This window comes from Mus caroli, unplaced genomic scaffold (assembly GCF_978045245.1).
Source record: "Mus caroli unplaced genomic scaffold, Mus_caroli_1 scaffold_13, whole genome shotgun sequence".
Taxonomy (NCBI): Eukaryota; Metazoa; Chordata; class Mammalia; order Rodentia; family Muridae; genus Mus; species Mus caroli.
In genome coordinates this window covers 48,492,501-48,635,000 of record NW_028227268.1, presented here as the reverse complement: position 1 = coordinate 48,635,000, position 142,500 = coordinate 48,492,501, and the positions used below count along the sequence as shown (strand labels likewise).

General features: G+C 40.3%; 3 protein-coding genes, 1 non-coding gene and 1 pseudogene across 4 annotated transcripts; 4 read left to right on the top strand and 1 right to left on the bottom strand.

Moving 5' to 3' along the window:
* The first annotated feature begins 2,593 nt into the window (after window positions 1-2,593).
* On the top strand, window positions 2,594-23,581 carry LOC110304522 (uncharacterized). The gene is given in 7 exon segments (XM_085829321.1): window positions 2,594-2,608; window positions 3,338-3,464; window positions 3,926-4,021; window positions 20,858-21,846; window positions 22,531-23,251; window positions 23,336-23,448; window positions 23,450-23,581. Coding segments are annotated over 7 exon segments (2,193 nt in total).
* A 26,966-nt stretch (window positions 23,582-50,547) lies between these two features.
* LOC110304523 (olfactory receptor 3A1-like) lies at window positions 50,548-56,892 on the top strand (annotated as a pseudogene).
* A 7,724-nt stretch (window positions 56,893-64,616) lies between these two features.
* LOC110306099 (olfactory receptor 3A1-like) lies at window positions 64,617-65,564 on the top strand. Its single transcript, XM_021178284.2, has one exon. It carries the CDS (start codon window positions 64,617-64,619, stop codon window positions 65,562-65,564), a length of 948 nt encoding a protein of 315 aa, XP_021033943.1.
* A 7,851-nt stretch (window positions 65,565-73,415) lies between these two features.
* On the bottom strand, window positions 73,416-73,489 carry Trnak-cuu (transfer RNA lysine (anticodon CUU)). The gene has a single exon. It is a non-coding gene; the product is annotated as a tRNA-Lys (tRNA).
* Window positions 73,490-105,929: 32,440 nt separating this feature from the next.
* On the top strand, window positions 105,930-106,877 carry LOC110306080 (olfactory receptor 3A1-like). Its single transcript, XM_021178268.2, has one exon. The coding sequence runs from the start codon at window positions 105,930-105,932 to the stop codon at window positions 106,875-106,877; it is 948 nt and encodes a 315-aa protein (XP_021033927.1).
* The last annotated feature ends 35,623 nt before the right edge of the window (window positions 106,878-142,500 follow it).

Genomic DNA, 142,500 nt, shown 5'->3' with positions numbered 1-142,500 from the left:
CCTAGCAATTCCATAGCTTCATGTACTCTCCTTCTAATTCTTATTTATTCCTAAATCATTTATAAATTTCTATTTTACAGACCATGCCTTTTATTCTTTAGACCACTTTAACTCTCTATTCTCGATATCCCCAAGTTCACCCTGGCAAATTAAAGCAGTAGTCATGGGAATGGAGGGTACAAGAATTCATGATTCCAAATTCAAAACCAAGTCTGGCAATAAAATATTTCTACAAAGGACCATGTAGGACTTAAGGACTTTGTGGTTGTGTCCACAAAAACTAGACTCAGGGCTCCACCTTCTGCTGTGTCTTTTCCCATGGGCCTAAGGGACAAGCAGAAGGCCTGTTCCTTGTTCTCCACAGCCTCATGACCATCTCTATTTCTCATTCCTGAGAACGACATCTGTTTTAATTATTATGGTGTGATTAGCTATGAGTAATGGGGGGAGAATGTTCCCAATAAAGTAAGATTAAAAGTAGAATAGTAAAGAGGGCAGATCAGGTTCAGGGCAACAGCAACCATCAGCAGACATGGGAATCATGGATATAAATGGCCTGAAAATGCTCCAGGGACAGGAATTGTGACAGACCTCCCCTTATATAGCCATGCCTGACTCAACAATATCCCAGATTTTCTGGATATTTTGTGTCAGAAATATTCTAGATTTAATATGTTATTGTTTGATGTATCATCAATTGTGAGAAATCAAATCTTTTGGGCTCAGGCTCCATTTTAGAGAACCTGACCTAAAGTTGAACTCAAGGAAACTAACAGCCACTACCTACCACCAATTTCCCAGTTATGCCCCAATAAAACCTGTGTCTAGCACCAGTTTCCAGGATATTCCCCAACAAATCTGCACCCCCAGGTTACAAGACTGCCCCTGATAATTCATTTCCTAACAACCACCAAATATGAGGAAAAAAAGATATTCAGTTTATGGTTTGGCCCCCAGTACCAGTTAAAGGCCATAATGGCTATCCAATCTGATATGTACCTGGCTAGATAACGCCTTCTTGACTCTATAAATGCTTGCCTAAAACTAGGCTCAGGGCTCCATCTTCCTGCTGTGTCATGGTTTGCAGGGACCCCAAACCCGAGCTCGATTAAAGAAACCCTATGATTGCATTGGAATCGATTCCTTGGTGATCTTTAGGGGTCAGGAATGTTTCCTGGCATAAAACATACAACCTCAATGGTTAGTATTTATTGGAGGCAATTGGATACAAAGATACCATCCCAATTACTAAACCAATGTGCTTCTATTTCAGAGTGTGTGCTTAAGGAACCTATACAGTTCAAGAAATAGTACATTCTGTCATCCTTAAGCTGCAAGCCTGGTTTACAGGATATTTCCATCTGCCTATGTTGTGCCATGAGTCTAAATATTTTTCAGTCTAGTATATTTTTTCCTAAGACAAAATTGTTTTGTGGTATAGTTTGTATTAATTTAAAAGTACACAATAAGGTTTGTAATCTCTCTATGAACTCCATCTTGCATTTCTGAAATGTCTGAATCCATTCATCCATGGCATAGAGCCCTAAAATGTGAAAATTCTACCAGAGTGAAAAAGAAAAAAGAAATGAAAGAGAAATCTATGGAAAATTCCAATTAATCATTGAGGCACAATTTGAGTTCTTATTAGTATTTCTTCTAGAGACTGATGATAAACCATATGGGTGCCTTTTGCAAGAGAGAACAGTGTTTCTCATTGTGTTGTGCAATATATTCTTTGTAGAAAGTAAATGACCAAGTATTACTTGGTAATGATGCCTTTAATGTAACCTATGTTTTAGGCTCTTACCTGCTTTAAGGTGCTAACAAGAAAAATTAAGAATTCAGCTGCCTTCAGTGACAGCTGAAGATATTAGAATTGGTGCAAATGTATTGTATTTACACATGAACAGATAGTGTTTTTGATAATGAATCCAAAAGAAGCAATGTCACTGTTAAAAGGAACATGGTGAGATACATAATCATGGGTCTTTCTTTAAATCACGAAATCATGGTATTTTACAGTGGGACATGGAAGCCAGAGTAATATCTCAGTGGAGACAATGGTGAGGCAAGAATTCATTGCCTTGTTTCTTCTTGGCCACAGGAAAGTATTTTGCTACCTATTATGAGTAATACTTTCAGCTGTGGTTGCCTCACAGATACTGGCCATTATTGCAAATAAAGGCATTAATTTTCTTTAGATAAACCACCTCAAGCAAAGGTAAAGGAAGCAAAGGGTGAATATCAATTTTAACAGTGTTCAGCCTTTATTTAAAATCCCACTCTGCCTGTGTGTGGTGTGGAGCAGGTCACTAGAGCACATACCCAGGTCTGCAGAGAAACACACCAGCTTCTGAAAAAGCAGAGCACCTGATGCAGGAAAGGAAAATCTGTTTCCCTGCCTATTAAAGCTCACCATTCCTGCATCTGTTCCCTGGAGAAGGCTTGTTAGAGATTTGATTCCTGCTTTCCACTCCTCAGTTTTACCAGGGACAGGGAAGACCTGCTGCCTCTGAATAAAAAGTGGCTTCTGGAAAGTGAAATTTTAGTATAAACTTTTGTGAAACATTTTATTCTGAAAGTGAAGAAAAAAATGTGTTCTTCACAGGTAAATGCATGTATGGGTATGGGAAAGGATGACTGTACTTGCAGAAATAACTTTTTGGTTCAAACATCCAAACTTTCACTGTGCTCACATTTACAGAACTACTTTTTCATATGATTATCTGTTATACATATACAATAAGTTATATAACTTATAATTTATAATCAGAAATTATAATTTATAAATAGTACAAAATTCATATTATCTATTGTACATTAAATTATACATTAAATATATAATACATAATATATAACAATTATTATATATTAAATTATATAGTAAGTATATGATAAACAACTTATATAATAAGGCTGAGAGCCTATTGTAGTCGTTCTCAGCCTTCCTACTGCTGCAACCCTTTAATAGTGTTCCTCAGGTTGTTGTGACCCTAACTATGAATTTATTTTTATTGGTAGTTTGTAACTATAATTTTGCTACTGCTATGAAGGCTAATGTAAATATCTCTGCTTTCTGGTGGCTTAGACAACCACCATTAGATCATTTAGGAGATCATGATATTGTTTTCCCCAAAAGGGTCACAGGTTGAGAACTGCTAACCTATTGGATCTTTACAGAGAAGTCACAGCATTCTTTCTCTCAGATCATAATTACTCAAACGATAACAGTAGTTATTGATAACAGAACAAGTTACCTAGTTAACTAATATTTCCTTAGGTCAAATCTAGTACTTAGACAATGAACACGAGGGAATATTGTTAATTTTAATTTCAGGGTGTATTAACATTCATGGATGTGGCTATAGAGTTCTCTAAGGAGGAGTGGGAATGTCTGAATTCTGCCCAGAGGGCTTTGTACAGAGATGTCATGTTGGAGAATTACAACAACCTGGTTTCTGTGGGTAAGAACATTTTTATACCATAATTTTTACTTCATCTTTGGGATATATAAAACTGCTGTTAGTATTTGGATCAGATGTTCATTAATTAGTCTATCTCTTAATTTTTTATATGTATTGATTTCTGATTTATTTAAAGCTAACATGTTATGTACCTTTTCTTTTTTTTTTTTCATTTAACCTAATGATCCTTCAATTTTACATGCTTCTTGTGTAGAAGTCATTAGCATTTATATGTGAGTCTACTTTGACCTCAACAGTTATATTTTTCTAATGTGGTAATTTTAAACAGACATTCATAATTTTTTAAAAAAATGAGTTATGGAGAGTCTAAAACATTTTGGAAAGATGAGACTATAAGAAAGTCATTCATGTAGCTTTTACTCTTCTCCATGTTACCTACATGGCACATTCCTGTGCTAGCACCCAGCTATGTTCAATGGTATGTCTGTTTGAATATACAGGTGTTGCTGTTTCAAAACGAGAGGTAATCATCTGTCTTGAACAAAACAAAGAACCATGGATTGTTGATGGAGAGGAAACACAAGTAAGAGAACCAGGTAATCTGAGATGAAATAACATTTGATGTGATGATTCTAAACCAAGGAGAAATCTAATACTGAAGTGTGATTAGACAAGTTCTTCAGAGTAATGTACCAGAGAAATAGTGTACCATGGTTTGTATATTAGTTTTGTCTTATTTTACCTGAATAGTGGGGTTCTGAACTATAGTGTATTATACCCATCTAATGAAGTGGTATAAGACTATTCTGTCTTCTAACTACTGTCATTATTTTTGTTGCATGTATATAAGTATATTTGAGAGATTATTGTTTTATTACCCCTGTAAAGAATTTTATAGAGTATATTTTGCTCATATTTTTCTCTCTTTCATCTTCTTGCACTCCCCACACTATCTCAATATCATGGTTTCTCTCTCTCTCTCTCTCTCTCTCTCTCTCTCTCTCTCTCTCTCTCTCTCTCTCTCTCTGGAAAAAAAAGAAAAACAAAAATAGAATCCAAAAAATTGTATTTACACTGGGAGTCAGGTTTGTGTTGTAAACTTTTCCTTAACATAATCCATGGAATATGATTAATAGACCCGGTGTTACACTGTAGAATAAAACTTGTTATTCCTCTCTAAGAAAAAAGAAAATGTAACATATTGTTCTGTAAGCACATGTGTGAGCATTTACTTGATTAATGCTGGATGAAGAGGTGGGGCTCAGATTTCTGTAGATAGTGCTCTCTCTCCCTAATTAGGCAGTCCTGGGTTAGATAAAAAAAAAAAAAAAAGAAAGTACAGCAAGCCAGGGGAAACAAGCCAGTAGGAAACACTCTCCCATGACTTTTGATTCAGTGTTTACCTTGAGTTCCTGCCCTGATCTCCTGACTCCCCTCATGATGGACTATGTTTAGGATATGTGAGCTGAAATAAACCCCTTTCTCTCAAAAAAAAAAATCTGTGTACTTTGGATAAGTTCTTACCTTGTGTGACACTTTCTACCTATTTCCCCTTCTCAAAGCTGGGTGTTTTATCTGCTTTGAACTTGAATTGATCTGGTGGGTGCTGTCACATTCTCAGTGAGTCTATATGGGTATTACTCTTGTTGTGTGTGGAGATGTTGTTTAGTGTCATTCACTACCTATGCCCTTTACAATCCTTCTGTCTCATCTTCTACATTGGTCCCTGAGCATTGATAGGAGGGTTATGATAAAGATAGCTACATAAGACTGAATGCTACAATGTCTCTCAATTTCTGAACTTTCTCAGTTGTTGCCTTCCATATTAAGTTTCTCTACTGAAGGTTGATTGATGCACAGATCTACTGGAAAAGCAATATATCTTTAGGTGTCTTATTATTATGATTTTATTAGTAGAAATAATAGTAGATTTTAATATAGAACCTAGAAACTGCTTAGTCTCAGATTGTGGGCCACAGAAACAGTGTCAGATATAGGTTTTAACTTGGAGAGCCACCAAGATGCCAATCAAACAGTGGTAGGTATTATCAAAGCATTTATAATTTACAATAAGTGAGCATATCTTACAGTAAGTTCAGCATTTCACATCACAGATTAAATAGCTGGGTGAGACAAATAATTAATTTTGTCCTCCTATGGCCAAGTACTACGTAAATATACTATGAATGTAAATCAGTAGGCAAGAAAATCCAGTTTAATTTGCAGCTCAATATTTCTGCTGCTTTATGTATTTATTGTCTTTGGAAGTGGCCACATATCCTCAGATTTTGAGTGAAAATAAATGTGTTTGGAATTACCTGTGCTATTTCAGTGGAATATAGGTCTTTTGGTCTATAATTCAAAAAGTTACAACCCATTTCTTGTACTATGTGCTATGTATAGTGGAATGTGACATGTAGCTTTGTATTGTCTGTTCTAATTTGTGGCAATGTCAGTCAAACAGCATTTTATATGTTCATGTGTTAGGAAACTTCTATAATAGTAGTTTACCATATGGCATTAAACAATATGTATTGTAAACCAGAGAAATGGTGCAGAGGTTAGAGCTGCTTGCATTTCAATCTTATGACTTGAGTTCAATATCCAGAAGACACCTGGTGGAAAATGAATTCTACAAAGCACCCCTGAATACATGTATACTGCTACACATAGTACATGTATAACTTCAAAAATTGGTCTGTACTGTTATTAAGAACCATAATGGTTCTTCTCTATGTCCTATATCTTGATATAATCTTGATCTTATTTCTCCTTTATGACACTGTCTTTTATTTTTCCTTTTATGAAAAAATAAACAAGTGTATTCTGGTCCCTAACTTGCTACCTAGCCACAATAGATAGTCTAAACATAACAGATATACCCAACTCTTAAACACTAGCCTAGCACATGAAAGAAACCATGCAGTGTATTTTTTTGTTGGAGTACCTCATTCATATTGATTGTTCCTAACTCCATCCATTTATCTAAAAAATTTAACAACTAAAGGAATGAAACATTACATAAACCCTAAAAGAATGTTGTATTTATGACTTACAAACATTGAATCAAGATGAAATTGACCCTTAAGCCAACACAAAACTTCTGATGAAAAAAGGTGTAATCAGAGCCTTCCAACTAAAGAAATCCCATGGCCAAATTGATTCAGGGTAGAGATTTACTAGACCAGCAAGTTAGAACTAAAGCCTAGTTTCTTTTAGTTTTTCTTCAGTGTAGAAACTCAATGAACTTTTCAATTTCTCTTCTTCTTCTTCTTCTTCTTCTTCTTCTTCTTCTTCTTCTTCTTCTTCTTCTTCTTCTTCCTCCTCCTCCTCCTCCTCCTCCTCCTTCCCCTCCTCCTTCCTCTTCTTCTCTTTATTGAATATGTTTTTTATTTACATTTCAAATGTTATCCCCTTTCCCATTTTCCCTCCCTCTGGGAAACACCCTATCATATCCTCCCTCCCCCTGTTTCTGTTTCTATGAGGGTGTTCTTCCACCCACCCACCCACTCCCACCTGTCTTTCCTCAACTCCCCTATACTGTGGCATCTATCAAGCCTTCATAGGACCAAGGACCTCTCCTTCAATTGATGCATGACAAGGACATCCTCAACTATATATGCAGCTGGAGCCATGTGTAATCCTTTGTTAATGGCTTAGTTCCTGTGAGTTCTAGAGGCAGATGTTAGCAGTCAACCATTGGACTAAGTGCAGGGTCCCTAATAGAGGAATTAGAGGAGGGACTAAAGGAGTTTCATGGGTTTGCAACCCCATAGGAAGAACAACAATATCAACCAACCAGACCTCCCAGAACTCCCAGGGACTAAGCCATCTTTTCTTCTTTTAAGAAGCCACAGGCCTGCGTGGTGGTACGTGCATGTAATACCAGCACTCAGGAGGCAGAGGCAGGCAGATTTCTGAGTTTGAGGCCAGCCTGGTCTACAGAGTGAGTTCCAGAAAAGCCAGGTCTATACAGAGAAACCCTGTCTCAAAAAAAAAAAAAGGCAACTATGAGTTTGTTTCAAAAACTAAGCAAAGATGTGTGTCTCATCATCCTACATGAATATAGATGCTAAATTTGGAGCAAGGTATTTTGAAAATTAACTAAAATGTGGGGAATTAGGCTATGTACAGACAGGCTGGTCTCCAGTCGAGCTGAGGTCTCAACCCCGAAAAGGGTGATAATTCACCTAAATGACATGGTAGGCATTCCCTCATGCTCCTGGAACTCTGGCTCCTACCTAAGTTACCACTCCCCCCTCACAGTCCCCACAAGAGAACCATGGTAAGAAGTCACATAGGCAATGGCCCAAGCTTCTAACATTCAGGCTAAACTCCTCCCCAGTTACCTAGCAATAGTAAAGACCATAAAAGGGCTGCTCAGTCCCTCCTGGTCTCTCTCTCTTATTTCTTACTCTCTTACCTCTTACTCCTCATTCTCACCTTCTCCTCTCTCCTCTCTCTTTGTCTTATCTCCTCTCTCATCTCTCTTCTTTCTTTGTCTTCTTCTCTCCTCTCCTCTCTCCCTCTTACTCTCTTTCTCTCTAGCCTTCTCTCTCTCTCTCTCTCTCTCTCTCTCTCTCTCTCTCTCTCTCTCTCTCTCTCTCTCTCTCTCTCTCTCTCTCTCCACCTTCTTTCTTTCTCCCTGCCTTTCTATAATAAAGCTCTAAAACCATAGAGTCTCTGATACAGTCAAGATCTACTGTGCTCGCTCTCGCCTATGTTGGGAACCTCTCTTCCCTCACCCTCTCTCACATAACCCCAGTGGCATTAGCAAAGTAGCTCTGGTGCTCCTAGGTAGGGCTGTCCCTTTGCCATCACCGGAAGAGTGGGTCAGAGGCTTAGATGACCACCCGGGGATGAGTGGAAAGTGTATGGCAGATCTCCCAAGCCTGACTGACCAGAAGATTGGTGGAACTCTGGCAGGGTGTGGATCTTCCCCTTCCCCCTCTGCCGCAGGCCCCCTTTTTAGTTCCCAACACTAAAAAACATACGTAAATTATTACCTACCATTTTTAAGATGGTTTCAATCAAGAGATGCCGATAGTTCAACATAAGTTAATTGATAAAGGTAATAATGTTAATAAACAACTACAACATAGAACCACAGGATAATCTCAGCAGATTCTGAAATGGCCTTTGACAAAATACAGCATCATTATGTTATGGTTCTACACAGACCAGGGATAGTAAAAGTGGTTTAAAACCAGCCTGGGGACAAGAGCATTCTGCATGGAGAGAAGCTCAAAGCAATTCGACTAAAATCAGCAGCAATAGTAGGTTATCCATTTTCTCCATAGATATTCAATATATTTTTGAAACCATATCCAGAGCAATAAGACATTTAATGAGTTTTAGAGGATATGCATAGAATAGATAGTGTCAAAGTACCCTTATTATTTGATAATAATTATATAATAATTGTATTATATTTATGAAAGTTGACAGGATTTTTCTCAGATTTATATGTGTGTGTATGTGTGTGTGTGTGTGTGTTATATTTATGCATTATACTGTATATAAAATCTATACAAATATATCCTACCCATATACACATATGTATATTTTATCTAATTTTAAGTAATTATAAAACAATATTTCTATTTGACTTTATGAAAATTATGTTTATTATTATTTGTCAAAAATCTTGCCTCTTTTTCTGTATTGATCATTTCCCTGCTCCCAGTTTAGAAACTCTACTTCTATTAGTTTCCCACTACATATGATCAGCATTATGGGTTTTCCAATGCAGGACATCCATTGCTTAAAAAATATATAATCACGAGCAACAAAAATCTACTCACAGATAGGTTTTTATGTAATTGTAAATACACATAGCTAAAAGACATACACATGCACAACACATACAAACACACACACACTCACAAATACACATACACACATGTATGTACCTCAAGCATAATCCAAGGAAAAAGAAAAGGAAGGCTTTCAACTTTAGAAGGAAGGTAGGAATCATATAATGTCACCTGGGACATGATGGAGGAAAAGAAGGTATAATGAATGTGATATTTCTACTTCAGCTGAACAAATATTTTCCTTTTCTTTCTTTCTGTTTGAAATTTTTTTAATTAGGTATTTTCCTCATTTACATTTCCAATGCTATCTCAAAAGTCCCCCATAACCTCCTCCGCACTCCCCTACCAACCCACTCCCACTTTTTAGCCCTGGCGTTCCCCTATACTGGGGCATATAAAGTTTGGAAGTTCAATGGGGCTCTTTTTCTAGTGATGGCCGGCTAGGCCATCTTTTGATACATATGCAGCTAGAATGAAGAGCTCCAGGGTACTGGTTAGTTCGTAATGTTGTTCCACCTATAGGGTTGCAGATTCCTTTAGCTCCTAGGGTATTTTCTCTAGCTCCTCCATTGGGGGCCCTATGATCCATCCAATAGCTGACTGTGAGCATCCACTTATGTGTTTGCTAGGCCCCAGCATAGGGTCACTAAAGACAGCTATATCAGGGTTCTATCAGTAAAATCTTGCTAGTATATGCAATGGTGTCAGTGTTTGGAGGCTGATTATGGGATGAATCCCTGGATATGGAAGTGTCTAGATGGTCCATCCTTTTGTCTCAACTCCAAATTTTGTCTCTATAACTCCTTCCATAAGTGTTTTATTCCCAATTCTAAGAAGGGGCAAAGTGTCCACACTTTGGTCTTCGTTCTTCTTGAGTTTCATGTGTTTTACAAATGGTAACTTTTATCTTGGGTATTCTAAGTTTCTGGGCTAATATCAACTTATCAGTGAGTACATATCATTTCAGTTCTTTTGTGATTGAGTTACCTCACTCAGGATAATTCCCTCCAGGTCCAATCATTTGCCTAGGAATTTCATAAATTCATTCTTTTTAATAGCTGAGTAGTACTCCATTGTGTAAATGTACCACATTTTTTGTATCCATTCCTCTGTTGAGGGGCATCTGGGTTCTTTCCAGCTTCTGGCTATTATAAATAAGGCTGCTATGAACATAGTGGACCGTGTTTTTTTCTTACTAGTTGGAACATCTTCTGGATATATGCCCAGAAGAGGTATTGTCAGATCCTCCGGTAGTACAATGTCCAATTTTCTGAGAAACCTCCAGACTGATTTCCAGAGTGGTTGTACAAGCTTGCAATCCCACCAACAATGGAGGAGTGTTCCACTTTCTCGACATCCTCGCAAGCATCACCTGAATTTTTTATCTTGGCGATTCTGGCTAATGTGAGATGGAATCTCAGGGTTGTTTTGATTTGCATGTCCCTGATGATTAAGGATGCTGAACATTTTTTCAGGTGTTTCTTAGCCATGCAGTATTCCTCAGGTGAGAATTCTTTGTTTAGCTCTGAGCCCCATTTTTTAATGGGGTTATTTGATTTTCTGGAGTCCACCTTCTTGAGTTCTTTATATATATTGGATATTAGTCCCCTATCTGATTTAGAATAGGTAAAGATACTTTCCCAATCTGTTGGTGGCCTTTTTGTCTTATTGACGGTGTCTTTTGCCTTACATTAGCTTTGCAGTTTCATGAGGTCCCATTTGTCAATTCTTGATCTTACAGCACAAGCCATTGCTGTTCTATTCAGAAATTTTTCCCCTGTGCCCATATCTTCCAGGCTTGTCCCCACTTTCTCCTCTATAAGTTTCAGTGTCTCTAGTTTTATGTGGACCTCCTTGATCCACTTAGACTTGACCTTAGTACAAGGAGATAGGAATGGATCAATTCGCATTCTTCTACATGATAACCACCAGTTTTGCCAGCACCATTTGTTGAAAAAGCTGTCTTTTTCCACTGAATGGTTTTAGCTCCTGTGTCGAAGACCAAGTGACCATAGGTGTGTGGGTTCATTTCTGGGTCTTCAATTCTATTCCATTGGTCTACTTTTCTGTCGTTATACCAATACCACGCAGTTTTTATCACAATTGCTCTGTAGTAAAGCTTTAGGTCAGGCATGGTGATTCCAACAGAAGTTCTTTTATCCTTGAGAAGAGTTTTTGCTATCCAGTTTTTGTTATTCCAGTTGAATTTGCAGATTGTTCTTTCTAATTGGTTGAAGAATTGAGTTGGAATTTTGATGGGGATTGCATTGAATCTGTAGATTGCTTTTGGCAAGATAGCCATTTGTACAATGTTGATCCTGCCAATCCATGAGCATGGGAGATCTTTCCATCTTCTTAGATCTTCTTTAATTTCTTTCTTCAGAGACTTGAAGTTCTTATTAAACAGATCTTTCACTTCCTTAGTTAGAGTCACGTCAAGGTATTTTATATTATTTGTGACTATTGAGAAGGGTGTTGTTTCCCTAATTTCTTTCTCAACCTGTTTATTCTTTGTGTAGAGAAAGGCCATTGAATTGTTTGAGTTAATTTTATATCCAGCTACTTCACCAAAGCTGTTTATCAGGTTTAGAAGTTCTTTGGTGGAATTTTTAGGGTCACTTATATACACTATCATATCATCTGCAATAAGTGATATTTTGACTTCTTCTTTTCCAATTTGTATCCCCTTGATCTCCTTTTGTTGTCGAATTGCTCTGGCTACAACATCAAGTACAATGTTGAATAGGTAGGGAGAAAGTGGGCAGCCTAGTCTAGTCCCTGATTTTAGTGGGATTGCTTCCAGCTTCTCACCATTTACTTTGTTGTTGGCTACTGGTTTGCAGTAGATTGCTTTTATCATGGTTAAGTATGGGCCTTGAATTCCTGATTGTTCCAAGACTTTTATCATGAATGAGTGTTGGATTTTGTCAAATGCTTTTTCCACATCTAACTAGATGATCATGTGGTTTTTGTCTTTGAGTTTGTTTATATAATGGATTACGTTGATGGATTTCTGTATATTAAACCATCCCTGCATCCCTGGAAAAAAACCTACCTGGTCAGGATGGATCATTGTTTTAATGTGTTCTTGGATTCAGTTAGCAAGAATTTTATTGAGTATTTTTGCCTCAATAGTCATAAGGGAAATTGTTCTGAAGCTCTCTATCTTTGTTGGATCTTTCTTGGGTTTAGTTATCAGAGTAATTGTGTCTTCATAGAATGAATTGGGTAGAGTACCTCTACTTCTATTTTGTAGAATAGTTTGTGCAGAACTGGAATTAGATCTTCTTTGAAGGTCTGGTAGAACTCTGCACTAAACCAATCTGGTCCTGGGCTTTTTTGTTGTTGTTGTTGTTGTTGGGAGACCATTAATGCCTGCTTCTATTGCTTTAGGGGATATGGGACTGTTTAGATCGTTGACTTGATCCTGGTTTAACTTTGGTAATTGGTATCTGTCTAGAAATTCGTCCATTTCATCCAGGTTTTCCAGTTTTGTTGAGTATAGCCTTTTGTAGAAGGATCTGGTGGTGTTTTGGATTTCCTCAGGGTTTGTTGCTATGTCTCCCTTTTCATTTCTGATTTTGTTAATTAGGATGCTGTCCCTGTGCCCTCTAGTGAGTCTGGCTAAGTGTTTATCTATCTTGTTGATTTTCTCAAAGAACCAGCTCCTCATTTCGTTGATTCTTTGAATAGTTCTTCTTGTTTCCACTTGGTTGATTTCGCCCTGGAGTTTGATTATTTCCTGCCATCTACTCCTCTTGGGTGAATTTGCTTCCTTTTGTTCTAGAGCTTTTAGGTTTGTTATCAAGCTGCTAGTGTGTGCTCTATCTAGTTTCTTTTTGGAGGCACTCAGAGCTATGAGTTTCTCTCTTAGAAATGCTTTCATAGTGTCCCATAAGTTTGGATATGTTGTGGCTTCATTTTCATTAAACTCTAAAAAGTCTTTAATTTCTTTCTTAATTCCTTCCTTGACCAAGGTATCATTGAGAAGAGTGTTGTTAACTTTCCACATGAATGTTCGCTTTCCATTATTTATGTTGTTATTGAAGATCAGCCTTATTCCATAGTGGTCTGATAGGATGCATGGAACAATTTCAATATTTTTGTATTTGTTGAGGCCTGTTTTGTGACCAATTATATGGTCAATTTTGGAGAAGGTACCATGAGGTGCTGAAAAGAAGGTATATCCTTTTGTTTTAAGATAAAATTTTCTGTATATATCTGTTAAGTTCATTTGTTTCATCACTTCTGTTAGTTTCACTGTGTCCCTGTGTAGTTTCTGGTTCCATGATCTGTCCATTGATGAAAGTGGTGTGTTGAAGTCTCCCACTATTATTGTGTGAGGTGCAATATGTGCTTTGAGCTTTACTAAAGTTTCTTTAATGAATGTGCCTGCCCTTGCATTTGGAGCATAGATATTCAGAATTTTGAGTTCCTCTTGGAAGATTTTCCCTTTGAAAAGTGTGAAGTGTCCCTCCTTGTCTTTTTTGATAACTTTGGGTTGGAAGTCGATTTTATTCGATATTAGAATGGCTACTCCAGCTTGTTTCTTCAGACCATTTGTTTGGAAAATTGTTTTCCAGCCTTTCACTCTGAGGCAGTGTCTGTCTTTTTCCCTGAGATGGGTTTCCTGTAAACAACAGAATGTTGGGTCCTGTTTGAGTAGCCAACTCTCATAGTCTATGTCTTTTTATTGGGGGAATTGAGTCCATTGATATTAAGATATATTAAGGAAAAATAATTGTTGCTTCCTATTATTTTTGTTTTTAGAGTTGGCATTCTGTTTTTGTGGCTATCTTATTTTTGGTTTGTTGAGGGATTACTTTCTTGCTTTTTCTAGGGTGTGGTTTCCATCCTTGTATTTGTTTTTTTTCTGTTATTATCCTTTGAAGGGCGTGGAAAGAAAAATGTGTGAATTTGTTTTGTCGTGGAAAACTTTGGTTTCTCCATCTATGGTAATTGAAAGTTAGGCTGGGTATAGTAGCCTGGGCTGGCTTTTGTGTTCTTTTAGGGTCTGTATAACATCTGTCCAGGCTCTTCTGGCTTTCATAGTCTCTGGTGAAAAGTCTGGTGTAATTCTGATAGGCCTGCCTTTATGTGTTACTTGATCTTTTTCCCTTACTGCTTTTAATATTCTATCTTTATTTAGTGCATTTGTTGTTCTGATTATTATGTGTTGGGAGGAATTTCTTTTCTGGTCCAGTCTACTTGGAATTCTGTAGGCTTCTTGTATATTCGTGGGCATCTCTTTCTTTAGGTTTGGGAAGTTTTCTTCTATAATTTTGTTGAAGATATTTGCTGGCCCTTTAAGTTGAAAAATCTTCATTCTTATCTCCTCCTATTATCCGTAGGTTTGGTATTCTCATTGTGTCCTGAATTTCCTGAATGTTTTGAGTTAGGATCTTTTTGCATTTTGTATTTTCTTTGATTGTTGTGCCGATGTTCTCTATGGAATCTTCTGCACCTGAGATTCTCTCTTCCATCTCTTGTATTCTGTTGCTGATGCTTGCATCTATGGTTCCGGATTTCTTTCCTAGGTTTTCTATCTCCAGCATTGCCTCACTTTGGGTTTTCTTTATTGTGTCTACTTCCCTTTTTAGATCTTGGATGGTTTTATTCAATTCCATCACCTGTTTGGTCATGTTTTCCTGCAATACTTTAAGGGATTTTTGTGCTTCCTCTTTAAGGTCTTCTACCTGTTTAGTTGTGTTCTCCTGTATTTCTTTAAGTGAGTTATTAAATTCCTTCTTGATGTCCTCTACCATCATCATGAAATATGCTTTTAAATCCGGGTCTAGTTTTTTGGGTGTGTTTGGGTGCCCAGGACTCGGTGGGGTGGGAGTGCTGTGTTCTGATGATGGTGAGTGGTCTTGGTTTCTGTTAGTAAGATTCTTACATTTGCCTTTCACCATCTGGTAATCTCTGGAGTTAGTTGTTGTAGTTGTCTCTGGTTAGATCTTGTTCCTCAGATGTTTATGTTAGCCTCTATCAGCAGACCTGGGAGACTAGCTCTCTCCTGAGTTTCAGTGTTCATAGTCCTCTCTGCAGGTAGGCTCTCCTCTTGCAGGGAAGGTGCCCAAATATCTGGTGTTCGAACCTGCCTCCTGGCAGAAGTTGTGATCCACTCACAGAGGTCTTAAGATCCGGTGAAGGGTCCTGTGTATACCTTACTGGTGTATGCAGACTCCACGCCCAAGATACCCCTGTGCTGGTGTGGACCAGAAGGGACTTGTGCCCCTGATCAGGCCGGGTTTTCTGCTTCCCTAATTAATGCAGTCTCAGGTCCCGCAGGATTGGATTGGAGCAGCAGCTGTGTTCCACTCACCAGAGATCTTAAGATCCTGTGGCGGGTCTTGTGGGTAGCTTGTGGGTGTCAGCCGACTCCATGCCCTAGCTACCCTGGTGCTGGCGGGACTGGAAGGGCTCTTTCTTTCTTTCTTTAATCACTTTACATAAAGACTTCTTGTTACATGGGTATTTCCCAAGATATTTTATTTTACTTCTGGTTATTGTGAAGGTCGTTGTTTCTCTTATTTCTTCATCAGCCCAATTATCAATACTAGAAAGGAGGGCTACTGATTGTTTTGCATTAACTTTGTAACTTTGTAACTTTACTGAAGGCAAATTTTGCTGTAGGAGTTCTCTGATGGACTTTTGATACTCATTTACTTATACTATTATATCATCTGTGAATAGCAATATTTTTCCTTTCTTTTCTTTTTTTTACTTTTTTGCATTTCAATTTTTTTCTTTAAAAGGAGTGAGTTGTGTATAGGGGGGTTAAATGCTTTATAGACAAGGGGAAAAAAACTACGCTAGAACCAACTTTTTCATCATCACTTTCTTCTTCTTCATCTTCGTCTTCCTCTTCTTTCTCCTCTTCCTCATCCTCTTCATCCTCCTCATCATCTTCCTCTTCCTTCTTTTTCTTGCTCTTTTCAGCCTTGACCACCCCCTTTTTCGCTGCATCAGGTTTTCCTTCAGCTCTGTAGGCAGCAATATGCTTCTTGTACTTCTCCTTCAGCTTGGCAGCCTTCTTCTCATAGGGCTGCTTGTCATCTGCTGCAGTGTTGTTCCACACCTCTCCTAGTTTCTTTGAACATCACCAATGGATAAGCCAGGATGCTTGCCTTTGACTTTGGGGCGGTACTCATAACAGAACAAGGAGAAGGCCGAAGGAGGCCTCTTGGGTGCATTGGGGTCCTTGAACTTCTTTTTGGTCTCCACTTTGGAGGGGAAGTAGGTTTTCATTTCTCTTTCATAACAAGACTTGTCAGCCTTTGCCATATCTTCAAATTTCCCCTTTTCTTTAGCAGACATGGTCTTCCACCTCTCTGAACACTTCTTGGAGAACTCTGAGAAGTTGACAGAAGCATCCGGGTGCTTCTTGTGCTCCTCCTGGCAGGTTTGCACAAAGAATGCATATGAGGACATTTTGCCTCTCAGCTTCTTAGGATGTCCTTTGCCCATGTTTAGTTGATTTTCCTCCTCGAGGCACAGAGTCGCCTAGTGCCCGTCCGGTTAGCACTTGCCCCGGTGCTGTCTCTATGAAGCTCAATGTACTGCAATGGCTGTGAGAGTGGAAGGCAGACGCAGCCTCTATTTTCTTTTTTAAAAAGAATTTCAAATTTATTTTATTTATTCACATCCCAAATGTGGACCCCTCCCACCTCTCAGAGTTCTTCACCCTACCCCCAACCCTTTTGCCTCTGAGAGGGTATTTCCCTCTCTCCACATTCACCTTACATGGGGCATCAAATCTCTACAGGATTAGGTACATTCTTTCCCACTGAGGCCAGACAAAGCAGTCCTCAGTTACATATGTGTCAGGTGCCTCAGACCAACCAATGGTTGGTGACTTAGTCTCTAGCAGCTCCCAGGGGTCAGGGTTAATTGACATTGTTTATCTTCCTATGGAGTTGCCTTCCCCTTCAACTCCTTCAATCCTTCCCCTAGTTCTTCTATAGGCATCCTGGACCTTAGTCCCATGGCTATAAGTATCTGCATCTGTCTTGGTCAGCTGCTGATAGAGCCTCTCAGAGGAGAGTCATGTTAAGCTCCTGTCTGCAAGCACAATATGGAATCAGTAATAATGACAGGGAGAGGGGGAGGGGGAGGGGAGAGGGGAGAGGGGAGAGGGGAGAGGGGAGAGGGGAGAGGGGAGAGGGGAGAGGGGAGAGGGGAAGGGAGGAGAGGGAGAGGGAGAGGTTTAGTGCCCATGCACAGAATGTATCCCAAGTTGGGCCAGTCACTAGACCATCTGTTCCTCTGTCTCTTCTGCATTTTTGTCCCTGCATTTCTTTAGACAGGAACAACTCTGGGTTGGTGACACCATACCTGTCCTTTTACAATTCATATCTCCTTGATCTCTTTTAATTATCTTTTTCTCTAACTACAACTTCAAGTACTGTATTGAGGAAATAAGGAGAGCGTGTATAGCATGACCTTTACCCTGATTTTTTTATTTTTCCTCCATTTAATTTGATGTTGGCTATTGGATTTTTTGTATTGCCATTCATATGTTTAGCTTTGTATCCTTGATCTCTCCAAGACCTTTAACATGAAGGAGTGTTGTATTTTGTCAAAGGCTTTTTCAATGTCTAATGTGACAATCATGTCGTTTGTTCTTTCAGTTTATTTATATGGTGAATTAGATTAATCGATTTTCATATATTGAATCACCCCTTCATGTCTGAGATGAAGTCTACTTGATTATGTTGGATGATTTTGGGTGTCTTCTTTGAATCAGTTTGTGAGAATTTTATTGAGTATTTTTGCATCAATGTTCATAATAGAAATTGGTCTGAAATTCTCTTTGGTTGTTGAATCCTTGTATGGTTTAGATATCAGGGTGAATGTGTCCCTGCAGAATGAGTTTGGCAATGTTCCTTCTGTTTCTGTTTCATGGAATAGATGAGTATTGATATTAGCTTTTCTTTGAGGTTCTGATAGAAGTCTCGGCTAAAACCATCTGGCCATGAGCTTGTTGTTTTTGTTGTTGTGGTTGTGGCTGTTGTGGTTGTTGTAAGATTTTAATGAGTGCTTCTATTTCCTAAGTTAGACTGTTTACCTGATTTTGATTTAACTTTGATAAGTGGAGTCTATCCAGAAAATCTTTCATTTCATTTATATTTTCCAACTTTATAGTGTACTGACATTTGAAGTACGAAGTAGTGATTGTTTAGATTACTTCAGTGTCTGTTATGTCCATATTTTCATTTCCAATATTATCTTGTGAGGATAATGTCTCTGGTTTTTGAGGTTTGGGTAAGAATTTGTCTATCTTGTTGACAAGAACCAGCTCTTGGTTTTCTTGATTCTTTGAGCTGTTATCTTTGTTTCTAAACCACTGCTTTCATCCATAAGTTTGTTGATTTCCTGCCACCCACCCCTTATTAACCTGTTTGTTTCTTTTTGTACTAGTGTTTTCAGGTGTGCTTTTACTTTGCTAGTGTGAGGTGTATCTATCCTCTTTGAGAAGGCATTTAGTACTATAAGCTTGCCTTTTAGCACAGCTCTCATGTCTCATAAATTTGGGCATGTTTTGACTTTATTTTCAATGTTTTAAAAAAGTCTTTCAATTCTTTATTTATTCTTTGACCCTGTGGTCATTGATTAGAGAGTTATTCAATTTTTATGAGTTTGTAGGCATACTGTTATTCTGTTGTTGAAGTTCAGCTTTAATCCATGGTGTACGGAAAATATGCCAAAGTTTATCTCATTCTTCTTGTATCTGTTGATGCTTGCTTTGTGATGAAGTGTACGGTTAATTTTGAAGAAGGTTCTGTGGCCTGTTGAGGAGAATGTATATTCTTTTGCATTTGGGTAAAATGTTCTGTATATATCTGTTAAGTCCATTTGATTCATAATATATGCTAGTTTTATTATTCCTATGTTTATTTTCTGTTTTGATTATCTGCCCATTGGTGAGAGAGAGGGGTGTTGAAGTCTCCAACTATTATTGTGTGAGGATCAACGTATGTTTTGAGCTTCACTAATGTTTCTTTTATGAATGTAGGTATATTTGTAGCATTAAAGTTCAGAACTGAGATTTCATCTGATGGACTTTTCCTTTGATGAGTATAAAGTGTTCTTTCCCATCTGTTTTGATTTCTTTTGATTGAAGGTTTATTTTATTAGGTATAGGAATGGCTACTCCAGTTTGTTTCTTTTGTTTATTTGCTTGGAAAAAACTTTTTATCCAGCACTTTTCTCTGATGTAGTGTCTGTCTTTGTTGCTGAGGTGTGGCTTTTGTATGAAGCAAAATGATGTATCCATTCTATTAGCCTCTGTCTTTTTATTAGAGTATTGAACCTATATTTGTTGAGAAATATTAATGACCAATGAATGTTAATTCCTGTTATTTTGATGTTGGGGTGTGTCTGTGTGTGTGTGTGTGTGTGTTCTTCATAATATTAGCTTCAAGGTCATTTTTATGCACTTTATGTTTGCTAGGATATACAGGGCTTACTGTGGTAGCATACCTGTGTTCTTGTGGTATCATATTGCCCTGCATTTTGTTGATTATGTTCTTACTATGTCCTTTATCCATATGATTGTCCCTGGTGTTGGCAGACCTGGTAGTCCCTGATGGCTACAGGTGTCTGGGATTTCAGATTGAGCAGGGTTTCCCCGGGTGACAGCAAGTTTCCAGATCTGCAGGCAGAGCTGGTAGTAACTCATGATTTCAGACCTCTGTTTGTCCAAGGTTTCAAAAGGCCTCAGACAGATCTTGTGGTTTCTGATGGCTGCAGGCATCTGGGATTGCAGGTAGTGGTGCATACTGGAAGATGCAGCATGAAGTTGATGGAGTGAACTCTACAGTTGCTATGCTTTCCAGGGTACCTAGCTGGCAGAGGGGTAGGGTATAGGGATCTCGAGTGTTTAGCCTGGGTGGCATCATTCCTTCAAAGATGGAGTCAGATCTATGGCCCAACAAATGAGGGGAAGATCCATGATTCTGTGATATATTTCAAAAATAATGTGTGATTGTTCAAATTTCAGGTTCAGAACTTCATATTTTAATTTGACATAAAGTTTCTCATTTAGTAGTATGGTTGAAAATTTTATTTTATACATATTAAGATTTTTAACATATTTAAGAATGCTCGGGTTTCTATGGAATTTTTCTGTCTCAGTGAATATTCCATAAGATTTGAAAAAAATTAAATCTATTCTCACATGCCTGACATAATTTTTACCTGATACTTTTCAAGTTTTTCATATTTCTTTCCTTACAAATATTCCATAAAAATTAGTTTAAATCTATTATTTCAAGTGATCATAAGATGATTTATGTCCATATTGATAATTGAGATTCACAGTGAGGAGAAACTTTTTATTAATGAATAATAGGTGCAACAATTTTGTTTCAAGTTATCTGTTATTCTGATGACTTGCATATGTTATCACAAGATATGTGATATATTTAATGAAATATGTTCTAACATCCGTTACATTTATGACATTTGTTTCCTTGGAACAATGTTGTTGCACTTCTGTATTATACACTTTTGCTATTATCCTTGGATTAGTGTTATTTTGTGCATTATACATGTATATTATTTTCATGCAACTCCAAAATGACACATAATGTTTTGCTTTATTACTTTCAGCATTGTCTTGTAAACATACTGAGAATCTACTACAAAAGGTGTATACACAAAATTATTTTCAAAAAGAAATAACACAAAGATTTGGACTTAATGGTCTTTTCGACCTATATAGAAAGAAGTTTTGGGAATATAGAAGTGGTGGTGAGGAGCATGAAATATGTGATTATGAAAATTATCTTCTGGCAAAACACATCTATTTTAATTCTGAAAAGAATAAAGGAGTTCTAACTATTCCTGAGAGAACTCAGTCTGGGTCACTCCCATTTTTACAATTGGAGGCTACTCTAGCAGAATTTTTACAAGTTTTGAAATGCAACAATGTTCTAAAGAGGAATACAAAAACCTTAAAGAGTGACATTTGGGTGAATAAACCCACTTCCCTGAAGCATTTATCAAGTAGTATGGGATTTAACAGTACTTGGAGAAGAGAAAAAAATACTGAATATCATCAATGTGAAAGATACTTCTCTAAAAATTCATTACAGCTCCCTCAACAATTAAATCTACTCTGTGACAAGTTCTACCATTTAGGTCAACATAAGAAACTTGGAACATATCATGTGGGAGGTAGCTGTGGAAACTCCAACAGAGTAAATGATAGTAACACAGGCTACATTAAAAACCCTTTTCTGAAGTATTGCCAAAACAATCAACATGAATGGATTTTATACCAAGGTGATGTCATATTATATGATTCTCATCATGAAACAATTCTAAGTAAAAATGAGATAAGTAAATGTATTTCAGAAAATCATTATAACCATGATAGTAGACTGGCTATGTCTAATCACTGCTCTCAGTCATCTTTGCAACAGCAGGATCATACCACAGGGAACCTTTATAAAAATGACTGGCAGGATGACATTTTAAATGATTCCTTAATACTTCAGGTTTATAACAGAATGTGGACTAAAGGATATTTCAACAAATATACATGTGATACATACAGGAATGCTTTAATTGAATCGTTATACTTAGAGAAAGATAACATAAAACACATTAAAAAACAACTTTCCCAGGCCCCAGGATATAATAAGGTCTTTAATTTCAATTCCAATGTCATTCAACATGGTTCAAACCATAATGGAGAGGGAATACAGAAAGTCAAAGTACATATGTATGGTTTTTTCAATATACGAAATCTCTTGAGACATTCAAATTTATCAGTTGAAGAAAAACCTTCAAAATATAAAACACCAGAGAAATGTTCCAGTAAATCCTCAGGCCTTATGGTATTTCAAGATAGAGGAAAACCATGGAAATGTGTGCAATGTGGCAAGTCCTTTGCTCAGTATTCAGCTCGTCAAAACCCTCACAGGATCTGTACTGTAAAGAAACTGTATAGTTGTAAGGAATGTTCAAAATCATTTACTTGGTTCTCAAAACTTCAAGCTCGCCACAGAATACACACTACACAGGAACTTTATAAATCTAATAAGTGTGGGGAATCATTTACCCAGTCATCAAATCTTCAAGTTTATCAGAGAATCCACCACACAGGAGACAAGCCTTACAAATGTAATGAATGTGGTAAATATTTTACCCATTCCTCAAGTCTTAAAGATCACCAGAGAATCCATACAAGAGACAAACCTTACAAATGTAATAACTGTGGGAAAAGTTTTATAAAGTCCTCAGGTCTTAAAAGGCACTACAGAATCCACACAGGAGACAAACCATACAAGTGTAATGAATATGGTAAATATTTTACCCAGTCTTCAAATCTTCAAGTTCATCAGAGAATCCACACAAAAGACAAACATTACAAATGTAATGAATGTGGTAAATATTTTGCCCATTCCTCAAGTCTTAAAGATCACCACAGAATCCATACAAGAGACAAAACTTATAAATGTAATAACTGTGGGAAAAGTTTTATACGGTCCTCAGATCTTAAAGGGCACTATAGAATCCACACAGGAAACAAGCCTTACAAATGTAATGAATGTGGTAAATATTTTACCCAGTCCTCAAGTCTTAAAGATCACCACAGAATCCACACAGGAGACAAACCTTACAAATGTAATAACTGTGAGAAAAGCTTTTTATGTCCCTCAGAGCTTAAAACTCACTACAGAATCCACACAGGAGACAAACCTTACAAATGTAATAACTGTGGGAAAAGTTTTACACAGTCCTCAAGTCTTAAAACGCACTACAGAATCCACACAGGAGACAAACCATACAAATGTAATGAATGTGGTAAATATTTTACCCAGTCTTCAAGTCTTCAAGTTCATCATAGAATCCACACAAAAGACAAACCTTACAAATGTAATGAATGTGGTAAATATTTTGCCCAGTCTTCAAATCTTCAAGTTCATCAGAGAATCCACACAGGAGACAAACCTTACAAATGTAATGATTGTGGTAAATATTTTGCCCATTCCTCAAGTCTTAAATATCACCACAGAATCTATGCAAGACACAAACCTTACAAATGTAATAACTGTGAGAAAAGCTTTTTATGTCCCTCAGAGCTTAAAACGCACTACAGAATCCACACAGGAGACAAACCATACAAATGTAATGAATGTGGTAAATATTTTACCCAGTATTCAAATCTTCAAGTTCATCAGAGAATCCACACAAAAGACAAACATTACAAATGTAATGAATGTGGTAAATATTTTGCCAGTTCCTCAAGTCTTAAAGTACACCACAGAATCCACAAAGGAGACAAACCTTTACAAATGTAATGAATGTGGTAAATATTTTACCTGATCTTCAAGTCTTAAAGTTCACCCCAGACTTCATACTGTAGACAAACCTGTTAAAGGTAATTAGTGTGGGAAATCATTTACACAGTCCTCAAAACTACAAGCTTCCCACAGAATACACACTGAACATCGACCTTATAAATCTAATAATTGTGGGAAATCATTTATCCAGTAATCAAGTCCTCTAGCTCACCACAGAGTCCATACAAGAGGCAAACAGGCAAATGTAATTAATGTGGAAAAAGCTTTATATAGTCCTCAGATCTTATCAATTACTACATAATCCACATAGGAGACAAATTTTACAAATGTAAGAAATGTGGCATGTCTTTTACCTGATCCTCATCTCTTCAAGTTTATCAAAGAATCCATACTAGAAAACAACCTTATATGTGGAAACAACTGTGGAAAATCTTTTTCCTGCTCCTCAAATGTTCATTCTCACTAGAGTATCCATACAGGAGACAAACTGAACAAATATAGTGAGTATGGAGTTGATTTCCCAAGTCCTCAACTCTCCAACGTCACCACAGAATCCATCCTGGGGGCAAACCTTTCAAATATACTGAATGTTAACAATCCTTTACCCTGTTCTCAGTAACTTTATAGGTGTAATGAATGTGTAAAATACATTTCCCAGCCCTCAAATCTTCAAGGTGACCACAGAATCCATACTGCAACAAACATTGCCAATGTAAAGAACGTAGAAAGTCCTTCACACAGAAATCATATTTTTTTTTTTTTTTTGGTTTTTCGAGACAGGGTTTCTCTGTGTAGCTCTGGCTGTCCTGGAGCTCACTTTGTAGACCAGGCTGGCCTCGAACTCAGAAATCCGCCTGCCTCTGCCTCCCCAGTGCTGGGACTAAAGGCGTGCGCATATTTTTAAACCTCACATAGCATGGATACTAGAGAAAAACTGTACAAATATCAAGAATCTGACAAGTCATTTATCACTTTCTCAAACCTGAGACCACCTAGAAGATCTATGCAATAGACTAAGTTGATGAGTAATTACTGTCCTAGTATTAATACAGAAACCTGTTATTTACAATGAGAAACATATTTGTAAGTATTTAAATAATCTTAAAACCTTACTCTCTATCAGAGAACTCACAGAGGAAAGCCCTGTACTTTATTAGGAATTGGAAACATTTTACCCAAAAACACAGCTTATAGTCATATTAAGTAGTTATTTCCAAAATAAAATATGAAAAAAATCTTTCACCCAGTATTAATATAATTATAATTAATTATAATCACATCATAATTAGTAATGGTATAGAATTCAGGTTCAAACAAATTTAGAGACGTAGTATTTTAAAATGTAAGGATTTAAGCCATAATAATATTATTTAATATCCTTATACAAAACTGTTGCAAAATGTTCTGTATAGTTTAGTAGGCTAGAATGTTGACATTTGTGAGATATAGTCTATGTGAAGATTATTTTGTTTTTACTCTTTGAGCTTTTATAAAATATACATTATAGGAAATTTTTAATCTCAAAATAATCCCTTCTTTGTCAGAATTATCAATAAATATATTACAACTGTCTTTCTATTACTCCTGCCTTGGTGTGATTAGTATCCATTTTTCTGGGATGGTATCATTCTTGTACTCCATTTCATGATTGATAATGACAACAGAAGCATAAAAGATAAATTGTAAAATTTTATTGCTTTGGACAAATGCCAAGAAAGCAATTAGGCAAAATATATATCCTGAGCAGAGGAAAACCTGAGGTTTTCTCAGTGTGTGTGTGTGTGTGTGTGTGTGTGTCTGTCTGTCTGTCTGTCTGTGTGTTTTATGGATAAAGTCACTGCCATTTCAAGGAATATGGCTTCTAAAATATGGAAAAAATCCAAGTAGAGCCAGTGTGGATCCAAAAGGTTGAAGATTTAAGATGACAAATTATTCTCTGGTCCAAATGTTGATATTCATAGTGTGTGGTAAATATCGTCCTCCATAGAATTTTCCCTCAGAGAATTTTTGTGCAAAATATTGCTCCTACTATACCTACTAAGATTAGCCAAAGCTGCCTCCACCCCACCTGTATATAATAATGCTGCCCCTTTGCTTATTCATGGACATTAACCTGAGTTCTTTGTTAAACTGTATGTAATGAACTTGCTGAGCTTTCTCGGTGCAGTGGTTCAACATTGTACATCACATCACTAGGATCACACCTGAATGTAGCTTTAAACAGATCCCTTTAGATGTTGTTTTCTGCCTTTTAAATATTCCATTGACACAGTAGCCAGGACCATTGATGGAAACCTGCTGGAAATGACAATTTTAGGAAAATATTTGTTGTTCAAACAAGAAGTATTTTTGAGTTTTTTCAATTGAATTGCATCCATAATTTCGTTAAGGATGAAAATTGCCAATGTATTAAGCACTAATTATTATATCAGTAAAACTTCATTAATAACATTTTACATACCTAGAAAAAAGGAAGCTTATCAAAATGTAAACAGTACTTAGAATTGTGTCTTTCAATGTATTCAGCACCTAAAGTATGAACTTTCTACCAGTCTTAAAATAAAAAATAATTTCTCCTTTTGGTAACCTGGGAAATATGGTTTCTTTAGTGCTTAAATTGAGTATTTCCACCCAAGGTAATGTGAATTTAGAATCTCTTTAAATTTTACAATATAGAGAAATGTATTTTTTATTAAATGGAAATGCATTGTATATGATGTGAAATCTCTATCTGTGGCAATTAAGAAAAACAACAAAAACAAAAACATATCTGTATCATTAAATCTATCAAATTTCCTTATCCTCTGGGAAAGAAAGTCAAATACTAAATGAAATCCTATATAATTGCAACTGAATGGACGTTTTCTTTTTCTTTCCCACCCCCCCTTTTTTTTTTAGTTTAGTTTAGTTTTGTTTTGTTTTGTTTTGTTTTGTTTTGTTTTGTTTTGTTTTGTTTTGTTTTGTTTTTCGAGACAGGGTTTCTCTGTGTAGCCCTGGCTGTCCTGGAACTCACTCTGTAGACCAGGCTGGCTTTGAACTCAGAAATCCACCTGCCTCTGCCTCCCAAGTGCTGGGATTAAAGGCGTGGGCCACCACCGCCCGGCTAGGATGGATGATTTCTTGAGGGACTTTTTCTAACAAAATGTAAACCAAAAATAATGTGCATAATTTTAACTAAATATCTATACTTAGCATTACTGAGGTATTTTGATGTATTGAATTATAACATATAGAGCATAGTATGCATGCATTATTAATAGTTTCATAATATTATAAGCCTACATGTAGTATTTCCTTAAATTTGTGCTTTTATCTCCCTGTAGAATAAATCTTGTGGATTTACATTTTAACTTAAAATATATTACAATAAAAATGGCATTTAAACAGATGACCTCGGTTTACTCCATGGTGCACATCTACCTATCTTGTAAGAAAATGCAAACCTAAACCACACAAATTCACATGAGAAATATGGTGAACTCAAGTACCTATAGAAAATTACTGATAAAAAAAATAACCATAAAAGATCAAAGGTTGACTTTGGACCTACTTTCCAATATTGTAATCAGGTTTGGTGAGAGGTTGTTAACAAAGAGAGAATGTGTTGCACATACCAAAGAAACAACATAATTAAAATCATACATTGAATTCCAAATCTGATTAGATCAAAAGGCTTAACAAATGGGTAAGTCCTTCTTTAACTTATTTCAGATGGCAATATATTCAGTAGTATTTGAGCACCTGTTAGAAACTCAAAATTTCAAGCAACCAATACAAAGATTTTTAGTGTGTTTGCATTTCATATTTATTGTGAATAGAGCAATGACTAACAGGACTGAGCAAGAATTTATGGAGTAGGTTAGTGAGTCCTTTGTCCATATGCCAGGGAGTAGTATGGCTTAGTCATATGGTACATTTAATTTTAGTTTTTAAAATCTTCCGCCGGGCGTGGTGGCGCACGCCTTTAATCCCAGCACTCGGGAGGCAGAGGCAGGCGGATTTCTGAGTTCGAGGCCAGCCTGGTCTACAAAGTGAGTTCCAGGACAGCCAGGGCTACACAGAGAAACCCTGTCTCGAAAAACAAAAAAAACAAAAAAAAAAAACCATACTGATTTCCAAAGTTGCTGTACTAGTTTCCAATCTTGGACACATGAGTGAATTTTCTGATTTCTCTGCTGTATTTTCTGTCAATTTCATTGGTGATCTTTGCTGAATGACTGTAGCAGGATGACTTCTCAAAGGTGTTTGAGATCCTAGGGCTATCTTTGAATGGGTTATTTTTATTATAATTTCACTTATGATTTCTTTATAAATTCTAGATATTTAAATCTCTCTTTAAAATAGAGCTGTCAAAGAACCTCTCCCAATCTATGGGATTTCTTCTTCATTATTGAGTGTGACATGGCCAATTCAAGGGACAGTGTGACATGGTTCATGACCCAGGAACAGAGCCAGCAGGAAATGGACCTCTGGGAGTGTTGATGGTTGCTGTGGGCATGAGGCTTGTTTGTAAACTAATGTACATATTTTTTCATGTTTCTCCTTTGAGGAACTCTCTGCCAAGGTTAATGACTCCATGATAATTAAAAGACAGCACAAGTCAGATAGGTGAGGGTGTAGATAATGGCTCAGTAAAATGGTAAAAGATAAGGTCTTCAGAATAACACTTTAGGCTTTGAGAAAGAACTCTGAAAACATGAGCTCTAAAAATATAATTTCTCAACTATGCAAAATATAAGAATACAATATGAGTTGTATAAGGAACTTTGAAGAACTGTCCAGCAACAAGCCCAGGGTGTGATCCAGCTCAAGGGGAGGTGCCAAAGCCTGACACTTTTGCTGGGGATGTTGAGCACTCACAAAAGGGGACCCATCAAGACTGCACTCCAAGAGACCCAGCAAGCAGCTGAAAGAGTTAGATGTTGATGTTTGCACCCAACCAATGGACAAAAGCAGCTGACCCTGGTTGTTGAATTAGGAAAGGCTGAAAGAAGGTGAGGTTAAGGGTTATCCTGTGGGAGGACCAGCAGTCTCAGTTAATCTAGACACCCCAGTATCTCTAGAACACTGGACCACCAAACAGACAGCATGCACCGGCTGGTGTGAGGCCCCCAACACACATACAGAGAAGGACTTCTGGGTCTGTGTTCATTCAAGGATGGGGCACCTAACCCTCAAGAGACTGGAGGCCCCAGGGAGTTTGTAGGTCGGGTGGGGTGAGGGGTGGGGATGTCTGCGTGTGGACAGGGGTTGGAAGCTAGGATTGGGATGTGGAACAGTCAGAGTGGGGGTGGGGAGGAATAGAATGTGGAATGTGAAAAATAAATTAATTTTAAAAATAAAATAAAAAGGATGCAATATGAGTTGTATAAGGAGCTTTGCAGAACTAAAAGAACAGAGGAATCTGCACTGTGAGCCAGCTTGTCTGGCAGATACAAAACTAAGCAGATTCTGAGTTCAAGGCCAACCTGAGACAAAGCTAGGTTAGGCCCAGGTGTGATAGGAATGGCAATCTCAGAGGGAGATCCCACCCAGTAAACTTACTGTGTGTACTTAACAAAGACAGGCAGATCTCTGAATTCATTTGCAATGTTAAACACATATTCTTGCTAGCTCTATCTAAGAATCATGGGGCTGGGTCCTTGGAATCTGATTCCTGAGGTAATCATAAGGCAACCTGGAATAATGGCTTAATGAATGTATAAATAGAACCTGGACTTTTGATCTACAAGAGAGGAGCTATCCAGCAAGAAGGCAGGACATCAAGTGAGTGATGGGGTTTCCATCCAACAGTCAAAACTCTGATCCATAATTATTCCTGTCTGAAAGAATTACAGGGATGGAAATGGAGAGGAGCCTGAGGAAAAGAAAGTCCCGTGACAGGCCCAAAGTGGGATCCATTGAAAGAGTTAATTACTGGACACCTGAACTCTCCATGAACTCTTCAGCTCAGAGTTCTCTTACCCCTCCCATCCAGAGATAGTTCCCGGAGCACTCCTGAACTTTTTACCCCAAGGTACCCCCTCCCAATTGGAAACTGCTCCAGGAACATTTTTTAGATAAGGGGTCTCCTGGAAAAAACCTAGTCCTACCCCTCCCAACTGAAGACTATGCCAAGAACATTTTTGAGATAGGGGCCTCCTGGTACTGTCCCAGAATGTTCCAATAGATCGAGTACATTGCCAAAATATAGGACACGACCCCTTGGTTATGTAAAGCCCCTTGGCAGAACACCTTGGTGACGTAAAACTTGTACTTTTTACCTGGCTATTTCCTATAAAAGCTTGTGAAAAGTTTGGGCTAATTGCCGAATCTCCTCTGCACCTTGCAGGCTGCATGAGATCCGGCCCCAGATATCTGGTATATGTGCTTTCTGTCTGCTTTCTTGTCGTTGCTGTATTAAATCTTGCTCTCTATACATCTTAAGTACCGGTCTCAGTGTCTTCTTGGGTGCGCGGCTGACCCGAGGCTTGAGTGAGTGCCTCCCTTTGGGAGTTTTGGAGTCTTTCATTTGGTGCGTTGGCCGGGAATCAGCGCGTTTACCCAGAAGTCCTGGACCCGCTCAGAAGTAAGATTTACTGTTCTGCTTTGGTCTGGTGTCTGTGTTCTGTTAATTTCTGAGAGGCCAGGAAGGCCATTCTGTATGAGCGATCGCTGTTCTGGTTTTGCGTGACGCTCTGTGCTCAGTAGGAGCACCAGAGATCGCACTCCGGGAGGGAATGCGAAGTGGGTAAGGAGCAGACGTGCCCAGGTGCCCACCGTCCGATCTGCCCCTGGGAGACGTCCCAGGTGAGATAGGGGAGGACTAAGGACGCTTAGTGGACCCCTCTGTGCGAGATCGTGGGTTCGAGTCCCACCTCGTGCTTCAGGGTGCGAGATCGTGGGTTCGAGTCCCACCTCGTGCTTTGGTTTTTTTCTTTTTGTCTCAGTCTCGTGTCTGCTTTTGTCGTGTCCACTCTTGTTGTGTCTGCTATTAATCTAGAAATGGGACAATCTGCTGGGTGTGTAGGTGTGGAACTGCTGCATTTGTGTATTCTGAGATTGTGGGTTTATTCTGGCAGTGGCTGTGAGAGGACGACTGTCTATGGCCTCACGGTCGGCACCCCAAAAGAGATGTTCCAAGGGAGACCCTGGAAGGAGTGCCCAGGGTACAGAACAGTCAAAAAGACCTGGCTGTTGCCTGGCAGAGTGAAAGAGAGAGAGAATGTTCTCTCTGCCAGAGCGGGAGTGGATGTAGAATCCCACCCCTATCAGGAAAAAGAGTCAATGTGAAATCCGACCCCGTCAGAAAAAAGTGTTTGGCTGGTTGTGTAAGTCCAGGCGTGGACGAGTGTGCTTGTTTGTGGCCACATGACAAGACTGTGTGTGTGTGTGTGTGTTAACCCTTTGTCGACTGTAGACTTGGACTGACGTCAGGACAGAATTAGTCAGCAATGGTTTTAAAAAGGAAAAAAAAAAAAAAGGAGAAAAAAGAACCATCAGGCCGGTCTTGCCCACCGCGCTCTCGGCGAGGCAGTGCCAGCGGCTCGCAGCGGGCGGGCAGCGCCGGCCAGCCTGGCTGCGGGGCCATCGTGGGGCAAGACCAGCTGCCACCGGCCGACAGGGGCAGCACACGGTCCGCACTCGGCTGGGGAGCCCCAGGCTGCTCAAAAGAGCTCTGAAATGCAGAGCTGGGCTAAAGATTTCCGGCTTTGGTGGCGCAGTTAGGGCTTTGATAGCAGCAGTGGTGCTGAGGTTCTGGCTTCTGCAGGCACGGCAGAAGCAGAGGCTGTCTGTGCCCCGAGTTGTGAAATGCTGATAGTGAGTGCAGCGGCCTGCCGGCCCCCGCCTGCCGGTCCCGGAGTGGCCGTGAAGCCTGCCACAGCTGGGGAGGGGCCGACTACAGCCGCCGTCCCTCCTTTGGCCCCCCCAGAGTCTGCCCGCACTCCTTTGTGCCTGCCTGGCTGCGTGCTCCCTCCCCAAAGACAGTGCAGAGAGCACAGGGCGTCTATCAGGTAGTTAAATAGTTAAATTGCTGCCTCTGCCTGCCTGCCAGCGTTTGTTTGCCACTCCCAGGAGTTTACACCGCATTCCGGCGCGCAGCGGAGACTCCGCTCTGGGCTCTTCGCATCAAAGGGTTTGTTTTCAGCCTTTGCCTGCCTCTTGGGTGGGAGAAAGGCTCATTCTCCTGCCCCCTGTATCCTGTCTCTTGTAAACAGAAAAAATTGTGTTCATTTTGAAATATCAGTGGTCTGATGTGAAAACTGCACTCCCTTCTCTGCCCCATGTGTTTTTTCTTCTCAGGCACTGCCCTGAGCTGTGTGAGTTTGTTCTAAGCTCCGGTGAGGGAGACATACAAGGTAAGGAGCACCTGACTGCCAGGCTCTGTTGAGGGTCTCATGTCTGTGGGACTAGAAAATGTCCCATCGATCTGACCTAGGTTATGAAAAGTTACAAAAGTTAAGTGACAGAATATAGATGTAATAATTAGATCCATTGCAGTTAAGAAACAGGAGCAAAGAGAGATAAATGACAAAGATTAGAACTTAGCACAGTGATACTTGCTAATAATACTAGCACTTAGAGATGATCTGTAAGAAATAAGGAGTCAGAAAATTTTTCAAAAAAAGATAAGAGAAATGAAATGCTGGTCACAAAAGTCAGGGAGACTAGAAAACTTAGTACCTGGCAACAAAAAAAAAAAGAAAGCTTTTGGCTAAAGATCAGAGTGTTTGCTGTTGAAAAAGAAGAACACTGGGTGAGAGACTGTCCTAACAAAAAGAAGAGGAGCCCCCCCCTCCTCAAGACAAAACCCTTCACCTGTTCGTGGCTAAAAATAAAGAGATAGAAGAAGGGGTGCTAACACAGAAGCTGAGTCCTTAAAAGAGACCGGTGGTCTACCTGTTAAAAGCAGCTAAAAAGAGACTGTGTTTTCATATTCCTCCACTAACCAATGCAAAGCAAGTTTAAAAGGTTCCTGGACACTACAGGTCCTTGCAAACTGTGGATCCCAGGTTCTGCTGCATTAAAAAGATAAACAGCCCCTCGTATAAGAAATAAAGAACAACCTTGGATGGCCTTAGATGCTATTGAGACTGCCCTAATGTTGTCCCCAACTTTGGGACTCCTAAATGTGACTGAGAACAAAAATATTGCTAAAGAGGTTCTTACTCAGAAATTGGGACCCTAAAAGACCAGTGGCACTTGAAAAATTAGACCTGGTGACTGAGGGATGGCCTGCTTGTCTGCACATAGTGGCTTCTGGTCAGAGACACATGATTCAATTGTTTCCCTGGCTGATGGACACATTATTAGAGCTTTTTTTGACAGAACAAGTGACTTTTGCTTCCCCTGCTAACCTGCTGAGTCTTCACCTACTCATCGAAGGAACTTTGGCTCAGAAGGCTGAACTCCTGGCGCTAACCCAAGCCCTGCGGTTGGCTGAAGGCAGAGACATCAAAGACAAAGAAAAAATTCTGGCCCTCCTAGAAGCTCCTGAATGAACTGGGTGAGTTGGGATATCGGGTATCGGCTAAGAAAGCTCAGCTATGTCGTACCGAGGTGCCGACGACGGAAAGCGGTGGCTCACCGAAGCCAAGGAAAAGGCTGTGATGCTGATCCCAACCCCCACCACCCCGCGCCACGTGAGTTTCTGGGAACGGTGGGCTTTTGCAGATTCTGGACTAAAGAAAAAGTCCCATTCACCTGGACTGAGGAACACCAAAAAGCCTTTGACAGCATAAAGGCAGCCTTGCTTGCAGCCCCCGCTCTGGTTTTGCCAGATCTGACTAAGCCTTTTACCCTACACGGATGGCAGTAGCCTCATGGTTAAAGGTAAGCGGAAGGCGGGGACAGCAGTGCAGCAGTGGACAAAAAGCAGGTGATCTAGGCCAGCAGCCTCCCTAAAGAGACTTCAGCCCAAAAAGCTGAACTTGTGGTTTTGATACAAGCTTTATAAATGACACTGACAGCGGGTATGCTTTTGCCACTGTATGGAACAATATGCAGACAAAGAAAGCTGTTGACATCTGCAGAAAAAGACGTTCTCAATATGGATAAATGATACTGCTCACATAGTCATCAAGAAGACTATTAAAGAAAATTTTTTTTCCAAGGTTCAGAGTGCCAAAAGCAATAGTTGCCCAGGTAAGTCAGGGTGTGGCCAAGCATTTAGAGGTCAAATAAAAATTACATTGTGTGTATAGACCTCAGAGCTCAGGATAGATAAAAATTAGTCAAAAACTCTAAGACAGACCTTGGCAAAATTAATCGTGGAGACTGGCATGGACTTGGTGTTCCTTCCCTATGTCCTATCTCTTGATTCAGTTTTACTCTGTTTAAGATCCTTTATGAAACTCCTATGCCCATCATAGTCTCAAATGATGTGTTTAAACCTATGTTGTTAATAATGCTCTGTATGCTAAGTTAAAAGGGCTTGCAGGTGATACAGAAAAAAGTTTGGTCACAACTGGTTACAGTGAACGAGCTGGATATCCCAAGGACATCTCACCAGTTCCAGCCAGAGATCTGATCTACGTGCACCTGCGTCATGCCCAGACCCTAACTAAATTAGTTATTGAGACTGGCGGTAAAGACTGGGTGACCCTCCTTCCCTTTGTGCTTCTCAGAGTCCGAAACACACCTGGACGTTTTACTTCTTTGACTGAGTCTAGCAGGATATTGGATCCCTGTGTTGACTCTTTCTCACCCTCTGCTCTGTTTACCCATTTAAAGGCCTTGGAGGTTGTCAGAACACAGATCTGGGACCAGATCAAAGAAGCTCATGCACCTGAGACTACAGCAGTTCGGTCCTTGTCAGATGACATCGCACCGGCGCTCTTGAGCCTCGGTGGAAAGGACCATATCTGATACTGTTAACAACTCCACGCCTCCCACGTCAAGAAGGCTCCCAGCCAGGGTAGAGGCAACCATGAAGACAACTGGACGGTGGCAACTACTGACAATCCTCTTAAACTTCGCTTGTGTCGTGGGGGCCACCCTAAGCCTAGGGAACGACAACCCTCTTGCCCCGATTCAACAGTCATGGGAAGTGCTTAATGGGGAGGGAAACATTGTATGGGCAATCACTGCAGCACATCCCCCTTGGACTTGGTGGCCTGATCTCACACCTGACATTTGTAAGTTAGTAGCAGGATCTCCCAATTGGGACCTCCCTGACCATACTGATCTTAGTAACCCACCCCCTGAACAGCGGTGTGTTTCAGGTGGAATAGGGAACATGTATGGGTGTTCAGGGCAGTTCTACCGGGCTAATCTTAGAGCTGCACAGTTTTATGTTTGCCCTGGTCAGGGTCAAAACAAAGAGCTTCAACAAAAATGTGGGGGGGCATCAGATTACTTCTGTGGCAAATGGACATGTGAAACGACAGGGGATGCCTACTGGAAGCCTTCCTCTGACTGGGATCTAATCACGGTAAAACGAGGTAGTGGTTATGATAAGCCATATCAAGGAGAAAGAGATCCCCATAAATATCCAAACTATGGCGACCTCCATCCAAATGAGGCCGCCATAGGAGCTTATGGGTGTGCTACTGAAAACAGCCCCCCAGGACCATGCAAAGGTAAATACTGCAACCCCCTACTTATAAAATTCACTGAAAAAGGAAAACAAAATCGTTTAAGTTGGCTTAAAGGAAATAAGTGGGGTTGGCGTGTATCCAGTCCACCGAGAGACCCTGGGTTCATTTTTACAATCAGGCTAACAGTGAGACCTTCCCTATCGACCTTAGTTTCCCCACCGCCCCTAGATACAAAAAGCCGTCTGGTCAGTCTAGTTCAAGGAGCTTTTTTAGTGTTGAATAGGACTAATCCTAATATGACTCAATCATGTTGGTTATGCTATGACTCTAGGCCCCCTTATTATGAAGGAATTGCTCAGATCAGGACTTATAATACTACTTCAGACCATTCTCAATGCCTTTGGGGAGAAAACAGAAAGCTGACTCTGGAAGCAGTTTCAGGAAGTGGACTCTGTTTAGGCCAGGCACCTCAGGATAAACGGCACCTTTGTAATCAGACCCAGAACATCCAGCCTAGCAAAAGTGGTCAGTATCTGGTGCCTCCCATAGACACAGTATGGGCTTGCAATACCGGTCTCACTCCTTGTGTATCTCTATCTGTTTTTAATAGTTCCAAAGACTTCTGCATTTTAGTTCAGCTTATTCCTAGACTCCTGTATCATGATGATAGCTCCTTTTTAGATAAGTTTGATCATCGGGTCCGTTGGAGAAGAGAGCCCATTACCTTAACCCTGGCAGTACTTTTGGGATTGGGAGTAGCAGCAGGAGTAGGTACAGGGACCGCTGCCTTAATTCAGACCCCCCAATACTATGAAGAATTACGTACAGCTATGGACATTGATATTAGAACTATAGAACAGTCTATAACTAAATTAGAAGAATCTTTAACTTCCCTGTCTGAAGTAGTGCTGCAAAATAGGAGGGGATTAGACTTATTATTCCTTAAAGAAGGAGGACTTTGTGCTGCCCTAAAAGAAGAATGTTGTTTTTATGTTGATCATTCAGGAGTAATCAAAGACTCTATGGCCAGACTTAGAGAACGCCTAGATATGCGTAAAAGAGAGAGAGAAAGCCAACAAGGATGGTTCGAAAGCTGGTTTAATAAGTCCCCTTGGCTTACCACTCTCCTCTCCTCCATAGCAGGACCCTTAATTATACTTATGCTTTTGCTCACTCTCGGCCCCTGCATTCTTAATAAGTTAGTGGCTTTTGTCAGAGAAAGAATAAATACAGTGCAAGTTATGGTATTAAGGCAACAATATCGGGTCCTTCAGGAAGCCGGTACCCAGCTCTAAGATTAGAGCTTGTCCCTAAAAGAAGGGGGGAATGAAAGAGTTAATTACTGGACACCTGAACTCTCCATGAACTCTTCAGCTCAGAGTTCTCTTACCCCTCCCATCCAGAGATAGTTCCCGGAGCACTCCTGAACTTTTTACCCCAAGGTACCCCCTCCCAATTGGAAACTGCTCCAGGAACGTTTTTTAGATAAGGGGTCTCCTGGAAAAAACCTAGTCCTACCCCTCCCAACTGAAGACTATGCCAAGAACATTTTTGAGATAGGGGCCTCCTGGTACTGTCCCAGAATGTTCCAATAGATCGAGTACATTGCCAAAATATAGGACACGACCCCTTGGTTATGTAAAGCCCCTTGGCAGAACACCTTGGTGACGTAAAACTTGTACTTTTTACCTGGCTATTTCCTATAAAAGCTTGTGAAAAGTTTGGGCTAATTGCCGAATCTCCTCTGCACCTTGCAGGCTGCATGAGATCCGGCCCCAGATATCTGGTATATGTGCTTTCTGTCTGCTTTCTTGTCGTTGCTGTATTAAATCTTGCTCTCTATACATCTTAAGTACCGGTCTCAGTGTCTTCTTGGGTGCGCGGCTGACCCGAGGCTTGAGTGAGTGCCTCCCTTTGGGAGTTTTGGAGTCTTTCACCATCGCAAGGGGAGGTTCCAAGTCCTGACACTATTACTGAGTTTATGGTGCACTCACAAAAATGTAACTAACTTGACTGCCCTCCGAAAGACTCAACAAGCAGATGAAAGAATCAGATGCAGATATTTGCACCCAACCAATGGACAGAAGCAGCTGATCCCTGTTGTTGAATTATGGAAGGCTGAAAAAAGCTGAGGAGAAGGGCGATCCTGAAGGAGGACCAGCAGTCTCAATTAATCTGGACCCCCAAGATCTCTCAAAGACTGGACCACCAAACAGGCAGCATTCACCAGCTGATATGAGGCTGCAACACACATACAGAGAAGGACTTCTGGGTCTGTGTTCATTCAGGGATGAGGCACATAACCCTCAAGAGACTGAAGGCTCCAGGGAGTTTGGAGGTCAAGTGGGGTGGGGTGTGGGGACATCAACATGGAGAAAGGTAGGAATAGAGGAGGTATGGGATTTGGAACAGTCGGAGGGTGGATCAGAGGATGGGGTGAATAAAATATGCAGTGTAAAAGAATTAATTAATTAATTAGTTAGTTAATTAGTTAATTAATTAATTAATAAAAAGAGAAAATGAATTATGAAAAAGAGGAGCTGTCCAGAGAGTATTGGAATTCCAAAGAGAGATGTCTTGAGAGACAGCTGTCTGGAAAGTTATCTTGAGCAGAACTCTATTCATTCATCCAAATATCCAGATCCCCTCTGCAACCTGAGGCTAGTCCTTGGCACTTCACTCAAATTTTGTTTCTTTAACTGTGCTAAAGTATTTTAGTTATATAAATTCCAACTTGTCAATCATTGGCCTTAATTCTGGGAATAAAGGGAATTCTATTGAGAAAGTTCTTTCAAATAGATTGATAGATGATAGACAGAGGATATATAGATATATAATGGATGTATTTGTATATAGAAAGATTCTTAGATAGGTAAGTATATATACATATATGCACATACCTATCAAAATATCCATTTACATATGTAATGTATTAATCTATTTTCTGAATAAGATTCACTTTTTTCTAAACATTAAGGTCAACAATTAACAACTTGGAATATATATATATATATATATATATATATATATATATATACACACACACACACACACACACACACACACAGTCAAACAAGTGTTAAGAAAGGAACAAATGCCTAGTACTTTATTCCTGGCCAATAAATAAAATCCATGGCTGGTAAAACCATAAGGCCTAGGGCAGACCCTATTACTATTACATTACTAAGTGGACATAGTAACAAACTGTCTTATAAATACTTGCCATTATACTCATCGTTTAGTGCAGTTCTTAGCCATTAACAGAGAACCTGTCTGCCCCACCCCATGGGCAGAAGTTTATGCAGAGACACTTGACACTGTAGAGAAAAAGTGATTCTGGGGTGTTTAGCATTATTATAAACATTTTTATCATTCTCCTTGTCCCCAAATCTTAAAAGATAATCACAGAAAAAGAGGCTAGAAAGACTGTAGGAGTCAGAAAATAGGGCAGACTAAAGGAAAATGTGTCCTTTTGGTGTAATGGGCCATTACACCATGAACTCAGAGCAGATATGGTTGTATGAATGATATCAAGCCAGTCAACATTTTTGCACAGAAAAATGAGAGGATTATAAGACCTTTCATCTAGCTGAAAAGCAATTGGCTGTAGATGGCTTCTATATGAGAGTCAGTTTTCTTCTGGTCTGTTACCTCTGGAAGGTTGCTCATGAAGCACTGGGTATCACTACACCCATGCACATCAATAGATTCACTGGGAATAAAAAAGAAGAGGGCATGAGGTTCGGGGGAGTTTTGGGATGGATATAATCAAAGCACACTACACATGTATTTAAAAATTCTCAAAGAATCAATATTTTAAATTGATACAGAAATAAATTAAATAAATCATTTAGAACAAAAGTACTGGTCTAATTCGATGTCTGCATGTGGAAGATTGCAAATAGATCCATATTTATCACCCGGCAGAAAACACAAATCCTAGTGAATCAAAAACCTCAATATAAAATGAGATACACTAAATCTAATTGAAGAGAATGTGGGCAGTAGCCTTGAACTCATGAGTACAGAAAACAACTCCCTGAACAGAACACAGACTACTCAGGCCCTAACATCAACAATTGATAAATGGAACCTCATGAAACTGAAAATATTCTGTAAGGCAAAGGAACTTCAATAGGACAAAATGGCACCATAAATATTGGGAAGTCATCTTCACCAACCATGTATCTGAATGAAGGCTGATATCCAAAATTTATAGAGAAGTTAGATACCAATAAGACAAAGAACCCAATTTAAAAATGAGGTATGAGCTAAACAGAGAATTCTCAACAGAAATCTCAAATGCCCCCCAAAAATACCCAAATACATTAGGTTAGCTGAGACATCAATTTTTTAACCAAAGCACATATCTTCAATACTGTATCCATACAAAAAGCCATAGAGTTAATTTGATCTTTTCACACAGATGTACAACTTAAGAGGGAGGGCCTGAAAAAAAATGAAATGAGGCTATTAAATGTTTTTTAGAAATATGTTGCCTTGATCTTATGTAGGACATGAAGAGTATGCTCTTTAACTTAGTAAATATTTTTAACATGTACAGATAAATTGTTGTAGCTAACCAATTCTTAATCAAAGGATTAAGGAGGCCAGGCAGTGATGGCACACCTTTAATCCTAGCACTTGGGAGGCAGAGGCAGGCAGATTTCTGAGTTTGAGGCCAGCCTTGTCTACAGAGTGAGTTCCAGGACAGCCAGGGCTACACAAAGAAACCCTGTCTCAAAAAAAAAAAAAAAAAAAAAAAAAACCCTCAAAATATCACTATGTGCACATGATATGATAGTACATATAAATGACCCTAAAAATTCCACCAGAGAACTAGTAAACAGCTTCAGTGCAGTAGCTGAATATAAAATTAACTCAAACAAAACAATGGCCTATGTCTACACAAAGGATAAACAGGCTGAGAAAGAAATTAGGGAAACAACACCCTTCACAATAGTCGCAAATAATATGAAATACCTTGATGTGACTCTAACTAAGGAAGTGAAAGGTCTGTATGGTAAGAACTTCAAGTCTCTGAAGAAAGAAATTAAAGAAGATGTCAGAAGATGGAAAGATCTCCCATGCTCATGGATTGGCAGGATCAATATAGTGAAAATTGCTATCTTGCCAAAAGCAATCTACAGATTCAATGCAATACCCATCAAAATTCCAACTCAATTCTTCAACGAATTAGAAAGGGCAATTTGCAAATTCATCTGGCATAACAAAAAACCTAGGATAGCAAAAACTCTTCTCAAGGATAAAAGTATCTCTGGTGGAAACACCATGCCTGACCTAAAGCTGTACTACAGAGCAATTGTGATAAAAACTGCATGGAACTGGTATAGTGACAGACAGGTAGACAAATGGAATAGAATTGAAGACCCAGAAATAAACCCACACACCTATGGTCACTTGATCTTTGACAAGGGGGCTAAAACCATCCAGTGGAAAAAAGACAGCATTTTCAACAAATGGTGCTGGCACAAATGGTGGTTATCATGTAGAAGAATGTGAATTGATCCATTCTTATCTCCCTGTACTAAGGTAAAGTCTAAGTGGATCAAGGAACTCCGCATAAAACCAGAGACACTGTAACTTATATAGGAGAAAGTAGGGGAAAGCCTGGAAGATATGGGCACAGGGGGAATATTCCTAAACAGAACAACAATGGCTTGTGCTATAAGATCGAGAATTGACAAATGGGAACTCATAAAATTGCAAAGCTTCTGTAAGGCAAAAGACACTGTCAATAAAACAAAAAGGCCACCAACAGATTGGGAAAGGATCTTTACCAATCCTAAATCAGATAGAGGAATAATATCCAATATATATAAAGAACTCAAGAAGCTGGACTCCAGGAAACCAAATAACCCCGTTAAAAAATGGGGCACAAAGCTAAACAAAGAATTCTTAACTGAGGAATATAGAATGGATGAGAAGCACCTTAAAAAAAATGTTCAACATCCTTAATCATCAGGGAAATGCAAATCAAAACAACCCTGATATTCTACCTCACACCAGTCAGAATGGCTAAGATCAAAAATTCATGTGACAGCAGATGCTGACTAGGATGTGGAAAAAGAGGAACACTTCTCCATTGCTGGTGGGATTGCACACTGAGACAACCACTCTGGAAATCAGTCTGGTGGTTCCTCAGAAAATTGGACATAGTACTACCGGAGGATCCAGCAATATCTCTCCTGGGCATATATCCAGAAGATGTTCCAACTGGTAATAAGAACACCTGCTCCACTATGTTCATTAGCAGCCTTATTTATAATAGCCAGAAGCTGGAAAGAACCCAGATGCCCCTCAACAGAGGAATGGATACAGAAAATGTGGTACATTTGCACAATGGAGGTAGTACTATTAAAAACAATGAATTTATGCAATCCCTAGGCAAATGGATGGATCTGGAGGGTATCATCCTGAGTGAGGTAACCCAATCACAAAAGAACTCACATGATATATACTCACTGATAAGTGGATATTAGCCCAGAAACTTAGAATACCTAAGATACAATTTGCAAAACACATTAAACTCAAGAACAACAAAGACCAAAGTGTGGACACTTTGCCCCTTCTTAGAATTGGGAACAAAACACCCATGGAAGGAGTTACAGAGACAAAGTTTGGAGCTGAGACAAAAGGGTCAACCATCCAGAGACTGCCCCACTCAGGGGTCCATCCCATAATCAGCCACCAAATGCAGACACTATTGCATATGCCAGCACGATTTTTCTGAAAGGACCCTGTTATAGCTGTCTTCTGTGAGGCTAAGCCAGTGCCTGTCAAAAACAGAAGTGGATGCTTACAGTCAGCTATTGGATGGAACACAGGGCCCCCAATGGAGGAGCTAGAGAAAGTACCCAAGGAGCTGAAGGGGTCTGCAACTCTATAGGTTGAACAACAGTATGAACTAACCAGTACCCCCAGAGCTCTTGTCTCTAGCTGCCTAGTTGGTCAACATTGGGAAGAGAGGCCCCTTGGTCTTGCAAACTTTATATGCCTCAGTACAGGGCAAACACCAGGGCCAAGATGTGGAAGTAGGTGGTTAGGGGAGCAGGGAGTGAGGGTATAGGGGACTTTCAGGATAGCATTTGAAATTTAAATGAAGTAAATACCTAATAAAAATTGGGGAAAAAATAGAATGGCTACTCTAGCTTGTTTCTTTGGACCATTGGCTTAGAAATTTGTTTCCAGACTTTTACTCTGAGGTAGTATCTATCTTTGATACTGAAATGTATTGCCTGTATGCAGCAAAATGCTGGGTCCTGTTTATGTATACAGTCTGTTAGTCTGTCTTTTGGGGGAAATTGACTCCATTTGTGTTAAGATATATTAAGGAAAAGTGATTGATACTTCCTTTTATTTTTGTTGTTAGAGGTGGAATTATGTTTGTGTAGCTATCTTCTTTGGGGTTTGTTGAAAGATTGTTTTTTTTTTATTTGCTTTTTCTAGTGTGTAGTCTCCCTCCTTTTGTTGGTATCTCCCATCTACTATCCTTTGTTGGGCTGGATTTATGAAAAGACATTGTGTAAATTTGGTTTTGACATGGAATATCTTGGTTTCTCCATCTAAGGTAATTGAGAGTTTTGCTGGGTATAGTAGTCTGGGCTGGCATTTGTGTTGACTTAGGTCTGACATCTGCACAGGATCTTCTGACTTTCATATTCTCTGGTAAGAAATCTGGTGTAATTCTGATAGGTCTGTCTTTATATGTTTGTTGACTTTTTCCCTTACTGCTTTTAATATTCTTTCTTTGTTTAGTGCATTTGGTGTTCTGATTATTATGTGTCCGGAGGAATTTCTTTTCTTGTCCACTCTATTTGGAGTTCTGTAGGCTTCTTGTATGTTCATGGGCATCTCTTTCTTTAGGTTAGGGATTTTTTACTTCTATAATTTTGCTGAAGACATTTGCTGGCCCTTTAAGTTGAAAATCTTCATTCTCATCTACTCCTAATATCCGTAGGTTTGGTCTTCTCATTGTGTCCTGGATTTCCTAGATGTTTTGGGTAGGATTTTTTTTTGCTTTTTGCATTTTCTTTGACTGTTGTGTCAATGTTTCCTATGGTATCTTCTGCACCTGAGATTCTCTCTTCTATCTTTTGTATTCTGTTGGTGGTGCTTGCATCTATGACTCCTGATTTCTTTCCTAGGTTTTCTAACACCAGGGTTGTCTCTCTTTTTTATTTCTTTGTTTCTACTTCCATTTTTAGATCTTGGATGGTTTTGTTCATTTCCTATGCCTGCTTGATTGTGTTTTTCTTCTTTAAGGGATTCTTTGTGTTTCCTCTTTAAGGGCTTCTAGATGTTTACCTGTGTTCTCTATTTCTTTACAGGAGTTATTTATGTCCTTCTTGAAGTCCTCTACCACCATTATGAGAAGTGATTTTAAATCCAAATCTTGCTTTTCCAGTGTGATGGTATATCCACGACTTGCTATAGTGGGATAATTGGATTCTGATGATGCCAAGTCCCACCATCTGATTATATCTAGTGCTATGAGCCCTCACTATATCTGACTGGAACCTGTCCTTCCTGTGATCCTCCTTGTGTCAGAACTCCTCAGAGTTCAGCTGTCTCTGGTATCCTGTGATCCTGAGATCCTGAGTGTGTCAGAGCTCCTGCTACTCAAGCTGCCTCTGTGACCTGAGATCCTTGTGTGACCAAGCTCCTGAGATCCTGGGAACCTGTGAAACAGTGGTCCTGAGTGTATTAGGGTGCCTTGGAGTGGAAACTCTTCTGGGTGTTGTGGAACTGGCTGAGAATTTAGCATCTAAGATCTGCCTTAGCCTTAAGTAGCCTCTCTTTCCTATTTGTTCTCTTGAGTTTGATATATCCTTTCTCTGACTCATTCTCTTAAATATTTCTCTAAATTTTCACATTGTCTGCCCCTCAATTAGATGTCACTTTCAAGCATCCTGCTTTCCTTTTACAAAGTACCATTACCTTCATAGTTAGGGATTAAAAGTATGTACAAAGGGTGTGTCTGTATTCCAGTCAGAATGCTTAAAAGTATATCATTCCAGCAGACCTAGACCAGGCACAGACCTAGAAATTATTTCGATGTTATTCCTTGCCAGAGAAGCCATGTTGCTGAATTAATTTGTCTACTTTTGACAATTGTCACTATAGTATTTTGGGGTTTGTATTTAGAAAAAACATTGCTGAGCAATAAAAAGCCCTTTGCATCCATATACTATATTCTTAATAATGAGCATTTGGAGACTGTAGAAACTTAATGAAACTGGACTCCATAGGCTCATATATTTGAATGCTCAGTCCCTAGTAGGTGAAATTTTTGGAGAAGTGTTAGGAGGTGTGACATTGCTGGAGGATGTGTGTCAGTAGGGGCATGCTTTGTGGTTTCAAAGCCCATATCATTCCAGTTAGCTCTCTCTTTCTCTGCTTCATGCTTGTGAACTAGATATAAGCTCTCAGCTACTGCTCTAGCACCATGCATGCCTACATGCTGCCATGTTCCTTGTCCTGATGCTCATAGACTCTAATGGTCTGTAACTGTAAAGTCTTGATTAAATGCTTTTCTTTATAAATTGCCTTGGTCATGGAGTTTTTTCATAGTGATACAAAAGAGCCAAGAATCTAACATAAATTTGGAGAAGTCATCTTCCCATAGAAGAGCTTTATACTTCTTTGAGATGAGAGTGGGTAGTAGATATAATAGATTGGTGAGACACTTGTCTCAGAAGTAGAAGCTGAAAGTGTGAATTGGCACTAAGAACCTGGCAATCAAGCACAGACCACAGGTTATTATTGTTGAGCTAAGGATGTCTTGTGTTCTTTGGAACATTGTTCATTCTACATAGGCATTAATAGTCATCATAAGTATAAAAACAACTAATAGTATCCAAAGATGCTCTGCAAGCTTCCAAGGGGAAATACAATAGTCCTACCTATTTGTGGAGCCTATCAACACCAACAATGATCAGAATGTCCAGATATACACCAGAGTGCAAGATATCAGTGGCACTGATAGCTTGGAGGAAACCAACAACTATAGAATTTTAGTTAAGAGCTACTGAGGCAAATTATTCCTAGTACTATGAAACCAAGTACTAGGGGAGGACTTGGTGAGGTCATGGACTCTAGAATGGACCCTATTACTGTCTGATTCCTAAACCAGTAGAATTCCCAACAGCGTTCTAAATTCATATCCTGATATCCGCAAATAATCTTTCACCCCTCATGAAAGAAACTTCTCTTTGCAACAGACAAAGAACATCACATCTGTCCACAACTGGTCAAAATGCAGAGAACAACAGACTTTAGGATGCCAATCTACAACTGATACACCTACAACTTCTACATCTAAGATGTGGGGAACATACAGGAAGAAAGAGAATAAGAAAGACTGCAAGAACTAGAGAACCAGGCTATTTGCTATGAGGTAGTGATTTCTATAGATGAAAGGGAGTTATACCAATAAAATCTTAACAATGTGGTTGCCTAAACAAGACCTATGCAATGAGAACATCAGGTGACATGCTAACATAGATAAGGGAAATCTCACCAGGCCCTAACCATAGACAAAGAGCTACGGACAGTTGATGACTGCTAAGAAGCAGGGGTGGGGGGAGATTAGCCTCCTCAAGGATGAGACGTTAATTGTTTATCTAATCCCAAGTGGTCAGCTATATACACACACATATATAAGAAAAACTAAATGGAATCATTCGGTTGTATTTCTGTATACATATAATAAATAAAGAAGGGATCAAGGATTTGAGAGTGAATGGAAGAGCACAGGGTAGCTTTAAGGGGGAGGAAGCTGCAGTGGGAATGATGTAAATTAGTACTCATGAATTAAATTATCAAAAATAAATACTAAATTGGATAAACATAAAAGCCAGTGCTACACACAAAAATTAGATCTAAGCATACACTCTGTAGTCAATGAGTCTCATAGAATGAGGGAGGCAATAACATAGGTGTTGGGACTATGTTCCTTAAAATGGTACAAATGCATATTTAAACTCTAGTCCTCTGATTCCTATGTGACTAAAAGAAAATTACTGAATCACTTTGAAATTCAGTTTAGCAATCTGTAAAATTTGAGGAATATAGACATATGACAGAATCATTGGAAGGACTGATTAGAATTCAATCAATCTAACGTAAAGTTCTTAGTAAATGAATATAGCAAACATGTGATAAAGGCTAACCATTGATATTAAATTATTAAAGGTGTTATTAATACCCTACAAGGAACTCTGTGTATTGTTGAATTTAATTCTCACAGAAAACCTTAAAAAGTAAATCATTTACATTCACAGATTGAAAAAAATGCTGCAGCTCAAAGATGATATGTAGTTATTAAGAAAGGAGGACAGGACAAATTTCTGCATCCCACAGAGCATGCATTGCCTCTAGGGTTTGGGCAGATGATCAGTTGTCTGACAGAGTAAAGAGTAAGAAGGCCATATTGCACAGCTGCATCACTTCCTTCTTTCATCTCCTCTATTGCTAAGGCTTCGAGTTCAAAGGGTGTGGCCCAAACCCACAATAGAGAGCAACATCTCCCCCCTCAACTTCCTATTTTGTCAAGCACAGTGCTTCCATGGCCTCTCCTAGAATCATTGCATGAATCTCAAGACACAGTCCCTCTGGCCCTCACTAACCTGGTGCTAGGTGGGAACACATTGTATACTTGAGGATTTGCTATGGTTACAAAGGGCTTCTTCTGACTTTCCTTCTTTCTTGAGTTTCTCCTTCATTCCCAGACCCAAAACTGTTTCTCTCCTCAACTACAAACTTAGAAGTCAGCCTGAATCAGTCCTCAAATCCTGTTTATAGAGGACATGTGAAGGAGCTATTTTCTCATCCTCAAGACCCTGTTCAGACCTGGCTCCACCTACAATTCCCTGAGTGACTTGGGAACAGCAGACAGCCCTTAAGCCCTTGTCTTTAAACTGAGCTTGTGTCCTATCTCCTTTTTGTGTCTGTAGACAATATGAGAATGAAAAGAAAACAAAATTCTGGATCACTAATGTGTTGTAAAACTCCTCTGCCTCAGCAGGGTAGTGTTTATTAGGGTTTTGTCTTTGACAAGACTTTGTTCCCAACCCTCCTCTCATTCCTTGGGACTAATTTTGAGGTCGCAAAGAGGCTGACACTATGATGGAAAATCCTCAAGACAGAGATATTGCAGCCTCTCTTTGTCTTGTTTCCCTCTATATATGCAAATAGTGCCCTGTTGCCATCACTAAAGCTGATGAGTTTGTGTGTTCCTTGTCCTCTCACTTCCTTTTCTACTAAACCACACTGGTCCTCTGGCTGTCACTAGATAAGTATTCAGGCCCTTCCCCTGCCCTTAAGTCACAAGACAGGGCTTCAGCTGATTCTCAGTGAGTTGACCTTCTTGGCTTTACAGATAGGTTGGTCATTGTGAGAAAAAAAAACAAACAAAAAAACAAAAAAACAAAAAAACAAACAAAAAAAAAACTTGTTGCAGATGGCAAGTCTTCCCCAAGTGACTGTAAGATCTGATTTAGGGTCAGAGATGGCCTTTTCCACTAATAACATCTCTCAAAATCCCATCAACCATAGACATCTGGATGGTGCTGTTAGGTAACTTTACACATGTTTAGTTTTAAGGTCAAAGCAGCAGCTACCTTTTTATGCCATGGTATAATTGTGGGGTTTTTTTAATAAGAAATAATTGCTCTAACTAGAACAATGATTTGTAAAGTTTACATTTGAAAATATTTATGTAGCCAAGGCTGGACTCAAATTTGTGATCCTCCTGACTCTCCCTCTTTTAACAAATTCTATGGCCAATGTCTACCCCAAAAATATAAATAATTTATAAATAAATAATAGATAGATAGATAGATAGATAGATAGATAGATAGATAGATAGATAGATCAAGAAAAAAGAAAAGTATTTGTGAGCATGTTGGTTACTAGAACTGTATGTATCATGGCAACTGCAGAAACATGTGCTTCTCACTCAACTCTTACTACCATCTCTTTAAAGTCTCAAGTTTTTCCAAATGCATATTGTTCCCAATGAAAAAATTTTGGAAACTCTTGTTATCCAGTATTTTTTTCCTCTTTTCTTTCTTTTATTTTTGTTTGTTTGTTTGTTTGTTTGTTTGTTTGTTTAAACAAGTATAGAGATGCATTTTGGGTGAAGTGCTGCACACTCACTGTGGGGCAATGAGTGTAGGTCCCAAAGAGAAAACAGAAGTGGAGATTGTGGATACTTGAGTGACTAGGACAATAGCTAAGTGATTTATATAAGGTAAGCACCATGTAAAATACAGTCATATTGCATAAGGATTTTTGAAGACCTAAGCGTCACTTTGGAATGAGGAGGATCCCATCAAGGTAGTGCTCTGGAAGGAGCATCCACAATTGCACCAAGTTGTGATGATGTGGCCAGGAGACTCTACAAAGGCATTCTATGCAGAGAAACTACAGAAGCAAACATGGGGAGGCAAGAAATTAAGATCAAAGGCTTCTGAGGATGTGACTCACTAGGGAGTTCATTGCATCTTGATCTACTTGTCTGCAAGACAAGATCTTGGAGTCCACAGAAGCACAGTGTAGACTTAGAGTCATAGAATGGTTCAGAGAGCTTCAGGGAGAAGTTAAGAAAGGCAAGGCCTCGAGCCCTTGAGATCCTGGGTTAATTGTAGTGTTAGTAGTTAAACTCAGGGGCTCTGGAGCGTGAAGCCTGCCTGTGCCTCTTGCTTGATGCATGCTCATGTTTTTATGGATGGAAATAAAGGATTAAAATAATAATTCCACGAGGATGCTGGAGGAATTATTATCTTCTGCGTGTGAAGTTCCTCGGGTAGTACCCACATGTGCAATGCTTAGAGTATCAGGTAGCCCACAGCAAGTTCCCCAGAAGCTCAGATTGAGTGTTATCAGAGAATGCCCCAAGAAAACTATTCACATCCAAATCATTGGCTGCTACAGAGAAAGAGAACACCGTTTCTTCTTTGCTCAGTTAGTTACACTGTGCAACTCAGTAGGTTTACATGGCCATCTCCAGATGCTAGATAGCAGTTTAAAATTGTGTCAACTGTAGACCATGTGGAAAACGGAAACAAGCAAGGGAATAAATGCCACCTTTGTTAAAGCCACTGATAAGATTGAAATTTCTTTTAGTGAATACCTGTCTATCCATCTATCCATCTCTTTCTCTCTGTGTCACACAGACACAGAGAGAGAGAGAGAGAGAGAGAGAGAGAGAGAGAGAGAGAGAGAGAGAGAGAGAGAGAGAGAGAGAGAGAAGCACTTTAAACTCATAACATTACACATTGATAATTCTGATTCTTAGGGAAAACACAATAATGAATGTATTTCTCACTATAGTTCCTGTCTATGTATACCAGTGGTATATGAGTAAATAAAGACTCCTTTTTTATTAGATATTTTCTTTATTTACATTTCAAATGCTATACAGAAAGTTCCCTATACCCTCTGCCCACCATGCTCCCCTACCCACCTATTCCTACTTCTTGGCCCTGGCATTCCCCTGTACAATATAAAGTTTGCAAAACCAAGGGGCCTCTCTTCCCAATGATAGTTGACTAGGTCATCTTCTACTACATATGCAGCTAGAGGCACGAGCTCTGGGGGTACTGGTTAGTTCATATTACTGTTCCACCTATAGGGTTTCAGACCCCTTCAGCTCCTTTGGTATTTTCTCTAGCTCCTCCATTGAGGGCCCTGTGTTCCATCTTATAGATGACTATGACCATCCATTTCTGTATTTGCCAGGCACTGGCATAGACTCACTCGAGAAAGCTATATCAGGGTCCTTTCAGCAAAATCTTGCTGGCATATGCAATAGTGTTTGGGTTTGGTGGCTGATTATGGGATGGATCCCCGGGTGGTGTAGTCTCTGGATGGAAGACTCCTTAATCTTAACTCCTATTGTCTTGACAACTATTTTTCTTAGAGAAAAATTAATTCGATCCAACATACAATCTTTATATTTTATTTCTCAGGATTAATGTTGTTAATACTACAAAAGTTATTATAAAATTAAATATAAGGGGTGACACCAACTCTGTTGTCATCCTCCAAAGATAATCAGATGTTGTCCTCTAGAAAATCTTACTATGCTATAGTAGCCAAACACTGGATGGTTTTTCTTTAGAATGAAGAATGAATTTGGTTTGTAACCTCTGTGTGCATTAGACAACTGATCTGATATACATTATAAAAGTTTTGATACTAAAGAATCCCCAGTTTCTTTAAGTAATATACAACAATATCAATCACTTTTAAAAACTATTTCTTTATGTGCACTATCTTATAATTATATCAATTAAAGGGATCAAAAGGAAGAGAGGGAATGAGATGAGTTCCTCTTTTAAGAATTATAATTCCATGTTTTCCAGCAGCTATGATTTAAATTTCTTCAATTCACTGAGAGATCTTTCTATTTTCCTCCATATGTGTATCTTTAAATGAACTCATGCAGCCAAAGCTGAGAGCCAATGAAACCACTGTTACTGAGTTCATACTCCTAGGTTTGATGGAGACACCAGAGATGTGGCCAGTTGTCTTCATACTCTTCCTCTTGGATTATATGACCACAGTTTGGGGTAATTTGAGCATCCTAACCTACTGTCTTGCTGGAACCCAAACTGCACACCCCCATGTACTTCTTCCTGAGGAATCTGTCACTGATGGATGTGGGGTGCATCAGCATCACTATTCCTTCCATGTTGGGTCGGCTCTTAGTCCATAAACCTACAATTCCATATGGAGACTGCCTCACACAGCTCTTCTTCCATCTGCTGGCTGGGGTTGACTGCTTTCTGTTGACAGCCATGGCTAATGAGTGCTGATTGGCCATCTGCTGGCCCCTCATTTGTACCTTCCTTCAGCCTAGGCAGGCTGGTTCAGACCATTCACCACTGAGGCAGGGCCACCTGCTGTGCTGCTTCTCATCATTTTCCTTTGATGTTATACTGCCTGCCACCTGCCCTGAGGCCGAACTGGTTCTCCAAGATTTTCCAGAGTTTACTACAAACTGTGAATTTGGCAAGTTTCTGCTAAAAGGCTGTTGTGACAACTTCACATCTCTACATCAAGAAACTTGACGTGACTGAGGATGGGCTTCCCTCTTTATAAGCACAGATTTTATTATTAAACATTTGAACCTTGAACAGACTAGCATGTCTTGGTTCCATTATTTCTCTACCCACCTAGATTCTCTTTCAGCTCCAAGATGCCTCCCAGGCTCAAACCGGGACATGAGAGCCGCAGGCTGGCCGCAACAATTTGGCACCCAACGTGGGACCTGGGAAAGGCAGAAGACACTGGAAGAAACACTGATAGTATGGAGCTCCACAGATAGGAAAGAATTAAAATATTTGTACTGGAACATGGAGAAGCAATGGACAAATGGTTTCTAAGGTGTGGTACGTCTGAGCTGGAACAGCGCACTAACCCGTGTGCTGGATTCACTCTGGTTCAGCAGTGATATCAGGATCTAGGAACAGGCAGTCACCTGCAGCTTCCAGAATCTGCTTTTCTGTTGAGAGGAATAAGAGTTTAAAAGAATGAACAGGTGGATGGCTGCAGTCAGAAACTGCATCAAGCGAGAGGAAAGTTGGATTTTGAAATTCTCCCAAAGACAGAGAGAATCGGGGATGCCCTGCTTTATTCTCTCTGGGCCCTAAAGCAGAAGTTCTCTGCCCTCTTTGTGTTTTTGTCTAAGGTCTTGTCTAATGTATGGTTCACTGGTCTGTTCACGTGTTCAACTCATGTGTGTTCGTGTCTCTTCATCTGAATGACTGAATGTTCTGTTTCATGTTGGAAAATAAAAGATGGCTAAAACTTTCTCTGATGGTATAGCAAAGCCGAGAGTGGCTCACATTTTGACTGAGAATCAGGGACAACAGGAGGGGGCTCCTGCTAGAAAAACTGTTTTTTTTTTTTTTTTAAGAAAGGGAGTCTGCAGCCTCATGGTTTGGGGGCAAAAAAGCTGATAGATGGTTTTTTTCTAAGAAAATTCTCTGCATTTGTGATTATTGCATTTAGCTAATGACAAGGTGCTTTTGATTTTATAATTATAGCTAGAAAACTTAAAATTCTCTGATTGGTCTAAGTGTAGCTGCTTCATTTGGTATCAGCTCATAAGTTATTGGTTGGGATTAAATAATTGTAACATTGGTAACAGAAGGTTAGCCTTAAGTTGGCAACTCAGGAGTCTTTTCAAACACATGGCATAAGCGGGCCAAAAAACTGGGCCTCCTAAGATTCTTCTAGCTGAGATAATATTTAATGTGATTCTTATCCTAGAAAGTAAATTTAAAGAAAAGATTTAAAGCAATGTCTCTTTAATGAAGCATTAAAGCTTGCACTGTCATGCATTCATGGGTATAAATTGGCAGCCAAATCTTGCAATGAGGTAGTGAAGATTTAATGTTGATTCTAAAGTGATATATTGCTTTGAAATTGGGTATTGCTTTCCCAAGGATGTAGATATTACTCTAATGTTGCATAAGAAACTTAAAAATCATGGTTAAAAATTGCCAGTGTTCCTTTAAGTGCAGCTGGCAGTTTGATCGTAAATTTAAGATTTTATACTCACCAATATATTGTTAATTAAGATAATTACAAGAGTAATCATCTTATGAGAGCACTAACACAGCTCTCTGTGGCTATACAGCCATACAAAGCTCAGGGCAGCCTCAGGGAGGTTTGTGTGACTTTCTTTTGTTTTGCAAACAGTGTGCCTAAGGAAGTTCTTGAAACTTGCCTCTCCTTGTCTCTCAAGGGAAGTTTATTTTAAATCCTTGCTCTCACACAGGAGCTTTTAAGTTCTGGGCAGTAACTGTTGATCCAGAAAAGATTCAGAGGCAATATATTTTTAATACTTAGGGTTTTAGTTTACTACAGAAGGCTTTGCAGAAAATAAAGAAAGCTTTTATAATTGTTATCAATTATAATCAATGGTAATTAAATATTAGCTGCCCATTTTAGTTAATGGTTATTAAATGTGCCCACAGCAATTCTTTAGCAGGCTGCATTGTGACTAAGGGAAATCCTTAGCTGTCATTAAGCTGACCCTAAGCAGAGCTGCTTTATCTTTACTGTAAACATTTATATGGTTCCTGTAAGTCCTTTTGAAGTCTTTCCTTTGTTTCATGTCAGGTAACTTCAATGTACTTTGCCTGATGTGACTTCCTACCCCTATTATTAAATACAGAATATTTTCTGTATTCTTCGGCAAGAGAAAACATTATTCTTATCCTCCAGGCCGGCCTGCTGCTGGCTGCTGTAGGGGGGGGGGCCTTGGGGCACGCAGATTTTCCTGAGTGTGGTGGCATGGAAGGCCACCAGAAAGCTGGTGGCTTTGTAGCAAACTCAGGAGAGGGCCGCGCTCGACATTTCCCCCATGAGACTCCGCCCATCCCCGCCTGGGTAGCCGTGTTTTTCCCGCTAAGACTTGGGGCACTCTGCCACCCTCGCTTGGGTTTTCTAGCCTACAACAGATTGGGCTGCCTTCAGCCTCTTCTGCCTGAGAGGAAGGCTGAGGGTGGGCAAGGCCGAGGTGGCACTCACCTCAAAACACAGTTTAAGCATCCTATTAAAACTGCTATGGTTCTAATAAAGAATTGTAAGATAAATTTGTATATTTTAGAAAACATAACAAAAATTGTGTTTTAAAAACCGACTAAGTGTCTGTTCCTTGTTCCAAACAGCAATTAATTTGGTTATTACAGAATATTAATATTTGATCTATTGCATACCATCATTTTGAATAAAATTGACAATCATTATCCCAAAGATAAGTTTAAAATTGTTTTTATGCATGCTTCTATATCTTCTATAAATCCATGCATGTATGCATTCCATTTACTGTGTTTAAAAACAACCCCTCTATGGGAAATAAGTAGATGTGAATTAGATCACACGTTTATTCTTTTGAGTTTCCTCCTGTTTCAGCACAGATAATTAAGTTGTGTGCTGTAGATGGTGTTTTAAAATGCTGAACAATCAAACCTTAATTTGTATATGAATAGTCAATATTATATCTCAGAGCTCACAATTGCTTAAGATTGTTCGTCCCTTGGATGCTATTCATTCTCTAATTTGCAATTGCTTATGCATATACAACTCATAAGTAAAAATGCTAGATTTATATCTCAGGCAGTCTATAGGTCCTACATATATGATAGATTGGATATATAATCTCGTTCTTTATATATTCAAAGCAGTTATGTTTTAAGATAATATTTTAGTATTATTGGAAATTGTGCATGTCAAATTGTAAAAAATTCTTTGCTCTTAGTGTCCTCAGTTACTACTTGTTTCCACATAATAGTTAACACTACTATTTCTTGAGGACTTATACTTAATAAAATGCTGCAAATAAATGCTCTTATTTCTGATTTAATAAATAAATAAATTATACACATGTGATTATTAATAGCTTTTCAAGCTTTCTAGTTACAACAGCTCTTTAAGAGAAACAATTGAAAGTGCAACTAGTCACTGCCCATGTTACATTAATACTGGCTATAACAGTCAATTATTTGAGATGTTTTGTCAACAAATTATTAATTCTCAAGGACAAGGTATTGTGGAACTTTAAAACTTTAGCTTCTTAAAAGACAAAGAAGGGGGAAATTATATCCCCGTGCACATTATTTAATGTATTCCCATGCTCATTATTTAAATCATACTTTTATTTTAGAATTTTGAAATTTAGATGTCAAAGAACTTAATAAATGTCTTATAGTATCTTAAAAGGATATACTTATTGGCATATGGCTTGATCCTGAACAGCTACCTTATTAGGAAAGGGAAAAGCATAGGTTCTCTCCACAGAACGCTGCAAAAGCATGATGACTAATTCGTGTGACAAACTGACAGGTGAGTTAGCTCAGTGCCCTGACTGTAGTGACAAGGAAGCTGAATTGGGTACATGTTTTTGAACAATCCTTGCTTGCCATTTTTCCTGTTTAGACAAGCGAAACTGCCTTGCTTCAAGCTTTTTAACTTTATGGTAAAAAGAACATCAGGGACTGTGTAATCTGACTTAGAAAGATTAGTCATATAATAGAGTTAGAATGATTCTTCTCTTTCCTTCAATGTGACCAGTTATTCTAACTCAATCTTAGACTGCTCTAGTAATAATTCCAATATTAGAGATTCCTATTGAAGATAGCTAAAAATCTTAATTACCTAGCAAATTTAATTTGGAGCACAGCCTCCACTTCCAGAGAATTCTCATTCTTCTGCTAATTCTCAAAGCCAGCTCCCCACACCTGGAGGCCAGAGCCTGAGTTTGAACGTTGCTAATTTGCAACTGAATAAAGTACCTGGGCTTCCACAAAGAAGCTTTTATACTGTTGCTTTTCAGTGCCCCACCTTTGTTTCTCAAGCAGGTCAGCCATGCCTTTCAGCCTGACTACAGCAGATGTAAAGCCTTGCCTCTAACAGTACAGATGGCAGTTATTAATCTTCATAAAGAAGCATTTTAAGTACATATTGTGGCCTTTGTCTGATTTGGAAATAAGGTGTGCTATGAGGGCCGATTAGTCAATGACAGGCAACCAGATTTCAGAGCTATACCAATCTAAGACAGAGGTACATGCCAAAAGGCCATGGCTGTTGATTACACACCACAGAGCCATATTTGTGTGAAATGTAACACAAACTAGCTGCATGTAGCCTCCAAGACAGAATTAGATGGTTTGGGAAAATCTGAGATCCTAAGGCAGGCACGGCTGCCAGCCACCATAACTCCTAGGGAAGACTATAGAGCATAAATAAATTTTATGCCTCAGTCCAGTTTTTTTTAATATTATTTAAAGCGCGGGGGGGGGGGGAATGTACCCTCCTTCAGCCTAGGCAGGCTGGTTCAGACCATTCACCACTGAGGCAGGGCCACCTGCTGTGCTGCTTCTCATCACTTTCCTTTGATGTTATACTGCCTGCCACCTGCCCTGAGGCCGAACTGGTTCTCCAAGATTTTCCAGAGTTTACTACAAACTGTGAATTTGGCAAGTTTCTGCTAAAAGGCTGTTGTGACAACTTCACATCTCTACATCAAGAAACTTGATGTGACTGGGGATGGGCTTCCCTCTTTATAAGCACAGATTTTATTATTAAACATTTGAACCTTGAACAGACTAGCATGTCTTGGTTCCATTATTTCTCTACCTGCCTAGATTCCCTCTTCTCTTTCAGCTCCAAGATGCCTCCCAGGCTCGAACCCGGACATGAGAGCCGCAGGCAGGCCCCAACACTCATTTACAGCACCCGAATGAACCACATCATCCAGAGGATCATGGTGGCCTCATCGTAGGTTTGTTCCTTCATCAGTGTACTTACTCATACTGTGGCCATATCCACACTTCACTTCTGTGGTCTCAATGTGATCAATAACTTCTACTGCGACCTTCCTCAGCTCTTCCAGCTGTCCTGCTCCACTACCCAGCTAAATTAGCTGCTGCTCTTTGCAGTAGGTTTCCTAATGGCAGAAACCTCCATGGCACTCATTTTACCTTTTACATCTATGGTGCAGTTGCAATTCTGCAAATCCACTCTGCTGAAGGCAGGTAGAAAGCCTTCTCCACATGCAGCTCTCACCTCACTGTGGTTGCCATATTCTATGGCACAGGTATCTTTGCCTACATGAGTCTCAGGTCCATCAAACTTTCTGATAATGATAAAGCTATTGGGATTTTCAACACTGATTATCAACCTCATGCTGAACCCACTCATCTACAGTCTCAGGAACCCTGATGTGCAGGCTGCCCTCTGGAGGGTACTCACAGGGAAACAGCTGTCACATTGAGACCTCAAATCTTCCACCTATTTCTTCTAAAACTAAAGCTGTATATTAAAGCTTCCTGTGGTTCAACACTAGAACAAATTGTTCAAAATTGTTTCTATCTTGGAACTTTATTTAAGGGATGATAATTACCTCTGTATAAATGATGGTGTGTACATAGGTTCTCCTCAGTCTGCCCTTTGATGAGTTTTAGTCCCAGAATGTCTCAAAAAACATTCCCCCAGGAGTCTTACTTATTCTTCAAGTTTAGATAGAGTTGGTCTGTGTATACAACCTAACTCTAGAGGGGAAATAGCTCATTCTTTTTATAAAACTCTATAGGATTCAGAGGAAATGGAAAGAAACTTGTTCTGTAGTTTCATATTCCTAGTAATTCTAGAGAACTTGTGTCTGTGTGCAGCTCTTAGACCTGACTGTACATGTCAAAACTTCACTCACATGAGAGAAATGTTATTATGAGCTTCCCTCAATTATCATTTGCTGAATGTTTTAATTTTTTGAAAGAGAGGAATTTGTAATCTAAACATTTAAATATTTCAACCAAGTTCTACCACTTAATATTATTTCCTCTCTAAATTTTACTCTTCATCTCTAAACCTCCAAGTTGTAAATCCATGTGAAAATGCAAAACACATCATGATTCCTCTTACTGTCTGTGAAAGGATGTATCACTAACCAAGAATGCTCTCAATCCCATTCTCCGTTTACCAGCCATCAGTCTAGCCATCACCTAGGTGCATATTCCACCTCACACTTTTTTTAGAACTTATCATCTGTTCTTGACATTGCTACTATCTCACTAATATGTGACCAATCCATCTAACACTCTCATTTGATCTGAATCTAGAAATTAAATTCTCTATGATATTGGATGTGGGTGAGTAGACTATAAGGATAGGCTAAGATAGAGTGGAAAGAGAACATAAAAGAAGGTAGTATGTAGAGGGTTTGTGAGAAATGCAGATAAACCATATGGACATAAGGAGAGTTTGGAATCAAGGGACAAGAGGTTGAGAAGAAATAACAGAAGCATTACAGAGGCTGACATGGGCTACAGGGATAGACAAGCAGATGAGAAAGAATGCAAAAGTAGGTAAGACGCTGAGAGGATGTTGAAAGGTTTCAGAGGGATACAATTTATATGTCAGAGATGGATGATATGGACTCCCACTCTGTGTGGTCCTGCAATAACCAGTTTCTTGCAGCCCTGAAACCATTGCAGTAATCCAACCTCTCTGTTTACCCACAAATTTCATGGGCTTTTTAAAAAAATAATTTGGAAGACACCCTTCCCTTTGAAATCTATGTCCTGCTTACTTTTTTCTAAACTATAAATCTCTATGCAATATAAATTTTTCATTAGTCATGAAATATATTGGGTTGCAAAAGCTCAAATGATGCAGAATGTCACCATTGCCTTTCTACACCAGAACCACAACAAGGTTGCGTGCACACACACACATACACACACACACACACACACACACACCACTCATGCAACACATTCAAAACTGCACATAGGTATGCAGCTAATTTTCCTCTTGTACATTATACAATTCTCTAAATCAACGTACAAGCCCATCTTTTTTACCTTTGCATTGATTCTTTGTGAATTTTACACCATGCACCCCAAACTCACTCATCTTCCTGTCCTTTGTATCCTCCTCTGCCCTTGCAACCTCCTCTCTCAAGAGAAAAGAAAGTAATATTGAATAGAAACAGACTTGGCATGGAAGCTGTAAGTATTCCACAGTATATCCTCCTGTTGTTCACACATCTTCACTTTCAAAAGTTCATTGCAATGAGTCATTGCTCTGGTTCAAGGTCTCTGGCTTCTGCTACACTATCAATACTGACTCCTCACAGGGACTCCTCTCGGATATCGTGTTGTCATGGAAATAATGCAGCTTTGGGTCTTCGGTACAGAAGAATTTTCACATGTTCCAGCAGATCACACATGTGGTGAATGTTGGGGCAAACACAGAAACCTAGATATTAGCATAGGAGGTAGCTGAGTTGGGCAGCCTATGAGCTTTCCTGTACCTGCACTACCAGGACAAGTTCTCCAGCACTGCTCTGGCAAACTTATCCAGTGCTGAAACTGGTAAGGAACAGGGCCAGCTCTCTGACTTCAAACTCACAGAGCTGGCTCACCAGCACTTCTGCTACTGGGCTCAGTATTGCTGTGCTACCCAGGTGAGGGGCAGGGCCAGATCTCTTAGTGCTACATCCAGTGAGGGACAGGGTCAGCTCTCCCACTCTCATGACCTTAAGGCTATCTCTCTTGCCTGCTCTATGCGGAGAGGGGACACAAAAGGGAGTTACAAGCCCACTTTATCCATCTTTAATTCTTAAAATGTTATATTTATATATTAAGTATAATCAACTTCACTCACTTTATATTTTTTGAATTTGTAATTGCTAATGATTCTGGGAATAATATTTATGTTTTTTGCATATGCATTTAACTCCACTCGTTATGTTCCTACAAGTAATGTATTGGTGCATGTGTATGTGTGTGAAAATAAATGTAAAGGCATATTTAAGCTTAAGTAAGTATTCTGGCTTACTAAATACTGGTTTACTTATTTCTATTATTAATGATAATAGAAAACTAGCACCTTTCAATACATATTTCTATATCTGACGTCCTTCCCAAGTGATCAAAATTATATGCCTACACTTGCACAAACCATATGTATTTAGATATGGTGTACTACAAAGGACATATAAAAGTGGCTTATGTGTATTCCTGGCCAAATGCATAGCTAAAACTAGTGATAAAAAGACAAACAAAATCCATAAAATGCTTTCTGGAATGATGTCTACAAGATGCTGGTTTGGAGGTTCAGCCCTTGTTTCCCAACAATAATAATTGCCTTACATCCCATTAGGAGAAATTATGCCTACACACATTCCTGCTAATGCCCAGTAAAAACAGACACCCTGTGGGTCTTTTGGTGCCTACAGTATGGACATACTCTACTTCCAAAGCAGCCCCAAGACTCCCATCTCAATGGGCCAGAGACAGTGAAGATCTATGGGATGGGTGTCAATTGGAATCACCATAACTTGTGAGCACTTGATGTAAGACACTTCTTCAAAGCATACTGCCTCTCTCCAACAGTGAGGTTCAATACAGCAAAGAAGCTGCAGAGCAACTGAGGCAGTTCAAAGACTAAGAACTTCTCAGTGCTACACTATTACTGTTACTAAAAGTACTAGTCATCCCCTACAAGAATATCTGTAGGTATTGTTGAATGTAATTCTCACAGAAAACCTAAAGAAGGATATCATGCACATTCACAGATTAAAAAAAAAAAAAAAAAAAAAAAAAAAAGGTAAAGACCAATGGGGATAAGCAGTTGCTAAGAAAGGAAAACAAGTCTCTCCATCTCACAGACAGTGCCTTACATCTGGGGTTTGAATAGATAATCAGTAAACTGACAAGCTGAAGAGTACTAAGGTTGCATTGCACCGCTGTTCCAGTTCTTTCTTTCATCATCTCTATTGCTAAGGCTACCAACCTCAAGGGGCATGGTCCAAAACCCTCAATATGGAGCAACTTTGCCCTCCTCAACTGCTTGTTTTGCTAAGCACAGTGCTTCCATGGCCTCTCCTAGGATCATTACACTAATCTCAAGGCACGATCCCTCTGGTTTTTTTGCATTGATATTCCATAGATATTGATATTCCATAGATAAATTGGTCTGAAGTTCTCTTTTCTTGTTAGATCTTTGTGTGGTTTAGGTATCAGAGTAATTGTGGCTTCATAGAATGAGTTGAGTAGAGTACCTTCTGTTTCTATTTTGTGGAATAGTTTGAGGAGTATTGGTATTAGGTCTTCTTTGAAAGTCTGATAGAACACTGCACTGATGGGTTCATCATGTCCCAGGCTTTTTTGTTAGGGAGACTATGAATGACTGTTTCTACTTCTTTAGGGGATTAGGGACTGATTAGAATATTAATCTGATGCTGATTTAACTTTGGTACCTGGCATCTGTCTAGAAAATTGACCATTTCATCCAGGTTTTCCAATTTTGTTGAGTATAGCCTTTTGTAGTAGGATCTGATTATTTTTTTGATTTCCTCAGTTTCTGTTGTTATGTCTCCCTTTTAATTTCTGATTTTGTTATTTAGGATACTGTCTTGGTGCCCACTAGTTAGTCTGGCTAAGGGTTTATCTATCTTACTGATTTTCTCATAGAACCAACTCCTGGGTTGGTTGATTCTTTGAATAGTTCTTTTTGTTTCCACTTGGTTGATTTCAGCCCTTAGTTTGATTATTTCTTGCCATCTACTCCTCTTGGGTGAATTTGCTTCCTTTTGTTCTACAGCTTTCAGGTGTGCTGTCAAGCTGCTAGTGTATGGTCTCTCCAGTTTCTTTTTGGTGGCACACAGAACTATAAGTTTTCCTTTTAGCACTACTTTCATTGTCCCATAAGATTGGAATGTTGTAGCTTCATCTTCACTAAACTCTAAAAGGTCTTTACTTTCTTTCTGTATTTCTTCCTTGACCAAGTTATCATTGAGTAGAGTGTTCTCCAGCTTCAAAATATATGTGGGCTTTCTATTATTTATGTTGTTATTGAAGATCTGCCCCAGTTGGTGGTGATCTGATAGCATGCATGGAATCATTTCGATATTTTTGTATCTTTTGAAGCCTGTTTTGTTACCAATTATATGGTCAGTTTTGGAGAAGGTACCATGAGGTGCTGAGAAGAAGGTATATTCTTTTGCTTGAGGATGAAATGTTCTATAGATATCAGTTAAATCCATATGTTTGATAGCCTCTGTTAGTTTCACTGTGTGTCTGTTCTGTTTATGTTTCCATGATCTGTCCATTCATGAGAGTCGGGTGTTGAATTCTCCCATAATTATTGTGTATGGTGTAATGTGTTCTTTGAGTTTTAGTAAAGTTTCTTTTAGGAATGTGAATGTCCTTGCATTTGGAGCATAGATGTTCAGAATTGAGTGTTCATCTTAGTAGATTTTACCTTTGATGACTATGTAGTAGCCCTCCTTATCTTTTTGATAACTGTTAGTTGAAAGTCAATTTTATTCTATATTAGAATGGCTACTCCAGCTTGGGACCATTTGCTTGGAAAATTGTTTTCTAGCCTTTTACTCTGAGGTAGTGACTGTCTTTGTCACTGTGGTGGGTTTCCTGTATGCAGCAAAATGTTGGGTTCTATTTACATAACCAGTCTGTTAGTCAATGTCTATTTATTGGGGAATTGAGTCCATTGATATTAAGAGATATTAAGGGAAAGCAATTGTTGCTTCCTGTTATTTTTGTTGTTATAATTGGAATTCTGTTCATGTGGCAATCTTCCTTAAGGTTTGTTGAAAGATTAATATCTTGCTTTCTCTAGGGCATAATTCCCCTCCTTGTGTTGGAGTTTTCCCTTTACTATCCTTTGAAGAGCTGGATTTGTGGGAAGATATTGTTTAAATTTGGTTTTGTCGTGGAATATCTTGGCTCCTCCATCTACAGTAATTGAGAGTTTTGCTGGGTATAGTAGCCTAGGCTGGCATTTGTGGTCTCTTAGGGTCCTTTTGACATCTGCCCAGGATCTTCTGGCCTTCATAGTCTCTGGTGAGAAGTCTGGTGTAATTCTCATAGGTCAGCCTGTATATGTTACTTGACCTTTTTCCCTTACTACTTGTAATATTCTTTCTTTGTTTAGTGCATCTGGTATTCTGATTATTATCTGTCGGGAAGAATTTCTTTTCTGGTCCAAACTATTTGGAGTTCTGTAGGCTTCTTGTATGTTCATGGGCATCTCCTTCTTTAGGTTGACAAAGTTTTCTTCTATAATTTTGTTGAAGATATTTACTGGTCCTTAAAGTTGGGAATCTTCCTTCTTGTCTATACCTATTATCCTTAGGTTTAGTTTTCTCATTGTGTCCTGGATTTCCTGGATTGTTTTGAGTTAGGATCTTTTTGCATTTTGCATTTTCTTTGATTGTTGTGTGCATGTTTTCTATGGTATCTTCTGAACCTGATATTCTCTCTTCCATCTCTTGTATTCTGATCGTTATGCTTGCATCTATGGTTCCTGACTTCTTTCCTAGGTTTTCTATCTCCAGAGTTATCTCTCTTTTTTATTTCTTTATTGTTTCTACTTCCATTTTTAGATCCTGGATGGTTTTGTTGAATTCCTTCACTTGTTTAGTTGTGTTTTCCTGTAATTCTTTAAGGGATTTTTATGTTTCCTTTTAAGGTCTTCAAGCTGTTTACATGTGCTCTTCTGTATTTTTTTTCAGGGAGTTATTTATGTCCTTCTTAAAGTTCTCCATCATCTCATGAAAAGTGACTTTAGATCCATGTCTTGCTTTTCTGGTGTGGTGTATCCAGGCTTGCAATGTTGGAAGAATTGAGTTCTGATGATACCAAGTAACCTTGGTTTCTGTTGCTTCTGTTCTTATGCTTGCCTCCAGCCATCAGATTATCTCAGGTGCTCTCTTCCCTCGCTATATCTAATTGGAGCCTGTCCTTCCTGTAATCCCGATTGAGTCAGAACTCCTCATAGTCCAGCTTTCTCTGTGATCCTGTGATCCCAAGATCCTGTGATCCTGAGATTCTGGGTGTGTCAGAGTTCCTGAGAGCCAAGCTTCCTCTGAGACCCTGAGATCCAGGTGTAACAAGCTCCTAGGCTTCTGTGATCCTGTGATCCTAAGATCCTGGATGTGTTAGAGCACCTAGAAGTGGTACCTCCTCTGGGGTCTGTGGGGTTGTCCACTGAACTTGCAACCAAGGTAGACCAGCACTGACTAGAAAGAACCCAAGCCACTGATCGGGCATTGTTCCTGCATCCCTGAATCCTGCTGGCCCCAGTCACTCCCAGTGGTGTTGAATCATATGTTGTGTTCTACTCACAGGTGATCCTAAGATCCTGGGCATGTTAGAGCACCAGGGGAGTGAAGCATTCTCTGGGGACCATAGGACTGTTCACACTGTTTGCTCCCAAGGTGGCCCATTGGTGCCAACCAGAAGGAAGCATGTGTGTTTCTAGATCTTCATGCTCTACCTAGATTCATCCCAACTACATGAAAACCTGTGCTTTTCACTCAAATTGTAACATACTTACTTCAAGCCCTTCAATCTCTAGCTCTTCCTAATTCATACAGGCCCCATAAAAATTATCTTTTGGTGATTTTTGCTAATCACCTATGCATGGTTTAGGATTTGGGGCATTTGGTTCTGTTGTTTATTATTATTTCTATTTAGAATTGGGATTTGTCAATAAGATCAGCCATTTATTTATTTAGGAAGTGGTACACAGGTAAATAGAGTCCATTAATATTGATCTCAATAATGCTGCCATTCTTCTCAGTTTTCATCCTCCCAGGAGAACAAGATATTGTACTCTAGGAAATATTTCTATGCCATGGTAGCCAAAAGTGGTGTATTTTTCTTTAGAAGTAAGAATGTATTTACCAGTGCATTGGGTGTATTAGACAATTGTGTGTTACACATTACAAATATATTGACTTTCAAGTACTCCTTTAACTATATACCAAAACAACAAGACTCCATACCTTTTAAATTACTTCTTTTATTTTTGAGGTTATTATGTAAATATATCATTTGGAAGGAAGATAGGGAAGGAAGGGGTAATATAAGTTCCAATTTTAAGTGTTCAAATATTATGATATAGATTTCCTCATTTCACTGAGAGGTCCTGTTGATTTCCTCCTTGCATGTTTCCTTAAAGGAACTCATGCAGCCAAAGCCAAGAGCCAACGGAACCACTGTTACTGAATTCATTCTGCTAGGTTTGGTGGAAACACCAGAGCTGTGGCCAGTTGTCTTCATACTCTTCCTCTTGGCTTACATGACCACAGTTGGAGGCAACCTGAGCATCCTGGCAGCTGTCTTGGTGGAACCCAAACTGCACACCCCCATGTACTTCTTCCTGGGGAATCTGTCAGTGATGGATGCGGGGTGCATCAGTGTCACTACTCCCTCAATGTTGGGTGGGCTCTTGGCCCACAGGCTTAGAGTTCCATATGGAGCTTGTCTCACACAGCTCTTCTTCTTCCATTTGCTGGCTGAGGTTGACTGCTTCTTGTTGACAGCCATGGCTTATTACTGCTTCCTGGCCATCTGCCAGCCCCTCACCTATAGCACTCGAATGAACCATTCAGTGCAGAGAATTTTGGTGGCCTCATCCTGGGCTTGTTCCTTCAGCAATGCACTAACCCACACTGTGGGGACATCCACACTTCACTTCTGTGGTCGCAATGTGATTGACAACTTCTACTGTGACCTTCCTCAGCTCTTCCAGCTGTCATGCTCCAATACCCAGATCAATGAGCTGCTACTCTTTGCACTGAGTTTCATAATGGCGGGAACCCCCATGGCACTCATTTTTACCTCTTATATCCATGTGGCAGCTGCAGTTCTGCGAATCCGCTCTGCTGAAGGCAGGAAGAAAGCTTTCTCCACATGCAGCTCTCACCTCACTGTGGTTGCCATGTTCTATGGTACAGGCATGTTTAACTACATGAGACTTGGTTCCACCAAACTTTCAGATAAGGATAAAGCTATTGGTATTTTCAACACTGTCATCAACCCTATGCTGAACCCACTCATCTATAGTCTCAGGAACTTTGATGTGCAGGCTGCCCTCTGGAGGGTACTCACAGGCAGGCGACCAGTAACTTGAAGAGGTCTCAAGGTCCCTTCTACATATTTCATTTAAAACTATATCTGAGAATAGGGGTCTCCTCTAGTTTCAAATGCTAGAACAATTTTTCAAAACTCTTTCATCTTAATTTAAGGGATGATAATTATTGTTGCCCAAAAATATCATACTCGTGTATAGACTATGGTGTATATCTGGGTCCTCCTAGATCTTCCCTTTGATGTGTTCTACCTTTACTTAGTGTATTTTCCCTTTAACTGGAGTTCCCAGAGTATCTCAGAAAACATTCTTTTGGGAAGTCTTACTTCTTCCTCAAGTTTGGATACAGTTGGTTTATGTATGAAACCTAACACTTGAGGAGAAATGGCTCATTCCTCTTTTACAACTCTATCTATATGTTTCAGAGGAAATGAGAGAAATTTTACACTCTGGTTTCATATTCCCTAGTAACTGGTATCTGTGTGCAGCTCACAGACCTTCCTGTACATGTTAAAACTCCACTCACATGAGAGAGACATAACAGCTGTGGCCATCTTGCAACAACAGGAAAAACTGATCACTGATAATAGAAAGAGTTATTCATTCCCAGGTCAAAGATGCCCTTTTCAGATGTGTGGTCTCTCCTACTTGTCTAAAAAAACACTACCAGTTTTAAGGTAAACATTCCTTTACCCATTTACCTAATTATATAATAGTAAGGCTTGAAAATCCCAGCTTGTAAATTGTCCCTATATAAACCCTAAGCCCCAAGACCTGGGCATCACTTTCCTAACCTGTTGCCTGTTGTGCAGGGAGGGTTGTCATCTGAGTGTGAACTTGAATAAAGAGTCTCATGTGCTTGCATCAGCATTGTGGTCCTTGGTGGTCTCTTGGGGGTCTCCCAAGTTGAGCATAACATAAGCAAGGATGTAGTAAAGAAACCACCAAATTGACTGCTTCATAGTTAGGGAGACGGTTTTTACTGTAGATAAAAGAGAGAACAGCCTGAGGCATCTGGAAAAATCAAGAGCAGAGGAAAAAAAGAAGAGGACTGAATATGGCAGAGGTACAAAAGTAGAAAGCAGAAAAACATATGAGTTTTTAGGTAGACAAATAGTTGCAGCGAGGGAAGCCTGTGAACTCGAGCAGCCTGGAAACTTAGGGTGGAGGAAGCAATGAGAATGGCCAGCATGAGAGTATAGACTTTGAAATACATAAAGGTACATGTGAATATAGACTGCAGGTTTCTGGGGAGAAGCATGAGGTTTGATATGTAAGGGAAATGGCCCTGTCTTCCGGGTAGAAATTGCTTTGCAGGTTTTTTAAGAGTGATGTTCTCTCTATACTCCAACTTCAGCTGAAAAAACACTGTCATTTAGGGTTATATACTCCCTTTTGGGTAATTGGGTTTCCCTTTGGATAAACATCCAGTTTGGGAGGGAGTAAGGTGGCTGCCGACTGGTTCATTGTTTACCGTTTTAAAAGTTTACTTCCTTTATTATTAATTAATTTAAATTTATCTGATAAGTAAAACTTGTACATATTCATGGGCTAGCATTCTTTAACACCCATACACATTACATAACTTTGGCAATGATTAAGAGCCTGGCAAATACAGAGGGGGATACTCACAGCCAACCATTGGACTGAGTGCAGGGTCCCCGATGGAGGAGTTGGAGAAGGGATGGAAGGAGCTGAAGAGGTTTGCAGCCCCGTGGGGGGAGCAAGAGTGGTAACTGGCCAGACACCCCAGAGCTCCCAAAGACTGGACCACCAACCAAAGAGAAAAAATGGATCTAGCCGTGTATGTGACAGAGGATGGCCTTGTTGGACATCATTGGGAGTAGTGGCCTTTGGTCCTGTGAGGGTTTGATGCCCCAGTGTAGGGGAATGCCATGGCAGGAAGGAGGAAGTGGGTGGGTAGATGGGTGAGCACCCTCATAAAGTTATGGAGAGGGGAGATGGAATAGGGGTTTTCAGGAAGGGAGGCCTGGAGAGGTGATAACATTTGAAATGCAAATAAAGAAGATATCCAATAAAAGAAAAAAAGGAACACAATTCATGTTTCAAGATGTCATATCTGCCCTGTACCACACACACATAATTTCCAATTCCCCACTGTGTTTAAATTTTAGAGCCCCCCACTACTCAAATGAAGTTTCACATTTTCATGAAATTCATCTTTGTTTTGTGTGAAGTTCATAGTAAGAGGACTTTTCCATTTAAACATTGTATCAATTTTGTATTTGTTAGAGCTATCTTTAATACTTCCTTTAGTACTTCCAGGTTTCCCTTCAAGCTAAGTATTTGATGTAATTGGTGTTTATTTGTATGGGCATTCTCCATTGATCTCCATTGATTACAACTGTCCCATCACAAAAAAAAAAAAAAAAATGTACCCTTGTTCACCTAGAAAATGTGTGTGATGAACAGTAAAAAACAAAATACTATATAATATACAAGCTATCATCCCAGAGAGACTTTTAGTCAAGAGGCTTTTGCCTGATAATCATCATGTACTAGAAAAACAGACAAACCCTGTAGGAATTTTACAACTCAGTGGTGCCAGAGGGAAACATTGTTCCTTTTACAATTCTAAAATTAAGACAAAACATGGAGTTCAGATAGGCAGAAGAGGCCAACAGATACTTTATAAAGGAAGATATGCAAATACAGGATAGATATGCAGATACAGGATAGATATGCAACACAATCAACCATCTGGTACCAAATGTCTGGAAGATTCTGTTCCCTTCAGCTTTTAGTCCACTTCCTCTCTTCACAGGAAACTTAAGCAGTGATCCCTGCAGTTCCACAAAAGGTCTCTGTTCCCAGAGCCTTCTGGTTCCTTCCTGAGTGCTCCTCTAATGGTCTACCATCATCCTGCCTGAGCTTCTAAACACACTTCAGTAGTTCATTTAGAACGACTCTGAGTATTTTTGCAAGGAGACCCTGAAATAGGAAAGTTCTCTCATATCAGGTAAATCTCTGTTATCACACCATGCTCACTCCTTGGCCATAACTTGTTCTTGAAATCCTACCAGGAAATAGAGGAATTCTAAGTCTGGACAAGATAGCTAGAGAGTGAGTCACCTCCCTACTGCTACTGAAACATATATTTCTATAGACTGTATGCCTTGAATCACAGAAGTCTATTATTTCATCTTTCTAAAGACCAAAAGTCTGAAATAAGTCCAATAAAGGCATTAGCAAGTAAAAGCATTAGCAGTTACGGTTCTCCCTGGAGGCTCTAAGGGAGAAACTATTCCTTGTCTGGAGTTCTGTTGGTTCCTGGCATCCCTTGATTTGCTGACATATTCTTCCAACCCTGATTTCCAATTACTGCCATCAGCGTATTGCTTCTCTTCTACAATAATGTCTTTCAGGCTGTCAGAATTGGTTACTGCTGGGCCATACAAATATTCTATTTCTCATGTATTTATTTTATCCCTCCCTAAATCATCAACACATTGCCTTCCTGTAACCACAACCCACCACTTCCAGTGCAACCTAGCACTTCCAGAACTATTTTCAGACTCCAAGCCACCATCCTAGTGATCTGCTCTGACAAGACACCTGGGGGAAAACTACTGCATTCCTATGGACTTATTAGGGAGCTGAGACTGAAGAAGCCTTCCCTCTACTACTCCTCCTTCCCGGGGCTTCTTCTTGCTCTCGGGATAAAGTTAAGTCTGAAAGTGGGCTTCTCTCTGCTCAAAGGCTCTGGGTGACATCTGGAAAAGAAAACATCTCCCTGGGAAGCCCCATTCCAGTCTGCAATTGTATGCCTTGCATCCTGGGAGATCAATAAGGACATAGTCACATCTTCTTGGCCCCAATAACTCTATTGTTCAGTGGGACTTGTTTCATCTGCCCTCTCTCCTTTCACATTAGGCTGCGGCATGAGAAAATGTCAAGAGCACAGAGTGTGAAACACTATAATTGTGTTAAGGGGTGAGATGTTCCCTTTTACAGATTTCTCCTAATCCTCCAGGTTTTATAGGAGGGTCAACTTCTGAGTCTCCAGAGAATGACACTGCTGTGACAAAGGAGATGCCCTCTTGATTTTTCTTCGCACGAGTCAAGCATCCCCTCTCCCTGCTCTCTAGTTGGATAGCTGAGTCTATGCAGTTCCTTACCCTTCTTTCTGAAGCCTGACTAGTTTGATGTCTATTCCTCCTGTGTATGCTCACATTTCCTTCCTTGATTCTTATAAAACAGAGAAAGGACCTTTGTCATCATTACCTCAAATGTGGCATCATACATGGTGTAACCATGTTCCTGAAAGGAAAACCCCACTTAGGGGAAGAGCCAAGACAGTGGCATAGCGGCCTTTGCTCCTTTTCTGATCCCTTTTCCTCTGACCACTTCTTTCTTATGAAGCCTATTATCTGTAGTGTTTAAGAATATGGGTGGATTGGCTAAGCACAGTTCACTGCCCAATCTACCTCCTCTGCATCACACACCCTAGAAATTTCCCTCAATAAACTTTTCATTACTGATAGTAAGAAAACTTTCACTATTAGGAGTTCCAAGGGGGAGCTGTCACTGCTTAAAACAGCTTTACAGGAGGGCTCGTAGTGGGGCCCATGTGACTCTGTGAGATTCTGAAGGCACCTTGGGTAAATCAAAAGTCATTTCAGAATTCCCCTGGCATCATGTAAGCTGAATGTTCATCAGTGCCTCAGGAACCATTTTGTTGCTTTTCTTACACTCATCTGTAAGGTGATCCTTTCCAGTACAGATTCTATCTGGAGTCAGTCTGTGGCGGATGTTGGCATATAGATTATTTGCTACAGACTAACTGGTCTCATGAACATAAAGGAGTCTCTGCAACAACCCTGAATGTGGAATTCACCCTACAATTTCATTAAACAATGCTAATCCACAAGAGTCTAGCCCATGTTTCTAGTGTTTTTAGCAACTGTTTCAGGTCCCAACCTGTTCACAGTGATGCCTTCTCTTTATTTAGAATCTTATACATATTTTAACCACCTGCTTTTTAGTTTAAGGAATATGAGGTATCTGGTACCTGGTGTATGTAAAGTGATGCAGTGAGATTTGCTAATAGGCAAAATCAATCCTATAGTTCCCAGGGAAGCCTTACATACTATTATGACAGGATTTCAGATTGAGCCCTGTTACTCAACATCAGAATCCCAATAATACTCTGTTCTGCATAGTGAACTACCAGAGGAAGTACCTATCTATTTATTTCCCTGAAGAACCACTATGAGACTTTATTTTTGTTGAAGGGAATGAGTATTTGCACAAGACTCCCCAAGACCAAGTTCTCAGCACAGATGAAATTTATTTTTCACTAAGAGACAAAGATGGGACAAAAAGAGTGAGAGAGAAGAAGGAACAAGAGAGAGAGGGAAGAATTATTATTTATCCCTGTTGGGAGTGACAAAGGACTGCCTCTGGATACAGAGAAGACAGATGCTGACCACAGGCAAATGGCATTTTTTAAAATTAATAGGGAAAGCCCAGTGTTAGGATGAGGTTTTTCATTTAATTGGGCATGTTAATTAGGTGAGACAAAGGGGGCTTTTGATTGCTGGATTTCTATACTTTGATAACTGGCCAGCCCTAGAAGGAGGAAATGGCAAAATGAGGTAATAGATCTTGGCAGCTAGCTTTCAGACTATAATGTAATGGTTTTTAGAAAGGCAGACAGAATGGGGAGAAGGGCAAGGCCTGTCAGAGGCATGTTTGCCATGCTTTCTAGGGTCCATTCACTTGTGGGAAGAAAACTGCAGCTTAGGAATTGCCTCAGACGCCATACATAGCCTCCAGAGCAATTGTTTTAAAAGAAGGTTTTTGAGTAGCATTAGACTTCTTCCAAGAAAATTAATTAACTGTTTCTTGGACTGAACTAGAAGAGCAAGCTACCCTATCCAATCAAATAAAATCTTCTGTCAACTGGGAAAAAATGATGGTGACAATTGACACCTACTGCACAGCTCTGAGGAGACTGAGAGACCCACAGAAGCTCCACAGAATGAGAAATGAGAAGCTCCATAGAAAGTAGGGGAAAGGTGTCCCTACCCGTGGGATAGTCAAACAGGGACTCGAGGGGCCATGAAGAAGAGAATGGGGGAACAAGAAACACAAAGAACAGACAGCAAGTCTGATGACCAAGCCGACAAATTTTTATTTTTCCCACACAGGTTATATACTCATAGGAGCAGGAAGGGGGTGAAGTGGGGTCGCTTTGTCTCTGAGTAATGCACCTGTTCCCAGGAACAGGATATTGACTGGGTAAACAGTTCAGCAGGAAGATCAGAATAGAATGGGTTATTAGGCACCTATCCACAAGATTTATAGCTATTTGTTCTCCACTGACTTCAGGATCTATGTCTGTTTGTATTCAGTTGGGCTAGTACTTTCCCACAGAGGCCAAGACCTTATGACAACAAGCACTTAAGGCAGTTAATGTTCAAACAAGGTTGCTCCCAACATCTCCTCTGTTTTCTTAGTATATAAGGACCATGGTGATTTTAGTCTTTTCTAAGGCAGGGATAGAGGCCTGACCTCCAGTGACTAAAGGGGATCTTGTAATGGCCCCAGCCCTCCTGGTGTTGTCCAGTGAGGCATGAGGGCCATACCCATCCTGATGTCTTTTTCCTGGAAAGGGGATAGTTTGGACATCAACCCCTATGCAGTCAGGCTTGTCCCTCAGGGAAACCAGAAAGATATTTTTAGTTTTTGCTTTATATTCCCTTGCAGTGCTTTGCCTCGCAGCCCAAGCAAGAACTTAGTTCGCCAGTCAGAGGGGGTTCTGAGCAGCCCCTCTCTACTTGGTCCTGGGGTGGAAGTTCCCCCTTATTAGGTGGAAATGGGTTTTGGAAACACCCTGGAGGGAATATCAACCTTTTCTCGAATCTCTTGGTCCTCTATAGCTAATTTATGATAATGTACCTAGATAGGTTTTACTGCCAAATCATCTATCTGACATTCATAAAGTTGGTAAGTCAGTTAAGGGCCCAGGGACCAAAAGAAATAAGCAAAAACAATCCAACTAATGGTCCCAAAATGGAAGGAAGTAGGGTTGACAACCATGGAGAGGTTGAAAACCAATTTTTATACCAGCTCTCCTCTCTCTCTCTCTCTCTCTCTCTCTCTCTCTCTCTCTCTCTCTCTCTCTCTCTCTCTCTCTCCCTCTCTCTGTCTTTTCTCTAGTTATTCTCTAACTTTTCTCATGCTTTCTTTGACCATTCCTGTCTTGTCTACATAAATGCAGCATTCTTGCTTAAGAGCTGCACACAGCCCTCCCTGCTGTAAAAAGAGTAAATCAAGTCCTCTGCGGTTTTGTAGGATGACTTCAACGAAGGAGTGGGAATCAGAGAGGTCGTTGATGCCTTGTTGAAGACACCAGATGTCTTTATCAATGGTGACACTGAGTTCTTGATACCTAGATATGGAAAGAATATATGAGGAGATGTCAGTCCCTGCACCCATGGCACTAAGGCCTAGAAGGAAATGGTGATGAAATGATGATGGCAGTTAGGGGCTCTCTTTGCTGGCAGACCAGTGAAGGGGAGGAATCAGAGGACTGATCTCACAAATGAAAAAACTCTTCTAAATGATAATAAATCAATCGAGGGACCAATTGTACAAGAATGCAAAAATCAGAATTTTTTGCAGAAAAGGCACTGGCTGAAAAGCAGGGGGTGAGGCCATCAAGGCAAACCCACCAAGTATCATTTGGAGGAACTAAATACTGGCTACTAATATCAGGATCTTTGCCAAAATATTGTGTGGACATTTTTGTTCCTTTAACAATTAGAGCAGCAGACAAGGAATAATAGGTTGCCAAAACCTTGCTTGGACTTGAGGGGAGATATACACATAACAAAGGACATCCCTTTTTAGTTTGGGTCTGCAGCCAAACCAACATGGGGCTCAAACCCACGACCCTGAGATTAAGAGTCTCATGCTCTACCAACTGAGCTAGCCAGGTTGTTTGTAATTAAAGCAAGTTTTACTTAAGCCGACCTTGTGAAAGTTGGCACCAATCGCCAAGCCAATGGTGTGGCTCATTCCTGCACCTGCACAAAGGCAGACATACTCTGCCAGTGACTTAGAACGGTAATGTTTTAAAATATCTTGGCAAATAGGATTGGCATTTCCAAAAGCAAGCTGTTTAATAAAGGGGTTCTCAGGCTCTTGGACCCCAAACAAGTGCTCAGCCATCTCCACCAGGTGGCAAATGAAAGTATTTTAAGATTCACCGGGGCCCTGAAGCACCTTAGTGAATGCAGTGGATGAGCTCAAACAAGGGGGCAACCCCTTCTAAGCAGCCAGCCCGGTGGACCTGAGCCAGAAGGTCACAGGAAAAAAGCATTCAGGCCTCCAAGGTGTTACAAGGTGGCTCGCCCAAAATCCTCCTTGTGGTCCACGACTCAGTGTCCGGTTGCGAAAGGTTTTTAATTTTGATTTCATTTGCCATCTCTGCCACTTCTGATTTCCATAATACAAAGTTGCTGCCAGTGAGTGTGGCCCAATCGAGCCACGAAAATTTCCCAGGAATAAGTCATCCCTCTGCAGAGAACCCAAGGAGCACCAAAGTGAAGGGAGCAGTGAGGACATAATTAGACACAGTGCTGCTTTAAGTTTTTTCAGAATCTTAAACTCTAGTGGTCGATATTGATAGCAGGGCGGGGTGCCACAGGAGCATCCTCAGTCTCCTGTGAAGACTGAAGTTCACCATCTATTTCCTCCTCTTCCTCACTTGCTCTCTGGCTTTTCTCCAAGTCAGTTTTGGGGGACAGAGAATCTCTAAGCACTATGGTTCCACTCCTTAGGGAGAGGGGGAAGGCTAGGGCCTTCTTTTTCTGCTCTTTTTTAGTTTTAAGAGAGACCTGAGGCCACTGTTGTAGGGAAGGTGTTAGATCATTGCAATTTGGCCTCTAAACACTAGAGGGTCCTAAGCAGTTTTACTTGTTCCTTTTGGGTCTCTACCATATGGCACAGGAAAGCTACATTAGCAGTTAATTGACAACGGACACTGGACATGGCAGGTGGATCTAAAGTCCACTGCACCTAAAGTCCTATAGGGTAGCAGCAGAAAGAAAGACAGGAGTGTGGCAGCACCTCTCAGTGGGGGTGAGGGGGAGCAAAGCTAGGGCAATTGTGGCTATTTTGGGTGGAACACAATAGTGCTCCTATTCAATAACAAGCTGCCTCCTCTGCAAGACACTCTTCATTAGCGGGTGGCAGTTCACTATCAAGATCAATAAGGGAAGGATACAGGCCTGCCATCTTAATTCCCTCCCTAGGTGGGGGCAAAGAAATATCCTTAAAGAGTGGTAAAGGGGGAAGATCTGTGACGCCATCAGCCACAGAAGGTGATGCGGTCAAAGATTCCTCTTTTTTTTTTTAATTAGGTAATTTCCTCAATTACATTTCCAATGCTATCCAAAAAGTCCCCAACACACTCCCCACCCCAGTCCCGCACCCACACACCCCCACCCCTTGGCCCTGGCATTCCCCTGTACTGGGGCATATAAAGTTGGCAAGTCCAATGGGCCTCTCTTTCCAGTGATAGCCTACCAGGCCATCTTTTGATACAAATGCAGCTAGAGAAAAGAGCTCTGGGGTACTACTGGTTAGTTCCTAATAATGATCCACCTATGGGGTTGCAGTTCCCTTTAGCTCCTTGGGTACTTTCTCTAGCTCCTGCATGGGGGCCCTGTGATCCATCCAATAGCTGACTGTGAGCATCCACTTCTGTGTTTGCTAGGCCCCAGCATTGTCTCACAAGAGACAGCTATATCTGGGTCCTTTCAGCAAAATCTTGCTAGTGTATGCAATGGTGTCAGCGTTTGGAAGCTGATTATGGGATGGATCCCTGCATATGGCAGTCTTTAGATGGTCTATCCTTTCTTCACAGCTCCAAACTTTATCTCTGTAACTCTTTCCATGGGTGTTTTGTTCCCAATTCCAAGAAGGGGCACAGTGTCCACACTTTGGTCTTCGTTCTTCTTGAGTTTCATGCGTTTAACAAATTGTATCTTATATCTTGGGTATCCTAAGTTTTTGGGCTAATATCCACTTATCAGTGAGTACATATTGTGTGAGTTCCTTTGTGAATATGTTACCTCACTCAGAATGATGCCCTCCAGATCCATCCATTTGCCTAGGAATTTCATAAATTCATTCCTTTTAATAGCTGAGTAGTACTCCATTGTGTAAATGTACCACATTTTCTGTATCCATTCCTCTGTTGAGGGGCATCTGGGTTCTTTCCAGCTTCTGGCTATTATAAATAAGGCTGCTATGAACATAGTGGAGCATGTGTCCTTCTTACCGGTTGGAACATCTTCTGGATATATGCCCAGGAGAGGTATTGCTGGATCCTCTGGTCGTATTATGTCCAATTTTCTGAGGAACTGCCAAACTGATTTCCAGAGTGGTTGCACCAGCTTGCAATCCCACCAAATATGAAGGAGTGTTCCTCTTTCTCCACATCCTCGCCAGCATCTGCTCTCACCTGAATTTTTGATCTTAGCCATTCTGACTGGTGTGAGGTGGAATCTCAGGGTTGTTTTGAGTTGCATTTCCCTGATGATTAAGGATGTTGAACATTTTTTCAGGTGCTTCCCTGCCATTCGGTATTCCTCAGGTGAGAATTCTTTGTTCAGTTCTGAGCCTCATTTTTTAACGGGGTTATTTGATTTTCTGGAGTCCACCTTCTTGAGTTCCTTATATATATTGGATATTAGTCCCCTATCTGATTTAGGATAGGTAAAGATCCTTTCCCAATCTGTTGGTGGTCTTTTTGTCTTATTGATGGTGTCTTTTGCCTTGCAGAAGCTTTGCAACTTTATGAGGTCCCATTTATCAATTCTCGATCTTACAGCACAAGCCTTTGCTGTTCTATTCAGGAATTTTTCCCCTGTACCCATATCTTCGAGGATTTTCCCTACTTTCTCCTCTATAAGTTTCAGTGTCTCTGGTTTTATGTGGAGTTCCTTAATCCACTTAGATTTGACCTTGGTACAAGGAGATAGGAATGGATCAATTCGCATTCTTCTACATGATAACCGCCAGTTGTGCCAGCACCATTTGTTGAAAATCCTGTCTTTTTTCCACTGGATGGTTTTTGTTCCCTTGTCAAAGATCAAGTGACCATAGGTATGTGGGTTGATCTCAGGGTCTTCAATTCTGTTCCATTGGTCTACTTGTCTGTCGTTATACCAGTACCATGCAGTTTTTATCACAATTGACCTGTAGTACAGCTTTAGGTCAGGCATGGTGATTCCTCCAGAGGTTCTTTTATCCTTGAGAAGAGTTTTTGCTATCCTAGTTTTTTTGTTGTTCCAGATGAATTTGCAGATTGCCCTTTCCAATTTGTTGAAGAATTGAGTTGGAATTTTGATGGGAATTGCATTGAATCTGTAGATTGCTTTTGGCAAGATAGCGATTTTTACAATGTTGATCCTGCCAATCCATGAGCATGGGAGGTTTTTCCATCTTCTGAGATCTTCTTTAATTTCTTTCTTCAGGGACTTGAAGTTCTTGTCATACAGATCTTTCACTTCCTTAGTTAGAGTCATGCCAAGGTATTTTATATTGTTTGTGACTATTGAGAAGGGTGTTGTTTCCCTAATTTCCTTCTCTGCTTGTTTATCCTTTGTGTACAGAAAGGCCATTGACTTGCTTGAGTTAATTTTATATCCAGCTACTTCACCGAAGCTATTTATCAGGCTTAGGAGTTCTCTGGTGGAATTTTTAGGGTCACTTATATATACTATCATATCATCTGCAAAAAGCGATATTTTGACTTCTTCTTTTCTGATTTGTATCCCCTTGATCTCCTTTTGTTGTCTAATTGCTCTGGCTAGAACTTCAAGTACAATGTTGAATAGGTAGGGAGAGAGTGGGCAGCCTTGTCTAGTCCCTGATTTTAGTGGGATTGCTTCCAGCTTCTCACCATTTACTTTGATGTTGGCTACTGGTTTGCTGTAGATTGCTTTTATCATGGTTAGGTATGGGCCTTGAATTCCTGATCTTTCCAAGACTTTTATCATGAATGGGTGTTGGATTTTGTCAAATGCTTTTTCAGCATCTAACGAGATGATCATGTGGTTTTTGTCTTTGAGTTTGTTTATATAATGGATTACATTGATGGATTTTCATATATTGAACCATCCTTGCATCCCTGGGATGAATCCTACTTGGTCAGGATGGATGATTGTTTTGATGTGTTCTTGAATTCGGTTAGCGAGAACTTTATTGAGGATTTTTGCATCAATATTCATAAGGGAAATTGGTCTGAAATTCTCTATTTTTGTTGGGTCTTTATGTGGTTTAGGTATCAGAGTAATTGTGGCTTCATAGAATGAGTTGGGTAGAGTACCTTCTGATTGGATTTTGTGGAATAGTTTGTGAAGAACTGGGATTAGTTCTTCTTTGAAGGTTTGATAGAACTCTGCACTAAACCCATCTGGTCCTGGGCTTTTCTTGGTTGGGAGACTATTAATGACTGCTTCTATTTCTTTAGGGGATATGGGACTGTTTAGATCATTAACCTGATCTTGATTTAACTTTGGTACCTGGTATCTGTCTAGAAACTTGTCCATTTCATCCAGGATCTCAAATTTTATTGAGTATAGCCTTTTGTAGAATGATCTGATGGTGTTTTGGATTTCTTCAGAGTCTGTTGTTATGTCTCCCTTTTCATTTCTGATTTTGTTAATTAGAGTACTTTCTCTATACCCTCTAGTGAGTCTGGCTAAGGGTTTATCTATCTTGTTGATTTTCTCAAAGAACCAGCTCCTTGATTGGTTGATTGTTTGAATTGTTCTTCTTGTTTCCATTTGGTTGATTTCACCCCTGAGTTTGATTATTTCTTGCCGTCTACTCCTCTTGGGTGAATTTGCTTCCTTTCGTTCTAGAGCTTTTAGGTGTGTTGTCAAGCTGCTAATGTGTGCTCTCTCTAGTTTCTTTTTGGAGGCACTCAGAGCTATGAGTTTTCCGCTTAGAAATGCTTTCAGTGTGTCCCATAAGTTTGGGTATGTTGTGGCTTCATTTTCATTAAACTCCAGAAAGTCCTTAATTTCTTTCTTTATTCCTTCCTTGACCAAGGTATCATTGAGAAGAGTGTTGTTTAGTTTCCACGTGTGTGTTGGCTTTCTATTATTTATTTTGTTATTGAAGATCAGTCTTAGTCCATGGTGATCTGATAGGGTGCATGGGACAATTTCAATATTTTTGTATATATTGAGGCTTGTTTTGTGACCAATTATGTGGTCAATTTTGGAGAAGGTACCGTGAGGTGCTGAGAAGAAGGTATATCCTTTCGTTTTAGGATAAAATGTTCTGTAGATATCTGTTAGATCCATTTGTTTCATAACCTCTGTTAGTTTCACTGTGTCCCTGTTTAGTTTCTGTTTCCATGATCTGTCCATTGGTGAAAGTGGTGTGTTGAAGTCTCCCACTATTATTGTGTGAGGTGCAATGTGTGCTTTGAGCTTTACTAAAGTATCTTTAATGAATGAGGCTGCCCGTGTATTTGGCGCATTGATATTCAGAATTGATAGTTCCTCTTGGAGGATTTTACCTTTGATGAGAATGAAGTGCGCTTCCTTGTCTTTTTTGATGACTTTGGGTTGGAAGTCAATCTAATCAGATATTATAATGGCTACTCCAGCTTGTTTCTTCCTACCATTTGCTTGGAAAATTGTTTTCCAGCATTTCATTCTGAGGTAGTGTCTATCTTTTTCTCTGAGATGAGTTTCCTGTAAGCAGCAAAATGTTGGGTCCTGTTTCTGTAGCCAGCCTGTTAGTCTATGTCTTTTTATTGGGGAGTTGAGTCCATTGATATTAAGAGATATTAGGGAGAAGTAATTGTTGCTTCCTTTTATTTTTGTTGTTAGAGTTGGTGTTCTGTTTTTGTGGCTGTCTTATTTTAGGTTTGTTGAGGGATTACCTTCTTGCTTTTTCTATGATGTGGTTTCCGTCCTTGTATTGGTTTTTTCTGTTATTATCCTTTGAAGTGCTGGATTCGTGGAAAGATAATGTGTGAATTTGGTTTTATCATGGAATACTTTGGTTTCTCCATCTATGGTAATTGAGAGTTTGGCTGGGTATAGTAGCCTGGGCTGGAAATTGTGTTCTCTTAGTTTCTGTATAACATCTGTCCAGGCCCTTCTGGCTTTCATAGTCTCTGGTGAAAAATCCGGTGTAATTCTGATAGGCTTGCCTTTATATGTTACTTGACGTTTTTCCCTTACTGCTTTTAGTATTCTATCTTTATTTAGTGCATTTGTTGTTCTGATTATTATGTGTCGGAAGGAATTTCTTTTCTGGTCCAGTCTATTTGGAGTTCTGTAGGCTTCTTGTATGTTCATGGGCATCTCTTTCTTTAGTTTTGGAAAGTTTTCTTCTATAATTTTGTTGAATATATTTGCTGGTCCTTTGAGTTGAAAATCTTCATTCTCATCTACTCCTATTATCCGTAGGTTTGGTCTTCTCATTTTGTCCTGGATTTCCTGGATATTTTGAGTTAGGATCTTTTTGGATTTTGTATTTTCTTTGATTGTCATGCCGATGTTCTCTATGGAGTCTTCTGCACCTGAGATTCTCTCTTCCATCTCTTGTATTCTGTTGCTGATGCTCGTATCTATGGTTCCAGATTTCTTTCCTAGTGTTTCTATCTCCAGTGTTGCCTCAATTTGGGTTTTCTTCATTGTTTCTACTTCCCTTTTTAGGTCTTGGATGGTTTTATTCAATTCCATCACCTGTTTGGTCTGGTTTTCCTGCAATTCTTTAATAGATTTTTGTGCTTCCTCTTTAATATCTTCTACCTGTTTAGCAGTGTTCTCCTGCAATTCTTTAAGGGATTTTTGTGCTTCCTCTTTAATGTCTTCTACCTGTTTAGCAGTGTTCTCCTGCAATTCTTTAAGGGATTTTTGTGCTTCCTCTTTAATGTCTTCTACCTGTTTACCAGTGTTCTCCTGCAATTCTTTAAGGGATTTTTGTGCTTCCTCTTTAATGTCTTCTACCTGTTTACCAGTGTTCTTTTGTATTTCTTTAAGTGTGTTATTAAAGTCCTTCTTGATGTCCTCTACCATCATCGTGAGATATGCTTTTAGAACCGGGTCTAGCTTTTCCAGTGTGTTGGGGTGCCCTGGACTGGGCGAAGTTGGAGTGCTGGGTTCTGATGATGGTGAGTGGTCTTGGTTTCTGTTAGTAAGATTCTTACGTTTACCTTTCGCCATCTGGTAATCTCTGGGATTAGTTGTTATTGTTGTCACTGTTTAAAGATTGGAGCAGACTCTGTGTTCCACTCACCAGAAGTCTCAAAATCCTGTGGCGGGTGTCGTGGGTAGCTGGCAGGTGTCAGCAGACCCTGCGCTCTAGCTACCCAGGTGCTGGTCAGACCCGAAGAGGCTTGTGGCCCTACTCAGGCCTGATTTCTGCCTCCCCAACCAAAGCAGTCTCAGGTCCCGTGTGATTGGACTGGAGCAGAAGCTGTGTTCCACTCACCAGAAGTCTCAAAATCCTGTGGCGGGTGTCGTGGGTAGCTGGCGGGTGTCAGCCGACCCTGCGCTCTAGCTACCCAGGTACTGGTCAGACCTGAAGAGTCTTGTGGCCCTACTCAGGCCGGTTTTCTGCTTCCCTAACTAATGCAGACTCAGGTCCCGCGCGCAATTGGATTGGAGCAGAAGCTGTGTTCCACTCACCAGAAGTCTTAAGATCCTGTGGCGGGTGTTGTGGGTAGCTGGCGAGTGTCAGCCGACCCTGCGCCCTAGCTACCCCGGTGCTGGTCTGACCGGAAGAGGCTTGTGGTCCAAAGATTTCTCTCTTAAAGGGGAAAGAGGCGGTGTATAAATTACTAGGTTAGCAGAAGAACGGGAGACAGATTCTTTAAAAGACCACTCTCCCTCGGACACCAAGCATTGGAGATCTGGCCATTCTGGGGTGGTTTTAAGAATGTTCTTAATGAGGGACCAGTTGTTACAGGTATTTTTGTAGGTCCAAATGCTTCATAATAATCTCTGAAACAATCACCAACTCTGCACCACCTCTTTACATCAGTCATTCCCTCTTGGGGGAACCATGGGCAAATCTCTCCCACATAATCCAAAAATTTCTTCAAATCCTTTTCCTTGACCGTAGATCCTCAAGTTTTGAGTGACTCCTTGAGCGCTGTCACAAAAAGTGACTGCTTAGAAAATGCTTGTCCCATGTCTTACCGTATTTCTCCTAAGATCTGTGCTGCTTATGTTCTCTCTCCTAGACTGTCTCATGGTTGGGTTGACAGTAGGGTTGTGCTGAACCAAAGCTGCTCTATGGCGCTTCCTGAGATGAGCAGGTAGGCCTCCCCTCCAATCATGAGTGGTGTTCTCTTCCTCAACGATCTCCTGGAAGCCCCATGTTCTGGGTGCCAGTTTGTCTTGACCCACAGGATAGTCAAACAGTGACTTGAGGGGCTACCTGGAAGAAAATGGGGGAACAAGAAACACAAAGAACAGACAGCAAGTCTTATGATCGAGCTGACAATTTTTTATTTTTCCCACACAGGTTATATACTCATAGGAGAAAGAAGGGGATGGAGGGGGATCACTTTGTCTCTGGGTAATGTACCTGTTACCAGGAGCAGGATATTGACTGGGTAAACAGTTCAGCAGGAAGATCAGAACAGAATGGGTTTTTAGGCACCTACCCACAAGATTTGAGCTATTTGTTCTCCACTGACTTCAGGATCTATGTCTATTTGTACTCAGCTGGTCTAGTACTTTCCCACAGAGGCCAAGATGTTATGACAGCAAGCACTTAAGGCAGTTAATATTCAAACAAGATCTCTCCCAACAGAAAGGAGTCTGCAGGGCCTGTAATAGCTCTAAAAGAACTAAGCAGGGGAAAGGCAAGTCTTATGAGAAGATTTTTTTTTAATGTGGACTCAAAAAATGGGAAGGAGAGATGGAAGAACAAAGCCGTGCACAGAGAAGGAAAATATACACCCTTTACTGACATGTCTCAGCCAGCAACCTGCAAATACAAAAGTCATTGTTGATAAGCCTTGGGACTGTGGGTACTGGTGATGTGTAGCTCCAGGTAGCTCCTACAGAAACAGGTCATTGCTAAATATGGCCAGGGCTAGGCCCACCAGTCAGCTCCTGATATGGAACCTCAGAGGCTGTGGCCTGTGCTGCTTGCACTGATAGCTAAGCAAAGCTAGAAGCAGCAGCACTGCCTGTAGACTACAGAACAAAAGACATACCTAGCAATCAGCACTGAGGACAGGGTGATATGTGGCTGCCTGGAGCACCTGCAGAGCCATTTCACTGCTGAGGAGGACTTGCCAGACAGCCACCAATATGGATCTACTATTGCTGCAGCCTATGCTGCTTGCCCTGGTGGGAGATGGAGAATGTGGCACTATGGTTTGGCCTACAACCTACAAGCTCCATAGTTATTCCTGGTGAGTCAAGATGTGGGGCAGCTGACATGGAGACAAGGTAGGGTATAGCAGCCTGAAAGTCCTGCAGAAACATGTCATAACTGAATACAGCCAGTCCTAGGCCTGCCAACCAGTACCCAGTATAAATCTATTATAGCTGCAGTCTGCTATGTCCACTCCAGTGCAGTCTGCTTGGTAGGCCTAAGAGCCTGAAAGCAGTCAAGAGGCAAAGAGTTTCAAGGAAACTTTGCCTCCTGGAACCTTAGCATTCCCATAGCCTCAAAACCTGTTCTCGTGTTAGTCTGGCGTTTGGATCCGTGTGCTCTCTTTCAGTATTGTTTTATTATAAGTGCCTTTAAGGATTGATTTTTGACATAGCTAAGCCCCCACCAGTGTTCCAATGGTTCCTAGAAAATCCTTTAGACCAAAGGTGAGCTTGGAATTCAGTGAGAATGTTACCTATTCAGTAACATTCAAATTCACTTCTAGTAAAGACAGTGAAAATAATCAGGCGTTACAAAGTACAGAGCTAGGAAAGCTCAGGGCTAGTCTGCATAGTAATTACTTAGGACAATAGCTGAGTCTCACCCAAACACAGGAATACACACTGGCCTAGCAAATAGGTGGATTGTCATATGAAAGCATTAGTGGAAGGGAATTTCCCCTGGTACAGGTTTCTTCACCAGGCCCAGAGGAATAGCATAATCAGGTATTTTCTAAAGAACCCCTGGTGGTGGGTTTAACAATAGACTAGCATTGCATCAGAGCATTCAACTGGCTCCATTTTAAATGGTAAATGTGGCCTGGTCCCAGCCATCTTTTGATTTATGCAATCTTTTTGTTTGTTTTGTGTCCTGTAACTTAGCAGATGTGTTCGCCTGGCTTTTCTTGGTTTTCTTCTGTACAAAAAAAAAAAAAAAAAGTCATTCAGATAAAGATTCTTGTGTCATGTCTGTTTGTCACCCCCATTCTCGCCTACTACTTGCTCACCTGCAAACAGAAACTCATTCCCCGCAGATAGGAGACCCAGTAGACCCAGTAGAGGTTAGACTGCAGCAGCAGTCCCTATTGTTTGTCCTGCTGTGAGATGGAGAGTGCACAACAGTAGAGCCTGGTGAGCCTTGTGGTGGCAAACATCAAGGGCAAGAAGGTGTGTGGCAGTCAGGAGCTTAGACAGAACCTGTCCCCAAACACCCTGCCTAATTTTAACATCACCCTTATCTGGGCAACAGCAAAATATCTGAGACAAGTCTCAGCAATGTTCCAGCATTTTTGGAGCTCCAAAAACCAGAAACCTTGAAGCAGACCAACAACTCCTAACAATGAATATTTGCATGTGAATCTGTCTGAACATTAAAATATTATACTATGTGACACCACAGTTTCCAATGGAGAGATAGGAAAGATGAGGAACAGAATGGGGAGGGAGTGGTAGAAAAAGGCAGAACTAAAGATGCTAAGGTGGTGATAGATGTGAGAGAAGGCTGTGGTGGATGAGTATGCAGTGGATGGTTACACGCTGTTGCTGAGTGGAGCCAACAGTGAGGTAGTTTGTAGCATCCTGGAGCACTCTGACACAGCAGAACACACTGATCAGTCACACAATCACTCTGGTTTTGAGCAATGACAGGATGTCCAAGAAAAAGAATAGTTCATTTTCTGAACTGAACCTCCTCAAAAGATCTCTATCTTCCAATGCTACCCCCAGGAGACCACTTAGGTATCTGTAGTTCACTGACTCAGGATGTGTTGAAGCCTGGGTTTAATGTGAAAGTCCATGGTCCAAAGGCAGCAGGAGCCATGTTGATGTCCCTGGCCAGAGTTACCACTGAAGGCCATATGGACATCCTTGATCTGAGCCAATACCTAAGGCACACTGTTTATGTGTCCGTGGGCCTTGTTGCCACTGGAGGTCATATTATGTATGTCCTGCAATGCCACCTGAAGCCATGTTGATGTCCAAGTCAGTGTTGCTGCATAGGGCCATGTCTGGGTTTGTGATCTTGTGAGACCCCGACTTAGAGTGTTTCTCCCTAGAAGGTAAAGCCCCTGGGTGTTCCCCAAGCTTGTTTTCCCTGATCTCTAACAATACAGCCAGAAAGAAGCTCTTTGTTCTCTATAGCCACAAGAAGCCTTTTTGTGAGCCTTACAGCCAGAGATGTGATAATTGTAATTTTACCAAGGACATCCAGCAGAGAACTCTCCTCCCAACTCCTCCCAATTCCTCAGCTAGCTGTTAAAAGCCCCCTACTGTTACTGCTCGGGGTTGAATTCCCCTGCCTGTGCTGCGTGAGGAGTTCGTCCTCAGCTAGCCGATAATAAAATCTCTTGCAGTTTGCATCAGGTTTGGTTTTTTCTCGAGTCATTGGGGTGCTGGCCAGCTCATCCCGGGACTTGAGCAGAGGCCCAGCTTCAGGGGTCTTACAGTCAACGCAGTCAGGGTCTGTGTTGATATCCGTGGCACATTACCACTGGAGGCTTGCTGGTGTCCATGGTCTGTGTTGCAGCCTGAACCCGTGTTGATGTCTCTGTGCTGTGCTGTCACCCAAGGGCAGTATTGATGTGAGTGACCCACGCTGCCATCTGAGACCATGGGTGCTGCACTTTGTCCTGAGATGCTGCTGAGAGCTATGATGGTGTCTGTGGCCCATACAGCAGCAGAGAGCTGAGTTGATGTCTGTGGTCTGTACTGCCACTGGAGATCATGTTGAGGTACATGGCATGTGCTCATCCGGGTAACCATGTGGAAGTCCATGATCCATGCTCCTGCTGACTGTAAAAGACAAGAAAGCTACTATTGTTATGGTATTGTTAACTATAGACTAACAGGTGAGAAAGGGGTACATAGTGACAACCCTTTACCCCCAGCTCACCTGACTAGCCCAAAATATAACAGAAAAGACAGAAAACTATTGAATAGAACTCTTGGGGAAAGAATTGAGAGACCCAAGGAGAACAGAGACTCCATAAGAAGACTAACAGAGTCAACTATCCTGGACTCTTGGGTCAGAGTCCCATGACCATCCCCACTCCCTGTTCCCTTCTCTAATTATGACACTAGGAAGACTGAGCACTGAAATGTGTTGCAAACTTAGAGCCTCATAATCAGATCCTGCTTGTTTTGCAGCCTGTTTGTCTCTAAAGAGAAATTAATGACCTTCCAAGGGCCCAGGGGGATTACTGGTTTGCCTTGTGTGCTCCAATATGGCCATTCAAAGTGGACTGCTATCAGTGTGTGGTTTCTCTGCATTAATTCCTAGGACATCAGGAAGAACCACCTGATACTGAGCCTTCTTATCATTGTTTTATTTTTTCCAGCTTCTAAATGCCACAACCACCAGAAACCCCAGCTCTGTACATCCTCTTGGACTTTAACCTGAGGGAATTTAATCTGATGATCCTTACAATAATTTTGTCACCGTGTGTTTGGTGATACACTTGAAGCAGTTCTCCAAGAAGAAGCATAGCATGGTCCTACACAAACTTCCACAAACCCCAATTTGGTCATTGCATTTTAAAACTTTCGTTTGTTTCTGTAAATGGAGTTTGGAGGGAGATGCTCCATCTGTAGCAGCCTCAGGAATCCAGGTTCAGTCATCTGGGCACCAATTAAATATATGAACTGTGGGATGGGCAAAGTAGCATGCTGCTTTAATCTCAGCACTTGGGAGGCAGAGAGAAGTGGATTTCTGTGAGTTTGAGGCTAGCCTGGTCCACATACTGTTTTCCAGGACAGCCAGGCTGGAGTAAAAAGCAATGTGGTTGCCATTCAGCAGGAAAGACATACTGTTGAGCTGCAGAGATTAGGGAGGATTGGGGAGTTCATATAGCAATGTATCTAAGAAAATAACCCAAAATAGGACTGACCTGACACATAGATGCTGTTTTATGAGTAAGAAGACAGATGTAGACACATGGAACTTTTCATTATTTGTTATTTATTAGATATTTTCTTCATTTACATTTCAAATGCTATCCCAAAAGTTCCCTATACCCTCCCCCTGCCCTGCTCCCCAACCTACTCACTCCCACTTCTTGGCCCTGGCTTTCCCCTGTACTGGGGCATATAAAGTTTGCTAGACCAAGGGGCCTCTCTTCCCAATTATGGCCAAGTAGGCCATCTTCTGCTACATATGCAGCTAGAGACACGAGTTCTGGGGGTACTGATTAGTTCATATTGTTGTTTCACCTATAAGGTTGCAGACCACATGGAACTTATATGCACCAGAAAGTGTTGAGAAATGTTCATTTGACAAACTGAGGATTCTCAACATACAGGGAAGTAAGGTTCAAGTCTCTGGAACAGTGCTCAGATGGCTGTCACAGAGAGTTGGAGGAGGGTGGGAAAGTTTTGGGAAGACCTCCATGGACAATTCGGACTTTTGCTGAAGAGTGTGAAGGGTCCAAGTGGAATCAGGTATCAAGATTTCTAGTCCTGACTTTTCATGGTTTCTCCACTCAGTAGGTGTAAGAGAGGAAAGTGGATGGATGGGATGTTATCTGGGGATGGCATTTTTGAGGAACAGGTCATAACCATCCCATTGTTTGTAACAATATGTAAAGGTGCTGTAACTGAACTACTTCTGAAATGTAACAAAAATGTGAAAAACTAAATAGTGTGAATTTTGAGTTGAAGAAAGTTTTTGGGTTTTTTGTTTTTGTTTTTGTTTTTTGTTTTTGTTTGTTTGTTTGTTTGTTTGTTTGTTTAGGAAATTCATAACCTGGAGAGGAACTCCCGATAATTAAATAATGTTAAAAAGGACCATCCAAGCTACTCTGCTTCTTCTTCTTCTTGCCCAGATATTTCTTCCACTGGCCCTGTCTCACTTTACATGAGATGGGCCCCTGGATCCAACTTCCACTATGAATAAATCTCTTCAACCTCCAACTCTCTACAAAGAATCCTTCCTCTATCCATTAGCTCCCAGAAACATGGTCTTGAGCTATGAGATTCATGGTTATACTCTAAATTAAATTAGTCTCAAATCTATGGTGTCTATTTCAAGTTCAATCTTTGTTTTAAGGGTGGTGCTTTAAATATAAAGACTAAAAGGATAAAAGTCCATCATATTGATTTAATACAGTTTATATGAATTTGCTTGATCCAGCTTGCTGATTGCATTAAACAAATATTGCAGGTACATTTTTTTCATTTTGTTCTCATACAAAAGCTTCTTTTCCTGCCCTGAATAACACAGCAACTATTCTGATGTTGATAATAACACTCACAACTAACACTATTGCTATATTCCAATATAACTCTTTAAAATTCACTCACAAGAAGTGAACAAGAACTCTGAGGCAGCGCGGAGGACAGTCTGCACAGGTGAGAGTGTGGAATACAGAGGCCAGCAGTCTCTGGGACAGGCGAGAGCCACAGAGCCTCTGAGGCTGCGCAATTTTCGGCTCCAGACAACCGGCCACCTTCCTGGTAGAGGACAGGTGTACACCCAACGCAAGAGGCTTCTACCTCAGGTTCCTCGGGAGCCACCTTGGTTCTGGGACTCCGAAGGAAAGTAGTCTACACAGGTGAGAGTGTGGACTACTGAAACAACGGCTTCTGTGACAGGCCAAAGCAACACAGCTTCTGGGAAAGATCCTGTTTGGGGCCTTCATCTTTGGCCAGGAGCAGGTCCAAACACCAGATAACTGTGCACCTTCCCTGAAAGAGGAGACCTTGCCTGCAGAGACTGCTCTGACCACTGAAACTCAGAGGAGAGAGCTAGTCTCCCAGGTCTGCTCATAGAGGGTAACAAAATCACCAGAGGAACAATCTCTAAACAGAGACAACTACAACAAATAACTCCAGAGATTACCAGATGGCGAAAGGAAAACGTAAGAATCTTACTAACAGAAACCAGAACCACTCACCATCATCAGAACCCAGCACTCCCACTTCGCCCAGTCCAGACCACCCCAACACACCTGAAAAGCTAGACCTGGATTTAAAAGCATATCTCATGATGATAGTAGAGGACATCAAGAAGGACTTAAATAACTCACTTAAAGAAATACAGGAGTACACTGCTAAACAAGTAGAAGACATTAAAGAGGAAACACAAAAATCCCTTAAAGAATTGCAGGAAAACATAACCAAAAAGGTAGAAGACATTAAAGAGGAAACACAAAAATCCCTTAAAGAATTGCAGGAAAACACAACCAAACAGGTGATGAAATTGAATAAAACCATCCAAGACCTGAAAAGGGAAGTAGACACAATAAAGAAAACCCAAAGTGAGGCAATGCCGGAGATAGAAAACCTAGGAAAGAAATCCGGAACCATAGATGCAAGCATCAGCAACAGAATACAAGAGATGGAAGAGAGAATCTCAGGTGCAGAAGATTCCATAGAGAACATCGGCACAACAATCAAAGAAAATACAAAATGCAAAAAGATCCTAACTCAAAACATCCAGGAAATCCAGGACACAATGAGAAGACCAAACCTACCGATAATAGGAGTGGATGAGAATGAAGATTTTCAACTCAAAGGAACAGCAAACATCTTCAACAATTTTATTATTGAAGAAAACTTCCCAAATCTAAAGAAAGAGATGCCCATGAACATACAAGAAGCATACAGAACTCCAAATAGACTGGACCAGAAAAGAATTTCCTCCCGACACATAATAATCAGAACAACAAATGCACTAAATAAAGATAGAATACTAAAAGAAGTAAGGGAAAAAGGTCAAGTAACATCTAAAGGCAAGCCTATCAGAATTACACCAGATTTTTCACCAGAGACTATGAAAACCAGAAGACCCTGGACAGATGTTATACAGACACTAAGAGAACACAAATTGCAGCCCAGGCTACTATACCCAGCCAAACTCTCAGTTACCATAGATGGAGAAACCAAAGTATTCCACAACAAAACCAAATTCACCCATTATCTCTCCACGAATCCAGGCCTTCAAAGGATAATAACAGAAAAAAAACGATACAAGGATGGGAACCACGCCGTAGAAAAAACAAGAAGGTAATCCCTCAACAAACCTAAAAGAAGACAGCCACAAGAACAGAATGTCAACTTTAACAACAAAAATAACAGGAAGCAACAATTACTTTTCCTTAATATCTCTTAATATCAATGGACTCAACTCCCCAATGAAAAGACATAGACTAAAGGAACTCAAGAAGGTGGACTACAGAAAATCAAATAACCCCGTTAAAAAATGGGGCTCAGAACTGAACAAAGAATTCTCACCTGAGGAATACCGAATGGCTGAGAAGCACCTGAAAAAATGTTCAACATTCTTAATCATCAGGGAAATGCAAATCAAAACAACCCTGAGATTCCACCTCACACCAGTCAGAATGGCTAAGATCAAAAATTCAGGTGACAGCAGATGCTGGCGAGGATGTGGAGAAAGAGGAACACTCCTTCACTGTTGGTGGGATTGCAAGCTGGTACAACCATTCTGGAAATCAGTTTGGCGGTTCCTCAGAAAATTGGACATAATACTACCATAGGATCCAGCAATACCTCTCCTGGGCATATATCCAGAAGATATTCCAACCGGTAAGAAGGACACATGCTCCACTATGTTCATAGCAGCCTTATTTATAATAGCCAGAAGCTGGAAAGAACCCAGATGCCCCTCAACAGAGGAATGGATACAGAAAATGTGGTACATTTACACAATGGAGTACTACTCAGCTATTAAAAGGAATGAATTTATGAAATTCCTAGGCAAATGGATGGATCTGGAGGGCATCATTCTGAGTGAGGTAACATATTCACAAAGGAACTCACACAATATGTACTCACTGATAAGTGGATATTAGCCCAAAAACTTAGGATACCCAAGATATAAGATACAATTTGTTAAACGCATGAAACTCAAGAAGAACGAAGACCAAAGTGTGGACACTGTGCCCCTTCTTGGAATTGGGAACATAACACCCATGGAAAGAGTTACAGAGATAAAGTTTGGAGCTGTGAAGAAAGGATGGACCATTTAAGACTGCCATATGCAGGGATCCATCCCATAATCAGCTTCCAAACGCTGACACCATTGCATACACTAGCAAGATTTTGCTGAAAGGACCCAGATATAGCTGTCTCTTGTGAGACAATGCCGGGGCCTAGCAAACACAGAAGTGGATGCTCACAGTCAGCTATTGGATGGATCACAGGGCCCCCAATGGAGGAGCTAGAGAAAGTACCCAAGGAGCTAAAGGGAACTGCAACCCCATAGGTGAATCATTATTATGAACTAACCAGTACCCCAGAGCTCTTGACTCTAGCTGCATTTGTATCAAAAGATGGCCTAGTAGGCCATCACTGGAAAGAGAGGCCCATTGGACTTGCCAACTTTATATGCCCCAGTACAGGGGAATGCCAGGGCCAAGGGGTGGGGGTGGGTGGGTAGGGGACTGGGGGGGGAGTGTATTGGGGACTTTTTGGATAGCATTGGAAATGTAATTGAGGAAATTACCTAATTTAAAAAAAAAAAGGAAACTTCAAAGCCAAAAAAAGACATAGACTAATAAACTGGCTATACAAACAAGACCCAACATTTTGCTGCTTACCGGAAACTCATCTCAGAAAAAAAGATAGACACTACCTCAGAATGAAAGGCTGAAAAACAATTTTCCAAGCAAATGGTATGAAGAAATAAGCTGGAGTACCCATTCTAATATCTAACAAAATCGACTTCCAACCCAAAATAATCAAAACAGACAAGGAGGGGCACTTCATACTCATCAAAGGTAAAATCCTCCAAGAGGAACTCTCAATTCTGAATACATATACTCCAAATACAAGGGCAGTCACATTCATTGAAGAAACTTTAGTAAAGCTCAAAGCACACATTGCACCTCACATAATAATAGTGGGAGACTTCAACACACCACTTTCACCAATGGACAGATCATGGAAACAGAAAATACACAGGGACACAGTGAAACTAACAGAAGTTATGAAACAAATGGATCTAACAGATATCTACAGAACATTTTATCCTAAAACAAAAGGATATACCTTCTTCTCAGCACCTCATGGTACCTTCTCCAAAATTGACCACATAATTGGTCAGAAAAACAAGCGTCAACATATACAAAAATATTGAAATTGTCCCATGCATCCTATCAGATCACCATGGACTAAGGCTGATCTTCAATAACAAAATAACTAATAGAAAGCCAACATTCACGTGGAAACTTAACAACACTCTTCTCAATGATAACTTGGTCAAGTAAGGAATAAAGAAAGAAATTAAGGACTTTTTGGAGTTTAATGAAAATGAAGACACAACATACCCAAATTTATGGGACACAATGAAAGCATTCCTAAGATGAAAACTCATAGCTCTGAGTGCCTGCAAAAAGAAACTAGAGAGAGCACACATTAGCAGCTTGACAACACAACTAAAAGCTCTAGAACAAAAGGAGGCAAATTCACCCAAGACGAGTAGAAGGCAGGAAATAATCAAACTCAAGGGTGAAATCAACCAAGTGGAAACAAGAACTATTCAAAGAATCAACCAATCAAGGAGCTGGTTCTTTGAGAAAATCAACAAGATAGATAAACCCTTAGCCAGACTCACTAGAGGGTACAAGGAAAGCATCCTAATGAACAAAATCAGAAATGAAAAGGGAAACATAACAACAGATACTGAAGAAATCCAAAACACCATCAGATCCTTCTACAAAACGCTATGCTCAACAAAACTGGAAAACCTGGATGAAATGGACAAGTTTCTAGACAGATACCAGGTACCAAAGCTAAATCAAGATCAGGTTAATGATCTAAACAGTCCTCTATCCCCTAAAAAAAGAGAAGCAATCATTAATAGTCTCCCAACCAAAAAAAGCCCAGGACCAGATGGGTTTAGTGCAGAGTTCTATCAGACCTTCAAAGAAGACCTAATTCCAGTTCTTCACAAACTATTCCACAAAATAGAAACAGAAGGTACTCTACCCAACTCATTCTATGAAGCCACAATTACTCTGATACCTAAAGCACAAAAAGACCCAACAAAGATAGAGAACTTCAGACCAATTTCCCTTATGAATATCGATGCAAAAATCCTCAATAAAGTTCTTGCTAACCGAATCCGAGAACACATCAAAACAATCATCCATCCTGACCAAGTAGGTTTCATCCCAGGGATGCAGGGATGGTTCAACATATGGAAATCCATCAACGTAATCCAGTATATAAACAAACTCAAAGACAAAAACCACATGATCATCTCGTTAGATGCTGAAAAAGCATTTGACAAAATCCAACACCCATTCATGATAAAAGTCTTGGAAAGATCAGGAATTCAAGGCCCATATCTAACCATGATAAAAGCAATCTACAGCAAACCAGTAGCCAACATCAAAGTAAATGGTGAGAAGCTGGAAGCAATCCCACTAAAATCAGGGACTAGACAAGGCTGTCCACTCTTGCCCTACCTATTCAACATTGTACTTGAAGTCCTAGCCAGAGCAATTAGACAACAAAAGGAGATCAAGGGGATACAAATTGGAAAGGAAGAAGTCAAAATATCACTTTTTGCAGATGATATGATAGTATATATAAGTGACCCTAAAAATTCCACCAGAGAACTCCTAAGCCTGATAAACAGCTTCAATGAAATAGCTAGAAAATTAACTCAAAGTAGTCAATGGCCTTTCTGTACACAAAGGATAAAAAGGCTGAGAAAGAAATTAGGGAAACAACACCCTTCTCAATAGTCACAAATAATATAAAATACCTTGGTGTGACTCTAACTAAGGAAGTGAAAGATCTGTATGATAAGAACTTCAAGTCTCTGAAGAAAGAAATTAAAGAAGATCTCAGAAGATGGAAAGATCTCCCATGCTCATGGATTGGCAGGATCAACTTTGTAAAAATGGCTATCTTGCCAAAAGCAATCTACAGCAAAAAGCAAAAAGCAAAAAGACTCAATGCAATCCCCATCAAAATTCCAACTCAATTCTTCAACGAAGTAGAAAGGGCAATCAGCAGATTCATCTGGAATAACAAAAAACCTAGGACAGCAAAAACTCTTCTCAAGGATAAAAGAACCTCTGGTGGAATCACCATGCCAGACCTAATGCTGTACTACAGAGCAATTGTGATAAAAACTGCATGGTATTGGTATAGTGACAGACAAGTAGACCAATAGAACAAAATTGAAGACCCAGAGATGAACCCACACACCTATGGTCACTTGATCTTTGACAAGGGAGCTAAAACCATCCAGTGGAAAAAAGACAGCATTTTCAACAAATGGTGCTGGCACAACTGGCAGTTATCATATAGAAAAATGTGAATTGATCCATTTCTATCTCCTTGTACTAAGGTCAAATCTAAGTGGATTAAGGAACTCACCATAAAACCAGAGACACTGAAACTTATAGAGGAGAAAGTAGGGAAAAGCCTCGAAGATATGGGTACAGGGGAAAAATTCCTGAATAGAACAGCAAAGGCTTGTGCTGTAAGATCGAGAATCAATAAATGGGACCTCATAAAATTGCAAAGCTTCTGCAAAGCAAAAGACACCATCAATAAGACAAAAAGGCCACCAAAAGATTGGGAAAGGATCTTTACCTATCCCAAATCAAATAGGGAACTAATATCCAATATATATAAAGAACTCAAGAAGGTGGACTCCAGAAAATCAAATAACCCCATAAAAAATGGGGTTCAGAGCTGAACAAAGAATTCTGACCTGAGGAATACCGAATAGCTGAGAAGCACCTGAAAAAATGTTCAACATCCTTAATCATCAGGGAAATGCAAATCAAAACAACCCTGAGATTCCACTTCACTCCAGTCAGAATGGCTAAGTTCAAAAATTCAGGTGACAGCAGATGCTGGCAAGGATGTGGAGAAAGAGGAACACTCCTCCATTGTTGGTGGGATTGCAAGCTTGTACAACCACTCTGGAAATCAGTCTGGCGGTTCCTCAGAAAATTGGACATAGTACTACTGGAGGATCCCGCAATACCTCTCCTGGGCATATATCCAGAAGATGTCCCAACCGGTAAGAAGGACACATGCTCCACTATGTTCATAGCAGCCTTATTTATAATAGCCAGAAGCTGGAAAGAACCCAGATGCCCCTCAACAGAGGAATGGATACAGAAAATGTGGTACATTTACACAATGGAGTACTACTCAGCTATTAAAAAATGAATTTATGAAATTCCTAGGCAAATGGATGGACCTGGAGAGCATCATCCTGAGTGAGGTAACCCAATCACAAAGGAACTCGCATAATATGTACTCACCGATAAGTCGATATTAGCCCAGAAACTTAGGATACCCAAGATATAAGATACAATTTGCTAAAGGCATGAAATTCAAGAAGAACGAAGACCAAAGTATGGACACTTTGCCCCTTCTTAAAAATGGAAACAAAACACCCATGGAAGGAGTTACAGAGACAAAATTTGGAGCAGTGACGAAAGGATGGACCATCTAGTGATTGCCATATGCAGGGATCCATCCCATAATCAGCTTCCAAACGCTGACACCATTGCATACACTAGCAAGATTTTGCTGAAAGGACCCAGATATAGCTGTCTCTTGTGAGACTATGCTGGGGCCTAGCAAACACAGAAGTGGATGATCACAGTCAGCTATTGGATGGATCACATGGCCCCCAATGGAGGAGCTAGAGAAATTACCCAAGGAGCTAAAGGGAACTGCATCCCTTTAGGTGGAACAACAATATGAACTAACCAGTACCCCAGAGCTCTTGTCTCTAGCTGCATATGTATCAAAAGATGGCCTAGTCGGCCATCACTGCAAAAAGAGGCCCATTGGACTTGCCAACTTTATATGCCCCAGTACAGGGGAACCCCAGGGCCAAAAAGGGGGAGTGGGTGGGTAGGGGATTGGGGGTGGGTATGGGGGACTTTTGGGATAGCATTGAAAATATAAACGAGGAAAATACCTAATAAAAAATAAATTTAAAAAAAAAGTAGTGAACAAGATTCTCTTATTTACTATTCCTTCTTTCCATGTCTCCTATATGACAGCTGCATCCCTTTATGTTTCTTGTATGTATATAGGAGGCACATTTGCTGAGCTGAGGTTATGTGAATTAGGGCTTACTTACATTTGGGCTCATTATGTAAATGCCAGGGTTCATTGCTTTGCAACACTTAAATTCTCAGTGTTATTTTTTTTAATTAATTGTTTTATTTGTTTGCATTCTAGCTGTTACTACCCCTCCCAGGTCACTCACAGCTCTTCACTCCATTACCCCTCCTCCCTCCCCTTGCTTCTGAGAGGATGCTCCCCTTATTTCCCTGGGTATTCCCCTTCCCTGAGGCTTCAAATCTGTGAAGGATTAAGTGTGTCTTCTTTCACAGAGGCCAGACCCGGCAATTCTCTGCTATATGTGCTAGAGGCCTTGGACCATCTGATGAATCCTGCCTGGTTGGTGGCTTAGTCTCTGAGAACTCCCAAGGGTCCAGGTTTGTTGAAATTGCTAGTCTTCTTATTGTGTTGCCCTCCCCTTCATCTCCTTCAATCCTTCCCCTAATTACTCCATAGGGGTTCCCAACTTCAATCCAGTGGTTGGGTATAAGTATAAGCATCTATCTCACTCAGCTGCTGGTGAAGCCTCTCAAAGGTCAGCCATGTCAGGTCCCCCATCTGTAAACACATAATAGCATCAATAATAGTGTCAGGCATTGATGCCCTCCCCACCTACCCACCCCTGAGCAGATTCTAATTGAAGTAAGAAAATATGCCCCTGTTGCAGAGAGGGTTTCCATTGAAGGAGATACTGTACCGGTGTATATGATAAGGATGGATGGTAAGCCATTGGAGCCTTTAAACGTCAGATGGGGCATCCCTCAGCCCTGACAGTAAGAGGGACAACTACTCCTATAGAAGCCTTATGGGTATCCAGCGTCTCAGAAGGTTCCCATCCAAAATTAATCGTTAAGATACACAATAAAGCATTCAAGTGCCTTATTGATACTGGAGCAGATAGAACTATTTTAAGGCAGCAAAAGATCCCACATGATTGGCAACTGATCTTTGGGCCCCAGCTCATAGGTATATGGGGTACCTCTCACATATTCATCACTAAACAGGCTTACAAATGGGAAGACCTGGATGGGGCTAGTGGCCTTATATGCCCCCTAGTGGCTCAAGTAGCCACCAATCTTCTAGGAAGAAATATTTTACAAGCCTTAGAGATGGTTCTTACCACCCAATCAGAAAGAGGCCACATTACAATAGAAGACACTACCTATAAAGATAATACCCAAGGAGAGCCTAAAAACCCTCCTCCAAATCACCCCCAATTCTAGGGTACTCAGAATTAGTACTCCCTGTCTTGGTTGACTTTCTGATGAAGCCATCTGGGTCCCACAGTGGCCTCTATCAAGGGAGAAGCTCAGAACCCTCACACAGATGTTGTTGCAACACCTCTTCCCCTCTCATAGTCCATGGAATACCCCTGTGTTTGCATAAAAACTTTCTCAGGGGAATGGAGATTATTACAAGATCTGAGGGCAATTAACAAAACAATGTGAGTCTGGGGCTACCCACAAAGAGGGCTACCCTACATCTCAGCTATCCCTGCCAATGTTCCCCTGTTAGCAATAGACATAAGAGACTGCTTTTTTCCCATCCCCCTCCACCCAAGACTGCAAATGCTATGCATTCTCAGTAACCCCCATTAACAACTCTGGCCCATCCTCACGATGTGAATGGATTGTTCTCCCACGGGGAATGGCTAACACTCCAACCATTTGTCAGGAGGCTGTAGCCACTGCAATGAAACCCTATTTAGACAAATGACTAAATATCTATCATTCTATGGATGATATTTTAGTTTGGAGAGAATCTTTCACCTCCCCCTCCCAACTTAAGGAACAGCCAATACCCTCCCTATCTCCCCTAAGATTCAAAATAGCTCTTCACAAAATCCAACATATTCTGCCCATTGCATTTTTAAGAACAGAGACTTCCCTTAACTCAGTACATCCCCTCAAACCCACCCTATCCTTCCCTCAAAAATTAACTCTTGCCTCCCTCCAGAGCTTTCTGGGTAACCTCAATTGGCTTCAGCCCTGGCTCCTCATTCCTACAAGCACCCTTCAACCCCTCTTTAACCTCCTGAAAGGAGACAAAAGTCTATCCTCCCTGAGAACAATGTCCCCAGAGGCAGTCTAAGCTCTAAATTCTATTAATGCAGCCCTAAAAAATATGGCTCTTGCTAGGTATGACCCAACAAAACCTATATAGATCCTCATCTTTAACTCCTCCCCTACACTTGTAGGAGCCCTTTTCCAACCTCAAGAGGTGCTGGAATGGCTCCACACCCCGATGGGTGGTGCACCCTGAATTTTAAATGAGGTAGATGCACTTGATAGCATGATAAAAATGGCAGGAATAGAGCCCTGAAAACCCTAGAGAAAGAACCTGACATTCTTGGCTAATCAATAATCACTCCTGCTTAACTATAATCTTAATAGGAGTCCCAGGACAAATTGACAACCATTATCCTGATGAAAAATGGGCCTCTGCCCTCCCTCTGTTGTGATGGCTGCCCCCGAAACTATTTTCAAAAGGGCCCATAGCAGGAGCCCCCTCAATATTTACTGATGGGGAAAGGGGGGAGCTGCAGCAGTAATATACTACTTCCCTGAGTATGAACCCCCTATCCTCTAATTCAAAGAGCTACCCAGTCACTCCCCCCAATATAAAGAATTATATGCCACCTATCTAGCTCTAAAAGAAGTCAAGAGCCCCCTTAAACCTTTTTCAGACAGTGTATATGCTGTCAATTTGCTCTCCTGGGGAAAATAAAGAAATGCTCCTCTTGTGCATCCCTCATTACCACCCCAGCTTTACAGATGTTCGGTACCAACCCCCAAGGACTTAAGTCCAATGCCTTATGGCAAATTGATGTCACCTGTATTCCCCAAATTGGTAGACAGAAATATGTTTTTGTCACCATAGATATGTACTTGTATTTTATATGGGATACAGCCCAAACAGGTGAAAACTCAAAAAGGCTGATTCATCATATGCTCTCCACCTTGGTCATCATGGGTATTCCTCAACAGATAAAAACTGATAATGGCCTGACCTTCACTAGCTCTCAATTCAAAACCTTCTGCACACACTGGGAGATTGCCCATCATCTAGGAATTCCCCACAACCCCCAGGGACAAGGAATGATAGAAAGAACACATCAAACCCTAAAAGCCCAACTCCTAAAACAAAAGGCAATCAACCACCTACCCCCCTAATGTATGGCTCTGATTACCCTAAACATATTTAACATCTACAAAAAACTCCAAACATCCTCCTATCTCCCTCCATTGGCTCATAACAAAATTAGCCCTCCCATCCTAGTATGATGGTGAGATCTTTGGGGCAGAATTTGGAAGGGACCAAACCCCCTCCTTACAACCGGAAGGAGTTGTGTCTTTCCACAGGACCAGCCTAAGCCTTTCTGGGTTCCTGCCAGAAATGTCTGACACTACCCCACCAACCAAGAAGATGTCCCATATTTCACTGACAGATCAAGAGGAGGAGGCAAAGGAAACACCACACCCAGAAGGACAAGATCTACTGGAAGGACATCCATGACCTGGTGACTGCTGCCCAGGCCATATGCCCTCCTCCACAAGCCCTCATCTCCTCTATTCTCTTGGCTGTTTTTGTCATTCTCATGCTACCTATGCTGCTGCCCAGCTTCCCCTTTAACCTTCCCAACACCTACCATTGGAGATTCTATGCTAGGGAAACCTACAATGGTCACAACAAAGTTATAGGGACCCAGACTGTCCACTTGAAGGATGACAAACCCTGATTGAGATTCCCCTACACCCAGATTCCATCTCCACTACACCCAGCCCTTTTCTCTGCTTTCCTTACTGAAACACGGGTGAGTATCTCCAGGATGTCTCCACATATGGAGGTTGCTGATACTGGAGCTGCAGAATGGAATCTACCAGTCATGAAGGCACTATGCTCACCAACCTTAAAACTCAAGCTAAAGGGTTCTGCAACCCTATAGGAGGAACAACAATATGAACTAACCAGTACTCTGCCCCCAGAGCTTGTGTCTCTAGTTGCATATGTAGCAGAGGATGGTCTAGTCAGCTATCAATGGGAGGAGAAGCCCTTGATCTTGCGAAGATTATATGCCCGAGTGACCTGGAAGGCATGGCAGAGACTTGGTCTCCCTGCCTGTACTTGCTTCCCTTCACAGCAATCCTCACACCAGGCCTGGCCAGAGATCTCTGTGGACAAGCTCTGGTAACCAGTCCCACAGACCATAGTAAATCTCTTAAAGGAATATGTTTCATTGGGGCTGTTTAATCAGAGGTTCATTCCATTATCTTCATGACAGGAAAAATAGTGCCATGTAAGAAGATATGGTGGTCGAGAGATAACTGAAAGTTCCATATCTGCCACAGAGATAAATCACAGGTTGCTATTACTGGGATGTGGATGTCTTGAGCTTAATTCTGGAACATTGTTCTGTTGTGTCCGGGGTCACCATGGGATCCCTAGGAGAACTCTAAGAACCTCAGACCGGATGTAGAGAAACAAGAGTCTTTATTAATTTGAGTCAGACTCGGATCACAAACCTTCCCACTGCACAGGACAGGAGTGCAACCCTGCACCTAGAGATTTTGGCACTATTTATACAAGCATAATCAGGAATTCTTTTGGATTTTAGGGTGACAGGGGGAGGTGACAAGGAAAATCATCTTTCAAACATGACATCAACATCGTTTGTTCAAGCTGTGGAGCAGAATCTCGCAACTAGGAGATAGAACTCTTCTGACCTGGGAAGTAACTTTATGGGTCTATCAGGAACTAGTGTGTTTTTACAATTAGCCACAGCTGTCTGTAGGTGCTTGACTACCCTCCTCTCATGGCCCAAACAAAGGACCTTTATCTCATCAAGGATGTTTGGTATTTGCTCTTCCCAAGGACAGGTACCAGCTGCCCTGGGAAGTGCTTAGCCATCCATCAGTGAGAGTGACAGGCTCGGTGACATGGAGGCCAAGGGAGGTTGCCATTTGTCTATTCTTAAGCCAGCATCTTTTGATCCCAAGGGGAGGGGTGTCATTAGGGAGTACCTCTATGGAGACGGATATAGCAATATTCTGGAGCCAGATTGGTTCTCTCTGAATGACTAGGGAGGGGTGGGGATCCCTGTCTTAGCTGCAGGAAAGAACAGGGGTGAGGGGAAGTTCTGCAAGTGATACGGAGATCATCTCAAATATCAAAACTACTAATAGTATCCAAAGGTGCTTTGCAAGAAAGAAGGCAATCAGTGTTACTACCCAGATATAAAGCCAATAAACCTGAACAATAGTAAGAATGGCAAGACACACCCAAGAGTGCAATAGTGACATCTTGGAGGAAACCAACAACTGTATAATTGTTCTTAAGACCCACTGAGGGAATTTTTTTTCTCTTTTGTATTGGATTTTTCTTTATTTACATTTCAAATGTTATTCCCTTTCCCGGTCTCCCCACCCCCTAAAACCCCATTCACCCTCCCCCTACCAGCCCACTCCTGCCTCCCCACCTTCGAATTCCCTTGCACTGAGGCATCTAGCCTTCACAAGACCAGGGGCCTCAACTCACATTGATACCTGGCAAGACCATCTTCTGCTACATATGCAGATGGGGCCATGGGTCCCACCATGGGTGTTGGGAACTAAGAGGGGTAAGGGAAAAGGGACAGGAAGAGAGCCCGCGTCTGGCCAGAATTCCTTCTATGCTCTGGGCAGGCAGATGTGGGAAGGCTGCCAGATGCTTTCCACTTGGCCCCAGGTGGACATCTAAGACACTGACCCCACTCGACAAGGGGTGGACAAGGGGCAGCCCCTTCCAACAGGAGATTAGAAACAGCCTATTAGAGGAAAGCCTATCCCACCATCCATGCACAGCAGGTCTTGATGAACAGAGACAGCCTATGGTTTTAGAGCTTTATTATAGAAAGGCAGGGAGAAAGAGAGAAGGTAAAAGAGAGAGAGAAAGAGACCAGCCATGGCCAAGAGGAGAGAAGGGAAGAAAGGCTAGAGTAAGAGGGAGAGAGCAAGAGGGAGAGAGAGCAAGAGAGCAAGAGGAGAGTATGAGAGAGGTTAGAGAGTGAGGTGGGGCCAAGCAGCCCCTCTTATGGTGGTCTGTTATCTTTATTGTTGCTCCTCCCAGGTAACTGGGAGGAGTCTAGCCTGAAGGTCAGAAGCTTGGGACATTGTCTACGTGACAACCAGCTTCTGCTGTGGGGGCTGTGGAGGCGGTAACATTGACAGAAGCCTTGAGTTCCAGGAAACATGAAGTAATGCCTACCATCCCATGTAGGTGAATTATCACCACTCCAGGGTTCAGACCTCAGCTCAACTGGATACCAGACTGTCTATAGCCCAATGCCCCACACATGTGTACTCCTTGGTTAGTGGTTTAGTCCCTGGGAGCTCTGCAGGGTCTGGTTTGTTGATATTTTTGTTCTTCCTGTGGGGTTGCAAACCCCTTCAGCTCCTTCAGTCCTTTCTTTAACTCCTCCATTGGAGACCCTGAGCTCAGTCTAATAGGTGTCTGGGAGCATCTGCCTCTGTATTTGTCAAGTTCTGGCAGAGCCTCTCAGGAGACAGCTATATCAGTCTCCTTTCAGGAAGCACTTCTTGGCATCCACAATAGTGTCTGGGTTTAGTGACTGTAGTATATAGGATGGATCCCCAGGTGGGGCAGCCTCTGGATGGCCTTTCCTTCAGTCTCTGATCCACACTTTGTATCTGTACTTGCTTCCATGAGTATTTGTTCCCCTTTCTAAGAAGGACCAAAACACCCACACTTTGGTCTTCCTTCTTCTTGACCACTGAGGGAATTTATGCCTAGTACTAAGTAACAAGGTTGGTAAGGTCATGAACTCTAGAGGAGAGCCTACTATTGCCCAATTTCTAAACCAGTGGAATTCACAGCAGCATTTAAAATTCTTAGCATTGTATCCACAAATAAGTTTAGCTTTCGCCCCTCATCAAAGAAGCTTCCCTCTGCAGCAGACAGAGGTCATCACAGAAATATAACTTATATATCACAGAAATCCACAATTAGTCAAACTGCAGAAAAAAAATGACTTTAGGGTGACAATATCTGTTGTTACTTCTACAATACATCGCCTATATTTAAAGATAGTGAAGCATCAAAAAAGAGAATTAGAAAGACCGTAAGACATAGAGGACCAGGATGTTTGTTGTGAGGCAGTGTCTTCTAGGAATGAGAACTAATTGCTTATCCAATCCCAGGTGGTCAGGTCTAAACACATATATACATAAGTAACACTAAATTGGCTCTGTAAGTTGTATTTAAATATTCATATAATGATATTTGAAGAAGAGGTCATGAATTTCTGAAAATATGGGAGGACACAATTGGAGTTTAAAGAAGGGGAAATGGCAGTGAGAATAGTGTAAATACAGGACTCATGTATGAAAGTCTACAAAAATAAATATGAAATGACATAAACAAAAAAAAATACAGGGCTGTACAGATCTAGATGTCCACTATGTGGTAGATGGGTCTAATAGAAGAAAATGGAGTGGGAGCCTGTAGAATAGATGTTGAGATTCAGATGTCCCTTAGAATGTTACGAATGTATATTTAAATTCTAGTACTCTGGTTACTGTGTGGCTATAAGAGAATTACTGAATCACTCTGAAATTAAATTCATTAATCTGTAAAACATGAGAAATATAGGTACAAGAGAGTCATTGGAAGGACTGATTGGAATTTGATCAACCCAACGTAAAGTTCTTGGTAAATGAGTACAATAAATGTGATAAAAAGCTATTCACTGTTACTGTTACTAATGGTACTAGTCATTCCCTACAAGGAAATCTGTGGGTATTGCTGAATGGAATTTTCATGGAAAACCTAAAAAAGGATATCATGCACATTCACAGATTAATAATAATAATAATAATAATGAAAAGCTGAGGCCCAATGGGGATAAGCAGTTGCTAAGAAAGGAAAACAAGTCTCTCCATCTCACAGTCAGTGCATTACCTCTGGGGTTTGAATAGATAATCAGGAGACTGACAAGCTGAAGAGTATTAAGGTTGTATTGCACAGCTGTTTCAGTTCTTTCTTTCCTCATTTCTATTGCTAAAGCTACCAACCTCAAGGGGCATGGCCTAAAACCCTCAATAGGGAGCAATTTTGCCCCCCTCAACTTCCTGTTTTGCCAAACACAGTGATTCCATGGCCTCTCCTAGGATCATAATACAAATCTCAAGGCACAGTCCCTCTGGTATTCCCTAACAAGGTTCTAGGTGGGAACACATTTTTATCTCTGAGGATTTGCTATGGTTACAATGGGCCTCTCTGACTTGCTTTCTTTCTTGAGTTTCTCCTTCATTCCCAGGCCCAACACAACTTCTCTCCTCAACCACAAGCTTAGAGGTCAGTCTGGCTGGGTCCTCAAATCCTGTTTATAGCAGGCATGTAAAGTAGCTATATTCTCAGGCTCAAGACCCTGTTCAGACCTAGCTCAGCAGACTGTTCAGACTTTGTAACAGCAGACATCCCTTATGCCCCTGTCTGTTAAACTGAGCTTGTGTCCTATCTCCTCTATGTGCCTGTAGATAATGTGAAGGTAGGAACAAAGACAGAGGAAAAATTGTGGATCCCTACTGTGATGTGAAGATCTACTTGCCTCAAAATGATGGTTTATTGAGACTTTTATCTTTGAAATGACCTTGTCAGTTCCCAACCCATCCATCATTCCTTGTGACTAATTTTGAGGTCCCAAGAGGGGACCAGTATGATGGAAAATTCACAAGACAGATGCCTCAGCCTCTCTTTGTCTTGCTGACCTCTATATATACACATAGCACATTGTTGTCATCCATAAAACTGAATGAATTTGTATGTTCCTTGTTTTCTCACATCACTTCTATGAAATCACACTGATTCCTGTGGATCACCAGGTGAGTATTCATGAGCTTTTCTCTAACCTTAAGTCACCAGATGGGACTTCATCTGCTTCTCTGACTTTCTTGGTCTTATAGATATGTTGATCAGTGTGTTAATAGCAATGTAGAGACTTGAAGCAGATGGTAAGTCTTCCTCAAGTGAGGTCAAGATCAGGTTCAGCAGCAGCAATGGTCCTTACCAGTGATGGTACTCTCAAGATCCCATGAATTACAGACATCTTGGATGGTGCTAGTAGGTGACTTTACACATGCCTATTCTGTTGTTGGTTGAGATTAAGGTAATAGCTATCATTCTGTGCCATGGTAGACTTTTAAGAGGAAAATTGTTATTATTGTAAATATGAATTGTTCAGTTTATATTGAAAAGTGTTTGAGATCATGTGGGTCTCTAGAGCTTCATGCTTTACCTAGAGTCATCACAACTGCAAGGAAAGGTGTGTTTTTCATTCAATTGTGCCACACTCGCTTCAAGCCCTTCAAAGTCTAGCTTTTCCAAATTCATAGTGGTCCCATATAAATTATCTTTTGATAATTCTTGCTAACCACCAATGCATAGCTTTGGATTTGAGGGTTTGGGTTTTGTTGTTTATTTCTATTTTTATTTAGAATTTGTATTTGTCAATAAGTTCAGCCATTCATTTATTTGTGTGGTAGTGCACTGATATCATGAGACCACTAATGTAGGTTACAATAATGTTGCCATGCTGTTGTACTCTAGCAAATATTACTATGCCAAGGTAGCCAAAATTGGTGTATTTTTCTTTAGAAATAAGAAGGTTTTTTTTATCAGTGAATTGTGTCTATTAGACAAATTGACCTGCTACACGTTACAAACATATTGATAGTCAAGCACTCCCAGTTCCTTTAACTGTTATACCACAACAACAACACTGCATAGTTTTTAATTATTTGTTTTATTTTTAAGATTACTATATAATTATATCATTTGTATAGAGGAAAGGGAAAGTTCACACAAATAGCTATGATTTAAATTTCTTCAATTCACTGAGAGGTCCTCTGGTTTTTCCTCCTTGCATGCTTCTTTAAAGGAACTCATGCAGACAAAGCCTAGAGTCAATGGAACCAGTGTTACTGAATTCATTCTGCTGGGTTTGGTGGAGACACCAGAGCTGTGGCCACTTGTCTTCATACTCTTCCTCTTGGCTTACATGACAACAGTTGGAGGTAACCTGAGCATCCTGGCAGCTGTCTTGGTGGAACCCAAACTGCACACCCCCATGTACTTCTTCCTGGGGAATCTGTCAGTGATGGATGTGGGGTGCATCAGTGTCACTATTCCCTCCATGTTGGGTAGGCTCTTGGTCCAAAAGCATACAATTCCATATGGAGACTGCCTCACACAGCTCTTCTTCTTCCATCTGCTGGCTGGGGTTGACTGTTTCCTGTTGACAGCCATGGCTTATGACCGCTTCCTGGCCATCTGCCAGCCCCTCACTTACAGCACCCGAATGAACCACACTGTCCAGAGGATCTTGGTGGCTACATCCTGGGCTTGTGCCTTCAGCAATGCACTGACACACACAGTAGCCATATCCACACTTCACTTCTGTGGCCCAAATGTGATCAATCACTTCTACTGTGACCTGCCTCAGCTCTTCCAGCTCTCCTGCTCTAGTACCCAGCTCAATGAGCTGCTGCTCTTTGGAGTGGGTTTCATAATGGCAGGAACCCCCATGGCACTCATTTTTATCTCTTATATCCATGTGGCAGCTGCAGTTCTGCGAATCCACTCTGCTGAAGGCAGAAAGAAAGCTTTCTCCACATGCAGCTCTCACCTCACTGTGGTTGCCATGTTCTATGGTACAGGCATGTTTAACTACATGAGACTGGGTTCCACCAAATTTTCAGATAAGGACAAAGCTATTGGTATTTTCAACACTGTCATCAACCCTATGCTGAACCCACTCATCTACAGTCTCAGGAACCCTGATGTGCAGGCTGCCCTCTGGAGGGTACTCACAGGCAGGCGACCAGTAACTTGAAGAAGTCTCAAGGTCCCTTCCACATTTTTAATTTAAAATAACAGCTGAGAATAGGGGTCTCCTCTAGTTTCAAATGCTAGAACAATTTTTCAGAACTCTTTCATTAGTACTTAATTTAAGGGATGATAATTATTGTTGCCCAAAAATCATACCCATGTCTACATGATGGTGTATACATGGGTCCTCCTAGGTTTGCCCTTTGAAGGTTCTACCTTTACTTAGTGTATTTTCCCTTTAGCTGGAGTTCCCAGAGTATCTCAGAAAATGTTCCCTTTGGGAGTCTTATTTCTTCCTCAAGTTTCAATACCTTTGGTCTATGTATGCAACCTAACGTGAGGAGAAATGGCTCATTCCTCTTATGCAACTCTATTATGATTCAGAGGAAATGAGAGAAATTTTGCACTCTGGTTTCATATTCCCTAGTAACTGGTATCTGCATGCAGCTCACAGACCTGACTGTACATGTCAAAACTCCACTCACATGATAGAGACATTATGATGGAAGAGAGCTTCCCTCAATTATCTTCCTCACATTTCTCAATTTTTGAAAGATAAAAATTTACAATCTAAACATTGAAAAACTTTAAGTGCCACACAATATTAAATTTCTCTGTAAATTCTCACTCTTCACCTCTAAATCCCAAAGATGTAAATCTAAGTTTCAATGCAGATCACACTGTGATGACTTATCATGTCAGTGAAAAAGTGTGGCTCTATTCTAAAATGTTCTCAATCCCATTTTCTGTTAACTGGCCACCAATCTAGTCATTACTTAAGTGCATCTTCCTCCTTAGACATTTTTTAGAATTAATCTATTCTTGAAAGTGCTACTATCTCATTGATATGTCTCTAATCCATAAATCCATCTAACACTCTCATCTGATCTTAATATATGAGTTAGCTTCTCCATTATATATGATTTGGGTGGGTAGACTGGAGGAATGGGCTAAGACAGAGATGGAAAGAGGACATAAATGAAGGCAGTAGGTAGAGGATTTGTTGGGAAATGCAGATAAACCATGTGGACATAGGAGAGATTGGAATCAAGGATCAAGGGGTTGAAAAGAAATAGCAGAAGCATTACAGAGGTTGACATGGGCTCCAGGGATAGAATAGCAGATGAGAAAGAATGCAAAAAAAATAGGTAAGATGCCAAGAATATGTTAAAATATTTCAGAGGGATAAAATTGATATGTCAGAGATGGATGCTTTGGGTGTACTATTCTTTTGTGCTATGGCAATAACTAGTTTTTGACAGTCCTGAAGCCATTATTGTTGTCTGTCATCTCTCCTAAGAAAAAGGTATCAAGAATTTTGCTGAAAGTGCTGGAGTGCCTGAGGGTACATCTGCCTTTTCTCTAGCCTGATAGGCACCTATAAAGTCATGGAGAAGGTCTGCCAGATGAGGGAATTCAGCAGGGTTAGGGGATGTACTGGGTAATGGTCTAACAAAGATTGTCACTAACACCAGAGTCACATTCCTGTCTTTTGATTCCTGCCTACTAATGCTGTCCAAAGACAGAGTAAACAAGGGTCTTACTTCATTATGTTTAACTCATCAGACACACTTCAGGATACACACAATGAGCTTCCTACAAGGATATAGAAAATGCTCTCAGATTGTATTCTCTACTGTTCACAATTTTCTTGACCTCACATTTTTTTAAGCATCTCTTGACCTGTACTTGGCAAAATGAACAAGGAAGGCTCTCTCAGCCTAATGTTTTTGGCTCTGTTACTCTATGTATCTAGAAAGATTCTCATTCTATTAGTGCAGGGAATGGCCGCTTCTTCCACCATCACTTCTCAGCATTTAAGACTACAGCAAAACATATCCCATTTGACTCCGAGACCACTGAGCTTCAGCCTATCACCATCTTGCTGTTCATGCCATGCTTCAAGAGATAATTTGCCTAGTAACTCACCATAGCACCATCAGTGAAGTAAAACAGAGCAATGGGCATCACTATCACAAAGAAGCACATTTTTTATTTTGTAATGTTTTATTAGATATTTTCTCCATTTATATTTCAAATGCTATCCCAAAAGTTCCCTATACCCTCCCCAAACCCTACTGCCCTATCCACCCACTCCCACTTCTTGGCCCTGCCATTCCCCTGTAGAGAGGCATATAAAGTTTGCAAGACCAAGGGCCCTCTTTTCTCAATGATATCCGACTAGGCCATCTTCTGCTACATATGCAGCTAGAGACACGACCTCTGGGGGTACTGATTAGTTCATATTATTATTCCACCTATAGGGTTGCAGACCCCTTCAGCTCCTTGGGTATTTTCTCTAGTTCCTCCATTGGGGGCCCTGTGTTCCATCTTATAGATGACTGTGAGCATCCACTTCTGTATTTGCCAGGCACTGGCATAGCTTCACAAGAGACAGCAATATCAAGATCCTTTCAGCAAAATCTTGCTAGCATATGCAATAGTGTCTGCATTTGTGGGTGATTATGAGATGGACCCCCAGGTGGGGCAGTCTCTGGATGGTCCATCCTTTTGTCTTAGCTCCAAACTTTGTCTCTGTAACTCCTTCCATGGGTATTTTGTTCCCTATTCCAGTAGGAATGAAGTATCCATGTGTTGATCTTCCTTATTCTTGACTTTCTTCTTTTTGCAAATTGTATCTTGGGTATTCTATGTTTCTGAGCCAATATCCACTTATCAGTGAGTGCATATCTAATGACTTATTTTGTGATTGGGTTACCTCACTGAGGATGATATTCTCCATATACATCCATTTGCCTAAAACTTTTATTAATTCATTGTTTTTAATAGCTGAGTAGTACTCCATTGTGTAAATGTACCACATTTTCTGCATCCATTCCTCTTTTGAAGGACATATGGGTTCTTTCCAGCTTCTGAATATTATAAATAAGGCTTCCATGAACATAGTGGAGCATGTGTCGATATTACCAGTTGGAACATCTTCTGGATATATGCCCAGGAGAGGTATTGAGGGATCCGACGGTAGTACTATGTCCAGTTTTCTGAGGAACTTCCAGAATGATTTCCAGAGTGGTTGTACAAGATTGCAATCCCACCAGCAATGGAAGACTGTTCCTCTTTCTCCACATCCTCGCCAGCATCTGCTGTAACCTGAATTTTTGATCCTAGCCAATCTGGCTTAGGTGAGGTGGAATCTCAGGGTTGTTTTGGTTTGCATTTCCCTAATGATTAAGGATGTTGAACATTTTTTCAAGTGCTTCTCAGCCCATCGGTTTTCCTCAGTTGAGAATTCTTTGTTTAGCTCTGTGCCCCGTTTTTAATGGGGTGATTTGAATTTCTGGAGATCATCTTCTTGAGCTCTTTCTATATATTGGATTTAGTCCCCTATATGATTTAGGATTTGTAAATATCCTTTCCCAATCTGTTGGTGACCTTTTTGTCTTATTGACAGTATCTTTTGCCTTACAGAAGCTTTGGAATTTTGTGAGGCCCCATTTGTTGATTCTTGATCTTACAACGCAAGCCATTGGTGTTCTGTTCAGGAATTTTTCCCCCGTGCCCATATCTTCGAGGCTTTTCCCCACTTTCTCCTCGATAAATTTCAGTGTCTCTGTTTTTATATGAAGTTCTTTGATCCACTTAGACTTGATCTTTGTACAAGGAGATAACAATGGATCAATTCACCTTCTTCTAAATGATAACCAATAGTGGTGTCAGCACCATTTATTGAAAATCCTGTCTTTTTTCCAGTGAATGGTTTTAGCTTTCTTGACAAAGATCAAGTGACCATAGGTGTGTGGGTTCATTTATGGGTCTTCAATTCTTTTCCACTGATCTACGTGTCTGTCATTGTACCAGTACCATGCAGTTTTTATCTGTAGTACAGCTTCAGGTCAGGAATGGTGATTTCACCAGAGTTTCTTTTATTGCTGAGAACAGTTTTTGCTATCCTAAGTATTTGTTATTCCAGAAGAATTTGCAAATTGCCTTTTCAAACTCTGTGAAGAATTGAGTTGGAATTTTGATGGGGATTGCATTGAATCTGTAGATTGCTTTCAGCAGGATAGCCATTTCGACAATTTTGATCCTGCTAATCCATGAGCATGGAAGATCTTTCTATCTTCTGAGATTTGTTTGATTTCTTTCTTCAAAGACTTGAAGTTCTTGCCATACAGATTTCTCACTTCCTTATTTAGAGTCACACCAAAGTATTTTATATTCTTTGTGACTATTGTGAAGGGTGTTGTTTCCGTAATTTCTTTCTCATCCTGTTTATCATTTGTGTAGAGAAAGGACACTGATTTGTTTGAGTTAATTCTATATTCAGCTACTGCACGGAAGCTGTTTATCAGGTTTAGGAGTTCTCTGGTGTAATTTTTAGGGTCACTTATATATACTATCACATCATCTGCAAATAGTGATATTTTGACTTCTTCCTTTCCAATTTTTATCCCCTTGATCTCCTTTTGTTGTCGAATTGCTCTGGCTAGGACTTCAAGTAATATATTGAATAGGTATGGGAAAAGTCCCTTATTTTATTGTGATTGATTTGAGTTTCTCTCCATTAAGTTTGATATTGGTTACTGCTTTGCTGTATAATTCTTTTGTTATGTTTAGGTATGGGCCTTGAATTGCTGATCTTTCCATGACTTTTATCATGAATGGGTGTTGGATTTTGTCAAAGGCTTTCTCAGCATCTAACGTGATGATCATGGGATTTTTGTCTTTGAGTTTTTTATATAGAGGATTACGTTGATGGATTTCTGTATATTAAACCATCCCTGAATCCCTGATATGAAGCCTACTTGGTCATGATGGATGATCATTTTGATTTGTTCTTGGATTCTTTTGGGGGGATTTTATTGAGTATTTTTGCATCGATAATCATAAGGAAAATTGGTCTGAAGTTATCTTTCTTTGTTGAATCTTTGTGTGGTTTAGGAATTACAGTAATTGTGGCTTCATAGAATGAATTGGGTAGAGTACCTTCTGTTTCTATTTTGTGGAATAGTTTGAGGAGAGTCGGAATTAGGTCTTCTTTGAACTTCTGATAGAACTCTGCACTAAACCCATTTGTTTGGCCTGGGCTTCTTTTGGTTGGGAGACTATTAATAACTGCTTCTATTTCTTTAGGGGAAATGGGACTGTTAAATTCTTTAATCTGATCCTGATTTAACTTTGGTACCTGATATCTGTCTAGGAAGTTGTCATTTCAACCTGGTTTTCCAGTTTTGTTGAGTATAGCCATTTGTAGGAGGATCTGATGATGTTTTGGATTTCTTCAGGTTCTAATGTTATATCTCCTTTTTCATTTCTGATTTTGTTAGTTAGGATACTGTCCTTGTACCTTCTAGTTAGTCTGGCCAAGAGATTATCTATCCTGTTGATTTTCTCAAAGAACTAGCTCCTGGTTTGGTTGATTTTTTTTAATAGTTCCTTTTATTTCCACTTGGTTGATTTCAGACCTAAGTTTGATTATTTCCTGCAATCTACTCCTCTTGAGTGAATTTGATTCTTTTCAGTCTAGAGCTTCTAGGTGTTCTATCAGGCTGCTAGTGTATGCTCTCTCTAGTTTCTTTTTGGAGGCACTCAGGGCAATGAGTTTTCCTCTTAGGACTGCTTTCATTGCGTCCCATAAGTTTGGGTATGTTGTGGCTTCATTTTCATTAAACTCTAAAAAGTCTTTAATTTCTTTCTTTATTTCTTCCTTGACCAAGGTATCATTGAGTAGACTGTTGTTCCGTTTCCATGTGAATGTTGGCTTTCTATTGTTTATGCTGTTACTGAAGATCAGCCTTAGTCCGTGGTGATCTGATAGGATGCATGGGATAATTTCAATATTTTTGTATCTGTTGAAACCTGTTTTGTGACCGATTATATGGTCAGTTTTGGAGAAGGTACCATGAGGTGCTGAGAAGAATGTATATCATTTTGTTTTAGGATAAAATGTTCTGTAGATCTCAGTTAAATCCATTTGTTTCATAACTTCTGTTAGTTTCACTGTGTCTCTGTTTAGTTTCTGTTTCCAAGATCTGTACATTGGTGAGAGTGGGGTGTTGAAGTTTCCCACTATTATTGTGTGAGGTGCAAAGTGTGCTTTGAGTTTTACTAAAGTTTCTTTAATGAATGTGGCTGCCCTTGTATTTGGAGCATAGATATTTAGAATTGAGAGTTCATCTTGGTAGATTTTTACCTTTGATGAGAATGAAGTGCCCCTTCTTGTCTTTTTTGATAACTTTGGGTTGGAAGTCAATTTTATTCAATATTAGAATGGCTACTACATCTTGTTTCTTTGGACCATTTGCTTGGAAAATTGTTTTCCAGCCCTTTACTCTGAAGTAGTGTCTGTCTTTGTCCCTGAGATGGTTTCCTCTAATCAGCAAAATGTTGGGTCCTGTTTGTGTAGCCAATTTATTAGTCTATGTCTTTTTATTGGGGAATTGAGTCCATTGATGTTAAGAGAAGTCAAAGAAAAGTAATTGTTGCTTCCTGTCATTTTTGTTTTTAAAGTTGGCATTCTGTTCTTGTGGCTGTCTTCTTTTAGGATTGTTGAAGGATTACTTTCTTGCTTTTTCTAGGGTGCAGTTTCCATCTTTGTGTTGGCGTTTTCTCTTTATTATCCTTTGAAGGGCCGGATTCATGGAAAGATATTGTGTGATTTTGGTTTTGTCAGGAATACTTTGGTTTCTCCATCTATGGTAATGGAGAGTTTTTCTGGGTGTAGTAGCCTGGGCTGGCATTTGTGTTCTCTTAGTGTCTGTATAACATCTGTCCAGAATCTTCTGCCTTTCATCGACTCTGGCGAGAAGTCTGTAGGCCTGCCTTTTTATGTTACTTGACCTTTTTCCCTTACTTCTTTTAATATTCTGTCTTTATTTAGTGTGTTTGTTGTTCTGATTATTATGTGTCAGGAGGAATTTCTTTCCTGGTCCAGTCTATTTGGAGTTCTGTAGGCTTCTTGTATGTCCATGAGTATCTCTTTCTTTAGGTTTGGGAAGTTTTCTTCTATAATTTTGTTGAAGATATTTACTGGCCCTTGGAATTGAAAAATCTTCATTCTCTTCTATACCTATTATCCTTAGGTTTGGTCTTCTCGTTGTGTCCTGGATTTCCTGGAGGTTTTGAGTTAGGATCTTTTTGCATTTTGCATTTTTCTTTCATTGTTGTTCCCATGTTCTCTATGGAATCTTCTGCAGCTGAGATTCTTTCTTCCATCTCTTGTATTCTGTTGCTGATGCTCACATCTATGGTTCCTGATTTCTTTCCTAGGGTTTCTATCTCCAGAGTTGTCTCCCTTTGGGTTTTTTGATTGTTTGTTTGTTTGTTTGTTTGTTTCTACTTTCCTTTTTAGATCTTGGATGGTTTTTTCAATTCCATCACCTGTTTGATTGTGTTTTCCTGTAATTCTTTAAGGGATTTTTGTGTTTCCTCTTTAAGGACTTCTACTTATTTAGCAGTATTTTCCTGTAATTCTTTAAGGCCTTCTACCTGTTTAGCAATGTTCTCCTGTAATTCTTTAAGGCCTTCTGCCTGTTTAGCAGTGTTCTCCTTTATTTCTTTAAATGAGCTATTAATACTCTTCTTAAAATCTTCTACCACCATCATGAGATATGATTTTAAATCCAAGTCTTCCTTTTCAGGTGTGTTGGGGTATCCGGGACTTGCTGTGGTGGGCGTACTGGGTTCTGATGATGCCCAGTCATCTTGGTTTCTGTTAGTAAGATTCTTACATTTGCCTTTTACTATCTGGTAATCTTTGGTATTAATGTTCTAGCTGTCTCTGGCTGGAGCTTGTTCCTCCTGTGATTCTGTTAGCCTCTGTCAGCACTCCTGGGAGTCCAACTCTCACCTGAGTCCCAGTGGTCAGAGCATTCTCTGCAAGCAATCTCTCCTCTTACAGGGCAGGTGTCCAGAAGTCTGGAGCTCTGATCCACCTCCTGAGTCCTGGGGTCAGAGCCCTCCCTGTAGGCCGACTCTCCTCTGGCAAGGAAGGTTCCAGGGGTCTGGGTCTCAGTTTCACCTCCTTGGCTGAGAATGAAGGCCCGAAGGGACCCCTCCAAGAAGCTCTGTTGCTTCTGTCGCCCACATGCTCTCCCATGATCTGAGGTCCTGGGTGTGCTAGGGGTCCTGCAGCGTGGAGAGTCATGGAGAGTCCTCTGTGGCCCTCAACACCCTCAGCTGGATTCACAAGGAAGACGCCAGGGCTGTCCCCAACCAGAAAGAATCCCAGCCTCTGGTTGTGCAGAGTTCCTTTGCCCCTGTTCCTGCTGACACAAGACCCTCCTCGATTTTTGGAGCTGACGTTGCGTTCCACTCACCCATGATCCCAAGGTGATTCCGAGGTCCTGAGGCATGGAGAGTACTCTGTAGCCCTTGGTGGCCTCCCCCGGGTTCAGATGGAAGATCCAAAGAAGCATTTCTAGCATTGAACTTACTTCTCTGTTTACAAAAAAAGATTGTGGGGGTTCTTGAACAATTTGGAATCCTTTTCCTTTTAAATCTATGTCCTGTTTACATTTATTCCAAACTAGAAATCTCTTCACAATTTAAATTTGTTAATAGCCATGAAATATATTCTGTTGTAAAAGCTCAATTGGTGCAGAATGTCACCACTGCCTTTCTACACAAGGACAATGTTCCACACACACCAGCTCACACACATTCAAAACACCACATAGGTTTGCAAAGAACTTTCCTCTTTTACATTATACAGTTCCTGAAGCCAGCATACAAGCCCTTCTTATGCATTTTTAAATTTACAAAATATTCTACTTTATATATTAAGTGTGATCTACTTTACCAACTCATTTATAGTTTTCCTTTTGTCTATGTTAATAACTCTAAGATAATATTTATCTGTGTTTTCATACTACCTCCAGTGGTAAAATTCCTACAGGTAATGTGTAAGTGTGGTTGCTCCCAGCAAATATGTAACAGAAGACTGCCTTGTCTGGCCACAGTTGGAGTTGATGTGCCTAATCCTGTAGAGACTTGATGCCCCAGGGAAGAAGGCTGCCTGTGGGGCACCCTCTCAGAGGCAAAGGGAATGGGTAATTGGATGAAGAATTCAAAAAGAGAGAAAAATATCTGGAATATAAAAAACAATTTAAAATTATAAAATACTTTGAGAAACAAAGGCAAATATAAACTTTGATAAGTATTTTGTCTTTCTTTTTGTCCCCCACAAAAAAATATGCAGCATTTTCCATCTTGGTTGGCAGTGTAAGAGAATGCTTGCTTTCACACATCTTTGATGTCATTGGATATGATAATATATCTTTTGTCTTTAACAATTAAATACAACATTATTTTAGTCTCACGTGTGTCTATAAGGAGAACAAATATCCAAGGGGAAGCATCTGAACTGGAGTAACCTGGGAGCTTAGAGCAAAGGAGGAGGTGAGAAGTGCCAGCATGCTAGTGTGGACTTGGAATTGCACAACAAGTATCTATGAATAGGGACTGTGTATCTAGAGACTTGCAAGGGCTTTGATGTGTAAGGGAAATGGCCCTGTCTGGCAGGCAGAACCCATTTCATAGGCTTCTAAGGAATGTTCCTTTCTCTATTGCCCAACTTGATCTGAATCAAAACCATCACTTTAGGGTTATCCACTGCTTTGGGGGGTGTCTTAGTCAGGGTTTCTATTCCTGCACAAACATCATAACCAAGAAGCAAGTTGGGGAGGAAAGGGTTTATTTGGCTTGCAATTCCATACTGCTGTTCATCACCAAAGAAGTCAGGACTGGAACTCAAGCAGGTCAGGAAGCAGGAGCTGATGCAGAGGCTATGGAGGAATGTTCTTTACTGGCTTGCTCTTTACTGGCTTGCTTCCCCTGGCTTGATCAGCCTGCTCTCTTATAGAACCAAGATTACCAGCCCAGAGATGATCCCACCCACAAGAAGCCTTTCCCCCTTGATCACTAATTGAGAAAATGCCTTACAGTTGGATCTCATGGAGGCATTTCCTCAACTGAAGCTCCTTTTTCTGTGATAACTCCAGGTGTGTCAAGTTGACACAAAACTAGCCAGTACAATTGACCCCTTGTCAACTTGACACACAAACACATCACTAGTAAGCCTCAACCCTTAATTTCTTATTTATCCCCAAGATCTAAACAACTTTAAAAGTCCCACAGTCTTTACATATTAAAAGTCAATCCCTTTAAAATGTCCAATATCTTTTAAAATCCAGTCTTTTTACAATTAAAAGTCTCTTAACTGTGGGCTCCACTAAAATAGTTTCTTCCTTCAAGAAGGAAAATATCAGGGCACTGTCACAATCAAAAGCAAAATTCAATCTCTAACCATCCAATGTCTGGGATTCAACTCACGATCTTCTGGGCTCCTCCAAGGGCTTGGGTCACTTCTCCAGCCATGCCATTTGTAGCACACACGTCGTCCTCTAGGCTCCAGATGCCTGTACTCCACTGCTACTGCTCTTGGTGGTCATCTCATGGTACTGGCATCTTCAAAACACTGCTTAATCCCTTCAGTCCTGGGCCGTCAATTGCAACTGAGGCTGCACCTTCACCAATGGCCTTCCATGGCCTCTCACAGTGCTGAGCCTCAGCTGCTCTGCATGACCCTTTCATGCCTTCAAAACCAGTACCACCTGGGTGACCCTTACACATTATCAAGTTCCGCTGTAGCAGGAGTACAACCTTGGCTATCTCTGGAACACAGCCTCTTTGTGCTTTCATAAAACACTTCCCAGAAGATGTCACCTCAACCATGCTGGTCTCTTCTTAATCACCGCTAATTTCTTAGCTCCAGCGAATCAGCATCAATAGTCCCAGTAATTCAAAGGTTTCACTCTAGTGGTTCTGGTATCTTGTTAATCACAGCTGATTCTTCAGCCCCAGCTAACCAGAACCACCGAACCTTCACAATCAAACTAGCAATTGCCCTTAAAATAGTCTTTAATCTTCCCTCTGAAATTTCACAAGCCAGGCCTCCATCTTCTGCACTGTTCTCAACATTATCTTCCAAGCTCCTACACAAAATCTGACAGAGCTCTTAACACTAAATGGATCTTCCAGCCCAAAGTTCCAAAGTCCTTCCACAGTCCTCCCCACAACATAGTCAGGTTGTCAAATGAATACCCCACTTCTGGTATGAATTTGGCTTAGTCAGGGTTTCTATTCCTGCACAAACATCATGACCAAGAAGCAAGTTGGGGAGGAAAGGGTTTATTTGGCTTACACTACCATACTGCTGTTCATCACCAAGGAAGTCAGGACTGGAACTCAAGCAGGTCAGGAAGCAGGAACTGATGCAGAGGCCATGGAGGGATGCTCTTTACTGGCTTGCTCTTTACTGGCTTGCTTCCTCAGCCTGATCTCTTATAGAACAAAGATTACCAGCCCAGAAATGGTCCCACCCACAAGGGGCCTTTCCCCCTTGATCACTGTCTTAGTCAGAGTTTCTATTCCTGCACAAACATCATGACCAAGAAGCAAGTTGGGGAGGAAAGAGTATATTCAGCTTACAATTCCATACTGCTGTTTATCACCAAGGAAGTCAGGACTGGAACTCAAGCAGGTCAGGAAGCAGGAACTGTTGCAGAGGCCATGGAGGGATGTTGTTTACTGGCTTGCCTCCCCTGGCTTGCTCAGCCTGCTCTCTTATAGAACTAAGACTACCAGCCCAGAGATGGTCCCACCCACAAGGGGCCTTTCCCCCTTGATCACTAATTGAGAAAATGCCTTACAGTTGGATCTCATGGAGGCATTTCCTCAACTGAAGCTCCTTTTTCTGTGATAACTCCAGCTGTGTCAAGTTGATACAAAACTAGCTAGTACAGGGGGGAAATGGGGTTCCCTTTAGACCTAACATTAGGAGAAGAGGAACCCCAAGACCAGGGAAGTGGGGAGAGATCACACCCCTAAGAATAGGCTATGAGCAGGAAAACTTAAGCTGTTGTTTGGCAGGAGTACTAGTTTGGAGTTTGTTTAAAAGTTCTTTAGAGGAGCCAGGGAAACTTAAATTAGTTTTATAAGGATAACTGGGGAACAGATATAATCTGAAAGCAGGGTCTGGTTGTGTTGAGGAGACTAAAATTTGAAAAGCTTCTGTCATACTAAAATAGTCTTTCCTACAGTGTTCAGGTGGTTTCTGAAATTGAAATATTTTAGGAATATGGATGATTGGGAAGGCCTTTAGCAAATTGTAAGAGGGACAATCTCTAACAGGATTTGGGGAGTTAGTGTAGAAAGGTTGAGAGAACTTGGCTTTGGTTTCCAAAGGGGTAGTTGAATGGTTAATAGAACAAATGTTTGGTAATGGGGGTAGAACACTAGTAAATGGGGTATATCAGTAGCAAGAGGGACTGTGGCTAACAGATGGTGTTGGAGAGAGGTGCAAAGGAAGCATTGGATGGCGCTAAAGGAGGGATCAGTGAAACTGGGGATAACCTTGACCCAATGTGGGTTTGGCTATGAGAGAGTGTGCTCCAGAGAGGACATGGCTTGGGTTTACTTATTTCTTTTGTTTGTTTGTTCAGTTGGTTGGTTGGTTTTCTTTGTTTGTTTGTTTGTTTTTTGGTTTAAATATTTTTTTATTAATAAGCTATTTTCTTCATTTACATTTCCAATGCTATCCCAAAAGTCCCCCATACACCCCCACACACACACTCCCCTATCCACCCACTCCCACTTCTTGGCCCTGGCATTCCCATGTACTGAGGCATATAAAGTTGGCAAGACCAATGGGCCTCTCTTTCCAATGATGGCCAACTAGGCCATCTTCTGATTCATATGCAGCTAGAGGCACGAGCTCCGGGGGGTACTGGTTAGTTCATATTGTTGTTCCACCTATAGGGTTGTAGACCCCTTCAGATCCTTGGGTACTTTCTCTAGCTCCTCCATTGGGGGCCCTGTGATGTATCCAATAGTTGAAGGTGAGCATCCACTTCTGTGCTTGCTAGGCCCGGGCATACCCTCACAAGAGACAGCTATATCTGGGTCCTTTCAGCAAAATCTTGCTAGTGTATGCAATGGTGTCAGAGTTTGGAGGCTGATTATGGGATGGATCCCCAGGTATGGCACTCTCTAGATGGTCCATCCTTTTGTCTCAGCTCTAAACTTTGTCTCTGTAACTCCTTCCATGGGTGTTTTGTTCCCAATTCTAAGAAGGAGCAAAGTGTCCACACTTTGGTCTTTGTTATTCTTGAGTTTCATGTGTTTTGCACATTGTATCTTGTATCTTGGGTATTCTAAGTTTCTGGGCTAATATCCACTTATCAGTGAGTACATATCATGTGAGTTCTTTTGTGATTGGGTTACCTCACTCAGGATGATATTCTCCATATACATCCATTTGCCTAAAACTTTCATTAATTCATTGTTTTTAATAGCTGAGTAGTACTGCATTGTGTAAATGTACCACATTTTCTGTATCCATTCCTCTGTTGAGGGGCAACTGGGTTCTTTCCAACTTCTGGCTATTATAAATAAGGCTGCTATGAACATAGTGGGGTATGTGTCCTTATTACTAGTTGGAACATCTTCTGGATATATGCCCAGGAGAGGTATTGAGGGATCCTCCGGTAGTACTATGTCCAATTTTCTGAGGAACCGCCAGACTGATTTCCAGAGTGGTTGTACAAGCTTGCAATCCCACCAACAATGGAGGAGTGTTCCTCTTTCTCCACATCCTCGCCAGCATCTGCTGTCACATGAATTTTGATCTTAGCCATTCTGACTGGTGTGAGGTGAAATCTCAGGGTCGTTTGGATTTACATTTCCCTGATGATTAAGAATGCTGAACATTTTTTCCGGTGCTTCTCAGCCATTCGGTATTCCTCAGGTGAGAATTCTTTGTTTAGCTCTGAGCCCCATTTTTTAATGGGGTTATTTGATTTTCTGGAGTCCACCTTCTTGAGTTCTTTATATATATTGGATATTAGTCCCCTATCCAATTTAGGATAAGTAAAGATCCTTTCCCAATCTGTTGGTGGCCTTTTTGTCTTATTGACTGTGTCTTTTGCCTTACAGTAGCTTTGCAATTTTATAAGATCCCATTTGTAGATTCTCTATCTTACAGCACAAGCCATTGCTGTTCTATTCAGGAATTTGTCCCATGTGCCCATATCTTTGAGGCTTTTCCCCACTTTCTCCTCTATAAGTTTCACTGTCTCTGATTTTATGTGGAGTTCCTTGATCCATTTAGATTTGACCTTAGTACAAGGAGATAGGAATGGATCAATTCTCATTTTCTACATGATATTCGCCAGTTGTGCTAGCACCATTTGTTGAAAATGCTATCTTTTTTCCACTGGATGGTTTTAGCCTCCTTGTCAAAGATCAAGTGACCATAGCTGTGTGGGTTCATTTCTGGGTCTTCAATTCTACTCCATTGGTCTACTTGTCTGTCGATATACCAGTACCATGCAGTTTTTATCACAATGCTCTGTAGTACAGCTTTAGGTCAGGCATGGTGATTCCACCAGAGGTTCTTTTATCCTTGAGAAGAGTTTTTGCTATCCTAGGTTTTTTGTTATTCCAGATGAATTTGCAGATTGCCCTTTCTAATTTGTTGAAGAATTGAGTTGGAATTTTGATGGGGATTACATTGAAACTGTAGATTGCTTTTGACAAGATAGCCATTTTTACTATATTGATCCTGCTAATCCATGAGCACGGAAGAAGAGCTTTCCATCTTCTGAGATCTTCTTTAATTTCTTTCTTCAGAGACTTGAAGTTCTTATCATACAGATCTTTCACTTCCTTAGTTAGAGTCATTAGTTAGTTATATTATTTGTGACTATTGTGAAGGGTGTCATTTCTTATAATGTGGATGTAGGATTTGTTCTGGATGTTTTATGTCTGGGGATATCTGGACAGTTATTGAATTAAGGGGAGTCAGTTGGTCCTGGATGTTTAGCAATCATTTGGGCAGAAGAAAAGTCAGAGTGTGAGAAGATAGATTAGATTTATGGGGAATGGGTGATCTTGAGGTAATAGGAACTGAAGAGTATGAATGAATACACAAAGCAGGGGTTGAAAGACTATCCTGTGTTGAAGGTGGGTTGGGTATGTTGTTATCTAGGTTATGTAGTAGGGTAGTCAGGAGGGAAGTAGGGTGAATCATAAAAATGAGGTGAGTCATAAGAGATAAAAGAGCATCTTGATGGGCAATCATGTCAGCACAATTGTCTTTACTGATAATGGAGGGGTCAATCTGGTATGGCCATCTGACAGGAAGGAGCTGCCATTCACATAAAAAGTGTAGGCAGGAGTTGTTAAAGTACCCTCTTGAGTATGAGTAGAATCTGACAGGATGTTTTGGACAGTTTTTCAAAAGGAGTTTGCAGGATCTGGGGAACATGTGGCGAAGGGAATTGTATGGAGAGGCTGAGAAGAAGCCAGGTAAGAAGTATGAGTAATAAGTTTTCAGTAAGAGAAGTTTGGAGGGATTGAATCTGAAACATTGAAGGGATTGGAGTTCTTTATAAGTTAGAAGTAGAGGGAGATATTGTTGGGAATTGATTGTGAGAGTGTATTAATAGATTTTTTTTTTTTAGATTTAGAGCTGAATAGAAGGGCTGTGTCAAGAGTTTATAGACAAAGAGGTCCACCATTGATGGTATTATATAGAGTTTTAGAGAGATAAGGAATTGGGGCAAAGTCCTAGAAAGTGTTTATATGTTTTGGAAGTATATGGATGAAAGGGCTTAAATAGGTAGATTTTAGAGGCAGAGAGCTAGTGTAGTGTCCCGAGCTATCGTTCTCACCGGCAAGAACACACTCGGACAACCGGATTCTTCTGTGGCAAGCTTTATTGCTTCTTAAGGAGGGAAGACCCCAACCCCGGAAAATGGTGCTGCTTATATAGCCCTCAGCATGGCGTTTCAGCACCTGATGTGGCGTGTCAGCTCCTGATTTGTTGCTCACCCATCACCTCATTACTACGCCCCGAGATGGGCAGTGACTAGGCATGAGTTCACTCTTGCACTTGCGCACAAGGCTTGTTTACTAGTTAGGCACAGCGGAAGCCAGCGTCATCTTATAATGGCGATTGCTCACGGCATGGCTCTCCACAGTGTAGGAAGCAGAATGTTTTAAGTTTAAGATGTTTGTGGATGGGAAGAAGGGGGAGGTCCAGAAGCAGCTTGGTATAGGGAATGTATCAGAAGTATTTAGGTATCCATAAAGGAAGGGAATTGGGCATGAGAGTAGACATGAGGAGCAGAGATGGCAAGGTGTTCTAAAGTGGGGTGTCTGTGGGTTGGCATGAAAGAGAATCCAAGATAGGTGATTTGGGGAAAGTAGGGCTGAGCTTTGCAAAGTGAGATCTGGTAACCTCTGGATCTAAGAAAGCTGGAGAATGAGGCAGTATCAGACCAGCTATCAGAGAGGAAATGACTGCAAAGTAGGATGTCATGTATGTACTGAAGCAGGTTGGAGGAAAAAGGGAGATGGAAGGTCAAGTCCATAGGAGTGTCTGTCCAAAATGGTGGGGACTGTCTCTGAATCCCTTTGGAAGGACATTAAAGTTCAGATGTCATGATTGTTGAGTATCAAAATCCATTTCTGTGAAGACAAAAAGGGCTTGGGAGTAGACATCCAGCAGTATTGAAAACAAAGTGTTTTTGATATTTAGGATTAAAAAGTGAGTGATGTTGTTGGGGATAATGGAGAGGACAGTCTAAGAGTAAAGAACCTAAGGGAGTAGAGGGATAACAGTAGCATTAATAGAGCCAAGATCTTAGACGAGGTAAAAGGTTCTACTAGGCTTTTTGAATGTTAATATTTAAGTATCATAGGGTAAAAAGATAAGACATAGAAATGATGGGTTTGAGGCCTGACCAGAGGCTAGTTAATGGTAGGGAATGTTGGGGTTTGTAAATGTTGCCAGAAACAACTTGAATTTGATAGACAGAGGTTTATGATGTGGGGCAAGGGAAGGAGAGGTGGTATCTCATACAATGGTGTTGACAAAAGAAGTGGACAGAGAGCAAGAGTGGCTTTGAGATTTGGAGTGTGGGAATGTACAAATAGAGGCTGAGAAAAGGAAAGATGGATGGAGGAGTGTCCAAGAAGCAGCTGCTGGGTAAAAGGCAAAATCCATGCTAATTATAGAGAGGATATGCTTTCCTAATAAGGGAATAAGACATGAGAAGAAAGCACTGGAAAAAGAAAACATCTTGAAATGAAAGTTTTAAGGGGGGAGTCTAGAGGGTGGCTAAGTGACTGGTTGTATTCTGACTGGTGAGAGTGGGACACAAACAATAGCATAGAGAGTTGGAAAGAAATCTGAAAAAAAAAAACCTTTTCATATATCTTAAATTCATTTCTTGGGCCCATAAATGACTTTCTCAAATCCCTATGACTTACTTAAGCTTTCATATCTCTAGACCTTAAGACATTTTCTTGAACTACAATCCTGCTTAAATTTTAAATTACTTTCTTAGAGCTCCATAATATGTATCATCCATTTTCCTTGACCTATATAACTTCTTTGTATGTTTCTCATAACCCTTAGAAACTCAAATATTTTTAGCATGAAGCCTGTCAGCAAGTAGATTCTACATATGAAAGAGACTGACCAGACATCTGGGCATTTACTGGTGTTGAAGTCACAGGTAGCTATAAATGTCCTCAGAGATCGGAGAAAGATAAATTTTAGTAGGAATTACCATTTAAATGTGTTTTGTGTCAATTAAAGTGACAGAGACTTACAGTGGGACTGTTTTGGACCCACCAGGGGAATGAATAAGACAAGAAGCCTTCTGTTATAAATTAAAGTTCAGGCCTCTTACTGGGACAATCTGGTCTACAGAGTGAGTTCCAGGACAGCCAGGGCTACACAGAGAAACCCTGTCTCAAAAAACCAAAAAAAAAAAAAAAAAAACCAAAAACTGTAACTGTAACTATCTATTCTTTGACCCCATCAAATACATGAGAAAGAAAAATTTTACCAGAGTAAACAGGAAGTGCTGGGAAAGCACATCCTCTATTGAAATGACAGAGACAACTAGCTACAAGATTAATTATAAGTGACTGACTACTAACTTGCATTTCATACTTATTCTTACAGTTTACAAAAGTAGCTTTTATAAGACTGGGCTATACATTATATTTTAAATGAATTGCATATGCAAATATACCTCAAACAAGAGTAGAACCATATATACAGCAGTTATAACAAATACAAATTTTACTTTTTACCATCATACAAAAATCCATACGAATTCAAAGTATTTGAGACTTGTTTTTTTTTTCTTTTTTTAATTAGATATTTTCTTCATTTACATTTCAAATGCTATCCCGAAGGTCCCCTATACCCTCCCCCTCCCCCGTCCTGCTCCCCAACCCACATACTCCGGCTTCCTGGCCCTGGCATTTTCCTGTACAGGGGCATATAATCTTCATAAGACCGAAGGCTCTCCTCCCAATGATGGCCAATTAGGCCATCTTCTGACACATATGCAGCTAGAGACACGAGCTCTGGGGGTACTAGTTAGCAAAATACCCATGGAAGGAGTTACAGAGACAAAGTTCAGAGCAGAGATGAAAGGAAGAGCCATCCAGAGAATACTCCACCTGGGCATTCATCCCATAAACAAACCCAGACACTATTGAATATGCCAGCAAGATTTTCCTGACAGGACCCTGATATAACTGTTTTGGGTGGGGCTAGGCCAGTGCCTGGCAAATACAGAAGTGAATGCTCACAGTCAATTATTGGATGGAACATAGGACCCCCAATGGAGGAGCTAGAGAAAGTACCCAAGGAGCTGAAGGGGTCTGCAACCCTATAGGAAGAACAACAATATGAACTAACCAGTGCCCCCAGAGCTCATGTCTCTAGCTGCATATGTAGCAGAAGATGGCCTAGTTGACCATCACTGGGAGAAGAGGCCCTTGGTCTTATGAAGATTATATGCCCCAGTACAGGAAAACGCCAGGGCCAGGAAGCAGGAGCAGGTGGGTTGGGGAGCAGGGCAGGGGGAGGGGTATAGGGGACCTTCAGGATAGCATTTGAAATGTAAATGAAGAAAATATGCAATAAAAATGAGTATTATAAAAGTTGTCTTCTATAAAACAACAATCAATTGAACAGTCTTATGTGGATGTTTGTCTACAGCAATACTGAAAATGCATTCATTTTTCTCAATATAATTTTAAATAGCTCCAACCTGTATGATGTTTTAAAATAACATATCACTATTAGTTTTTTAATGAAAATAAATAGATAAAGACTTTGTTTGTTTTGGTTTGGTTTTAATAGAGCTTAAAAACTTGCCTCTTACTGTGATACAAACACAAAATAAGAACAATTTATGGACATTGGAGTTTGTTGTAATAAGGATGTACTTGAATGTCCCTAACATCACCAAAGGATTTTACCTCCATAGTAGATAAGCTAAGAGTTGACAGTTCTGTTGCGGCAAGGAATAAATTGTAGGCACAATTTTTGGATACAGATTTCCTGCTATGGTCAAATCTATTTGACTTGAGTGGTTGTCGTCATTCTCAGCCCTCAAGGAACAGGTACATTCATTTAAGAAATAGTGTGAGTATTAAGATGCTCTATCCTATGAAGTCATTCATCAACTGTGTCAATGAAGAATGGTTCTGCTTGGAGGGTGGCACAGATGTTAGGTGAGGGTAACATTCTGGTGCATTAGCTGTGATGATTTTAAAAAAGCATTCATCTCAGAATAAGAGTAACTTATAAAGTCGTCTTCTTCAAATTGAAACAATAATTATTAATATCAAGCAAAGCCTTCAGTCTCACTCTTTGCAGTTCTCTTACAAGCTACCTCCCAAATTAAATGTCTACGTTTCTTTTGGCTGTATAAATAAAGTTGAAATATGTAAGCTGTTCTGAAAACCATAGTATGGTGTAAAAACATCAAATAAACAATCCTACTAATAGAGAGGCTGAGATAGAAGCGTGATTCCAAGACCATAATGGGATACACAACAAGACCCTGTCATGTAAAAACAAGCAGAAAATGTATATGGATTGTACAACATTGGACCTATTTCTCCCATTACCAAAATAGAGAGACCACACTTGATGACAGCCAACAAATTTCTAATTCCTCATATTTTTGAATTTCAATGGATAAGGATATGTTGATAATATTAATTTTCATATTAAAAGATATTAAGGAAAAGTGATTGTTACTTCCTGTTAATTTTCTTGTTGGAGGTAGAATTATGTTTGGGTGGGTTTGTTGAAAGATTACTTTCTTGCTTCTTCTAGGGTGTAGTTTCACTCCTTGTGTTGATGTTTTCCATCTATTATCCTTTGTAGGGCTGGATTTGTGGAAAGATATTGCATAAATTTGGTTTTGTCATGGAATATGTTTTCTCTGTCTATGGTGATTGAGAGTTTTGTTGGGTATAGTAGCCTGGGCTGACATTTGTGTTCTCTTAGGGTCTGTATGACATCTGGCCAGGATCTTCTAGCTTTCACAGTCTCTGGTGAGAAGTCTGGTGTAATTCTGATAGGTCTGCCTTTTTATGTTACTTGACCTTTTTCCCTTACTGCTTTTAATATTCTTTCTTTGTTTAGTGTGTTTGGTGTTTTAATTATTATGTGGCAGGAGGAATTTTTTTCGGGTCGAGTCTATTTGGACTTCTGTAGGCTTCTTGTATGTTCATGGGCATCCCTTTCTTTAGGATAGGGAAGTTTCCTTCTATAATTTTGTTGAAGATATTTATCGACCCTTTAAGTTGGGAATCTTCACTCTCTTCTATACCTATTATCCTTAGCTTTGATCTTCTCATTGTGTCCTGGATTTCCTGGATGTTTTGGGTTAGGAGCTTTCTGGTTTTTGCATTTTTCTTTCACTGTTGTGTCAATGTTTTCTATGGTATCTTCTGCATCTGAGATTCTCTGGTCTATCTCTTGTATTTTGTTGGTGATGCTTGTATCTATGACTCCTGATCCCTTTCCTAGATTTTCTAACTCCAGGGTTGTCTCCCATTGTGAATTCTTTATAGTTTCTAGTTCTATTTTTAGATCTTAGATGGTTTTGTTCCTTTCCTTTGCCTATTTGATTGTGTTTTCCTGTATGTCTTTAAGGGCATTATTTATGTCTTTCTTAATGTCTGATCTGGCAGAGTTCCTTTGTGCCTGGGTTCAACGGGTCCCAGTTACTCCCGATGTTGGGACAGATGTTGTTGTCCTCCTCACCTCTGATCCTCTGATCCTGGGCATTTGGAGTGCCTGGGAGTGTACCTGCCTCTGGGTGTTGTGGGGCTGTATGTGCCCAAGGTCTGCTCAGGGCACCGGCCCAGACAAACTGAAGAAAATTATTGTTTTTAAACCTCTGCTATTTACAGAATGCTTTTTATGAAGATTTGAAGTTCCTACTGTATTGCTAATTAATAATTGATCTATATCCTCATTTCCTAGTGCCAATGGTCCTGGAAAATCTGTATAAGGTTGAATGTGGCTTATATATAATGGAGGATCTCTGTTTCTAATTTCCTGTTGTCGTTATATAAATAACAAAGTTAAGTTTGAATCATCTGGATTAAATTCATCAGTTTCTATATGCAAAACAACTCTTAAAACTAATGCCTCTGGAAATTTAAACAGCATTGGCTTAGTACTTTATGAATTGATTGTATTTGATTTTGCACTAGAGTTTTAGCTTGCCCAAAGTTTTTTTCACCCATGAAGGAATCATTGATGATGAATTATTTTCCCTACCAGGAAACCATAAAACGAAAGGGACCTTGAATATTGAGTTATTCCCACTAACATGGAAAAACAAAAACATTTAAACAAAAACCAAGCAAAGAAACAAGAACATTGTAAGTTCTGTGCCAGCTGTGGTATCTCATGCTGCAGCAACAGGGCCCCTGCCCATCACGCTTTGAATTCAGGTGTTGCTGCTCCATGGTAGTGAGCCCTTAGGAGAAGTTGCTGACAGGCATCTTATACCCAGAGAGCTCTGAGTTCCAGCTACTATCAATTCTATTTTTTTCTATCAGGAAGAGCATTTTTCTTTTATCTCTTCCTACGACTTGCAATTTAGCACTCCCTCTCTCAGTTCTCTCCTTATCTATGCTTGCTTGAGTGTGATCTTTCTTAGAGAGGGCATAGAAAACTGCAATCATTACTGAACATATTGTACCTAGTTCCATGACATCAACAACTAAAATGAAGCTATATGGAGTCGTATCTTCTTCCAAAGTGTTTCCATTTTTTAACATGAAAAGTATTTTTTATCATTATTATTATTAATCATTCCATTTATTTACATTTCATATGGTATGCCCCTTCCTGGTTACCCCTCCCCAATCCCCTCATCCCACATCTGCCTTTTGCCCCCTCCCCTTTGCCCCTATGAGGGTGCTCCCCCACCCACCCACTCCTGCCCCACCTACTCTGGGGCATCAATCCTCCATGGGATCAATGGCCTATCCCCACATTGATGTCAGACAAGGCCATCCTTCGCTACATATGTATTTAGAGCCATGGATCCCTCTCTGTACACTCCTTGGTTGGTGGGCTAGAGAGATGGAATATGATGTCCTCTTCTGGTGTGTCAGCTACAGTGTACTCACATATATAGAATAAACAAACAAATCTTTTTTTTAAGTATTTTCTTTTTTAACCTCTCTCTTTTCTTTGTTTGGAGATTTTACTTTATTATTTAAAGTTAGTATTTCTTCCTACAGCTGTCCACAAGAGATTTCTTTCCTTTCTTCAGTGTCTACATACATATATTAAAATTTTTACCCATTTTTCTTTCTCTCCTTCTTTTGGATATTTAATATCCAAACTTTAATATTTATTTCTGTACCTAAATCTCGCTACACTCTGTCTTCTGAGAATTACTCACTCCAACATACATTACTGGTTCAGAAGTCTTCTACTGGTGTCTTTGCTGAAGATTTCTGGGCTTCTAAATTATGTCTCTTGTGTACCTGCACCTCACATTAAGTCCCAGCAGCCAGCTATAGGGCCTATCAAAGAAAGAGGTACTGAGACTCCAGCGCCTGCCCACTGTGCTGGCTGTTCACAGGCATCACTCTCCCATGGGCATTGCCTGTGGCCATCAGGTTCTTGGCTTCTTGTTCCATGTTGGTATGCTTATGGTTCTGCGGGACAGCCTGTCAGATAGCTCATCTAACTTAGCCTGTGTATCTAGCCTATGACCCACCACATGACTAACTCTATCCCTTCCTCTGCTCTGCTCAGATCTGCTCTAATCCATGTCTGTTCCTTTCTGTGTTCCTCTCTGAACCTCTCACTTCTGCTTCCTTCTCCTTAGGTCACTCTCTTCCCCAGAAATTTTGCCCCCTCCTTCCTGCCCTAGCTTTTGGCCATCAGATTTCATTACAATTAGCAGCAAGACAATATCTGATTCACTTCTAAATTGCCTTTAGATGGTGAGGAAGGATGAATATTCACAAAATAAAAAACCCAGTGATGGACCATAGAAATGATAATACCAAAAATCCTGCACTTAGCTCTCTGCCAGAATTAATAATGGAAAATACAGAGACACACTTTCACACAATGTGATGAATTGTTACCCCAACAGACAGTTGACTCTTATGTATGTCATTGAAGAAGCAGTTGGTCTTCAACTGTCACCCAAGAGAAGCAATTAATCTTCAGTTGTTGCATATAGCAGTGGACAGTTACTTGGCTATCAGACTCACATCTGAGGATTTTTTTTCCTGTGGGGGAAGAACTTGAAACAAGTGACATTACTTTGATGTGGCCAAATACACCAGTCCAAATTTTGTGTAGGTTCCCAGTGGCAGGTGTAGTGTAGTGGGCAGTTTTCCCAGTGGTCACACCCAGATGAAATCACCAGTGAGATGTCTCATCTGTCTGCTTTGGAAAAAACTTCTTCTTAAGGTTTTAGTTAGGATATTTAATGGCACTGTGAACCCCAAGTGTTATTTACTGAAATAAAATCTGTTTTTAGTTTGTAGTATAACTATACCTTTAATCCAAGAGTTTTCTGCTTGAATATTGTAAACAGGATTAAGTAAGGTCAACTGTAGATCAAGAAGCTGAGCAAGTAGCCAGTTGACAAGAAGTGAACATAGGATTATTAAGATATTAAGATTAAAACCATAGAGAGTAAGGGGGAGTCAGGAGGAAGGATAGAGAGAGCCACAGGAAGTAGAAAATGCAAGGGAGGGGGACATTCAGATTGAAGGAATTTTTTTCAGACAGTGTGAGAAAGGGGATTTATGGTGGGATGTTGGCTGAGGAGGAAGGTCAGCTGGCTGCTTCTTCTGCCTCTCTGAGCTGTCAGGCTTTCACCCCAGCATCTGGTTCCCAAGTCTTCATGGGAAAATTGAGTAATTGAGATTTTGTTAAAGGGAAGTTTCTTATTGAACATTTTAAATGCCATATGCAGCAGATCTCTGAGGAGTTTGAGAATCAAGTATTTATTAAGCATACCTGATTAGGCCCAACCTTGAAAATATATAGAGAAGCAAAATAAAGCTTATTTCTGTAAACCATGAATGTAGTGAACTTTTACCATTACAGAATATACAAAATATAACAGGTTTGCTTTTAGTTTTTGTTTTGTTTGTTTGTTTGTTTGTTTGGGTTTTGGGGGAAGGGTTGGTTTGGGTTGGTTTTTGTTTGATTAGATTTAAGCTGAAAGTGTAATATCCAAAATAAATTCAAGACTACCCCATACCTTCCCCCTTCAAAAGGACTTTCCAAACTGTACTAGCTGCCCAAGTACAGAGCCAGATAATAAGCTGGCTGACTAAACAAATATAGAAACATAGTTTTAACAGTCAAAAACAAAATCAACAATTTCCCTACCCTTCCTCACTCTAAAAAAAACACAAGGACAGACAAAATAAAAGTCACCCTATAGAAAGCAACCAATGTCTAAAAAGGTTATTGGCTATACCAATTAAAATAAGCCAAACTACCCTGGTGCCTATATCCGGCCCTTACAAAAGTATAAAAAGTATGTTCTTTCTTTGTTCTGGGTCTCTCCTCTGGCCTGCATGCTGAAAAAGTAAAATCCTCATGTGTTTTGCAATGATGACAGTCTTTGTGCTCTTTGGTTGAGGGGTTTTTGACAAGCTATAACAAAAGCACTGTAACTATAGGGAATAGCTATGTTGGAAAAGTTGCTGTGGGATAAGGTTGAGAGATTCAGGGTTGTAGAGAATTTGGCTTCCAGAAGAGAGGAGGAAGAGATGCAGATGATGCAGCCTTAACAGTTCCAGTAGAGCCAGGCTGACATAAAGAAACCATATCTCAAAACAAACAAACAAGAAAGATGTGAGTTATGGGAAAAATGTATCCTTGTATAGGGTGAAGGACAAATAATCTGATCCAGTGGCCCCAACTTCACCTCAGGGGTACTGATGTGAGCTTTAGTTTAAAAAGATGAACTGAGATAGAAAAAGAAGAGGTTATGTAATTTAGCAATCCTGGACAAGGAGTGGTCTTACTCTTCACTTGTTCAGCTCTGGTTTTCCATGGTGATGCAATAAATGGTCCATCAGCTGTCCTTACCCAAGAGGAGCAGTTTTGTTCCTGTAAGATTATCTTTGATCTTCATGCCACAATTGATAACATCAAGAGTAAAACAATAACTTGTGGGGCATTGGGCTATACACAGACAGCCTGGTCTCCAGTCAAGCTGAGATCTGAGCCTCAGGACCTCAGTGGTGATAATTCATCTACATGGAACAGTAGACATTCCCTCATGTCTCCTGGAACTCAAGGCTTCTGTTGAAGTTACCGCCCCCACAGCCCCCACAGGAGAAGCGTGGCTAGTAGTCATGTAGACAATGTCCAAAGCATCTGACCTTCAGGGTAGAATCCTCCCAGTTACCTAGCAACAGTAAAGATAACATTCCACCATAAGAGGGGCTGCTTGGCCCCACCTCACTCTTTTAATCCTCTTACTCTCTTCTCTCCTCTTGCTCTCCTCATTCTCTCCTCTCACTCTCTCTTCCTCTTGTTCTCTCCCTTTTACTCTAGCCTTTCTTCTCTCTCTCCTTTTCCCCTTTCTCTCCTCTTGGTAATGGCTGGTCTCTCTCTCTCTCTCTCTCTCTCTCTCTCTCTCTCTCTCTCTCTCTCTCACCTTCTCTCTTCTTCCCTGCCTTTCTACAATAAAGCTCTAAAATCATAGACAGTCTCTGTTCATCAAGGCCCGCTGCACTTAGACAATGGGATAGGCTTTCCTCTAATGAGCTGCTTCTAATCTCCTGTCAGAAGGCCTTCCTGTGCTCCAGTCAAGGCCTGGACTAAGGACTCTGGCCTGTGTGGAAGCCTCTCTCCCTTAGCCCTCTCTCCCATAACCCTAGGGCCGAGGGTGTCACCCTGGAGCCCCTGGTTTCGGGGGCTGCCCCTTGTCCACCCCCTGCTGAGTGGGGTCAGTGGCTTAGATCCCCACCCAGGGCGGAGTGGAAAGCAGCCAAGTGGAAAGCGTCTGGCAGCCCTCCCACATCTGCCTGCCCAGAGCATAGGAGGAACTTTAGCCAGATGTGGGCTCCTCCTTTCCCCCTCTATCCCCTGCCCCCCTTTAGTTCCTAACAATAACTTAAATGAAATAACTTTAATGAAACTCATTGAGTCTCCAAGACAAGACAAGAAAGTAGAACAAAGACTAGTCAGGAAGAGGGAGATGAGCAGGAGTGGGACGGAGGAAGAAAGAAAGTAAATGCATGCTGTATACTTGTATGTGTGGAAATGTCATTTCTGACACAGGGCCAGAGTGAGAATGAAGTGTAGCATAAAAACAAAAATAGACAACAAGGGCATAAAATGATTTCTGCAAAGTGTTACCCAATAATCTTAACAATGTTTCTAGAATGAGTCTCTAAGGAGATTGTGACCTTCAGAAGGTGATGTGGAGCTCTTGTGTCAGCATTTCAGTATAAGGCATCTCTGCCTCGTGATAGTTAGTAGATAGTAGATCAATAAAGGTGAGTAGTGCAAAAAAACAAAAATAGTAGGCCTTTAGGCCCAGGCTTGAGAATGTGACCTTTGTGACTCAATGCTCCAAGGCATGCTAATCATAAAACAAATAGTGACATTCTTCCACCCACCTGCTTCCTGGGTTCAGGGAGTGTTTATTCAAAAAAGAAGTTATCCTGACCATTGCTGGAACCTGCTATGCAAATGTGTTATTGTTAGAGGCTCATAGAAACTGTCTTGAGAAATAACCACACAATTACCAGGTATTTTTCCTTGTGACTCCCACTTCCTTGTGACTCTTGACTGGTATTTTGGTATTTTCCAATAACGCCCTCCCCACCCCCTTGAGTTGTGTTTTTTCCTTTAAATACCCCCTTCTCAGCTACTCAGGGTTCCATGGTTCTCTACCCCTGTGTGGTGTATGACTGTGGGCACCAAAGCGCACCTGAAATAAAAAGTCCTCTCACGGTTTGCATCAAGGTCATTTCTTGTGAGTGATTTGGGGTGTCGCCTCTCCTGAGTCAGAATGTGGGTGGGTCCTCACTTTGTGGATCTTTCAAGAACTAGTTTCAAAACACAATAATAAACAATAAAAATAAACTAAAACCCAATATTGTGTAATTACTATATGAAAATAAATAAGCATTTTAAAGAGAACCAAGTTGGATGGCTCCCGAGGAACAAAGAGCAGATGGCCAAGTGTGGTCCATGAGAGTTCCTTAAAACACAGACCTTTGCATTATGTCCAGTAACACACAAAGAACACTGAGGCTTTAAACTATCACTACAGCCTTTTAGTGTCTATAATGTTATTTTACTCTCAGCCTATTATTGGGTTCCTTTGTGTGGAACTACTGTTCTGTTAAAGCTGCATTTTCCCTCTCAGCATTTCTTGTTGGTGTAAGTCTCTGTTTTTTAGTATTCCTTTCAGAAATACATTTGAAGTCTATCTTGTGTGTTCATTTATTTTGTGGAGTGTAAATTCTAACCACATTACTTATGTAAGTTATTTCTATGATTATTGAATGCAGTCTGCTGTTTCATTTTCATCTATATTTCTTCATGATGGTGTCATTCTTTCTTTTCAAAGTCAGATCATTTTTGTTACTCTTGGAAACTTATTTTTGACTGGACTCAGAGTTAGAAGTAGAAGCTCTCAGGAGGACACTGAAAATACATTAAACATTAAAACTTCTAAACATTAGAAGACTAAAGCACCATTTCTTCTATAACACTAAATAATTCCTTCCTTTTCATAGATACCCAGGAGATGCAAACACAGAAGAGTTACTAAGAAAGATATCAAAACTCCTAAATGTATTAATATTTAGGATAGCATGATATCTGTGTCTGATGATCCATGGGCCTGACCACAATTTAGATAGAGAACAGCTAGTAACAGAGCCACAAGTATGGTGTGATCTCTGATATATCTAGAAAAATACCATTTAAAATGTTTCAATATTGATTATATACAAAGTTAGATAAAGGAAATAGAGATCTGTCGCATGACAATCCATAAAATAGGAGGTGAATGCATAGTAAATCCTATATAGATTTATACAGAAATAATAGAATAATAAGGGAGTTGAGAATTTGGCTCAGTGTTAGAGTACTTCTCCAGCAAGTACAAGGCCTCCAGTTTAGTCCTGACCTCTGAAAAAAATACAAGTGGTAAAATGAATTGATATATCCTAACTGTTAATTATGTGCTATTCACTATTTTAAGAATACATATAATTTTAAAGTTCACACTATTTTAGGAATTACATACAATTCATTCAATCATGATGATGTGTTAATTCTTATTACTGTTTTCATTTCAATGGTATATAAAATAAGTAAGCAAATATTGGCCCAAGGTAGGTACAACTAATATTCATCAAAGTCAGCAAGTGGTAAGCCAATCTGGGCTCACAAGCATTCACCACTACTTTCTGTAGAAGGCTGTGAGCTCTCTGCCACAAGAGGTACAACAATCACAGGAAAACATCAGTCATTAGAGTTGCTATAAAGGTGGCATATGCATGAAATGCTCTGATGACTTAGATTCTTTCCATCTCTCAGAATCTAGAAAATCTAGATACCTGCTCTCAACATGCTACATTAAAGAAAGCATAGATTGTATAAATCTACATTATAGAAAACACGCTAATGCTTCTCTGGCCAACTCCTAGTGAAAAGATGCATTGCTATTCTCTTAGAGACACTAAACAGCAGAAAGACCTATGAATACCTATGCAGAAATACCAAGATCTCAATGCCAGGCCCCTTACAACTCCCACATGGTGGTTCCTAATAGAGTCTTAAACAACAGAGGTAAGGAGATCCCAACAGAGAGGGTGGAATAGGTCAGCCTAGAGCTTGAACCTTGGAGACAATCTCTCCAGGAAACTCCAAATCACTCTTGAGAGCCAGTGTTCCCTAAAGGCACATGAGGAGGAATTTCCATGAGTATCAACAATTACTGTGACTTGAATTTGAATGAAGACCTGGGAGAATGATGTTTCAAGAGAATATATAACCTGCTGGCAAATTCCCAATCTTCTCTCTGCTAAGGTCTACCCAGCTGCAATTTGGGAGATCCTTCCTTTTCAGACTCCAGCCAGGACATCACTTTTTGTTCCTTCTGCTCATGGGCCAGAAACTAGAACCCATCTAAAACACAGCACTACTATGCTTCTCTGCATCATGCCTCTCCCCCAAAAGGAATGCTAGTAGATGCTAGATCAGATGCTGGAACACTTTACAGTAATAAATACCTGATCAGGTAGAACTGAGTACTCTGAAGATCGTGTCTGTGACTGTGGCTTTAAGCAACAGAGCACCAATGAGTGCATCATCGTCATTGTTTCCTATTACTCCGAGAAAGTTCCCACAAGGTAAGTTAAAGTATCACAATTTTTTTTCTATTAGAGGTCTGTCATCAGGTGAAATGAAGTGCCAAAGTCACAAAGTAGCAAGTGTCAAAACTGGGCACAAATATCACACACACACACACACACACACACACACACACACACACACACACATACACACATAACAGAGAGAGAGAGAGAGAGAGAGAGAGAGAGAGAGAGAAGGAGATGGAAGGAGGTATGTGCACATAGATAAGAAAGAAAGAAGGAATTTTAAAGTAAATATACAAAAAAGTAACAGAAGAAGATGTTTAAAACAAAAACAACAAAAACCTTCCTGGAATTAAAAAAATAATAATAAGGGAAGTGAAGTCAGGTATGGCAAGGGCCACCTTTATTCTCAGCACTGGGAAGACAGAGGCAAGTCCTCTTTGCAGCTCGTGAGCACTGGGATTACAGGCATGGACCAGCACCCTCACTTTAGGGAGTACTGAAAGATGGAGCCTAGGGCTTTGGGAACCCTAGGCCATCAGTCTCACCCTAGAATATGCATTCTCAAGACATGTCAGACAAAAGGGAGTGTAAAAGAATCTCATCTGACCACACTTTTCCTAGCTCCAGCCATTTATACAGGACCAAGGAAGAGCATCTGTGCTCCTGCAAGTAATATTGTCTGTTCTCTGTCGTGTGGATAGGCACTCATACAAGCATATGGTTTCAGGGAAGAGCTACAAAGACACCTTCTGCCCCACACACATCACAGAAGTATATGTGTGTCATAGAAAGTAGAGGACAGCTTTCAGAAGTAAATTCTCTTTCTAACATGTAGATGCATGACTGAATCAGGTTATAAGTCCTGGAAGCAGACACCTTTACCAATTGATCCATCTCACCAGAACTTCTCTAGATTCTACCTATGAGGTCAGGTGTGTCCTTGCTTCTAATTTTCTCTTCTTTTATTTTATATTTTTCAATTGTATGTCCGTTGATATTTGGCTATGTGTATGTCTGTGTGAAGGTGTCAGATCCCCTGGAATTGGAGTTACAGACAGCTGTGAGTTGCCATGTAGATGCTGGAAATTGAACTCTGGTCCTCTAGAATAGCAGCTACTGTCCTTAACCAGTGAGTCATCTCTCCAGCTCCTCAAACTTTGTCATTTATTGTAACTGATTGCAAATCACATGTTGCCACATTCCTTAGACACTTCACAAATTTCCAGTGTTTGCCTTAAGCAAAGACTGGGCACTTCTGTCTCCAGACATATGAGTGGAATCTGCATCCACTCTAATAATTCCTAGTATCTAATTAGAAACAACACTTGCATGGGACCAAAGTCATACATATTGCCTAACCTACTGAAGTCTAGGCTTTTTCCTGTTCCCTAGCCGGTGCTATATCCTCTTCCCCAGATGAAGGTACAGAGCATATTTTGCCTGATGGGTTACTTCAGTGATTTGCCTGATGCACTTGCTACAGTTGCCTGGAAAAGGCATCACATTTCCTACCTCAGTCACTATTATCCCCAACTCTTGCCTAAGCACTCAATCCATGTTTTCCCTGGCACACTTCTAAACCAGCCTATGCCATCTACCACCGCTAATGGATACTATTCATTGTCATGCAAAACACATCAAGCAACTGAACACCAGACAAGTTACGGATACTAGCATTCATGGCTTACACTCATTCTTCACCAAAGCCCTTCTAGGGCTTCAGCATTTTATCTGTGAGGATTGATCTACACTAAAGACATCATCTAATGCCTTTTTGTGTTGAATGATACAATGGTTTGATATTTGCACAATCTCATCTAAACATTACAAACATATGTCTTCAGTCTTGAGAAAGTCTCTCTCTCTAAAGTAGGTTGGTTCAGAAAGGAAGAATAGACATAAGAAAAAAGAGTAGCTGTGAGATGGTCATGAGACCGAGTGGCTGGAAGGACTGCAGAGTAATTGCCAGTCTGCAGGAGACAGCTGATGTTCAGCTGCAGAGATAAGGGAGAACTGGGAGTTCATGAGGCAAAGTATCTGAGAAGATACTCAAGAATAGGAGGACTGACCTGACACATAGATGCTGTTTTATGAGTAATAAGACAGATATAGACACATGGAAATGATATGGACCAGAAAGTATTGAGAAATGCTCATTTTATGGGTTTAAGGTTCTCAGTGAACAGGGAAGTAAGGTCCAACCCTCTGGAACAGTGCTCAGATGGCTGACACAGAGAGTTGGAAGAGGGTGGGAACATTTTGGGAGGATATCTATGGACAATTGGGACTTTGGTGAAGAGTGTGAAGGGTCCAAGTGGAATAAGGTCTCAAGAGTTCTAGTTCTGACTTTTCATGATTTCTCTACTTTGTAGGTGTGAGAGAGAAGAGTGAATAAATGAAATGTTGCCTTAGGATAGCATTTTTTGGGAACAGTCATAACCATCACATTGTTTATAAGGGATATGTGAAGGTGCTGAAACTGGACTATTTCTGAAATGCACCAAAAACGTGACAAACTAGATTATGTGTTGAAGACCAGGTTTATAGAAAATTCATAACCTGGAGAGGAACTCCTGGTAATTAAATAATGGTACAAAAGATCATCTAAGCTATTCTGCTTCTTCTTGCCTATGTCTTTCTTCCATTGGCCCTGTCTCATTTGAAGTGGAGAGCTCTAGATCCAACACCCACTGTGGCTCTATCCATCTCTTCATCCTTCACCTCTCTACAAGGAATACTTCCTCTATTACCTCCCAGAGATATGGTCTTGAACCACTAGGTTCCTGGTCATACTCAAAACTGAAACATTCCCAAATCTGTAGTCTATTTCAAGTGCATTTATGTTATAAGGATGGTATTTAAAATACCAGAACAACCAGAGAATGATATGATAAAAATCTAACATATAGACTTAATACATAGGATATGAATTTGTTTGACAAAATTTTTGAGTAAATATTGAAGACACATTTGTCATTTTCTTTTTGTGCAAAATCCTCTTTTACTGCCCTTATACCATAATCACTGTTCTGCAGATGATATTATCTAACACAACTTACACTCTTGTTATATTCCAATATACCCCCTTGTACTAGCAGTCATTGGTAAGAAAGTAGCTTGCTCTTCATGGGAATCTCCTAACAATTGGGGAGGGGGCTGTCTCTGACTCTTGCCTGCCACTGGGTCGTCCCCACCTGGCTGTACTGACCAGTTGGGCCTCAGTAAGAGAAGATGTGCTTAGTCCTGCTGTGACTTGATGTCCCAGGATGGGCAGGTAAACAATGACGTCTTCCCCTTCTCTGGGGGCTGCTACTAAGATGTAAAGTAAATAAATTAATTAACAGAAATTAATAGTCGAAGGAAGTATAGGCAAAACACACATATTATATTCAAATCACCTGGAAGAATAGCTAAGGTAATGGCAAAAATGTTTAAATCCCTGCTCTGAGCTCCAGCCCAACAACTGCAAACACCAGTCTGACTGCTGGATAGTTCTTTATTATATGGAAGGGAAGTGAATGGAGATGAAATTTAATATGTAATTTTGACATGCTAAAGATCCCCTTTTTGGAGATTTAACTTCATATTCTTAAAAAAAAAATCTCTTCAGTGATTTTTTAAAATAATAGAATGTGGATTTTTTTAAAAAAGAAGGGAGTAAAATTTAGTTCAATTTTCTTATTTATTTTTTTCTTTGATTAAGTTTTTATTGCATTATGATGAGAAAAGATATATAATTTCAATTTATCTGAATTTGGTAACATTTAAAAACATATTTTGAGTAAATAGACTGACATCACATTCTTCTTTCCCTTTTGTACCCCAACTCCTCCCAGAGAAGCCCCCTTAAAAACCTGTACTACCTTTAGTTTTTATCATATTTTTTTAATTTTATAAAATATTGTAACAATAAAAAATAGTATTATAAAAGTTGTTTGATATAAAACAACAATCAATTGAACAGTCTTATGTAAATGCTTGTCTACAGCAATACTGAAAATACATACGTTTTTCTCAATACAAATTGTAAATAACTCCAAATATATTAACTGTATGATATTTTAAAATAACATCACTATTAGCTTTTTTAATGAACATAAATAGATGAAGTCTTTTTGTTTGTTTGTTTGTTTGTTTGTTTGTTTGTTTTTAGTAGAGCTTAAAATCTTAGCTCTTACTGTGGTACGAACACAAAATAAGAACAGTTTTTGGACTTTGGAGTTCACTGTAATAAGACTGTTCTTGAATGTCCCTCACATCACCAAAGGATTTTACCTCCATATTAGATAAGAGTTGACAGTTCTGCTGCACCAAGGAATTAATTGTAGGCACGATTTATGGATATAGATGTCCTATTACAGTCAAAGCTATTTGACATGAGTGATTGTTGTCATTCTCAGCCTGCAAGGAAGAGGCTACATTCATTTAAGAAATAGTGTGAGTATTAAGATGTTCTATCCTATGAAGTCATTCATCAACTGTGTCAATGAAGAATGGTTCTGCTTGGAGGGTAGCACAGATGTTAGGTGAGGGTACGATTCTGGTGCATTGGCTGTGATGATTTTAAAAAGCATTCATCTCAGAATAAGAATAATTTATAAAGTCCTCTTCTTCAAAATTGAAACAATAATTATAAATATCTAGCAAAGACTCAGTCTCACTCTTTGCAGTTCTCTTACAAGCTACCTCCCAAATTAAATGTCTACGTTTCTTTTGGCTGTATAAATAATGTCGAAATATGTAAGCTGTTCTGAAATCCATAGTATAGTGTAAAAACATCAAATAAACAATCCTACTAATAGAGAGGCTGAGATAGGAGAAGCATGATTGCAAGACCATAATGTGGCACACAATAAGACCCTGTCATATAAAAACAAGCAGAAAATGTATATGGATTGTACAACATTGGACCTATTTCTCCCATTACCAAAATAGAGAGACCACACTTGATGACAGCCAACAAATTTCTAATTCCTCATATTTTTGAATTTCAATGGATAAGGATATGTTGATAATATTAATTTTCATATTAAAAGATATTAAGGAAAAGTGATTGCTACTTCCTATTAATTTTCTTGTTAGAGGTGGAATTATGTTTCGGTGAGTTGAAAGATTATTTTCTTGCTTCTTCTAGGGCGTAGTTTTACTCCTTGTGTTGGTGTTTTCCATCTATTATCCTTTGTAGGGCTGGATTTGTGGAAAGATATTGCATAAATTTGGTTTTGTCATGGAATATCATGTTTTCTCTGTCTATGGTGATTGAGAATTTTGCTAGGTATAGTAGCCTGTGCTGGCATTTGTGTTCTCTTAGGGTCTGTATGACATCTGGCCAGGATATTCTGGCTTTCACAGTCTCTGGTGAGAAGTCTGGTGTAATTCTGATAGGTCTGCCTTTATATGTTACTTGACCTTTTTCCCTTACTGCTTTTAATATTCTTTCTTTGTTTAGTGCGTTTGGTGTTTTAATTATTATGTGGCAGGAGGAATTTTTTTCGGGTCGAGTCTATTTGGACTTCTGTAGGCTTCTTGTATGTTCATGGGCATCTCTTTCTTTGGGTTAGGGAAGTTTCCTTCTATAATTTTGTTGAAGATATTTATCGACCCTTTAAGTTGGGAATCTTCACTCTCTTCTATACCTATTATCCTTAGCTTTGGTCTTCTCATTGTGTCCTGGATTTCCTGGATGTTTTTGGTTAGGAGCTTTTTGGTTTTGCATTTTCTTTCACTGTTGTGTCAATGTTTTCTATGGTATCTTCTGCATCTGAGATTCTCTGGTCTATCTCTTGTATTTTGTTGGTGATGCTTGTATCTATGACTCCTGATATCTTTCCTCGATTTTCTAACTCCAGGGTTGTCTCCCTTTATGATTTTTTTTATAGTTTATAGTTCTATTTTTAGATCTTGGATGGTTTTGTTCCTTT

Coding starts and splice junctions, on each gene's coding strand:
- LOC110306080 (XM_021178268.2), top strand. CDS start 105,930: ATGCAGACAAAGCCTAGAGTCAATGGAACCAGTGTTACTGAATTCATT.
- LOC110306099 (XM_021178284.2), top strand. CDS start 64,617: ATGCAGCCAAAGCCAAGAGCCAACGGAACCACTGTTACTGAATTCATT.